Source organism: Bos indicus, chromosome 2 (assembly GCF_029378745.1).
Source record: "Bos indicus isolate NIAB-ARS_2022 breed Sahiwal x Tharparkar chromosome 2, NIAB-ARS_B.indTharparkar_mat_pri_1.0, whole genome shotgun sequence".
In the NCBI taxonomy this organism is placed as follows: Eukaryota; Metazoa; Chordata; class Mammalia; order Artiodactyla; family Bovidae; genus Bos; species Bos indicus.
The window spans coordinates 126,771,288-126,886,352 of NC_091761.1; the positions used below are offsets into that span (position 1 = coordinate 126,771,288).

A 115,065-nucleotide genomic window follows, 5' to 3' on the forward strand; every position below is an offset into this window, starting at 1 on the left:
CCGCAGCTTGGTAAGCCCTACGTCCTCCTGCGTTCCCATCTCACCTTGATTTTCTTTGTCTTTTTCTTTCAGGACACCAGTAAGGCGATGATGAGGGAGAGACCCTCTAGATGCAGAGAGACCGGGGAGGGTGGGGATGGGCCCAGCTGCCTTAGTGACAGGCCCAGGGTGGGAGGGGTCAGGGCCCCTGGCGGGGCAACGGGGAGGTGTGTCTTCTCTCTGCTCAGAGAGCAGGAACTAGGAGTAGGACCCCACCGCTGTGTCCAGCGTTGCGAACCAGAATTGGAAACGTGCTTGAAACAACCACACTGGATTCTTTTCTACGTTGGTGCAAAATGGAATATTTTGTACATTTTTTAAATGTGATTTTTGTATACTTGTATATGTATGCCAATTTGGTGCTTTTTGTAAAGGAACTTTTGTATGATAATGTCTGGTCATTGTGTGACTGGCGATTGTTATAAAGAAGGGAAGGAAGCCAGGTTGATACAGCTGCCCACTTCCTCTCCTTGGTGGGTTAGCACTCACAGGTCCAGGAAAGGATAATGTACTGTATTTCAGTGTCTATACCCCACATAAGGGACGGTGACCGAGTTTGTGTTATATGTTGTTTTAATAAATGCACAGCGCTTTCTTCCAAGCTGGGGTTTCATTCAGCCTTTTTTTTTTTTCCAGTGAGGAGAGTTCAGGGCAGACGGACAGAAGGCCTGCTAGGAAGTGTAGGGCAGGAAATAGACAGTAATGGCAGAAACCCAGGTTTCTATCCCACCAAACAAGTTGTCCTTCAAACTGGCATTTCCCAAGGAGAGCTCCTTGGGAAACTGGCCCTGACAGGACCCTTCAGAAAAGATTTCATTCAATGCCTTGTTCTCTGGTTCTCTAGAAAACACAGCCTGAGGCAAAGAGTGAATAGTTCAGCTACATTCCCAGGACAGTCAGAGTGAAGGGAAGTGGAAGCCAGGCAGGAAACAAGTGAAGTGAAAGTCGCTCAGTCACTTCCGACTCTTTGCGACCCCATGGGCTATACAGTCCATGGAATTCTCCAGGCCAGAATACTGGCGTGGGTAGCCTTTCCCTTCTCCAGGGGATCTTCCCAACCCAGGGATTGAACCCAGGTCTCCCGCATTGCAGGTGGATTCTTCACCAGCTGAGCCACTAGGGAGGAAAGCAAATATATAAAGTATCACATTACCAAGCTGGCCACAGCTTCACCAAGAGACTGGCTGCTTGCTCAAGCATGGGAGATGCTTCTAGCAGGGCAGAAGGAATAATGTGCCTTGAACAATTCATCAGTAGGAAGAAGGGGGAGACTTGCCTACTGGCTTCTTTCACCTCCCATCTCTTAGGATCGGAGTCTGCCTCCCACAGTGTCAATGCCCGAGCGTCCCTTATGTCACGTGACCCTTTGGGCAGCTCTGGGGGATGCTCAGGGGCTGTCAGCTGACTCTGCAGGTGGTGAGAGGAGCCTCCAGGTCTTGTGGGGTTGGGCCTAGTTTTTGTGCTGGTCTCAGCTTATTAATGACTAATGTGGTTAGACCGGCCCTTGTAATTCTTGTTAATTTCAAGATGCCATTAAGTACTAAGCAACAGGAAAGTTTAAAAAATAAAGGTTTATTACTTACAAGATCTGGATGTTACACAGCATACCACGCAGTGAGTTCACAGGTGGAGAGAGGGAGGGATAAAGCATGGGCCTGTCTTCTGCTTCTATTGGGATTGAGGGTGGGGGCCTAGAGTTTTGAAGGCTCACTCTTTATTGATGAATTTAAAGCATAAGCATGGGATTTTAAAGCGTGGGAAGAGAGAAAAAAAAAGCAAGTGACCCAAATTGTCAGTTAGCCAAATCAACTAAGATTGCGAAAACAGAGGAATCTCAGTGGGGACAGGCGCCCAAGGTGTTTGCTAGACATAGGCCCCTTAAAGTGGTTGCCTCTTTTAAAATGGATGGCAATTAGAGCTTAAGTCAGGCACTCGCTTTACAAAAAAGAAAATAAAATCTGACAGGGCTTATGGTTAGAAGGCTAGAGCCGCTGCTGCCCCCACCACGGTGGTCACCACGGAGGCTCTGCTGGAGCCCACACTTACTCCAGGGAAGGCCACGCCAGCCACCTATGCTAGGGCATGCAATGATGACCGTGGCTGAAGCAACATCAGGCTCTCCAGGAACAAGGGGCTGGGAGAGAGGTGAGGCTGAGTCAGTCTGATGGAGGTGCGTCAACTGGGTCTGAGACCCTTAAGATTTAGGAATTTTAGGAACGCTGCAGAGTCCATCCCACCCTTTTTGACATTCAGAACTCAGTAGCAACTTAAGGGCTCTGTGTAGTCCTGCCAAAAAGTTGATAGTGTTTGGAATACCACCTGATCTTTAAAGCTCTTATGTTTTAGGATGTTCCATCCTAAAGGAAATCAGTCCTGAATGTTCATTGGAAGGACTGATGTTGATGCTGAAACTCCAACACTTTGGCCACCTGATGCGAAGAACTGACTCATTTGAAAAGACCCTGATGCTGGGAAAGATTGAGGGCAGGAGGAGAAGGGGATGACGGAGGATGAGATGGTTGGATGGCAGCACCGACTCGATAGACATTAGTTTGAGTAAAGTCTGGGAGTTGGTGATGGACAGGGAGGCCTGGCGTGCTGCAGTCCATGGGGTGTCAAAGGGTTAGACAGAACTGAGCGACTGAACTGAACTGAACTGATCTGAATGTTTTTTGGTGGACTGAACATTGAACCCAGCATTTCCCAACTTACTCATTCATGTGACATCCTCCAGAACTAGCCCTTCTGTGTAATTCAACCTTATGAAAATGCTTTAAACCCTCACACCTCTGCCCATTTTCACTTCTGGGAGTTTTTCAAAGGCTAACTTGATCCCTGTGAATTTCAGGGAATCAAATTTTGCTTTCATTTCCAGTCCTTTTTCAAGTTCTGAAGCAAGAGTTAAAAAAAAAAAAGTGTAACATATTACATACAAAAGGGATTCCCTGGTTGTCCAGTGGCTAAGACTCTGCGTTTCCAACGCAGGGGACCATGGTTCAATCCCTGGTTGGGGAACTATATCCCACACTCTACTGAAGATCCCATGTTCCACAGCTAAGACCTGGCACTACCAAATAAATAAATAAAATACTTAACAACAACAACAACAAAACCACACACAAGTGCACAGAACTAATTTCAGAGTTATGTAAACTATTATATACTGAAATCCGGTGCTGCTACTTAGCAGATCAGGAAAAAGAATATTATATGTTTAACTGAATCACTTTGCTATATGTCTGAAACACCGTAAATCAATTGCACTTCAATTAAAGAAAAAAAAAATAGAATAAAATAAAAAAAATTACCAACCTCTAGGGACTCTTCATGTGTCTGCCTCTTCCTGCTTGGATATAGCTACTACCCTTTTTTTGACAATCCCACACTTTTTTTTCATAGTCCTAAAATATCCTCCTATAGAAGCCTGAAGGAATTTGAGGCCAGACGGAGAGAAGTTTTCGTTTCCTTGAAATTACAAAAATCAGTGTTACAACCAGTCCACATTCTACCTCCAGAGTTCCCCACAGTTCTCACACAGATCATGTGTGAGGTAAGTATATCTATCCACTACCTTGTCACTTATCAGAGGGAGCAGGGAGGGCAGTCAAGGCTCTGTAATCAGAAATGTGAATTCCAGGGAGATATCTGATATTGCAAACAAAGGAATCTGTAGTTGCCACACAAAAGGCACTTGCAAACCAGAACACCCAAAGGTGGTATGAAGTCTTCCTGATCAACAAGTTTCTTGTAAGATCATGCTGCAAAGAAATTGGCTTCAGAGGGGTTACTCCATAAATCTTGAACACAGTTTTGGTGGCTGCATTAGAATCACCAGAGGTTTGTTTATCTCTAAACCCTTAATTCTGGGAAATTTCAAACGTACAGAAAAGCGCAGGGAAGTATAACATACCTTCCTTGCTCACTGCTCAGTTTCAGTAGTTATTGACATACTTGTTCCTTCTCTATCATTATTCCTTCTCCTCACTGTGATTATTTTAAGGCAAATTCCAGGTATCATGTAACCCGTTAGATAAAGGTTCTTTTCAAAATCATAATCATTATACCATTAAAAATATACCATACAAATAGCTAAAGAAAGAAGTGATTGGAGATTTCAAGGAATATTTCGCTCAAGATGGGCACAATAAAGGACAGAAATGATAGAGACCTGGTAGACACTGAAGAGATCAAGAAGAGATGGAAAGAATACACAAAAGAGCTGGGCAAAAAAGATCTTAATGAACTGGATTTCTACGATGGTGTGGTCAGTCATCCAGAGCCAGACATTCTGGATAGCAAAGTCAAGTGGGCCTTAGGAAACACTGCTGTTAATAAAGCTAGTGGATGCAACAGAATTCCAGGAGAACTATTCAAAACTCTAAAGGAAAAGGTCATCAAGGTGTTGCATCCAATATGTCAGCAAATCTGGAAGACCCAGCAGTGGCCTCAGGACTAGAAAAGGTCAAACTTCACCCCAATTCCCAAGAAGCTTAGTACAAAAGAATGTGCTAGCCATCAGACAATCATACTCATCTCCCATGCTAGTAAGGTCACGCTTAAAATCTTGCACGCTAGGCTTCAGCATTATGCGAACCAACAAATTCCAGATGTCCAAGCCGGCTTTAGAAAAGGAAGAGGAACTAGAGGTCAAATTGCCAACATTCACTGGATCACAGAGAAAGCTAGGGAATACCAGGAAAACATCTACCTCTGTTTCATCAGTTATGCTAAAGCCTTTGACTGTGTGTATCATAATAAACTGTGGAAAGCTGTTCGAGTGATGGGAATACTAGACCATCTCATCTGTTTCCTAAGAAACCTGTATGCAGGTCAAGAAGCAACAGTTAGAATCCTGTATGGAACAACTGATTGGTTCAAGATTGAGAAAGGGGTATGACAGGGCTGTCTGCTGTCACCCTGTTTGTTTAATCTGTACGCTGAGCACATCATGAGAAATGCTGGGATAGATGAGTTACAAGCTGGACTCAAGATGGGGGAGAAACATCAACAACCTCAGATACGTGCATAATACCACTCTAATGACAGATATCGAAGAGGAACTAAAGAGCCCCTTGCTGAGGGTGAAGGAGAGTGAAAGAGCTGGCTTAAAATTAAATATTAAAAAAAACTAAGATCGTGGCATCTGGCCCATCACTTCATGGCAAATAGAAGAGGAAAAGGTGGAAGTAGTGACAGATTTCCTCTTCTTGGGCTCTAAGATCACTGCAGCCATGAAGTCAGAAGACGATTGCTTGTTGGCAGGAAAGCTATGACAAACTTAGACTGTGCTGAAAAGCAGAGACATTACTCTGCCGACAAAGGTCTGTATAGTCAAGGCTATAGTCTTCCCAGTGGTCACATATAGTTGTAAGAGCTGGACCCGTAAAGAAGGCAGAGTGCCAAAGAATTGATGCCTTTGAACTGTGGTGTTGGAGAAGGCTCCTGAAAATCCCCTGGACAGCAAGGAGATCAAATCAGTCACCCTTAAGGGAAATCAACCCTGAATATTCATTGGAAGGACTGAAGCTGAAGCTCCAGTATTTTGTTCATCTGATGTGAACATTGGAAAAGTCCCTGATTCTGGGAAAGATTGAGGGCAGAAGGAGAAGAGGGCATCAGAGGATGATAAGGCTGGATGGCATCACTGATGCAATGGACATGAACTTAGGCAAACTTCGGGAGATGGTGAGGGACAGGGAGGCCTGGTGTGCTGCAGTCCATGGGGTTGCAAAGAGTTGGACACGACTGGGCAACTGAACAACAAGAACATGTCATTAAAAAGAACAATAATTTCATGATAGAATTAAACACAGGAGTTTAAAAATATAGATTCCCCCTTCCCAGACCTACAGAATCAGATTCCTTGTGGAATGTTGATGGGCTTCCCTGGTGGCTTAGATGGTAAAGCATCTGCCCCCAGTGCAGGAGACCCAGGTTCGATCCCTGGGTTGGTAAGATCCCCTGGAGGAGGAAATGGCCACCCACTCCAGTATGCTTGCCTGGAGAATTCTGAGGACAGAGGAGCCTGGTAGAATACAGTCCATGGGTCGCAAAGAGTCAGACACGACTGAGTGACTAACACACACACACATAGGTGTTGCAGAAAAGGTGTGAGTTAAGTTTTATTTGGTGACCTTATAAAGGAACTGCTCCGAAGAGGTGAGGGAGGAGCCAGAATATATATGAGCTATTTTTTTGCTGGGAAAAACAAGACCCAAGAATCTGATCAGATCAGTCGCTCAGTCGTGTCCGACTCCTTGCGACCCCGTGAAACACAGCACGCCAGGCCTCCCTGCCCATCACCAGCTCCGGTCATTAGTAAATTTTCATTACATGTGTATTTTAACAACCTGTGCTGTGCTAAGTCGCTTCAGTCGTGTTTGACTCTTTGCAATCCCATGGACTATGGCCCACCAGACTTCCCTCTCCATGAGACTCTCCAGGCAAGAATACTGGAGTGGGTTGCCATGACCACCTCCAGGGGCTCTTCCCCACCCAGGGATCAAACCTAAATCTCTTCTCTCTCCTGCATTGGCAGACAGGTGGTTTACCTCTAGCGCCACCTGGGAAGCCTTCTTTATAGGGATATCAACATTTTTAGAATAAAATTGCTGAGGTGTCCGAACTGTTAGGTTATTTGCATAGGACTTCTGGGGATCTCTGAAGGAGACAGGTACAGAACTCAAATGAAGCAGCTTTTCAGTATATCACAGTCTTAACTAATTAGTTAAACTCTTGCAAATCAATTAAAATGAGTACAAGGAAGTATTAATGGAGAAAGCAATGGCACCCTACTCCAGTACTCTAGCCTGGAAAATCCTATGGACGGAGGAGCCTGGTAGGCTGCAGTCCATGGGGTCCCTGAGGGTTGGACACGACTGAGTGACTTCACTTTCACTTTTCACTTTCATGCATTGGAGAAGGAAATGGCAACCCACTCCAGTGTTCTTGCCTGGAGAATCCCAGGGACGGGGGAGCCTCGTGGGCTGCCATCTATGGGGTCGCACAGAGTCGGACACGACTGAAGTGACTTAGCAGTAGCACGAAGTATTAGTTTACGGGAAATCTGGCATAAAAGTTTTTTTTATATATAAAATGAATAAATGTGTCTGGATCCAATTTGTAAATCTTCATATACTGAGGATTTACAATGAACTTTGCATTTGGCTCAGACGGTAAAGCGTCTGTCTACAATGAGGGAGACCCGGTTCCATCCTTGGGTTGGGAAGATCCCCTGGAGAAGGAAATGGCAATCCACTCCAGGATTTCCAGGACTATTGCCTGGAAAATCCCATGGACAGAGGAGCCTGGTAGGCTACAGTCCATGGGGCCACAAAGAGTCGGACTCGACTGAGCAACTTCACTTCACTTTGCCCTCAAATAAATTATAAGATTAATCTGAGCTGAGCCTGGGGCAGTTTGAAACTTCGACTGGATCGATAAGCTGAGACCTGCACAAAGCACACATCCAACCCCAGTGGATCCCGGCAGGAAGAGCTAGCTGGCTTTTCTCGGCGGAAGACCAGCGTGGCTCCTGGGAACTGCCGCGGGGCAGTGGAGAATAGCTGGTGTGCTGGCGGCGGTGTCAGCTCAGTCCAGATGGCGACTGGGGCTGAAGTGCGACCCTGCTCCATGTAGAGGTGGAGATACAGCCGGTCACCCCAGATTTTAATCGGAGCCCAGAAAGGGAGGAACTGGTGCTGCTAGAGCGACGAGGATGGGTCAGTCAGGAAGGCTACTGTCTCTGACTGAGTGCAGGCACACCCCGCCCCCGGGAGCCCCCTAGCCTGCGCAGAAAAACTTGGGGGGCCTCGGACATCTGCAGCCGGGTGGGTGGAAACCGATCACGGGTTTCCCGAGGAGGAAGACAACAACCCCAGCCTCAGAGGCCCTTTATTCTGAGTCTAGGAGCCACATTCCTGCTCTCAGGCGACTCAAAGCCGATTTCAACAAGCTGGTGTCCGGAGAACTTCCCGGCCGGAGGCAGCCAGCCTCGCGCGGGGGGCAAGTGGGCGCCGTGGAGGCAGAAAAAGCAAGCAGCAGCAGGGCTGGGCGGAGGCGGTTAGCCTTTCCGACGCAGGCCAGGTGGGCTCCTCGGGTTCCGGGGACCGGGTGCTGGGGTCAGCGCCCGGGCCCTTTGCAGCCAGCTACACCCTCCCCCTTCCCTGCGGGCTTTTGCGCACGACGCGCCGCTTCACACGGGGAAGCAGAGACTTGATAAAGCCAGCGGGCGCGGGGCGAAGCTGCCGGCGTCGTGGGGGCAGCAGCGGTAGCGACAGCTGGAAGACCCCTCGGCGGCCCAGGCGCGGTCTAGGCGGGAGCGGACTCTCGGCAGTGCGTGCGGCCGGAGCTGCGCGCACCGCTCTGGTGGCAGGTGAGCGCTCGTCGCTGGAGAGCCCAGCGCCTGACTCCAGGGAGCACGTGGCAGGGCGCGCGGGGCCTCATGAAAGCGGGCGAGAGGATGCATCTGTTGGACGCCAAGCTTGCAGTCGGGTAAGGAGAACCTGGGGAGGGGCGGGAATTTCAGTGACCTCAGCCCCACCTCCCCGTCTGCCATCCTGGCAGTGGTTGGTTTTGGCGACGGCTCGATCTGGGACCCCCGCCCCCACTCCGACAGGAGGGTTTGTGGGGAGGTGGAGGAAAGGGGAAATTGAGGCTGAGCACAGGGACCAGTCCTTCCTCGCCGCAGAGCACAGATCCTGACCCCCTGAGGATTCGTGGGGGAGTGCGTGCCTGGAGCTCCGCCCCGGGGCTGGCACTTAGCCCGAGGACCGCCCCGCCCTGGGAAGCCCGGTGTCTCCAAGTCCTTGCGAAGGGGCGAGCTGCTGTCTTCCCTGAGCATGAGCTCTGATCCTTCTCCGCGCTCCACTGGACCCGCCCAGCCTAGCCCACGCCCCACCCCCACCCTTCCCCCACTCCGCCCCCCGCCCGGCTAGTTCCCAAGGTCTTTACCTCCTCCAAGCCCTGGGAGGGATGGAGGAGGAGAAAACACACGGAGCCAAGACTCGAGGACTGGTCATTCTCCAGCACTCTCCTGCAAGGAGGGGCTTCTGGTCACTCCTTAGAGTCTGTCCAGCTTGGAGTATATCCTAACTCTTTTTCCAAACGGGCACAGGGGGACGCGCAGACCCCGTAGAGAGGTAAGACTAGAGCCAGCCCTCTTTGCTCCCATCTCAGCTGAGTCTCCCCTCACCCTCCCTCTCTGGACAGGACTTACACAACTCTGTGGCAGGATGGGACCAGCAGCATCCCTCCGTCTTCACCTGGCCTGGCCTTGCAGCCCACTGAGCTGGCTCCCCAGAGCAGCCACTACTGCCATTCCCAGAAGGGTCCTGGCGGTCACGGTGACCCCAAGAAGAGGGCCTGGCGCCAGCTCTGTGTGGCTTCTGCCTTCTGCCTGTTGTTCATGATTGGGGAAGTCATCGGTAAGAACTCTGGGCTAATTCAATGAAATTGGCACATGGATGATCCAAAAGGCTTTTCTCCTGAATGTTCCTGTAGGATTAATACTAACAAGCGCATTTACTGTATGCTTGCCATGCTAATAGTAGGCTTCCCTGGTGGCTCAGAGGGTAAAGAGGCTGCCTGCAGTGCGGGAGACCAGGGTTCCATCTCTGGGTGGGGAAGATCCCCTGGAGAAGGAAACGGTAACCCACTCCAGTATTCTTGCTGAGAATCCCATGGACAGAGGAGCCTAGCAGACTACAGTCCATGGGATTGCAAAGAGTCAGACATGACTGAGCGACTGTCACTCACTCACACTGTGCTAAACCTCTCACACGCACACTGTCTCATGCAGTCCTCACAACAACCTCATGCTGTCATGGGTCCTGATAGTCTCATTTTTATGATGAAACTGAGGCATCATAAGGTTAAGTAACTTGCCAGAGATCGCACAAAACTAGTAGGTCAGGAAAGACCTGAATGCTAGAAGAAAACAGCATTTATTGAGTACCTACTGTGCTTTCCAAGCCCTTTTTTTTTGTTGTTTTTGTTTTTGTTTTTGGTTGTTTTGGCTGCGCTGCATGGCTTGTGGAATCTTAGATCCCTGACCAGAGATTGAACCCGAACTGAGGGTGCCATGAAAGTGGGGAGTCTGAACCACTGGGCCACAGTGGTATTCCCCTCCAGGCCCAATTTGAACTTAATTTTCACATTCATCCTCTAAGTAGATTTTGCTAATCCCATTTCACAGATGCTAGAAGTCGAGGCTCAGAGAAAGGAAGTCACTTGTTCATGGTTACACAGCTAATGGTGGAGAGGTCTGGAATCCCTGGTCTTTCTCCAGAGCTTGCGGTTTCCCTGCTGCACACACACTCTGGGAAACTGGCTCCTTGGGGAGCCGATAAGGATCCTCCCTCCTCTTGGCCCTGCAGGTGGGTACCTGGCACATAGCTTGGCGATCATGACAGACGCAGCCCACCTGCTCACTGACTTTGCCAGCATGCTTATCAGCCTCTTCTCCCTGTGGGTGTCTTCCCGGCCAGCCACCAAGACCATGAACTTCGGTTGGCATCGAGCTGGTGAGGGCCCCTGGTTGGGATGGGGGTGGAGTTGGGGGAGGGGGTGGGTTAAGATGTAAGTTCTTAGGTGAGTGCATTGGGTCCCTGAGTAAAGCCAGGAGGGTGACTTGGGTGGGAGAAAAGGATGTCAACCATGACTTTTGTCCTTTGGAAGCTCCCAGTCTGATGGGGGAGCCCTAGTCCCCTGTCCTCTGGGAGTTCCCACCCTGCAGGAAAGGAGAGTCTACCTTCCTAAGAGGGCAAGCTGTATTTATTTAAGAATAAACGATGTTGGTGTTCACTTTGCACATAACGCCATGGATTGGCTCTATGGGGGAGGGAGAAGTCAGCAAAGCCTTCTGAAGTTCATCTCTGGGCTGCATTGTCATTCTCTTCTTGGTGGGAGATGGCCCAGCCTCTGTTCCTCAGAGCCTCAGTTTGCCAGCTGAGCAATGGGTATATATTTAATGAGTCAGCTTCAGTTGAAAAGGTTGTCCCAGATGATGTCTTGAGCTTCTTCTGGCTCCGACCTTTTCAGATGTACGAGTGGTGGGGTGAGGTGCCAGCCATAGCACCTCCAGCAGAGCCATACCTCCAATCGGACCCAGGCTCAGATTTTGTGGGGAGGGAGAGGGGGCTCCTTAGCCTCAGGGCCCCATGCTAAGATTGGTATTGGGGGCCGGGCTCTTCCTCAGAGATTCTGGGTGCCCTGCTCTCTGTGCTGTCTATCTGGGTCGTGACGGGGGTGCTGGTGTACTTGGCGGCAGAAAGGCTGATCTCTGGAGACTATGAGATCAAGGAGGAGACCATGTTGATCACGTCGGGCTGTGCTGTGGTCGTGAATATCATGTGAGTGTGGCCTGGGGTCCCTGCGAACCCTCCCCCTCCTCACAGCATACCTGCCGGCCTGCTCTTGCTGGGGGCGGGGGGCATGCCCCACACCAGGATGGCTGCAGGATCAGAATCTCCCTCGTGGTCTGAGCTCTGGCACCTGGAACACCTGGGCCCTGCCTGGGGCCTGGGGCCAGGCCATCAGGAACTGTACACCTGGGGCAGCATCAGGTCCCCACCCCAGACGTGTCAGTGAGTAACCAGAGACAGGCTTCCTTCCTGTTGTGGGGTGGGGTGAGTCCAGTGCTTACAGGAGCAGGGGTCCCTAGGGACAGAATCTCAAAGCCCTTTTCAATCTGATGTGCCTGAAGTTGGTCTCATCGAGATGTAAGTTGTGTAGAGCGGGGGTGTCTATTTTGGGTTCTCTCCCCCTTGCCCAGTGGCCTTGGGCAAGCCAGTTCCCTCTCTGGGCCTCAGCTTCACCCTCTGTGACATGCTGGGGGGATCTCGATCTCCTCTGTGGTACCCTTTTGCTCTGAGGTTTGGCACTGGGGCAGCTTTGTGCCCAGGTTCAGCCTGGCATTGGATGGAGTTGAGCCCCTCCTCCTGTTGGCAAAACTCTAAACCAAGGCCACGTTCGTTGGGCTCCTTCCGTGGCCAAAGGGATCATGCAGTCTTGGGTGGGGGTTGGGATTTTGACCCCCACAGGGAGGTCAGTCCTGATGGGGGCCTCTGCCTAGCCGAATTTGAAGCTTCCATCTGCTCCCTCAGCGAGCCCCTGGACTTTGTCTCCACTCCCATAGAATGGGGTTGATTCTTCACCAGTCTGGCCATGGACACAGCCGTAACCCCGAGCACAGCCACAACGCCAGCCAGGAGCAGGGAAGCCCCAGTGTCCGAGCTGCCTTTATCCACGTCATTGGAGACTTTCTGCAGAGCTTGGGCGTTTTGGTGGCAGCCTTTATTTTATACTTCAAGGTTAGAGCTGGGGACAGGGGGAAGTAGGGGAGGGAGTGTAGGTCACCTGGGGGCTTCTCTCTGCACAGGACCCTTTCCAGTTTCTAGCTCCCTCCCAGCTCTGGGCAGAAGGGTGGGAGAGGGAAGAAACATTTACCCAACACCCACCAAGCATTAGCACTTCTGATCTTGATGAGAATCCTGAAGGGAGGTGGTGGTGTTTTTTGCAGCCCAGAAAGGTTCAGTGACTTGCACAGCATCACTTAGCTGGTAAGTTGTAGAGTCAGATTCAAATCCAAGACTGTAGGCTGCTGAAGCCTGGGCATTGCCCATTACATAGAGGCAGTGGGGTGTAATGGAAAGAGCCCAGCGTTGGGCTTGAAGCCTAGATCACCGCTTGCTAGCTGCATGATGTAAAGGAGTCCCTTGCTCTAATTGAGCCTCTGTTACCCCACCTATAAAGCTGGGATGTTGGGCCAGATGGTGCCTAAGATTCCATTTAGCTTTGTCTGTGGCTTAGCCCCTTGGGCAGGGAGGGGTGGGAAGGCATGGTATCTTATCCTGAACTGTGGTACATCCTGCCTGTCCTTCCGGACAGGATAAAAGGTAGAGAACTGGGAGGCAGGGTCAGGGTGAAGCTTGTTCCCACCCCGCAGAAAAAGCCCTTCTCCCCGACTCACTGCTGGGTGGGAGGGGAGAAGGAAGGCTGAGGTGTTGGCGTGACCCCCCAGCTCTGCCTCTCCTTTTTCCTTGTAGCCAGAGTACAAGTTTATAGACCCCATCTGCACCTTCCTGTTCTCCATCCTCGTCCTGGGGACAACCTTGACCATCCTGAGAGATGTGATCCTGGTGCTGATGGAAGGTAGCCCGAGCTTGGAGCGCCCTTTTTGCTCTTTACTTTCCAGCGCAAAGATAAGTTCGAGTCTGTGGCTCAGGGGCAAAGCATCTGCCTGCAAATCGAGCAGACACCAGTTTGATCCCTGGGTTGGGAAGATTCCCCTGGAGGAGGAACTGGCAACCCATTCCAGTATTCTTGCCTAGGAAATCCCACGGACAGAGGCTGGGGGGCTACAGTCAATGGGATCACAAAGAGTCAGACACGACTGAGCATGCAGTGTGTGTGTGTGTGTGTGTTGGGTGTGGGAGTGCATCACAGCACATGGTGGGGGGGCAAGGTCTGGAGAACCTCCTGGGGCCCAGGCTCATCTTGACATTGAGCAGGGTCCTCAGGTGTGGTTATTCTAGAAATGTCCTTTGGATCGTCCTTTCCGTCCCCCTACCACCAAGGGTGCCTCCTCCCTGCTGGGATGTGTCCTCCCTGCCAAGTCTGGGGGCTTCCAGGTGTGTCTAGCACCTGGCCCTCCTGCCCTTCCTCATATGCTTCCTGAGTCTCCACTTGCCTTCCCTTTTGGGGTGAGGATTATGCTTCTCATTGCACAGTGTTGGGGGGTTGCAGATTGAGGATGAGAAAAAGACAGTCGGAGTTGGACAAGAAACACTATTGAATCCACTCCAGCTCAGGCCTTCTTTCCTGAGGCGCTCCCGCCTCAGGAAGACGTGGCAGGGCTTTGAGGGGTGCTTAGTGGTAGCAAATGGTCTGCCCTGAGTTACCACACCTACTTACCTGGCTTTCTGGTGCTTGGGGTCTGGGGCCGTACGTCTCTGTAGTTGGAATCAGTCTGGATCCTGGTTTGGGGTCAGCCTGAGTGTTCAGCTGCAGGTCAGAGCATTTTCTCCAAGAATGTGACAGACCCAGATAAAAGTGATGACAAGGATGCCACATGGGGGTGCAGGGAGCCCCGGGTTGCCTTCTTTATCTTAAAAAAATTTTTATATCAAACATATACTAGGGGAAGAGGCACTAATAGGGTGATAAACCACAGTTGTTCTGCTCACATATAGAGTTTCCATCGGAGACAGGGAGATAGCAAGAAACTAACAAATAAGATCATTTCTGACAATGTCAAGTGTGAAGAGGAAAATACAGCAGGGCGACATGACGGGGCTCGGGGGGCAGGGGCATGTTTCGGGGGGCAGGGGCAATCTCAGCTCTGCTGGCCAAGGAGGTCTGCGTGAGGTGCCGTGTGAGGAGCAGGAAGCAGCATGGATGGTAGGGAGCCCTGTCCTTCAGCCCCTGTCCCTGTCGTCCTCAGGGACCCCCAAGGGTGTGGACTTCACAGCCGTGCGGAATCTGCTGCTGTCCGTGGAGGGCGTGGAAGCCTTGCACAGCCTGCACATCTGGGCGCTGACCGTGGCCCAGCCTATACTGTCTGTCCACATCGCCATCGGTGAGTGGTGGAGCACTCGTGCGAGAGAGGCAGCCAGGGACCCCGGGGCCATCCCTGCCCGACTGGCCCAGATGATGCCGGGCGCTCACGGTGCTGGCGCTTTGGATCTGACCCCATGCCGAGTACTGGGCATCTGTTATTTATTTGATCATCAAGGTCCCATTTATAGATGAAGAAACTATAGGGGTGGGAGGTGGTAAAGGCACTCACCTAGGCTTTTCCAGCCAGTAAGTGGCAGAGGAGAGACGCTGAACCTTTAAGCCAGAGCTTTTCCGGCCCTTTTAGGGTTGTGTGCCAGGTGTGGGAAGCAGACGGTTGCCTGGTACAGGAGTGAGTCTGGGGGGTTCTTGATGTTCATGGCCCCCTATCTTGTTCTGCTGGGGCTAGGACTCGAGACTTGCCTCCTACTTGCTCCTAAGGGCCCAAGAGTGAGTAATTGGTTCTCTGGTGCCTCCCCTCTCTCTCCACGTGTCTTCTCGGCCCCCAGCTGAGAATGCAGACGCCCAGGCTGTGCTGAAGGCAGTCAGCGACCGCCTGCAGGAGATGTTCCATTTCCACACCATGACCATCCAGATCGAGGACTACTCTGAGGACATGAAGGACTGTCAGTCATGCCGGGGCCCCTCGGACTGACCACCTGACCAGGCATCAACGGGGTGGGGACAGGCCTGCCGATGGCTGGATTGAGTGTCCCCCACCCCCACCCCCAGGCTCAGCCAGGTCTCTGCCTGCCCTGGCTGGGTTATGAACCAGGTCCTTCTCCTGACCGCTGCTCCATGTTCAGTGACGAGGGGCCTTGTCCAGGAACAGGCTCCTCCCTTGCCTCCCTCGTCTGACTACTGCCAGCCCCAGGAGGGGAACCCGGCAGGTATGGGGCTGGTGTGACCGCGCTCCTCCAGCTCCCAGCGGGGCAGAGTTCGGGCCTAGTCCTCAGCTAATGCCACCCAACCACCAGCCTCTGGAAAGGCAGTGAGGCACAGAGAAAGGTGACAGAGGGGAGACCGGCCTCATTGTCTCCTCACCTGCCTGCCTAATTCCCCATTTTTGGTCTGTCTGGCCTCTGCCTCATGCATCTGCGAAGCAGCTCTGCGAACTGAGCCCCCTTCCTCTGCCTCTGACAATATGCTTTAAGGAGGCCATGGGCCCCAGAAATCAGGATCCAGGGGGCACCTGAGGTTGATCTGTGCCTGAATCATTTCACTATGATTTCATTTCATGTTTCCTTTTCCCGGAGGGAGGGGGCTTCTGACTAGGTAAGGACCTGCTGGGTTCCTCTTTCCTTATCCCTCCCTCACCCAGGAAGCTGTGCCAATGCAAAGGTGCCCTGGCAGGAGAGGTAGAGGTTGGCGGGGATTTCAGCTTGGGTTCTGTCCCCAGGAGCCCCAGAGCTCCCCGGCCACCTCTCTTGCTCTGATTGTGTCCTGGGGTCAAGGAGCCTGACGTCAGATATGGTTGGGCCGGCTCTGTTGCCAGCATGTCCTGGCCTGCTCAGAACTTGGGGATGGATGACAAAGCGGGCACAACCCAAACAGGAGCCCCCGGCTTCCTGCATCAGGAGGTGGCTCATGCTTCCGCGATGAAGTGGAGGGACCTGTCCCCAGTCCGTGTCGCAGAGGAGGCAGTGCGCCCAGTCGGCAGGTGGCCCTGATCTAATGGTCTGTCTCTGCCCTCAGGTGGGTCAGGGCCTGTCTCATCTGTGGGCTGAGAACGCGGACACCCACCTCACAGAGTTGTTGTGAGGCTTGGAGCCAAAGTGGGCCAAGCACATGGTGGTTGTGGAAGAGTGGTTCCTTTTCTCATCATTCTGGAAGGATGGCCAGAGGAGCCAGGTGGGCTCCCAGCCTCCTGGGGCAGCACTGGGTTTGTCTTGACCCTGTCCTGACCGACGGTGGGAGCAGGAGGGGCTGGTCCCTCTCGCCTTCTCCTCTGAGCCTCTCTCTTCCCGTCAGTGAAATGACCTCTTTGTGCCTTTTCAGCACTCACATCCAGGGTTGCCTGTGATCTCAGTCTATCTGCAGGTTCTTCAGCCCATTAAAATCGGTGGGAGGCTGTTTTGGCTTGGATATGTGTGTGTGAGAGAGATAGACTTCTGATTGACGGAGCTCTAATCCACCCCAGTCTTCCTCCCCACAGCCATCACAGGCCACAAGAACCCAGATTCTAGGCTGTGCTGTATGCCAAGTCTGCACACCCCTCTCAAGAGACAGCCATTGGTGTCCTCCCTTTTTGCAGATGAGAAAACTGAGGCTCAGAGAGGTTGAGTCACTTGCCCAATGTCACACAGCCGGTGTGAGGCAGGTCTGGGATTTCTGCCTTGTTCCCCTAGGCCTCCCCCTACAGCAGGGACTGGGGACCTGCTCTGGGTTGCATGTTGGTACAGTATGAGCCTTTTGGCTTGGCAGCCCACAGGCGAGGCCTTGCCAAGGTAGTTCAGCGTTCTGGGTGCAGCAGCTAGGAGTGGGGAGGGAAAAGGTGCCTCTTTCCCCATCTGGGCCTGGCACTTGGAGTCCTCCCCACCGTGGGAAGACTGCCTGAGCTGCAGCTGTGTGCTTCCTCACCCACTGTCCTTGACTCAGGGCCAGACTATCTCCCCTCCCCTTTAACTCCCAGTGCCCCCTCCACCTCAAGAATCTAGCAGCCCCATGCCTCCCCAGAGAGAGAGCCTTCTCAGCACCCCACACTGTAAGCAGCTCCAGGGATGACTTGAGTCATCCAGGGGCCAGAGGTCAAACTGGAGGATGGAGGTGGGAGGCCTTGGAGTGGCCTTGGGGACAGCATGTTCTGGCCAGTAAGTTAGTCACTAGTCACGGGAGTTTCCAGAGCTGTGAGGCCATCAAAGCAGAAAAACACCCGATACCCTGGACCTGGTTTGGACCCACCATCCCCGTCCCTCTCTCTCGGAATGGCCCCAGATCCCAGGAGAGACCTGAGTCCCCCTCCCCCGTGCAGCTGCTTTGGAGGTATTTATAGCCTGAGCGTGAGGCGGCAAGGACACGCGCTTTTATTTCGGAAGTGATAATTCCAATTCCAGGTGGGTGAGCCCAGGAGGACCCAGCGTCCCCTCCCCTACTCTACTCTCACTACCAGGGCCCTGGGGACCGCCCCTGCTACCACTCAGCCCACCTAGAAACGGCCCCCTTCTTAGTCCCAAGTGTGTGGGCCAAACCAGTTTTCAGACGTCAAACTGGGCACCACCAACCAACCTCCAAGACCCCGCGCCCGGCAGGCGTTTAGAACTCCATTCTCAGTCCTGGATCCGCCTGCAATGCGGGAGACCTGGGTTCGATCCCTGGGTTGGGAAGATCCCCTGGAGAAGGGAAAGGCTACCCACTCCAGTATTCTGACCTGGAGAATTCCATGGATTGTATAGCCCATGAGATCGCAAAGAGTCGGACAAGACTGAGCGACTTTCACTCTCGGTCCCGGAATACGAAGCGCGGCTCGGTGCTGACCTCTAATGGACGAGGCTGGTAGTGCGGGACGACGGCAGTGCCTGAGCCGCCCGGGCCTGAGGGGCCACCGGCGTTTCCATCTCCTCCCCTCCCAACTCTGCTCCGCCCGGTCGAGAAGGAAGCCCTGAAACTGGCTCCTCGGCGCGTCTTTGCTCCATCCCTGGGGCTCCAGGATTGTGCCCGGCAAGCCAGGAACCTGCGGCAAAGATGCCTCCCTGGGTGTAGGCGTGGAGTTCATTCGGCACACCTTGTCCACGCCCCGCCCACTGTGGGCACAGGGCCCAGGCACGTAGCTGATGTCTATCTGATCGTCAAATATTTGTGGCGTACCTGCCAGGCCAGAGAGAAGAGGCCACGGCCCTGCCCTCCTGGGGCTCCCGGGTCAGTCCTGGGGGCCTGACTGTACCTGTGCAAGGCAGCATGAATAAGGGGACTACGGGACACACCGGCTGTGAAAGCGCAGAGGATCGGGGCGGGGGTGGGGGTCGGGCAGGTTCGTGGAGGAGGCGAGAACCTGAAAGAGAAGCAGATGTTAGCTCGGCAGAGAAGCCGAGAAAGGCATTCCAGGTAAAGGGTCTGCGAAGGCAGAGGGCAGGCGGCAGAGGTAGTGCAGAGCACGAGAGAACTGCCCCTGGGCTGGAGGGTGGGGCGAGGCGGTTGCTGGCCAATCGGGATCGGCCGTGTTGGGCTCTCCGGCAGCCTGGATTGGGTCTCTAGATATCCCAGGGGAGGGGGCTGCGGCTCCATCCCCGCCCCCAATCGCGGGCAGGTTGCAGCGCCCCCTGGGAGCCGGGCTAGGGTCTCAGCTGGTTGGTTCCTCCTAGGGCTTCTCCAGGCTGCGATACTTCTTACGCAACACGGACACCGGGTCTTTGAAGAGCACTGGGTCTAGACGGAGGCGCGAGGACACGAGGGGCATGTGGCCGAACCCTGCGGCCATCTGGTTGATGCAGTCCTGGGCGGCCGGCCGAGGCTCCGATCTGAGCCGCGGACTCCCAGGCACCTAAGAGGGGGGGCGGAGAATGCGCTGGGGAGGGGTGGCTTCTCTTACTTGGAACCCCGCCCTGCCGCCCCTCCCCCCCGCCCGTCCCGTGCAGCACAAAGGATTTGGGTTAGACAGAGCGTGGCTTCCCTAGCCAGGGCCCTCCCAGTGCCGACCACGCCCATGGGTCCTCACCAGTGGAGGTTTGGCCTCCTGATGCCACGGCCCATAGGGCACCTTGATAGGCGGCAACTTGGTGACGGCTGCTACTAGAAAGTTCATCAGGACATCCACGCAGGGGGGTGACTCATCTGCCAGGGTCCTCAGAGCCTTGGGCAGGGAGTGGGTGAAGAGGGTGTGGTAATACCTGGGTGAGAGGAGACGAACAGGAGAGGGTGCAGCCCCATTCCCCCCCAAGGCCGAATTCTTCTCCCTCCTGGCCTCACTCTCCCATTGATTCCAATTCCTAAGCTTCCTGTGAAAGTCCTGCACCCTTTTCTGAGCCCTGGCCGCCTCCAGGAGCTCCCATCCCGTGTATGCTCTGCTCTCCACTACTCTGTGCCCTGTGGCTTCTCTGCAGCCAATAGTGAAATGAAATGCAAAAGAGAAAAGAAATGCAAAACGGCAAAATGGTTGTCTGAGGAGGCCTTACAAATAGCTGAGAAAAAACGAGAAGCTAAAAGCAAAGGAGAAAGGGGAAACTATACCCATCTTGAATGCAGAGTTCCAAAGAATAGCAAGGAGAGATAAGAAAGACTTCCTCAGTGATCAGTGCAAAGAAATAGAGAAAACAATAGAATGGGAAAGGGTAGAGATCTCTTCAAGAAAATTAGAGATACCAAGGGAACATTTCATGCAAAGATGGCCACAATAAAGGACAGAAATGGTATGGACCTAACAGAAACAGAAGGTATTAAGAAAAGGTGGCAAGAATATACAGCAGAACTATACAAAAAAGATTTTAACGACCCAGATGACCATGATGGTGTGATCACTCACCTAGAGCCAGACATCCTGGGGTCCAAAGTGAAGCTGGGCTTAGGAATCATCACTATGAACAAAGCTAGTGGAGGTGATGGAATTCCAATTGAGCTATTTCAAATCCTAAAAGATGATGCTGTGAAAGTGCTGCACTCAATATGCCAGCAAATTTGGAAAACTCAGCAGTGGCCACAGGACTGGAAAAGGGCAGTTTTCATTCCAATCCCAAAGAAAGGCAATGCCAAAGAATGTTCAAACTACCGCACAATTGCACTCATCTCATACACTAGCAAAGTAATGCCCCAAATTCTCCAAGCCAGGTTTCAAATTTCCAGATGTTCAAACTAGATTTAGAAAAGGCAGAGGAACCAGAGATCAAATTGCCAACATCCATTGGATCATAGAAAAAGCAAGAGAGTTACAGAAAAACATCTACTTCTGCTTTATTGACTATGTTAAAGACTTTGACTGTGTGGATCACAACAAACTGTGGAAAATTCTGAAAAAGATGGGAATACCAGACCACCTGACCTGCCTCTTGAGAAACCTCAGGAGGTTTCCAGGTCAAGAAGCAATAGTTAGAACTGGACATGGAACAACAGATTGGTTCCAAATTGGGAAAGGAGTATGTCGAGGCTGTATATTGTTACCCTGCTTATTTAACTTATATGCAGAGTACTTCATGCAAAATGCCAGGCTGGAAGAAGCACAAGCTGGAATCAAGATTGCCGGGAGAAATATCAATAACCTCAGATATGCAGATGACACTACCCTTATGGCAGAAAGCAAAGAAGAACTAAAGGGCCTCTTGATGAAAGTGAAAGAGGAGAGTGAAAAAGCTGGCTTAAAACTCAACATTCAGAAAACAGAGATCATGGCATCCAGTCCCATCACTTCATGGCAAATAGATGGGGAAACAATGGAAACAGTGAGAGACTATTTTCCTGGGCTCCAAAATCACTGCAGATGGTGACTGCAGCCATGAAACTGAAAGGTGCTTTCTCCTTGGAAGAAAACTTATGACCAACCTAGACAGCATATTAAAAAGCAGAGACATTACTTTGCCAACAAAGGTCCATCCAGTTGAAGCTATGGTTTTTCCAGTAGTCATGTATGGATGTGAGAGTTGGACTATAAAGAAAGCTGAGCACCAAAGAATTGATGCTTTTGAACTGTGGTGTTGGAGAAGACTCTTGAGAGTCCCTTGGACTGCAAGGAGATCCAACCAGTCCATCCTAAAGGAAATCAGGCCTGAATATTCTTTGGAAGGACTGATGTTGAAGCTGAAACTCCAATACTTTGGCCACCTGATGTGAAGAACTGACTCACTGGAAAAGACCCTGATGCTGGGAAAGATTGAAGGCAGTAGGAGAAGGGGACGACAGATGATGAGATGGTTGGATGGCATCACCGACTCAATGGACATGAGTTTGAGCAAACTTTGGGAGATGGTGATGGACAGAGAAGCCTGCTGTGCTGCAGTCCATGGGGTCACAAAGAGTCGGACATGACTGAGCAACTGAACTGACTGAACTCTCCTCTCCCTTAGGCTCCTTGGGGGCCCTCACCTGGGCTCTGAGTCTGAATTCAGGCAGGAGGAAAGGATCAGCTGGATCCCAGGCCTTCAAAGGTGGAAGCCCAAAGAGTAGCTTCAGGGAGGCTGTGGATTTACCACACCTCCCCAAAATCCAAACCCTGTCCATGGCCTCTGCATGGCTCTACTTAAAATACCACTAGCTGCCTTTGGTTGACTATCTGTGTGCGAAGGACGTCATGTACTTTTCTTATGTGATGGTCACACCAGCCCTGTGAGGTGAATACACTTACAAATGAGGAAACTGAACCTCAAGAGAGGTGGGGAGACTTGCCCATCACAGCACTGGGAAGTGGCCTTGAACCTGGATCTCGGGGTGATATGCTGGCTGTATGTGTCCACTCCCATACCACCCTGCTCCTGGTTCAAAGAGGGGGGTCTCTGTGAGCCTCTGAGTCCAGTGCCCGCGTTACCATCGGTACCTGTGGTAGAAGGCAGCTGAGGTGAGAACCATGGAGAATTCATTGGCCCTCTCTCCAGTGTAGCCCCAGCCCCCCTGGGTCTCATCCCAGAAGTGGCTCCATGTGAGAAAGCCGACCATCCGCTCCGGGAAGCTCTGCCATACCATGAAAGCGAAGTCCACCTGGGGAGATATTTAAGTGAGGTGTGAGGAAGGACTTTCTGCTGAGCCAGGAACATCGGAGACACGGAGTCAAGGCCAGCCCGGCTGAGGGGACTCGGGGGAGAGGAGATGGCAGCCTGAAAATGTCCGGGGATTGCTTAGGAACTCCCCAACTGGGAAATAGAAACAGTGCTTTTGCAGCTGGAAACTGAAAATGTTTTCAGAGAGTCTGTGAAGTGAAAGTCGCTCAGTTGTGTCCGATCCTTTGCAACCCCATGGACTGTAGCCCGCCAGGCTCCTCTGTCCATGGAATTCTCCAGGCAAGAATACTGGAGTGGGTAGCCATTCCCTTCTCCAGGAGATCTTCCTGAGCCAGGGCTTGAACCGGGGTCTCCTGCATTGCAGGCAGATTCTTTACCATCTGAGCCACCAGGGAAGACCAAAGAATCTGTGGAAAGCTTCTGTTAGATTTCTAAGGAGGAGGCTGATGGCTCACCTGGGTGATTTCTAAAGCAGGAGGCTAGACCTCTTGATCTTTGATCATCCCAGCTCCTGGACTCTGAGGGGCTGCCAGGACCCACACAGGGGTCCTCTTGGGGGTACTCACCTCACTTGTGGAAAGACTGCTGTGGGCGTCCAGGCTCAGGATGGCATCGGTGCTGATGGCGCTGTACGGGAGGAAGCGGTCACTGGCCTGCAGGGGGACGGGGTGGAGGGCAACTCAGCTGTGGGACCCCTCCCCAGGCTCGCATGGTGAGAATCTGAAAATCTGCTAAGCAGGATCCCCCCCGCCCCACCACCCCCCACAGGCATGGTGTAAAAGGAAGAGCCATGAAAACAAGTCTGCAAGGAACTTGGACCCGAGGACCTCGCTTTCCCTCTGTGGATTTCAGTGCGCCCTTTGGTTAAATGGGGCCATTGGTGTCTAGGTTCCTTCCAGGTTTGACATTTCAGGATTCCTCTAGTGTCACATCAGATGCTCACCTCAACCCTGGAAGGGGTTGTTAAACATCCTTTGTTTCAAAGAGACAGGTTCGGAGAGATGGGCTTGCCCAGGATGGCACAGCGAGCGGTTGTGTCACACCATCCCAGATTCTCAGAAGCCACCTGCCCCATCCCCACCCCCGCCCCAAATGCTGCCACCTGCCCAAGTTTCCCCTCTCTCCCTTACCTGAGACAGCAAGGTAGTCCCTCTGCCTTCCCTCATCACACAAAACCTGGTTCTCTGGCGGTACAATTCACAAGGACGGAAGAGAATCATTTCTATTAGGCCTGCAGCTGAAACCCACGGTCTGATTTCTCCAGGCCCAACTTGAAGTCCAGCTGTGGCTCAGGCCTAAGTCAACCCTGCTGTGTGTGTGTTCCCCAGATCCCAGCCTTCTGCCCTTCCTGTGCCCCTCCCCATCCTCACCTTCCTGTGCCCATCAAGGACTGTCAAGGGCACTGCTGTCTCAGGCCACCTGGGTGGGGGTGGCTTCTTACTGCTCCAGAGAACCAAGATCTAGAAGGAAAGACGGGGGAGGATGTCCTGAAGTCTGGGGCAGAAGGTGGTGGTGGAGGTGTCCCAGGAGTACTCTTTCTCAGGGTGGAAAAAGTTTAGGGGAGCCACTGTTGTATGTGACTTTGGAAGGAATTTAGTTGGATCCAAGGTGCATTTATGGCTGCCCTGTTTTTGCCTCTGGGCTTCTGGAAGGCATGAAGTCCAGTAACACACACGCTACCTGTAGCGTTAGAGCTCAGGTCACACCTACCCTGGACCCTGACCCCATCCCCATCTTTTCTCGAAGGTTTTTATTCTCTTCCTCTTGCTCTTTTATCATTCCCAGCCCAGCTCAAGTGTCCCATCTTTGAAGCTGCTCCATCTGTGCTCTGGCTGAACAAACTGCTTATTTCCTTTCCAAGTACTCTCGAGAGCCTATCTGGTTTCTCTGGAAGTGACATTTGACAGTCTGTGTGCTGGGAGATGCTAACTAAATATGAATCTGGGGCAGACTCCTTTCCTGCTTTTTCTCTGCATCCTCAGCATCAAGCCCAGGGTGCTCAGAAAATGCCGGATGAGCAAATGAATGCATGTACGTTTACTTCAACCTCCCAAGAGGTGCCTGTTTTTCAGGGGGCTTCATCAGTTTCCATGAGGGAAGAGGGGATGGAGGTGGGGGAAAGGACCTAGGGAGGAACTTGGAACTGAAAGAGGAAGGCAGCAATGGTACTTGAAAATCCTTCCCATGGCTCTCCCACAATGTGTGGTTATCCTTGGTGTCCAGATGTCTTCAAGGGCCCCGCCCTGTTCCTTGCCCCAACTCTGTATCCAAGCACCCCAGCTGGCAAGGGGACTGACCTGGGCACAGTGCTGGGCGCCTGCCACCGCCTGGATGAGCTTCAGGGGAGGCTGGCCTAGAGCCCCCACCCAAATCAGGGCACTGAACCTGCCCAGAGGACGAGAGCCTGGAGGAATGAGACACAGGCTGTTAGTGTGGGAGGGAACAGAACCCCCTGGAGAATGACCTGAGCTGGGAACCTGGGGAGCCGGGAGGGGTGGGGGATTTGGAGAGGGGTTTGGTAGTACCTTAGGGCTGAGGCTGGGGCAGACTTGGGGCGAGTTGATGAGGGGACTTCAAGGTGTCCCATCCCTAGGGCACTCACCCTGTTGTAGGTGGTAGAAGGGGAAGTCTGAGGGGCTTGTGGAGAAAGTGGACAGGGCCAGGAGTGCCCCTGGGGGGCTGTTCCACAGCAGCGAGGGGTGAGCAGATGCTCCAGAGACTCGGTCCTGAATAATCTGGGAAAGGAGAGAAGGCTGGGCAGAGGGCGTGGCTAGTGTGGTGGTGGGCGGGGCCTGAGGAAGCGAGGACCCGGTGCAGCCCCACACCTCCCCCTCCAGGAATCGGGGAAGGCAGCATCGGCATCACCAGACGTCTGGGGACAGCAGGGTTCAGAGTCCAGAGTAGGGGTCACTGCCTGATGCTGTCTGCACTCGTGGCAGACACCACGAACAGGCCATGACGTTCTTTCCAGAACCAGAATCCCTCCCAACACAAGCCCCAGGCAACCAGCGCCCATCAGCTGGAGCTGTCGGATGCTTAGCAATCTGTTTGCTACAGATGTCGCTCTAGAGAGGGGGAAACTGGGCCAAGACCGGAGAAGGAGCTCATTCAAGAGCTCGGAGCCAAGTCTCAGATTCTTCCCAGAAGCATCTTCAAAGGGGACGCCTAAGCACCAGGGCAGAGGAGGTGTTAGAAGAGAGGGGCATGGCGAGGGGACAGGGATGGGGTGGAGCCAGGCATCCGAGCCCCCCTCGGGTGAGTCCCCCTCACCTCCAGAGTGGTGTGGATGACTTTCTCCACGGAGGAGAAGTACGCATCCCACAGAAACTGGGCCTGCTGACGCAGGGCAAGGACCCGTGTGAGGGGCATCTCCTGGAGGGCAGCCAGGACCTGGGGCCAGAGGGAGAAAAAAAAGAGGCATGCGGCCCTGGCAGGCTCTGACTCACCTGGTGTGGGGACAACCTAGGGTGGGGGTCTGGAACCAGAAGTCGGCTCCCTGCGGTTCTCTACATGGGTTGGCAGCTGTCATCCTTGGCAAAATCCCAGGTAATTTAGCAATCAAGTGTTCAAGGGTCACACAGAGCTGGGTTTAAATCCCACTTAGTAACTGTGTGACTGTGGACAAAGCACTTAACCTCTTTGAGTCTGTTTCCTCATCTGTAAAGTGGACAGATAGTACTGGCCTCATAGGGTGGTTGCAAGGATTAAATTAGCTGATATATATTAAGTGTTTAGCACATTGTAGAGGCTCAGTGAAAGGAAGCTATTCCTGTTAGCTTCTTGCCCTGTTCTCCACTTCTCAGGAGATTCGAGGCTTATGTTTCTATTTTTCAGAGATGGGCAAAGTTAGTTTCATCAGACGGGAAAATCACTGAGCATTTTGCTTTCCCACTCCAAGCTCCATGTAGGCGCTCAGATTTTGGATTTTTGTGTGACTTTTCCTTAAGCTAAGTACTTAAGCAGTCATGGACCGGTGGGATTGGGCCCATGGAAATCATCTAGTCTAACTTATCCCATTGTACAGATGGGGGAACTGAGGCTGAAAGAGGCTGAGGACTTGCTCTCAGAACCCCAGAGGCTTAGGGCTGGGGGGTAAAGTCATCAATATACATAAACGGAGGATAGGAGTGAGGGCTAGGATCCCGGGGTCCCCCCATGTCCCGAGTCCAGTCCCCACCCCACGGGCAGGGCCCTGAGCTACCTGAAGTGGGAGCCTCTCGTCAGCTACAACGGCCGCCTTGGTCCAATCGATGACTTCTGAGAAGGGCAGCTCCCAGCGAGGGCTGAGAAGCACAGGAATGCAGCCAGCCTGGGGGGTAGGGGGGTCACTGGGGAGCCCAGTCCCACCCTGCACACACTCACCCCTCCTCTCTGCTGCACTGGGGGCAAGGGGTAAAGAAGATAGAAAAGTGGGATTTTTTCTGGGGATGGGGTGTTATTCTGCACGGGGTGTAGTGAATATGGCTGGAGACACACCTGAGTCTCAGAGTAAAGGAGTGGGCAGCTCACCACCCCTTCCCATTGGTTTGGGCTTAGACTACCCTTCCAGTTCAGGAGTGTGGGGGGAGATGGCTGGGGGGTGCCCCCATCGGGGTTGTACCTGCAGGGCTTGAAGGAAGTGCAAGGCATCAGGATTGCGGCCAGGGATGAGGCAGAAGGTGGCGTTGGGTAGCGTCGCCCTGGGGTGGGTCCTGAAGAGGCACAGGAAGGGGTCCTGCACATAGAAAGCCTAAGACAGCTGCCCCCACCCAGCTCCCTGGATGCCCCCCCAGCCCTCCACACTAACACTCCCAAATTCACAGTGTGCAAGCCCACCATCATGTTCCCATATTTTAACATTCTTGCACACGCACAGCCACACACTGTCCCTGTCCCACTGCTAAGGCAGCAGGCAGGAACCCCGAGCTCAAGCTCCGCCGCTGCCCTCAGGATTAGGCACCTCCCTTCTCTTCTCTGGACCATGGTTTGCACATTTGCAAAATGGGAGGCAGCTGAGCTGCTGTTTCCGCTGACTTGGGCACGTACATATGTGTTTGCCCTCCCACCACTCGCCACACGCAGACTTCTGGGCACCCCTCACCTGAGTGGCCTCCATGCCCTGCCCTCCCCCAATCCTCAGAGCCCAGGCCCGTGAAAGACTCTTCTGTCCGAAGGTGGGCTGGGCCCCCAGCCTGGAACCACACAGGAAGCAGCTGCCCAGAGAGGGCCCTCGCCCAGAGGACAGGCCTCCTCTGTTCCTCCCCCTCCCCTCCCCCCAGGCCCAGGGCCACCCTCAGGCCGCGTGTCTGTGGGGGGCGGGGTAGAAGTCACAGCCTCCTCAGAGCCACTGCCTACCCTGGGACTGCTTGGCCAGGGAAGGAGTGCCATGACCTGGCTACGGGGTGTGTGTGTGTGTGTGTGTGCGCTCGCACGGGTGTGGGTGTGCATGTGTGTGTGTGCGCACACGCACGCATGGGTGTGCACAAGACTCCGAGCTGCAAGGGTGTGTGTGTGTGTGTGTGTGTGTGTGTGTGTGTGCGCACACGCATGCATGGGTGTGCACAAGACTCCGAGCTGCGGGTGTGTCTGTGTGTGGGGGGGAGTGTTTGTGGTGTGTGTGTGTGCACACACATGCATGGGTGTGTACAGGACTCCGGGCTACGGGGTGTGTGTATATGTGTGTGTGTGTGTGCGCGTGCACACATGGGTGTGCACAGGACTCCAGGCTATGGGGTGTGTTTGTGGTGGGTGTGTGCGGGTGTGTGTGTATGCATGTATGTGCGTGTGCGCATGCACGCATGGATGTGCACAGGACTCCGGGCTATGGGGTGTGTGTGTGGTGTGTGTGTGTGGTGTGTGTGTGTGGTGTGTGGTGTGTGTGTGTGGTGTGTGTGTGTGTGGTGTGGTGTGTGTGTGTGTGGTGTGTATGTGGTGTGGTGTGTGTGTGTGTGTGTGTGGTGTGTGTGTGTGTGGTGTGTGTGTGGTGTGGTGTGTGTGTGTGTGGTGTGGTGTGTGTGTGGTGTGGTGTGTGTGTGTGTGTGGTGTGGTGTGTGTGTGTGGTGTGTGTGTGTGTGTGGTGTGTGTGGTGTGTATATGTGTGTGTGTGTGTGTGGTGTGGTGTGTGTGTGTGTGTGTGGTGTGTGTGTGGTGTGGTGTGTGTGTGTGTGTGTGTGGTGTGTGTGTGTGTGGTGTGTGTGTGTGTGGCGTGTGTGTGTGTGTGGTGTGTGTGTGTGGTGTGTGTGTGTGGTGTGGTGTGTGTGTGTGGTGTGTGTGTGTGTGTGGTGTGTGTGTGTGTGGTGTGGTGTGTGTGTGTGGTGTGGTGTGTGTGTATGTTCAAACATGGGTGTGCACAGGACTCTGGGGCCCATAGGCCTGCTCTGAGTGGGACTGAGGAGTAAGGCCGAGGGGATCCCAGGACCCTTCTCACCTACAGCCTGTCTGGTCCTGAGTCTGAACTTTCAGGAAGCAATCCTAGGAGTAGTTAGCCTCTGGACCAACCTTCCTTGAACAGATGGGGAGACTGAGTCTCAGAGAGCCCGAGGACTGGCTCAGGGTCTCAGAAAAGGGTGGGGGCTCTGCTGGAACTGGAACCAAGGTGTGCTGGCCCCTGACCCTGGGTTATCTGGGCCCCCTGGAGCTGCTGCCCAGGGGTCTCCCAGCGGACCCGGCTTTCTTTGTCTGATACTCAGGTGTCCATCAGGCTTCTCCTGGAAGAAGCTGCAAGTTAAAAACAGGACACCCTCCATCTCACTAAAAGCCACAGTAAACCCCTGAAGGACTGAAAACTCCTAAGTTGAAGGCTACAGAGAAACCAGAGCCAGAGAACTTACTGAATAAACTGTACCAGTCAGTCCTCGTTAACCTCCTCTGTGTGTTTGCACATCCTTCTTCAGCCTGAAGCACCCTTTCCTGCCTTGCAGCCTGAAGAGCTCCCCCTGCTCTGTCTTAATGTCTAAAGTTCAAATATCACCTCCTCTGGGAAGCCCTCCATGGTCTCTCCAGAGATGGCGCCTTCCTCTGCTCCCACAGCCTCTCCGTGCCCTGAAGTAGTAATGAACTGAGTTAACCTTACCAGAGATCAAATTGCCAACATCTGCTGGATCATCGAAAAAGCAAGAGAGTTCCAGAAAAACATCAACTTCTGCTTTATTGACTATACCAAAGCCTTTGACTGTGTGGATCACAATAAACTGTGGAAAATTTTGAAAGAGATGGGCATACCAGACCATCTGACCTGCCTCTTGAGAAACCTGTATGCAGGTCAGGAAGCAACAGTTAGAACTGGACATGGAACAACAGCCTGGCTCCAAATAGGAAAAGGAGTACGTCAAGGTTGTATGTCACCTTGCTTATTTAACTTATATGCAGAGTACATCATGAGAAACGCTGGGCTGGAAGAAGCACAAGCTGGAATCAAGATTGCTGGGAGAAATATCAATAACCTCAGATATGTAGATGACACCACCCTTATGGCAGAAAGTGAAGAGGAATTAAAAAGCCTCTTGATGAAAGTGAAAGAGGAGAGTGAAAGAGTTGGCTTAAAGCTCAACATTCAGAAAACAAAGATCATGGCATCTGGTTCCATCACTTCATGGCAAATAGATGGGGAAACAGTGGAAACAGTGTCAGACTTTATTTTTTTAGGCTCCAAAATCACTGCAGATGATGACTGCAGCCATGAAATTAAAATACACTTACTCCTTGGAAGGAAAGTTATGACCAACCTAGATAGCATATTCAAAAGCAGAGACATTACTTTGCCAACAAAGGTCCGTCTAGTCAAGGCTATGGTTTTTCCAGTGGTCATGTATGGATGTGAGATTTGGACTGTGAAGAAAGCTAGGCACCAAAGAATTGATGCTTTTGAACTGTGGTGTTGGAGAAGACTCTTGAGAGTCCCTTGGACTGCAAGGAGATCCAACCAGTCCATTCTGAAGGAGATCAGCCCTGGGATTTCTTTGGAAGGAATGATGCTAAAGCTGAAACTCCAGTACTTTGGCCACCTCATGCGAAGAGTTGACTCCTTGGAAAAGACTCTGATGCTGGGAGGGATTGGGGGCAGGAAGAGAAGGGGACGACAGAGGATGAGATGGCTGGATGGCATCACTGACTCAATGGATGTGAGTCTGAGTGAACTCCGGGAGTTGGTGATGGATAGGGAGGCCTGGCATGCTGCGATTCATGGGGTCACAAAGAGTCGGACATGACTGAGCGACTGAACTGAACTGAACTGAACCTTCACTGAGCATGTCCTTTGTTCTAAGTGCATTAAATACTTAGACTCACTTCATTCTCACAGCAACCCTAGGAGATGAGAGGTATGTGTATGCTCCATTTTACAGATGAGGAAACTGAGACCTAAAGAGGTTGCACAGCTCTGAAGTAGAGGAGCCAGGCAGGCAGCTTGCCCAGCCTCTCTCTACTTAACAATGTCTGTCATAACCAGGGACTTGTCTGTCTCTCTAATAAGACTGAGCTACTTGAAGGTTGGGGCTGTGCCTCCTTCAGCCAGTATCCCCAGGGCCAAGCAGAGCACCCAGCAGAGAATGGGCGCTCAGTGGTGCTAGACAAATGAAAGCTCAGTGTGCAACAGAGGAGAGACTCAACACCAATGGGCCAAATGTCTGAAAGGTCAGTTTTGGCACAAATTCTAGTAATGGAGCTGGCTGAGAGTAGTCAGTGAGTGGCCTCGGGAGGTGTCGAGTTCCCTATCAGAGGCTGGTTGAGCACTGCACGGCATGTGTGTGTGTGTGTGTGTGTGCACGTGTGTGTGTGTGTGTGTGTGTTGTAGAAGGGATGTCATGGTGACTGCTGGTCATCTGTGACTATGTAAAGTGTTTGCCATGGACCTGGGGCCTCAGTGCCCAAGACTGCTGATGAGGTGACTCCACCCATGGCCCCAGGCAGGGCCGCATTGCAATTTGCAAAGCCCTAGGCTCTGGCCTTTGCAGCCCCTCAACCATAAAAATATTATAAAAATTATATTCGACAACTGTGTTGGTATAAAAATGAACATACAAATATATTAAAGCATTTTCTTCTATTTAAAAGTTCATTTCTTTTTTCCTTCTGATTTTCAAAGAAATGAAAACAGTTTCATGGGCTCCTACAATATCATGGGCCCTAGGCACTGCACCTCCTGGGCACAGTGGCGACAGGGCAGGGGATCTTAAAACGTGCATTAAATTTATGTTTTAAAAAAAAAGCAGGGAAGAACCTATGCACGTTTATATCCACACAGAGTACTTCAGAAAAGACACAAGAGAGACTAGCAACGGTGTTTGGCTCCAGGAAGGAAAACTGGGTGGCCGGAGACAGGAATGGCAGGGAGTTATTACTGCATACCCTTCTGTGCCTTTGGAATTTTGTACCATGTGAATGAATCCCCTATTCATAAAAGTAAATAAATAACAATTTAAACTGTTAGAGGCTTATTCCAGAGCAACAGGAGACTGTTCAACGAAGGTGGAAAAATATGGGCTTTGGAGCCAGAAATGTGCGGTTTAATCTCAAGCTCTGCAGCTCATAAGTGCCAGATCAGAGCAGTGAGGGAGGCCCTGGTGAACCAAGGAGCTTGTCACCAAAGGCCCTTGGTGGGCTCCTTCCACCTCTCTGAGCCTCAGTTTCCTGTTCCCTGAAATGGGGATAGTAACACCTCCCTTGAAAGGTGCTTGAGAGGATTAGCCATGGCTGGCACAGCACCCGCCCCGGAGAGCGGGCTCTCCCCAATGCTCCTTTTCACCCTTCCCCCTACGCCCGGCGGAGTAAATGTGGGCCAGTGGTGGGGCCGTGAATTGCCTCTTTCTCTGGCCAGCACTTGTTTATTCAGGCTACCTTCCGGGGCCGGCCCATGGCTGTGGGCCTCCCTCTCTCTGTCCCTATACTTGACAGCTGTTCAGACAGCTGCCTGTCACTACAGGGAAACTGAGGCTCGGGCTACTCCAGAGATTACAAGTCCTGACGCCTGCAAGTAGGTGGAGACCAAACACAGAACTGCTTGAAGTTCGGGGGACAGTTAGACGCTGCCATGCATGACACCTTGGAAATAAACTTATCAAAAAGGCAACTCAGACGGTGGCCCACAGCAATTAGAAAACCCTGGCCAATTCTGGCCAGTTTGGATTCAATCAGTAAACATTTAGTGAGCTCCTACCTACCGTGTGCACTCCCCAAGTTTCAGTTTCTCAAAGTTCAGGCTAAAATACCTTTCAGATTCACCAGTAACCAATAGCATTTAGCAGTCACTAAAGTCAGCTGAAAGAAGAACTTCCTGTAACTAAGAATGGCTAAGTGTCTAATCAGACATAAGGCCGGGCAAGTGAGTGGAGAACCTTGTCACCAAAGGTCAGCTCCATCTGAATTTGGAGCTTGAGGTGCCTGGGGGGATCCCCAGCATTTCAGGTGCGGTCCAGAAGATGCCTGCTAGGGATGGGTCCTGGCAGAAGGGCCATGGGGACTGAGGGACAGGTCTGCTGTTCCTAACCTGGCTGCGGGGTTCCCTGGAGGCCATGTGCCTTTGGGAGGTAGAGAGATTCCATTCCCACAAGAGCCCTGTGGCTGAGAGAAGCCCCAGAAGCCCCAGGCAGAGGCAAAAATGGAGCTTGGCCACGTGAAGAATTCCTGGGAGGGAAGTGGAGCTCAGAATAAGCCATGTTGTTCTAGCAAAGAACAGGGAGATATCTGACACAGGGGACAAGAGAAGGATTCTAGAGTGACAGGTTCCAACTCTAGTCTGCCCAGCCAGCCTAGGATATTGCTGGCTTCCTGGGGGTGCAGAGGGATTAGGGTGCTTAGGGGTTAACTGCTTTACCACCTGAGATGTATCACCCCAACCAGCCCAGGCAGAGACATTTTTGAATGAGTTCTCCATGTCCCCATGGGTCCCCATGTCCCTTGTATGTATTCAGACACTCTCACTGGTGGGAATGCTTTTGCAGGTCTGACTTTATCCATATTTGCTATAGCCAAAGGCTAGAGGTTAATCCCCAAAATGAGACATAGGAGCAGCTTCCATCTGTGATCATGGCCCAGAGGCATGTCTCAGAATTGATCATAAACTCCTGCTTAAAACCCAGAACTCTAATGCTGAAAGCTTTGGAGCCACGCAATCCTAGATTAAAATACTAGCTGTACTCTTTCTGGCTGGGTGGCCTCAGGGAAGTTATTTAACCTCTCTGGGCTTTAGTGTCTGGTACACCAATACTTAAAAGATATAGATTAGTATTATTTTATGATAATCATTTATAAAAAGTGCTTAGCACATAGTGGGACTTCCCCGGTGGCTCGTAAAGAATCTGCCTGCAAGGCAAGAGACCCGGGTTCAATCCCTGGGTCAGGAAGATCCCCTGGAGAAGGGAATGACTACCCACTCCAGTATTTTTGCCTGCAGAATTCCATGGACAGAGGAGCCTGGTGGGCTACAGTCCATGGGGTTGCCAAGAGTTGGACACAACTGAGTGACTAGCACAAGCACACAGTAAGCACTATAGACTTGTATGTTAACTAAAATGTTAGGGAAGGAAGGATTGGCATAAAAGAAGAGTAAATAGGAGTGAATCACATTTTATGCTTTTAAAGATCCCCAAGAAAATATTCCAAAATCTGCCTTGAACACTTCTTGCAGCAGATCATCATCTTGCTAGTCGTGTTCTCTGTTGTCTAACCCGATTCCCTCCTGCTACAGCTGAGGTCTAAATTTGCCTATCTCAATCCTACCCGGGCTCCTGGGCTCACTCCCACCACAGACCCCTCCCATCCAGCCCCCAAGGGGAGAGGTCCACTTACTGCTTGGGTCCATGGTCCTGCTCACAACGCCCATCCCAGGGGCAGGCAGAGAAGTTGGTGCCCACCGTACGCCACCCGCCCCTCTCTTCTGCCATGGCTATCAGGGCCACCCCAGGGAGGGGGCTGTGCTGCTGCAGCTGGCCAAGAGCCCCCCCTCGCAAAGGGTGGGCTTCGGGGAGAAGCGGGAGGGCCACGTCAAAGCCGGGCCGGAAAGTGTCCATCGTGGGGCTGGCCTCGGCCACCATCGCCTGTCCCAGCTGGAAGATCCGGAGGCAAGGGGCGGGGTGGAGACTGAGGACCAGATGGTTCTTGCCCCCATCCCACTGCGGGAGCTCCGGGTGGCACTCTCCAGCAGGGGTGTCGGGGCTGAGGACGAGGATGAGGAGGCAAGCCTCCGCAGCGCTGGCTGTGTGGTAGCGGGAGCCCTCGATGGAAGTCAGGACCTTGCGCGGAGTCTCAGAGATGGGTCCGACCGCCGGGTACACGAACACCTTGAGGCCACCACCTCTGCACCTCGAGGCATCAAAGCAAGCTCCCCGGTAGCAGCTGCCGCCACGGGGGGCTTGAGGAGGTTGAGGGCCATCTTCTAGGAGCTCCCCAGGCTGGGAGAAACTCTGCAGGAGCTCTGCGTCCAGCCAGCGGGGCCAGCCTTGGGGGGCCCCTGCCTGGCGTCTGGCAGGCTCTGCCAGGCGGAGAACTGGGAAGACTCTTAGCAGGATGAGGAGCCAGGAGGCCGACAGGGCCAGCCAGAGGGACTTTCTTCTCCATGACTGCATGTGGCCACCCACAGCCAGAGCTGCAGGAAGCAGAGGAAGCCAGAGGTTCAGAGGGGGCGTCTCTGGGATGGGGATCCACCTTCTAGGTCAGCGCCCTCATTGTACAGATGGGAAGACTGAGGCCTGTGGAGGGCAAGATCCAACAGCAAGTCACAAGTCACAGGCCAGGGACGACCCCGCTCTCTGGCCCTGCCTTCTTGTGGTCCGGACTCTGCTTCCTCGGCCTTTGGACAACCAAGCCAGTTTTTGCCCTTCCCAGCAGGGCCCCCTACCCCTGGGCGCTGCTCAGGCTGATGCAACCCCTGTGCAGACTGCAAGCCAGTGTCCTTCTGCCCTCCTGGCTGCACACCCTGACCTTAGCCTTGAGGGAGAGGAGGGCGGTCTGCCAGGCCATGGGGGACCTGTCAGGACTCCCACACGAGGCGGTCTGGCCAGGGTGCAGGGCTGGACAGAAGCAGGGCTGGTTTCCCCAATCCTCCCCCTTTCTGAGCAGCCCCTGAGCAGCCCGGCCACCCTGTGTCCACTGGCAAGCACTCCTGGGCTGAGGGCCCTGCGGCTGGAGCTAAAATTAGACCCTACATCCCATGTGGGCTCTCAGGGTCAGCTGAGGGCAAGGCCTGAGTGCAGCCGGTGGCCCCTGCCTGGGGGGCTGGGAGGGCTCTAAGTTCTGGTCCTCTCCCACCCTGCCGCTGTCCCAGTCCAGGCAGCTCAGTCCCTCCTCCCTCCACCTCTAGCAGCTGGTCCTGCACCCTCTGGCTTGGAGCTATCAGGGTGCAGAGGCCGGGGACCCCCTGCCAAGCCCCTGCCCCATGGCTCCCAAGCTCTGCTGTGTCTCGCCTCCCTTCTCAGGGCAGCGTTTGGTCAATCTAGATCTCTTTCCCAGCGGCAGCCTGACTCCTCCCCTGCCAGCTCTGATTGGCTCCTGTCTGGGAGGCAAGCTTTCCACTTAACCCCTTCCAAACCAGTTTTCTGGATTGCTAATAATGATAACCAGCAGGGCCCACAGCTCATGATTGGCCTTGAGCTATTCCAACCTCTATCTCACATCAGCCTTCCAAGGCCAAGGTTTCAGTTCAGTTCCGTTCAGTCGTTCAGTCGTGTCCAACTCTTTCCGACCCCATGAATTGCAGCACGCCAGGCCTCCCTGTCCATCACCAACTCCTGGAGTTCACTCAGACTCACGTCCATTGAGTCAGTGATGCCATCCAGCCATCTCATCCTCTGTCGTCCCCTTCTCCTCTTGCCCCCAATCCCTCCCAGCATCAGAGTCTTTTCCAAGGAGTCAACTCTTTGCATGAGGTGGCCAAAGTACTGGAGTTTCAGCTTTAGCATCATTCCTTCCAAAGAAATCCCAGGGCTGATCTCCTTTAGAACGGACTGGTTGGATCTCCTTGCAGTCCAAGGGACTCTCAAGAGTCTTCTCCAACACCAACAGTTCAAAAGCATCAATTCTTCGGTGCTCAGCCTTCTTCACAGTCCAACTCTCACATCCATACATGACCACTGGAAAAACCATAGCCTTGACTAGACGGACCTTTGTTGGCAAAGTAATGTCTCTGCTTTTGAATACGCTATCTAGGTTGGACATAACTTTCCTTCCAAGGAGTAAGCGTCTTTTAATTTCGTGGCTGCAGTCACCATCTGCAGTGATTTTGGAGCCCCCAAAAAATAAAGTCTGACACTGTTTCCACTGTTTCCCCATCTATTTCCCATGAAGGGATGAGAATCACTGCCATTTCCTATGGATGAGCAAAATGAAACTCAGAGAGGGGATGGTATCTTCTAAGGAGACCCTGCTAAGGAGTGGCAGGGTGGGATTTGAACCTTGAGCTCCTGACTAGAGTCCTTAGAGCTTCCCACTGGTCACTGTAGCTGGGGGACTTGCTCCTGGCTGGGATACAGGCTCTCCACATTTTAACCCCTTCCATCAACAGATGAGATAATGAGGCATCAAGTGGCTGCGGTGTGGGTGTGTGATAATGGATAAGGTGCTTCCAACTATTCCCAGGATTGGTCTCTCTTCCTTCAGCCCTCCACCCTTACCCTCTGCCAATCCAACTCTAGCTCCAGCTTTTTCAGCACCTTTCCTGACACCTTACACTCAGGCCCATGGGTTAGCCCTTGCCTGGAGCTCTGTCGGAAGGGTCTGTAGTACTGGATCCTTGTTCCAGTCCATATGTGGAGTTCTTCCTGAGGGTGAAGGGCTTCCCTGTGGCTCAGATGGTAAAGAATCTGCCTGCAATGCAGGAGAGCTGGGTTAGATCCCTGAGAAAGGAAATGGCAGCCCACTCCAGGATTCTTGCCTGGAGAATTCCATGGACAGAGGAGCCACAAACAGTCTGACATGACTGAGTAACCAGCCCTTTCTTTTTCCTGAAGGCTCCATTTCCTGACTCTCCATTAATCCACACCCCACTGAGGGTCCCCCCCAGCCACCCCCTACCTCTCAGTTCTTGGGTCTGTGCTCTGTGGTGGGGAGTCAGGAATGGGTGATGTCACCCATGAGGAGTTACTGAAGTGATAGAAAGACAGACTGGCTTCCAGGAGCTCCAGTCTGACCTGGAGTGGCCTCTGTTTCTATCTCTTACTGGCTGGACAATGTTGGGCCTCTGTCCCTGCTTCTCTAGGGAGGGAGTAATAATATCCATTTTAAGACTATAGCCTAGTTAAAAGCCAGGCCTACCCTATCGGGGGGGGGGGGGTCCCTGAACAAGTAGCAGTCTCCTGGCTTCTTTCTTTTTTTTAATTTAAAAATATTTACTTATTTATTTGACTGCATCAGATCTTGGTTGCAACACATGGGTTCTCTGTTGTGGTGCGGGGTGGCATGAGGGCCAAGTAGTTGCTATGTGGGTTTAGTTGCCACAAGGCAAGTGGGATCCTAGTTCCCCAACAAGGGACTGGCCCCGCTTCCCCCACATTGGAAGGTGGATTCTAAACCCCTGGACTACCAGGGAAGTCCTAGCCTCCTGCCTTCTTGCCTTCCCCTGATCTCAGAAGGCTGCTGACATGATGAGGGAGCCACCACAGGAATGTTAGGGCCTCAGGGGGCAGCCAGCCTGGGGTGGGGCACCATTCACACACTCAAGAATGTCCTCAAAATGGCCCACACAGGGGGGCTCTGGCCTCTTCACACTACAGGGTCAGTCACTAAGGGAGGCGCTGACTTTCCACAGGCATCAGGCTCTCTCCTGCAGCAAGAGAAAGGGGGCTGCTGCTGCCTCTCACCTTCCTGCACTAACTCCTCCTCCTCCAGGGACTGGTGCAAAGCTCCCTTCCTACAGGAAGCTTCCCTGACTCTTCTCCGGCTGGGTTAGGCTCTCCTTTAGGTTCTCATGCCGCTCCTTCTCCTCTGTCCCTGTACAAACTCATTCATTCATCCACCAAATACTTTTTTTTTTTTAACAAAATATATATATTTATTTATTTTGGCTACTTCTGGTCGTAGTCGCAGCACACGGGATTTGTGGTGTTTGGTCTCCAGAGAGCACGGGCTCAGTAGTTGCCCCTCGGCATGTGGGATCTTAGTTCTCTGACCAGGGGTTGAATTTGTGTCTGCTGCATTGGAAGGTGGGTTCTTAACCACCGAACTACCAGGGAAGTCCCTCATCCAGCAAACACTTAATAAGTACTAAGTACAGGCTAGGTTTTGTGCCAGGCTCTGGAGATACAATTCTGAAGAACAATAATAGCTAACATTCGTAACATACTTGGTGCCATCTGTGGCTCTAAGTGCCAGCGTATTTGTTTATTTAATCCTCTCCTGAGGGGGCTTTGAGGGAGATACTATTATTATCCCCATTTTCCAGGTGAGGAAATGGACCCAGAGAGCTGAGGTAACTTCCTTTTTTGGGCCTTGCCCCTTGGTATATGGGATCTGAGTTCCCGGATCAGTGACTGAACCCGCGCCTCCTGTGTTGGAAGCAAGGACCTTAACCACTGGACAGCCAGGGAAGCCCCAGCTTAGGTGACTGGACTCAATTTCCACACCTCAGCCTGGACTTAGACCCAGGCTGTCCATTCCTTTCACCTCTGAACCATTCTAGCTCCTGAGTGAGACAAACATTATGCACTCCCTCCCCCGAAATTCACTGTCCTAGGGAAAGAGAGGTCAGCTACCAGGCAATTACAGGATGAGGGAAGGGGACTATGGAAGGGCCCAGAGGGGCTGCCTAACCCACGGGGCCAGAAAAGCTGTCTGAGGCAGTGACGTCACTGTGGTTGCGTGTGTGGGGACAGACAGGAAATGGTAGAAGTGGAGGCAGGGACAGTTTTTTTCTGGGTCACCCCACAAGTCACTCACTCATTCTACAGCTACTTAATGAGCCCCTACTCTGGGCCAGGCAGGCCCTCAGGGAGTGAACCAAGCAAACAGAATCTTGCTCTGGTGGAGTTTGCTTTCCTGAGAGGGAAAATCAGCAATAAACAAAACAGACAAGTAACATACCCCATGAGATAGTTGGCAATAGTGGTCTGGAGAAAGGGAGGGCCTGCACTGTTAAATGTTACAGGCAGGCCTCCATGGGGCCTTCCCTGGTGGTTCAGTGGCTAAGACTCTGCGCTCCCCATGCAGGGGGCCTGGGTTCAATTCCTGGTCAGGGAACTAGATTTCACATGCCGCAACTAAAGTGTTCCCATGTCGCAAGTAAGAGATTCCATGTGCCGCAAGTGAGGCGTGATGGAGTCAAATAAATATATAAATATTTTAAAAAAAAAGAAAAAGCAGGAAAAGCTGAGCTTTGAGGTGAGGGAGTAAGTGGAAGGTGTTTCTAGGGGAAGGTCATCCCCGCCCGGGCGCAGGTTCTGGGTGGGGACTCTGCCTGCCGTATGCCTGGTCTGACCTTGTTTTCCCAGCACCACTGAGACTCTGGTAAGAGGCTGATTTGGCAGCAGAGACAGAAGCAGGGAGACCCGTGGGGCCAGGTGAGTCAGGTGGGTGAGCTGTGATGGTGGTTTGGACCAGGGTGACATGGATGAAAGGAATAAGAAGCAGTTAGATCCTGGATCTATTTTGAGCCAGGGCAAAACAACAAATGTGCTGATGGATCGGATGTGAGGTTTGGCCTGAGCCTGAGCCGCAGGCAGGATGGAGCTGCTGTCAACTGAGATGAACTGAGTGGGGAGCCGATTAGGGAGAGAAGGTCAGGATTTCAGTTCTGAGGCTAGGAGTCATATCACATTCATCTTTCTCATCCCCAGCATTAGTATAATAAATGGCCAACACATGCTTGTTGAATGAGTGAATGAATGGATGATGGACAACGTTGGGAGGGTAGGAGGCCAAAGCCAGCTGGTCAGGGGTTTGTGGGGATATGGATCCTGTTCCAGCTCCCCTGGCCCCAGCCCTGGGCACACTGGCTGGTGCCCACACCCACACTTGCATCCGCACACAAGGCCTCTCCTACTTCCATCTCTGCAGCGGGGCTCTCAGGCCAGCTGGGGCCTGGACTTGTCCAGAAGCAAATCACACAGTTGCTCTGGGGCTTGGATGGAGGAAGAGAAAGCAGGGCATCCTGCCAGGCAGGACTGCCCTGGGCTCATCCTAAAAATATACCTCTGGGCTCTGCCAAGTGCTCTGGGGCCTCCATCAGGCTCTTCAGGGTTCATAGAAGCTTCCAGGGGTTCCAGTCCCGTACCTGGGCTCTGATCAGTGGGAGAGAAGTCACACTTCAGGGAGAAGGGAGTGGGAGAGGGCAGGAAGGAGTGGAGAGCAGTGAATAGGAGGAGGAAGACAAGCAAGGAGAGGAGGACAGAGGCCTGGGGTCTGGCTCCTGCCTGGAAGCTTCTGGGAGGAGGCAGAAGTCTTGTTTTCTGTAGGGTAAGTTTGTAGCAGGCCTTTTATTCGGATTTGGGGACAAGGAGGTGCTCTCGCTGGCATCCGGGAGCTCTGAGCGCTACTGTGTTGGTTTCATTTCTATAGTGGCATCACGCTGCCTGGGGGCTGCCTAAGCATGGGGTTTCTTCTTACCTGAGGTGCCAGGGGTCACATTGGCCAAGGTGCCCAGGTAGAAAATGGGCACTAACATCTTTGTATTTGATTTGAAGTGTTCCCTCTTTGCACCCTGAGTCTGCCTCCCTCCGGGCCTTCCTTCTCTGGGTTGGGCTGAAATTTTCAGAAAGATTATATCTAGTCTCCCAGGGGAGAGGGGCTTGGCACCCTGTAGAGTGCTGTGGTCAAGAGTACTGAGCAAGCTTGTGTTTCTATGCAAGCGGCTTCATCTCTCTGTGCTTCTGCTTCTTCATCGTAAAATGCTGCTAATACCTCCTTCCTCAAAGGCTTGCTGGGAAGAGAATTAGATGAGATCATGAATGTTTGGCATTCAGAACACCATGCCTGACCCTCAGGCACCCAACAAATGAAGTCCTCTGTTCGCACTCAGGTCCCAGGGCAGGGAGATGATTTGCACAAAAGATATCCAAGCTGTCCATCTGGGTAGATTGTGGCCAGGATTTGGGTTTTCCTTCCCTCCCCTGTGTTTTTCCTCCTGCAAGCCCATCTCCGTTCCAGAAGAAAGACACTTGGAGCTATCACCGTGGAAACCCATCTGCTGCTTCTTATCTGCTGGTGTTTTTTCCTCCTGCTTGGAACCATCTGGGTGTCTCACTGCAGTATTAACAGGAGCGGGGGCTGAAGGCTTTGGAAGGCTCTGGGGTCTCAGCTTTCACTTGCTAGAGCACAGATAACCCCAAACTGTGGTGAAGACTTACAGGGCCCTGCAGTATCGATCCAGTTCCTGCTAAAATGTGTCTGTCCCACTAAGCCCACAGCAGATAATTCATACCTGGGCGAGGGCCAGGGGAGCAGCCCAAGGGACTCTGGGAGGGGAGTTGGGAAAAGCAGGTCTGCCCTCTGCTTCTCCCCCAGGCATGCCTTGTGACCTTGGACAAGTCACACCCTTTCTTCCTGGGCCTTCAATTTCTCACCATCAGCCTAATATAGTAGCAGGACTAGGCTTTCCAGAGCAACAAGATCTGGAATTCTCAGTCAGAAGTAATCTTAATATAGGTTGCAGGTCAGTCCTTCCCTTTCCCATCCTGTCAACACTTGACTTTATTAAGGAAGAGTGTATGAACTTGGAAGTGAGGCAATGGGGATAGTGCTTGACCTTCATCTGTCCACTGGGGCATCATCTAGCAGCCCTGAGGGTCATGTGACTCCCTATGTATTAGGGTCCAGATGTTTTATAAGCCTGATACTAAGATGCTAACTTACAGAAAACAGATAAGATAGAAAGGACTTCTGTCCAATGGCGATACAAATGATTTCTGACCAGCAGCGATCACCCCAAAGGTTACAGTCATGTGCTGTAGGGTGGCAGTCCCCAACCTTTTTGGCACCAGGGACCAGTTTCACGGAAGACAATTTTTCCATGGACCAGGATGGTGGGCATGGTTTGGGGTGATTCAAGTGCCTTGCATTTATTGTGCACTTTATTTTTAAACTTTTGTTTTGGGGTATGGGCTTTCCCGGTGGCTCAGTGGTGAAGAGTCCGCCTGCCAACACAGGAGATGGGTTTGAGCCGTGGGTCGGGAAGATCCTCTGGAGCAGGAAACGGCAACCCACTCCAGTATTTTTGCCTGGGAAATCCCATGGACAGAGGAGCCTCATGGGCTACAGTCCTTGGGTTAATGACAATAACAATTGTAGATAGCTGATTAACGATGCTGGGATAGTTTCAGATGAACAGCAAAGGGACTCAGCCATACATACACATGTATCCACTCTCCAAACTCCCCTCCCATCCAGACTTACTGTGCACTTTGTCTTCAATCTCATGCTGCCACTGATCTGACAAGGAGGTACCATCCTCGGCCTGGAGGCTGGGGACCTCTGCTGTAGGGCATTTGCCAGCTGGGACTCTGACTAGCAATCTTCTTTCAGCCTTCTCTGTGCTTTGCTGATCAATGAGCCCTCTGAACCAGGGGCTTCCCAGATGGTGCTAGTGGTAAAGAAGCCGCTTGCCAATGCAGGAGACAAGAGACGTGGGTTCAATCTCTGGTCAGGAAGATCCCCTGGAGGAGGGCATGGCAACCCACTCCAGTAGTCTGACTGAAGGATTCCACGGACAGAGGAGTCTGGAGGGCTACAGTCCATAGGGGTTGCAAAGAGTCTAACACTACCGAAGTGGATTAGCACGCACCACTCTGAGCCAGCTTTGTCATCCAGAGAGATTCCTCATGAATGAGTGAAATACAACTTTGACAGGTGCTCATGATGCATTTTCTAAAAACATATTTACATACGGCTGTGCTGGGTCTTTGTTGCGTGGGCTTTTCTCTAGCTGTGGTGAGTGGGGGCTGCTTCCCAGCTGTGGCGCTCGGGCTTCTCACTGCAGTGGCTTCTCTTGCTGTGGAGAAGCAGGGCTCTAGGGCGCGAGGGCTTCAGTAGTCGTGGCTCCTGGGCTCTTCAGCACAGGCTCAACACTTGTGGCACACAGCCTTAGCTGCTCCACGGCATGTGGGATCTTCCCCATCAGGATATAAACCAGAGTCTCCTGCATTGGCAGGTGGATTCTTTACCACTGAACCACCAGGGAAGCCTCTCACTATACATTCGAATAATTTTTTTAAAAACATTTTGAAGATTATGAGTTGACAGTTCACTGAGCCTCATTTTCCTCTTCTATAAAATGAGGAATCTGAAGGAAGGGCTTACAGATTTGCTGACCACGTGCCAGCTGCTGTTGAGCTCTCTGGATCCATGGTTTCATTTAAGCCTTGCAGCAAAACTTCCAGGGCAGCTCTCAGCCCCATTCTACAGGTGAGGTTAGTGAGGTTCAGAGAGGTGAAGTGATTGCTCCAAGGCATCACAGCTAGTGAGTAATAGAGCCTGGTTTTGAATCACTACATCACAGGGTGGGGGCTAATTTCTGCTTCACAGGTTCATTATGGGGCTCCTTAAATTAGACAACACGTGGGAAAATGCTTGGCAAACTTTACAGGGATGCACATACGTGAATAATGATAGTCAGCCCAAGACTGCCTTCTAACTGGCCCACCCAGTTGTGGCCCAGGGTCTGGCTCCTCTTCCCAGGGAGGCAGTCCTCTGCTTCCTGCATGGCGGTTTTCTGCTATCTGGAGAAAGCCAGAGGAGACTGAGGTGTGCGGGCATCTCTGGTCCAGCCCCTCACAAGCCAGAACACCTGCTGAAAACCATAGGCTGAGCTCTCAGCTCCTGCTGCTCCTTTGGAGCCTGCATTCCTGGGACAGGAGTTGAGAGTGGGGACTGGGGGATGGCCAATCTGGACAGACCAAGTAAAGCCAATTTAAACCCTAGTTCTGAAGTCATTCTGTGCCATCCTCCTGAATATTTCACCTGAATTAGACCTTCTCTGTAGGCTCCAGAAGCCACGCCCAGCCTCCTCTAGTTCCTGGAGTCTCCCAGAGCTGTCCACGCCTGGACATCTCCACCTCAGCCCTGGGTGCCAAGGGGTTAAGCACTGGGGCCAGCTTAGCAAGTGTTTACCTAGCAGGCAGGCTGCCTGGAACCACAGGTAACTAACAGCCTGCTTTCCAGAGCTGAGGCAGGAAAATTTATTTGTCCTCACCTCCCTCCCCAGGGATGCTGCTTGGCAGAGTAAACACAGCTTTCTGTTGGCTCTTTGAGGAGATGTTCAGCAGAGGGGTGGGAGCTGGGGGCAGGGATCAAGCCTAGAGGTGCTCTGAGATGGAGTTGAAAGGGGTTCAGTCCCCTTTTTCTGGACTCAGGGCCCTACCTCGGGAGTCTGGCTTAGACTGACATTCCTAAAGATGCAATCATTATTACTGTTATTGATGGAGACCCTGACATATTGTACATCACTTCATTTAATTCTTACAAGCACCAGAAGGGTGAGGGACTCTTACTTCTGCTTCCGGATTAGGGACAGGAAATGCAGAGGTGAAATCACTTGTCCAGGACCATTCAGCCAGTGGGCGGTAGAACTGGGGCCAAACCACAATCTCTTTGACTTCAGATTTGCTGGGCTTTCTACTCTCCCTCATGGGACAAAAGGCTACTGATTTGTTGAGTACTTACTATGTGTCAGGCACTATGTTGAACATCTTATTTCAATCTCTAATTATTTCCTAGAATCCCTTTGCTACACCATCAACATCAAAAAAGTGAGATAGTACAGTTCATAACTGGGGAAGGAAACACAGGTGTGAACCCCAGAAATAAGAACAAGATGGGTTTTAGATCTCCTCTTGTAATCCAAAGGTGTCCTCATTGGATGTCCATCAGGTCCTGTGGCCCCGCCTCATCCAGACCCTGATGCTAGCCAGCTCCCACGTCCCCTGCATCCTCTGCAGTCCAGGCCACCATTATCTCACACCTGGATCATTGCACTGGGCTCTGGGCTCTGCTTTTCTCTTGCTCACTGTGTCCTCACAGCAGCCAGGGGGATTTGATAAAATGTAAACCCCATGCCACCTCGGCTGCAATTCCATATTAACCCTGTGTTTTTAGTTGCTGTGTTTTGATGTTTGACATCAGGGCCTTGCTGACCCGGGAGGGACTCCCCCTTCTAGGGTAGCTAGTTCCTACAGATAGTAAACAGCTCATCCCTGAGCCTGTTTTTCAAATGCAAACCAACCAATTCAGACAAAGCCAATGCAAAAAAAAAAACAACCCAACCAATCGAGGCAAAACCAACCACTGCCAACAAAGGTCTGTCTAGTCAAGGCTATGGTTTTTCCAGTAGTCATGTATGGAAGTGAAAGTTGGACTGTAAAGAAAGCTGAGCACCAAAGAATTGATGCTTTTGAACTGTAGTGTTGGAGAAGACTCTTGAGAGTTCTTTGGACTGCAAGGAGATCCAACCAGTCCATCCTAAAGGAAATCAGTCCTGAATATTCATTGAAAGGACTGATGCTAAAGCTGAAGCTTCAATACTTTGGCCACCTGATGCGAAGAACCGACTCATTTGAAAAGACCCTGATGCTGGGAAAGATTGAAGGTGGGAGGAGAAGGGGACGACAGAGGATGAGATGGTTGGATGGCATCATGGACTTGATGGACATGAGTTTGAGCAAGGTCCGGGAGTAGGTGATGGACAGGGAAGCCTGGCGTGCTGCAGTCCATGGGGTCGCAAAGAGTCAGACACGACTGAGCGACTGAACTGAACTGAACTGAATCCATCACATCCTCTGTTGGGCTTTCACACTCAGTACCACGATTCCACTGCCCTATGCACTCCAGGGTCAGGGACCAGAAACAACTGGAGACAGTCCCCATGCCTCAGAGTCCACTGAAATTATCCATACCAGCCAATTCTCAGCCTGCCTGCTCTCTCACCACCTCCTCCCATGGAAACCACAATAAAGGCCCTTGCCTGTGCTCTCCCCTCCCTCCCTCTTCCTCCTGACTGACCCTGGTGCTTTCCCACGTGGCCCCTCTGTGGCATGGTGTGCCCGCTCCTCTTGCTGTCTGTGTGTATAACAAACTCTTTTTTCTTGTTTTTTGGCTGCATTGCCTGGCATGTGGGATCTTAGTTCCCAGATCAGAGATGGAACCCGTGGCCTCTGTGGTAGAAGCTTGGAGTCTTAACCACTGGACTGCCAAGGAAGTCCCAAACTGTTTTCTCAATGATAGTTGTTTCCTGGTCTGTCAGCCTCACAGCACCTAAATAATAATAAAACCTATGTTTTGAAACAAACTTGCCCCAGTGGCTTCCATCACACAAGAATATTCTTTTCACAGCTTAGAAGACCCTCCGTGATCTGGGCTCTGTCTGCTCTCAAGACCTTGTCTCCAGCCCCCCTCTCTGGCCACTGTGCTCCAGACCCAGCACAGCCATTTCTGCCATAGGACCTTTCACCCGTCTGTTCCCTCTGCCTGGAATGTTCTTCTCCCAGAGCTCATCATGGGTGGCTCCTTATCGACACGCAGGGCTCAGTTTACATGTCACCTCTGCAGGCAGGCCTTCTCTGAGCACTCGCTGTCAAGGAATGGCAATAGCCTGTCGTCCCAAGCGTTTTCCATGTGCTGGGCACCATTTTCTGTACTTTCCATGTACTTACTCTTTGAATCCTCACAACAACTCTGTAAGGTAGGTATAATTATTTCCGTGTGCAAGAGAGGAAACTGTAGCTCAGAGAGATTAAGTGACTTGACCAAAGTCTCACAGCTAACAGGTAGGACAGCTGGGATTCAAATCCCACAGCCAGTTTTCAGAACCCATACTCTGAACCATGCACCTTATCTCCTGGTGCAGAGTATGTTTACTATAACTATTATTATTACTATCGTTTTGAACAAAGGCTGAATTTCACCCACCCATGTTCTTTAATTGAATATGAATACTTCAGGGGAGCCACTGGCTGTCCACTTTGCTGTAGCCCCTCCTGCTTCCTATTGTCTTGCACCAATTTACCTGACTTGCTTGGACCCTGAAGGCATTCATGTTTGCAATCTCTACTGGGTGCCTCTTACTCATTCACTCTTTATATACCTATATACATATATATATATATATATGCGCCATGCCTCAGGGCATGTGAGATCTTAGTCCCCTGACCGGTGATAGAACCTGTTCCCCCTGCATTGGAAGAGCGGAGTCTTAACCACTGGACTGCCAGGGAAGTTTTTCACTCAATCTTTTAACCAACACCCACTGTGCCAGGTACAGTGCCAGACCCACAGAGATGAATAACATGGCATCCATGCCCTCCAGAGCCCAAGGCTGTGTTCAGAGGAGACGGGCACACAGGGCACCTCACTGCCTTGTGATGTGTACTGTCATGGGGATGCCAGTGAGTGTCAGGGAAACCCAGGGGTGCCGGGGTCCAGCCTCGGCTGATCCAGGGAGTTCGAAGCGGGGATGGCGTTGGCGAGGATCAGGATACAGTAGCTTCAATTAGATATTAATTAAAGATGTACAGAGTAATAGAATGGGGATAGCTCAGTAGGAAAATTCAGTGGAGAAAAGAGGCTGAGTAGCTTGGTTTACGCGGGAGACCAATAAAACTTCAAGACAAGAAGCTCGTACCACTTACGTAGGCCGCAGGCGTCCTTCCTTTCTCCCGAAGGAGAGGAGACACTGAGGCCTCCCCGGTCGGATCTTAGAAACCCAGGCAAAATTAGTAAGCTTGGTGGGTTCCGCGCTCCAGATGGAGACTCAACCAGAGTTTGAGAGGGAGAAAGACATGGGGAGACCAGTATTTCGAGGAACTGATCCCAATTCTTTATTTTCCAGAGTCTGTTTTTATACACTGAGATGTTATACAAAAGTCACGTGGGGACAGCAGTCCTGACTTTTATTAAAGTCAGGTGCTTCACACAAATGTATACAGAGGTCTTAGGGGTGTTACATCATCTTCTGGCCAGGGGGGCCTGCTGACAATTTACGACCCTCTCCTTGTGACAGCGGTCAGTCAACACTTATTTCTCCAGGGGTGATTATTCTTAAAACAGACGCCACCCAAATAAAGTTACATTCCTATAGGGTGAGGGTATAGTGAGTTTTAGTTAAGGAAAGAATTTACTTAGCCTAAGGTCTAACATGATTAATATCAAAGGTTAATAGTTATTTCTTCTATACATTCATTAATGTGTGTAAGGGCAGGGGATGTGGAGACTTAGCAACAAACATTGGCTCAACAAATGAAAAACCCTTCACCAATACAATTTCTAATCAGCCCATTATACTTATACTAATAGTTTTCTAACTTTTCTAAGGAACCTGTTTTTGGAAGGTTTAAAGCATCTCGTGCCTCTCACGGTTGGGAGGCAGTGAGCAATCACATGTGGCCGGACAAGCCCGTCAGGCAGGCTAGAGAACCTTCAGAGGAGTTTGTAGGTTAAAACACTCTTGTCACGTCCAGGAGTTTTTATTAACTGGAGCTCTAAGTTAACTCCTTCTCCGAAAGAGGTGGTGGGGGACAGTCCCCTGTAAAGTCAGAGGTGTAGGTGAGAGCACAAAGTAGTAAAGTAGGCAGGCTCTGGTTATGGGGGTAGATGCTCGAGGATTTCCAGGGGGACTCCTGAGGCTGGATCCCGCCTTTGCGTATGTCGGAGCCTCCTTACTCATGACTTTTGCCACGGGCGGAGTACCTCACTCTGGCCCCCAACACAGGGGGGATTCAGCCAGGAAGGATTTCCCAGAGAAATTGACATCTCTGCTCAGTTTGAAAGACTGGACAAAGAGCAGATGGGAAAGACATAGCACCAGCAAATGAAAAGAGCACAAACAAACACATGTGGGTGGCTGAGTGCATGCCTGTCCACGGACCAGCTTGTCACTGTGGATGAGAAGGAGGAGTGAATCTGATGGGCAGGGAATGCTGAAACAACTTCAGAGACCCCGATTCCTACCCTTTCCCTCTGCTGCTGCTGCTAAGTCACTTCAGTCGTGTCCGACTCTGTGCAACCCCATAGACGGCAGCCCACCAGGCTCCTCCATCCTTGGGATTCTCCAGGCAAGAACACTGGAGTGGGTTGCCATTTCCTTCTCCAATGCATGAAAATGAAAAGGGAAAGTGAAGTCGCTCAGTCGTGTCTGACCCTCAGCGACTCCATGAACTCCAGCCTACCAGGCTCCTCCATCCATAGGATTTTCCAGGCAAGAGTACTGGAGTGGGGTGCCATTGCCTTCTCCGCCCTTTCCCTCTAGCCCAGAGTTAATAAGTAGACCTGCATTTAGGTCCCTGGCTTTGCCAGTTATTAACTGCAAAACTTGGGCAAGTCTCCTGTGAATCTCAGTTTCCTGACCTGCAAACCAGGAATGGTACTACTGACGCCTCAGAATCTCCGTGCCAACTGAATGAGATAGGGTGCGCCAAGCACTTGGCACAAACACAATTCTTATCAGTTCTGAACACTGGAAGCTGGAGATGATCTGGTGTAGGGTGGCAGGGATGGAGTGAAATGGATGTTAGATGGATCACAATGGATTCAACACATGTTTTGGCAGAGGAGATAGCACTTGCAAAGGCATGGAGGGTGAAAGCACATGGCACAATTAGAGAATGTTATGTACCCAATTACTTTGCTGTGCTGGAGCAGGGGTGGCTTGAGTTCCCCCAAAAGCAGACCCTGAGATTTGGGTGCTCTGGAAGGTGATTTCAAGAAGCAGAAGGGATAGCATGGGGAAAGTGAGGCAAGGAGGGGAGAAAATAAGATGGGGAGCATACATATGCAGCTTACTGCTGTGAGCAGCCGGGTTCAGCTCCCTGAAAATTCTAACAGACAGTGTGAACTGCATCTCAGAATCATCCTATCTAAGGATGGGGAGTCATCAGCTTCTGTGATGGCTGAAGGTTGCCCTTGAGGTGGGGGCCATGTGCCTCTCCCTTCCTCGTTCATAGATGCCTAAGAAAGCCCCCAATCAAGGAAGCAGAGAGAAAAGGGACTTAGAGTGGAGGAGCTCCCAGTTGCTGGAGACCACCACACTGGCATGGGGGCTCAGAAGGGACGAGGGGATAGGACAGAGGGATCAATGTTGTCTGCGACTACCTCTTTGAGCCTCTGTTTTCTTGTCTGAAAAATAAACTATGACATACTTCCCAGGAAGACTAAACGACCTAAAGGATTTGAAAGTTCCTAATGACATGTCTGACACGTAGTAGGTAAAAGAAATGGAAGGTATGGTTAGGCTCAGCTCTGAGGCCAGGTCCTCAGAGAATCCTTCCCTGATCATCCTATTGAGAATAGCCACTCCTTTTATTCCCCATCAAAGCATCTTATTTCCTTTAGAACATTTAAGAGTGTGCAATAGGGCTTCCCTGGTCGTCCAGTGGTTAAGAATCCACCTTGCAATGAAGGGAGCACCAGTTCAATCCCTGGTCCAGGAAGATCCCATATGCTGCAGGGCCCCTAAGCCTATGCTCCACAACTACCGAGCCCTCAGACAGAAAACACTGAAGACTGAGAGCCTGGAGTTAGTGTTTCTCAACAAGAGAAGCCACCACAATGAAAAACCTGCACACCGTAACCGGGGAGTAGCCCCTGCTCACCGCAACTAGAGAAAGCCCACACACAGCAATCAAGATGCAGCACTGCCAAAAATAAATACATTAAATTTAAAGAGTATGCAATTACCTTGGCTATCTGTTATCTGTCTCCCCTCAATAGAATGAAAGTACCATGTGGGTAGGGAATTAATCTATTTCAGTTCAGTTCAGTCGCTCAGTCGTGTCCGACTCTTTGCTACCCCATGAACCACAGCACGCCAGGCCTCCCTGTCCATCACCAACTCCCGGAGTTTACCCAAACTCATGTCCATCGAGTCAGTGATGCCATCCAACCATCTATCCTCTGTCGTCCCCTTCTCCTCCTGCTCCCAATCCTTCCCAGCATCAGGGTCTTTTCCAATGAGTCAACTCTTCGCATCAGGTGGCCAAAGTATTGGAGTTTCAGCTTCAACATCAGTCCTTCCAATGAATACCCAGGACTGATCTCCTTTAGGATGGACTGGTTGGATCTCCTTGCAGTCCAAGGGACTCTCAAGGGTCTTCTCCAACACCACAGTTCAAAAGCATCAATTCTACGGTGCTCAGCTTTCTTTAGAGTCCAACTCTCACATCCCTAAATGACTACTGGAAAAACCACAGCCTTGACTAGACAGACCTTTGTTGACAAAGTAATGTCTCTGCTTTTTAATATGCTGTCTAGGTTGGTCATAACTTTCCTTCCAAGGAGTAAGTGCCTTTTAATTTCATGGCTGCTGTCACCATCTGCAGTGATTTTAGAGCCCCCCAAAATAAAGTCTGACACTGTTTCCCTATCTATTTGCCATGAAGAGATGGGACCGGATGCCATGAGCTTAGTTTTGTGAATGTTGAGCTTTAAGCCAACTTTTTCACTCTCCTCTTTACTTTCATCAAGAGGCTTTTGAGTTCCTCTTCACTTTCTGCCGTAAGAGTGGTGTCATCTGCATATCTGAGGTTATTGATATTTCTCCTGGCAATCTTGATTCCAGCTTGTGCTTCTTCCAGCCCAGGGTTTCTCATGATGTACTCTTCACATAAGTTACATAAGCAGGGTGACAATACTGCTGCCCTATTTTCAGCACTTAATTTTGTTACTACAGTAACAGTAATGGATCCTATTGTTATTATGGCAACAATAATAGAGAAGGACAGTTACTGTTCTTGATCTTTATTAAGCATATACACTCTACTTGTTTGTTGTTGTTCAGTTGCTAAGTCATGTTGATCTTTAGTAAACGTATACACTCTCCCTGTTAACAAGATGTTAAAAGAGGATTCATCCAGACTCCAAATGGGTCCAGAGATGATAGAGACAAAAAGTGATGGCTCTTGAGGGGATGAGTGATTGTAAACTGGGAAGGGACAGAGACAACATTTTGGGGGTATTGAGAATGTTCTACATATCAAACTGGGTGATGGTTACATTCAATTTTTGTTTAAAGGTTGAGCTGTACAGTTAGTGCACTTCACACACTTTATTGTATACATGTTATAGTTTGATTTTGAAAAGCATTGTCCATCAACTTCAGCAGGTAGGGAGGAGAAGAGAAAATCCAAAACTGGTCACTCAGATGCCAACTTAAAGTAACTTAGGGACTTCCCTGGTGGTCCAGTGGTAAAGAGTACGAGCTCCCAATGCAGGGGGCCTGGGTTCAATCCCTGGGATCTAGTCAGGGAACTAGATCCCACATGCCTCAACTAAGAGTTTGCACGCTGCAACTAAATATGCCACAACCAAAGAATCAGCACGCTGCAATGAAGATCAAAGATCCCGAGTGCTGCAACTAAGACCTGGAACAGCCAAATAAACAAACAAGTTTTTAAAAATGAATAAAGTAATTCAGCAACAAGGTAAAGGCTGGAGTGGGATGGTAGTCAACCAGAGGAGATCCTTGGACAACTGGAAGATGGGATCTATAGTGAAAGCCTGGGAAATTAACCACTTGTTAAAAACTTAAAGCATTTGGGTTGTTTATCTCCAAAAAGACTAGACTGGAAGGAAATGCATTTGAACTCAAGTATTTTATTTTGCAACAGGAGTTTGGGCCCAAGGTAGATCTTCCTAACATTGACAAAGGAGGCTGTGACATTCCTCTTCCTGGGAAGTTTAAAACTTAGTTGGCCAGCAGATGTCCCCAGCATGGCCTAGTCTGGGAGTGGGAGACAGAGAAACCAACTGCAGTGGCCCCTGTCCTAACTAGGGACTCTGATTAGTCATATGTTCTGTGCCAGCTGCAGAGCACTAATTAATTAGCTAAAGAGAACCATCTCTGACGTGCACTAAGCTTTTCATGTTCTGCCATCACCGCCACCAACCACAGCTTTAATTAAATCTGGGCTTGATTACCACAGTGTGGTGCTACACTCACTCTCCCCTGGTGACTTTATTTTGGTTCCTGGAAGGATGGTGGTGGTGACAGTATGTCAGGAGGAGAGGATGGTCTAAAGAAGCCTGAAGCATGGAATCTGGACACTGGCAATTTGAGGGTGTGTGGTTGGGAGGGAGGAGGGATCAGCTGTAGGACTCATCGCCTGACCTCAAAGAACTCACAGTTTACTGGAGAGTTAAGACCTCCCACTGAAGAGATGGCACAGGGCAGTGTGAGGTAAGCCCCCAAATGAGAGGTGCCCACAAATATCCCAGCAACTGAGAGGGGGCAGAGGTCGTTTGGACTGGAGGGGAATCAAGGAGGCTTTGGAGAGGGAGGATCAAGAGGAATTATTAAGGAAGAACTGGATTAGACAGCCACAAAGCAGGGCAGAGTGGTGGAGAGAAGAGCGTGAATAAAAGTGTGGAGGAAACAATGAGAACCTACAACATCTTGAGACTGGATGAACGTAGCTGGGGGCAAGGCAGAAGAAGGGCGATTCCTGTCAGGAAAAACAAAACAAAACAAAACAAAAAACCATGAGCAATACTTCGGAGTAAGTGGTGGTTTGGGGCAGGCTGCGGAGGACCTAGAATGTCGAGCTAAGAAGCTGGGACCTCATTCAGCAAAGAGTAGGAAGCCTTTGAAAGTTTCTAAGTTGCCTGGATGATCCAATGTTCTTATGAAGTTTACCAGACTCCCGAGGACGTGGCCCCGCTTCCCCCATCAGGCGTGCCTCGCGATTCCATTCCTCACATTGTGTGCTCCAGCCAGAGTGTTAAATATTCTTCATACTCTCTGTATTCCTGGCCAAGTCCTCTTCCTTCAGTTCTCAATTTTAACATTTCTCTAAGATCTTTATGAAGCCTTGAAGACACCGTTCTATTTACCCCAAGCCTGGGCAGCTTCGCCCTTTCCAGAAGGCTCCCATAACCCCTTGCGCTTTCCCCATTAGAGCAACTATCGCTGTGTAATTCTTCGTTTGTTGGGATCCTCCGCTAGACTGTGAATTCTTCTGAGGTTAGCAACACTAACTTCTTCACCAGGGTGTCTCTGAGAACCAGCACAGGGCCGGCAAAGTGAGAGTAGATGGAGGAGGGGCTAGAGCAGAGGGACAGGGAGGAATCTCTGTTTCATCTCAGTTCTTGGCCAGGAGTTTCTGAAGGACAATTGAATATCACACGTGTCAACAGGTACAGGTTCGTAAAGGGCACAAAACAAGCTCAGATCGCCTCCTTAGCTCCCCTGTGAATAAAGCTAATCCCTGTCTATCTCCAGGCACACCCAGGAATTATTTGAGGAACGGTGAGGCGGAGGGTTACTAACCGGGACTATAAACAGTAACCCTCCGCTCGGGCTTTGTCGTCCTGGTGGCGGCTCCTCGACCACCAGGGGGAGGAATCGTACTTCATCCCGAACGAAGAGGGGCCGTGTAGAACTCTGGGAATTGTAGTCTTCGGATCGTATGGGCAATCTTCGCGGTGCACCTCGGGAATTATAGTTCTGGACAGAGGTGGGACATGCTTTTAAGCGCTAATGTCGAGTTCTGGAAACTACAATTACCAAGGGGCCACCAGCTCCAGGGCAGTTTCTTGCTTCCGTCGAGTTGACCGTCTGGGCTGTTTCTGAGGGTCAACGTGACTCGGTAAGTTTGGAGAAAACCTCTATTCTGAACTGAGGTGTCTGCGGATTTTGTCACATTCCAGCCCTGTTTGGGGGCGCCTCGTCTCAATCCCAGGAGCTCCCCATTAGTCTTTCACCTTTTCTGTTTCCTGAGACACCTCCAGTATCCACCCGCACCCTTTATTCTCCCAGTCATCTTCATTATCACTCGGCGCCCCTGGAGCCCCACCGTGAGCTCTCAGCATACCCCCTCTGAAACTCGGGCTTCTTTGTGCTCCGCACCTTTTATGTGCTTCACTCTTACTCTCACTTTCTTGGTTTTCATGCTAATGGAACAAGGGTCACCATTCCTTCTTCCCAATCCACGGAGTTGCTCAGAACTGGAATTCAGCAGAGCTGGGTTTTATTATCGCAGCTCTGCAAATCCTTTGCTGTGTGACCTTGGGCAGATCATACCCCGTCTCTGGGACTCACTCTCTTCATCTACAAAGTGGAGATAACAGTTGCTCTCAGTCTTAGCTTGAGGCTATGTTCTGGAGCCAATAAGCTAATATGTGTGAAAGTACTTTGTAAACTGTAAAGCCTCCACAAGCGAGAGAGATTATTTTTACTGTAATTATTAATGCTCTGAAATACTCTCATCTTGGCTCCTTTTATAGCTCTGCCCCTTTGTTGCTCAAACCTGCCCCTTGAGTGCTTGGTGTCTCCATTCTCTAAGAACAGGATGATATTTCCTCACTTCCCCAGAGACCACAGACTAATGAGAGCTTTGTCTGAAAGGAAGCCCCAGAGAAGTGCTTATCTTGGACTATGTCCTGAAATAGCCAGGGATGAAAAGTCCACACAGCTGGCAGAAGGGTGGTCCCTGCTCACTGGAATCAGGGCCCCAGCAGGAGATGGACAGCTGCAATGTAAGCCCTCTCTGTTCCCTTTGGGCTCTTCTGGGCCTATATAAGGGCTTCCCTGTCAGACGATAAAGAATCTGCCTGCAATGCAGGAGACCCGGGACTGATTTTGGAATAGGTGTCTCAGACCTGATAAGACTGGAAGGAAAGAAACCATTTTGTCCAAGGATTTAATTCAGAAAACCACAAATCACTCCCCCACCCCCGCAAAAGAAAAAAGCTTGGCTGGGTATAATGAAAGAGAGACATAACATTGTTAATTAATTCCTAACATTTTTATGAGCACTTAAAATGTCCCAGACCCTAGGCAATATCACATTTGTTACTAAATTTCATTTATGAAGTGTCCTCATTTTACTCACAAGGAACTTAGGCTAAGAGATCATGTAGCTAGTTATGGTTTTTGTGCCCTCTATATGTTAGGTGTTTTACATACTTTCATTTAATCCTCATCAGCAATTTCATGAGTGACTGTTATTTCTATCATGTGGAAAAATTATAAGAGGCTTAGAATTGAAGGAACTTGCTCAAGGTTAAACAGCCAGTTAAATGGTAGAGGTGGAATTCAGTCACCAAAGCCTTTCTTTTCCCACTATACCATGTAGTCTAATCTTTAGATCAAAAAGACATCAATTAAAGAATTGAGAGGGTGTAAATCAAAGCCAAATAAAAGAAGCATTTATGGGGTCCCTCAGTGTGGGGAAAGCATGAGGATAGATGGTTTATCCTCCAAAGAAATGTAAAACACATTCTACCTCTGTAGCATATCTGAAGAGATAAGGCATAAGTGTGTAAAAAATTAAATAGCATTCATTGGATCAATTGATTGCAAATTACTACATTAAGCCAGGAACTGGCAGGAACATGCTTCTAGGTGGCCATGGGGATTAAACCAAGTGATATCATAATCATTATCTTTTCGTTAATATGAAAATGGTGGACTGGAATACCATATCCACTCAGTAAATGTTTATTGTATGCACACGTCTGAAAAAAAGAAAAATCCTGGGTACCATCTGGACCAGAGGTTCTTGCACCTTGGGGATCAGAAAGCTTGGGAAGCTTTATAAACTAATTGATCTCTGGCAATGGGGGCCCTAAAAGCTTTGTTTCTGAAAAGTTTTCCAGGTGATTGTGAAATAATAGATTCAGGAACCTCTGATCCAGATTCTACTTGGACCACTTCTGGGAGGCAAGTCACTGATTGAAAACTGCTCGTTGTTGTTGCTCAGTCGCTCAGTCGTGTCTGACTCTGCAACCCCATGGACTGAAACATGCCAGTCTTCCCTGTCCTTCACTACTTCCTGGAGTTTGCACAAACTCATGTCCATTGAGTCGGTGATGCCATCCAACCATCTCATCCTCTGTCACCCCCTTCTCCTGCCCTCAAATCTTTCCCAGCATCAGAGTCTTTTCCAGTGAATCAGCTTTTTACATCAGGTGGCCAAAGTATTAGAGCTTCAGCATCAATCCTTCCAATGGATATTCAGGGTGGATTTCCTTTAGATTGAATAGTTTAATCTTCTTGCAGTCCAAGGGACTCTCAAGAATCTTCTCCAGCTCCACAATTTGAAAGCATCAATTCTTTGATGCTTAGCCTTTTTTATGGTCCAACTCGCACATCCGTACATGACTACCAGGAAAACCATAGCTTTGACTATATGGACCTCTGTTGGCAAAGTGATGCCTCTGCTTTTTAGTACACTATCTAGGTTTGTCATAGCTTTCTTCTGAGGAGCAAGTGTCTTTTAATTCCATGACTGCAGTCACCATCTGAAGTGATTTTGGAGCCCAAGAAAATAAAATTGGTCACTGTTTCCACTGCTAGAGTAGGTACTAATTCAAGAGCTGTCCTGAGGCAGCCTGTGATTGGTTATCAAGTGAGTGATGCAGACATACTCGAGTGGAGAAGAGGGAAGATTGGAAGGACTTGGGAAGCTTCACAGAGTACCAGAGATTTCACTAGGCTTTGATGGATGGGGCAGGTTTGGGTGGGTAGAGAGGCTTTTAGGTAGACATCACCTCAAATTGTTTAGATAAGGTGAGCCAAAGTAGGTAGAGATACCTGGACTGAGTTCCTTGGAGAATTCCTTGGCATTTATTAGATATGACACTGGATGCTCTGTGGATGTTTCTTAGGCAAAAATTTGCAAGTTAGACTGGATTTTCCCATCTCTCCGTTCTACTTGGGCATCAGTCAATATGAGCCCAGAGAATGCAGAGATTTTCACGTTAGCCTCACTCTGTCCAGTTAGCTTCTTTAGTTTTTATTTATTTCCTAATTCAATTTAGTTGATGGCCTTCCCAGAAACTTTCCAGGATTACCAGAGAGTTCTGCTCCCCTTCTGTTACAGGCATTTTTGAGTGCCCTTGTCCTGATGCCTATCTCATGCAGTGTTCTGTTTTTGGATTAAGACTAGCATCTCTTGCTATAAGCTAATATCATTCTGGTCACCCAGTCCTGAAATCTGACTCATCTTTGGCTCTCCCTTCTTGCATAACTCCCCAAATCCACTTAGTTGCCCAAATCCTATTGCTTCTCCTTTTCACTCAATCAGCAAATATTAATGAAACTTCAGCTGCTTCACTGTCTTGTGGGTGACCTATCCTGTGCCTCCTCCTCTCCTGCTGTGGGTCCTCTGTGCCTTTGCCCTCAAGCGGAAAAGGTCAGGGTCTGAGACTAAGCAGCACATGTTCAACTTTCCTTTGGCTAAATAGCCCACTGACTACGTCAGGAGCTTAGCCTCTTTTTAAAAAGAATTCGGTTTTTAAATTTGCTTCAGAGAAACAAGATGAAGCAATTCTATAGTAGAAAGAATATCACTTATTGTCTTCCAAAGTTAAGTAGTATGGCATTAAGATTATTGCTCGTCTGGAGTTTTCCATTAGGCCAGACAATTGGAAGTTGGCAGTGAGGAGATCAATGTGTAATAATAATTCTGGTAACCTTGAGCATTTCACTTAACCTCTTAGAACCTTGATCTCTTCATCAGTAAAGCACATTTCTGAAGTGAGCTGAGTTGCGGTGGTGGTGCAGGGGATGACTGTGGGGAGAAGTGATCCCTAAGGTCTCTTCTTGCCCAGGCATGTTTAGACTCAAACTACCTAATCCTTCCCAGAGCATCTTAAAGAAAGCAGAGTAATGCAATGACTGAAAATGTGGCCCAGGACTCAGTGGATCAGTTTAGATGCTTTTGGTTCAAGCAGTAGAAATCTAAACCCAGATGGTTTAAACAATAAAAAGGGATTTATTGGCTCTTGTAACTAGAGGTCTAGGAGTGGGCCAAGTTTCAGGTATAGTCGAATCTGGAGATTCTTAATGTCTTCACAAATAACTCCATTTCTCTATGATTCTCTCATCTCTGCATCCTCCACGGGTACTTTCATTCATAAGGTAACAAAGTGGCTGCGACAGTTCAAGGCTTCACATCCACACATCATGCTAGTTCAAAACAAGAAAGAACTTGTCCACACTCGACCATCAAACCAAAGTCCTGGGCTTTGCCCTGGTTGGCCCAGTGTATGTCATGAGCCCACTCTTCTCCAGATACTGATGGGGATATGTAGGGCTGATAGGTCCAACTCTAGAGGTTAGAGAGGTGTCAACCCCACCCAGATCACAAGGGATCTTCGTAGGAGGGAAGGACAGGATGAATGTTAGGAAATTGGACCACATTCTCTACTGTCACAGCCACATTGCCCATGATCAAATTCTGGCTCTGTTCACTGTTCTTGCGTAAATTGCCTCACTTTATTAAGCATCAGCTTCCTCATCTGTAAGATGAGCTAGCAATTCATATCCCAGGGGATTATTGTAAGGATTTCATTAAATAATATATGTATGTGAAGCCCTTGGTGTAGTTCCTGGCACAGAGTAAGCTGTGGTGCTGGCGGTGATGTAACTGAAGAGGGAGGGAGAGCAGTGGCGTTAGTCCCGATTTAAAAAGTAACCTCGACTTCCCTGGTGGTCCAGTGGTTAAGACTCCCCAGTGCAGGGGCCTGGTCAGGGGAACTACATCTCACACGCTGCAGCTGAGACCTGGCACAGTCAAAAAAAAAAAAAGGACATCCTTGTTTTAAAAAAAACAAACAAGAAGCAACCAAGTTATAGGGATGCTTTCTAGTCAGAGTGTGCAAGCCTGCCACGTGGAAGGCTCCTGTTTGATCTCCTGCCCACATTATACTCTAACCTATTTCTGGCCCTTTCTACTCTTACATTATGTCCTTTATAAAAATGCTCCCCTCTCCCCTGCCTCTAAAATCTTCCTCATATTTAAGACCCAGATAAGTGCCTTTTATAGTTTATAGTTTAGGTCAGTGATTTTGAATGTATGTCATCGAGTCTCCCCACTAGCAGAATCAGTGCGGGTTAAGAGCTCAGGTCTAGATTAGACCTGAGTTTGCCACCTAGAAGCTGTGTGACTTGGGAAAGTTATTCAACCTCTTCATGCCCTAGTCTCCTCGGTTGTAAAACAGGGTCTAAATAGTACCTTCCTCAGATGGTTGTTGAGAGGATGAAAGGACGTAGAGTATGTAAAAATCTTAGGTCAGCGCTGACACATAGTAAATAATAGATGTTAGTGATTGTGTTTGTTATTCTTAGCTTCCTGCTGCTGCTGCTGCTGCTAAGCTGACGACAAGGTCTGTGGCATGTTCTCTGCAGCAATTGCTGCTGTGTTGGGCACATAGTCAGTGCTAAATGAGCATTTGTTAGTGGATTTTGAGGAGTATAGAGGCTCTGTTTCCTTTCCATGATCTTCTCACCTCTCCACCAATAGCAACAGAAAAAGCAGCCCCCTAGACCTGGGTTTCATCCCTGGGTTGGGAAGACCCCCAGGAGGATCCCACTCCAGTATTCTTGACTGGGGAATCCCCATGGACAGAGGAGCCTGGCTACAGTCCATGGGATTGCAAAGAGGCGGACACGACTGAGTGACTAAGCACAGCACAGCAAACCTTAGTAAAGGCAATGTAGCAAGGTGGATGATGTGGAAGATTGGCTGCGTCACCGGCAGGGAGGAGGGGTAATAGGAGGGGTAAGAGAGGGGTGGCTGATGATACGAATAAGCAACAGGAAGCTGAGAGGAAACCAGCAAGAGGCGGTTCTGTGTTCCACCCTGCAGCCGTCAAGTTCAGCCACTGCCCAAGTCGTCGTTCAGTTCAGCTGGTTATGAGATGGGGGTCAACCAGTCTGTGAGCTTCCCACCCGTCACGGGACCCCACCTCGTAGGCTGTGGGGATGTGATGGAGGGTCAGAGCCTCCAGGTAAGTGTCTCCAGCATGTCTCCACTGCTTCTGTCTGCACGTCTGATGATGTCATTCCAGCTAGGGGAAACCTGAGTTAGAGCTGGTTTGGATTTGATTGCCGAGCACCCAGGTCTCTTTCCCCTGAACTTTTCTCCTCTTTTCAATTAGAGACATCTCAACAGACAAGAGATGATGGGTTCTTTTTCCCAACTTGGAGGAACTGGGGCCTCTAAGTTCAAAGGTAGCTATCTGATGTCTTGAGAGCAGGTGCCTGATCCTGGGAAGGTTTTGGATCTCGCCCTAATCTGAGTGTATGAGAGGAAGAGCGGTGGGCTATGTGCCATTGACCTTTGACGCCCCGGCCCCGAGTAGGAAAACAGTCTCCTTTTTCTCGTCTTCTGCTCTCGTCTGTTCCCCCTCCTACTTTAGTCTGGGACTTTCCCTCCTTCAGTTCCTAGGTCATTCTCTGCTGGCCCTTGAACTCTCCCCTCTCCCTTGTGAGAGGCACATACCCCCATGTAGAGTGAATGTGCTGCTGCTGCTTCCTAGGGGCCAGGCTCCAGGGTTGTCCTGGGTGCCACCAATGTCACCCTGTTCAACAAGAGAGCTACGGCTTCGCTTCTGGGGCTCCTCCAGACCTGGGCTTCCAGCCAAATTGAAATCTTTTGATAGCCCAAGCACTGGAAATATTTTAGTACTCCTCCAATGTAATTCAAAATACAGTTGGCTGTTTGAAATAACATAAGCCTTACATGAATGCCGAACATAAAATTGCTTCTTTTTGGTTTTTCTGAAGGCAAAATTCAGGTATGTGAATTGAAGGTAAAGTTTCCCTGTTTCAGTACTTGGCTGGTACCCCCAAACAACTGCTGAACGTGTCTGTTGGGAAATGTAGCCATGCTTGGGCTTCTTGCTCTGAGCAGCTGCTGTCTTTTTTCTCTTACAGGGCAGCTTCTTTCGACTGTTCTACCCGTGCCAAGAGGCAGAGGAGACCTCGGAGCAGCCCCTGTGGATTCCCCGCTATGAGTACTGCGCTGGCCTGGCCGAATACCTAAAGTTTAATAAGCGCTGGGGGGGATTACTGTTCAACCTGGGTGTGGGTAAGAGCTGGCGTCACCCCTGGGTACTCTCCCAGCTGTAGTTATGTCCCTTGGGGATCTCCAGGCAGACACAGTACCTTGTAGTTTGTGTTGTCCAGCCCTTTTGTAGTGGGGCATCTGTTAGTCAGTGTGGTATGGAGAGTGGAGAGAATTACAAACATAAGAACTTTATTTATTTGTTTGTTTGTTTGTTTTTGAAGAGCTTTAGTTATAGAGTTAGACTGCCCTGGATTCGAATCCAGTCCTTATCATTTACTAGCTGTGGGGCTTGGGCCAGTTACTTAATGTGTCTGAACATCTACCTTTGCAGGATTGTAATGTCAGACGTATATAAAAGATGCACTCTAGTGCTGTGCTTGGGATGTAGAATGTGTTCCATAGGTGGCAACTATTACTTATGTATCCAGCATGCATTATTTCTACTCTGTGTCAGCTATAGCGTAGATTAAAGAAGCACTCGTGACTGCCAAGGAGCATACCATCTCCTGCAGTTGCCCCTCTAGCTCCTCCCTCTTCTGGGTCAGATCACACTGAGTCATCCACTTCCCCCAAAGACCTCACCATTAGGAACTCTACCGACTGCCTTAGCATCTCAGGGATTTACCCCGTAGGTTGTTCAGTACTTCCCCTTTGGATTTCTTTTCCCACTTTCTGTTGTGTTCATGCTCCCAAGGGGAGAAACAGGGAAAGAATAAATGATTGATTGTCCTGGGCTGCTCGGGTGAAAGGTGGATCTCTTGAGAGGAGGGCCACTGGGTCCCCACCATGCTTGTGCTCAGGCTGCCCTTGGGGGGCAGCCGGAGATTCTTATCCCATGTCTCTGCTAGGATCTTGTCGCCTGCCTGTTAGCTGGAATGGCCCCTTTAAAACAAAGGACTCTGGATACCCCTTGATCATCTTCTCTCATGGCATGGGAGCCTTCAGGTAAGAGTTGCTCTCCCCCAGATCTTGTCACATTCCTTGCCTGGTTGCAGCTGCTGACTCTCAGCATGTTCTCAAAAGACAAAGAAACCCATATTTCCATCTGTCAGCTCTCTTATCTATCATCCGCTTCATCCCAAAGCACTGGGTCCACCTTCTTTAGAAGGCCTTCCTCAAGCCCCTTTCACCTGGTGGAGCCTTTCAGCAGCCTTCATAGCTTTCCCTTCTCATGTTCTAGCATTTATATAAATACTTGTTTTAGCCTTCTTCCTCTATAACAGCCCAGAAGTACTAGAAGGAGCTTGAGCTTTATGTTCAGAGAGTCAATTATTCAACATGCATCGGGGATAGCAGTGATGAAGACATTCTGGCTCCCTGCTCCGTGGAGCTTGCAGCCTCAGCTGTTAATCTCAGCCTCACCACTGTGCTGTGTGAGCTAGGACCATGGTAGGCGTCTCTGAGCCTGTATTTCCTCATCTGTCAAATGGACTCAGATGAGACACCGAGTAGGTGTGCACTTAAGCCCATACTCCTCTCCATCTCTCTACATGGAGAATTGTGGGGCGATGAACTGTAAGAGCCCCTTCGTCATCAACTTCAGGGAATGCTGGCCTGTTTTACGAGTCAGTGAAACTGTGAAAGTGAAAGTCACTCAGTCGTGACCGACTCTTTGTGACCCTATAGACTATACAGTCCATGGAATTCTCCAGGCCAGAATACTGGAGTGGATAGCCTTTCCCTTCTCCAGGGGATCTTCCCAACCCAGGGTTCGAACCCAGGTCTCCCATTATGGATGGATTCTCTACCAGCTGAGCTACGAGGGAAGCCCAAGAATACTGGTGTTGGTAGTCTATTCCTTCTCCAGCGGATCTTTCCGACTCAGGAATTGAACCAGGGTCTCCTGCATTGCAGGCGGAATTGCAGGTGGATTCTTTCCCAACTGAGATCTCAGGGAAGCCCTTACAAGTCAATATCCATTCAGAATTCTCCCCATGAATTCTTATTTCTGCACCTTGGTGTGTTATGTAGTTATGTAGTTACGTATTAACTACTGTGCACGTGGTTCCTGTTTAAGCTTGTGAATATTCTCACTGTATGTTCATTCATCAACATATAAGTCTAGTTTATGTCCAAGAGTGTTACACAAAGTCATCTATTTTTGCCTTTACACATCCCACTTCCACTGGAACGATTGTTTACACTGTAGCCAGGGAGGTCTATTTTATTTTATTATTATTATTGTTTGCTTTGGCATATTCCTGCTCTGAGGAACATCAGTAAGTTCTTTTTATTTATTTAAAAAATTATTTTTAATTGAAGGATAGTTGCTTTAAAATATTTTGTTGGCTTTCGCCATACATCAACATGAATCAGCCGTAGGTATACAAATGTCCCCTCCCTCTTAAGCCTCCCTCCCAACTCCCTCCCGACCCCACCCCTCTAGGTTGTCAGAGCATGAGCTTTGGGTTCCTGTGTCATTCAGCAAATTCCCACTGGCTATCTCTTTTGCTTGTGGTCTTGTATATGTTTCAGTGCTACTTTCTCAAACCATCCCACGTCCCTCCCCCACTGTGTCCCAAAGTCTGTTCTCCATGTCTGCGTCTCCATCGTTGCCCTGTAGACAGGTTCATCAGTACCCTCCTGCTAGATTCCATATATATGCTGCTCTAAGTCGCTTCAGTCGTGTCCGACTCTGTGCGACCCCATAGACGGCAGCCCACCAGGCTCCCCCGTCCCTGGGATTCTCCAGGCAACAACCCTGGAGTGGGTTGCCATTTCCTTCTCCAATGCAGGAAAGGGAAAAGTGAAAGTGAAGTCGCTCAGTCGTGTCCGACTCTTAGCGACCCCATGGACTGCAGCCTACCAGGCTCCTCCGTCCATGGGATTTTCCAGGCAACAGTACTGGAGTGGGGTGCCATTGCCTTCTCCAATATATATGTTAGTATATGATATTTGTCTTTCTCTTTCTGACTTACTTCACTTTGTATAATAGGCTCTAGGTTCATCTACCTCATTGGAACCAACTCAGATGCATTCCTTTTTATATTTGGGAGCCCTTTGAACTTCATTCAGCTCTTGTCATGATCTTATCTGAAGGCAGGTACAGGGCAAAGTTTCCAGCCTAGTTCCTTGCAACTTGCCTACCTCCAGGTTTCCAGACAAACAACCCTAAAGGTACTATGTTAGTTTCTGCCTCAGAGTTTTTGAGTTTTTTTCTTTGTTTGAAGATACTGGAGTTTTTTTTATTTTTTTGTCCTTGAGACATGCTCTATTTTAGAAATTAAATTATAATATTTTTATTTAATAAAATGAAGTATTTAATAAAATAGATGCTATAAATAAAATAAATTATAAAATTTTAATTATAAAAATTCTATTTTTTATATTAGAGTACAGTTGATTAACAGTATAGCATTAGTTTGAGGTTTATAACAAAGCAATTCAGTTGTACATATACATGTATCTTTTCTTTTTCAAATTCTTTTCTCATTTAGGTTGTTACATTACATTGAGCAGATTTCCCTGTGCTATGCAGTAGGTCCTTGTTGCTTACCCATTTTAGATATAGCAGTGTGTACATGTCCATCCCAAACTCCCTAACTGTCCCTTTCCCCCTGGTAACCATAACTTTGTTTTTGACATCTGTGAGTCTGTTTTGTAAATAAGTTCATTTGTATCTTTTTTTTTTTTTTTTGGCTTTAAGATTCCACATATAATTAACAGTATTTATTTGTCTTACTGAGAGGGTAACAGGCAGGAAGGCCATGGGTCTCCAAATGGAGGAAATAGGCAGCAAGTGTCAGACATTTATCTCTCTCTTAAGCGACAGGAGGAAACTACAAGTGTTAGATTTTTTCCCCTTCTCTATACAAATTTAAAAAGAGGTATTGTTGTAGCCACACTTTCCGGGAAACAAACTCACTCAGAAGGACAATGCAGATAGTGGAGTGCAGTGTATTACACCAGCGGGCCCAAGGCAGAGTCTCCTCTTAGCCAAGGACCCCGACCAGTTTTTGTGAAAACCTTATAAACCCTAAGTGTACTTGCTCAAACCCACCTCCCCAAATTCCTTGAAATTAGTCTGGACAAGGTAAAGAGAGGTAGGATCAAAGTTAACCCATGATTCATGTGTCACAAGACTTGATAAACAGTGGATATTTATCAATAAGCCTGTGGTCATATCCCTGTAAACATAATAGAATTTACCACTTTGTTCGGTTACAGAGATAATTAGCATATTCTTTTAGGCAACAAGAGTCCAAGTACGAGTCCTGAGGCTCTTTTATCCGGGGGTCTGGTTTTCCATTGGTATGCCATTTCTATAGACACCAGGCACAAAGTTCAGAGTCCATTGGGAGGGTGACTGTGTGTGTAGCCTAATGTTCACAGCCTGGCCTAAGATGGAATCCAGCTATGTCTGTTTTCTCCTTCAGTATCTGTTAAAATTCTGTGTTGCCATGAGGACACCTGGTTACACCAGAACTTCAGTTCAGTTCAGTCACTCAGTCATGTCCAACTCTTTGTAACCCCATGGACTGCAGCATGCCAGGCCTCCCTGTCCATCGCCGACTCCTGGAGTTTATTCAAACTCATGTCCATTGAGTCGGTGATGCCATCCAACCATCTCATCTTCTGTCGTCCCCGTCTCCTCTGCCTTCAATCTTTCTAGCATCAGGGTCTTTTCTAATGAGTCAACTCTTCACATGAGGTGGCCAAAGTATTGGAGTTTCAGCTTCAGCATCAGTCCTTCCAATGAATATTCAGGACTGATCTCGTTTAGAATGGACTGGTTGGATCTCCTTGCAGTCCAAGGGACTCTCAAGAGTCCTCTCCAACACCACAGTTCAAAAGCATCAGTTCTTCAGCGCTCAGCTTTCTTTATAGTCCATCTCTCACAGAACTTAACTTTTTTCAAACCTTGAGCTAACCCATGCTTTTTTCTTGTGGAAATGTTTGTCTTAAGCTATGTTAATGACTATGTATTTACTCTAGACTCTGTCTTCTAGTTGGTACCACCTAAGACTCAGAACCAGTTTGTTTTACTCATGCAAATATTCTCTTAAGTTATGTTCATGAGGCTGTATTTGCTTGGAAACCTGCCTTTCTTCAAGATTCCTGTCAATCATGTTATGGCCCCGACAACTCACCCTGTGGTGATGTTAATCTCAAAATGCATGTTGTCGGTGAGGGGCCTGGTGCCATTCTCTGAGTTTTGAGACATTTCCTTTCTCTAATTAGCAGACTGCTAGTAGCTATATAACTTCCGGCTAAAGACTAGCAGGGGGCACTCTTTCTGCCCCCTTCTAATGTCTGTGTCCGAAGCTTTCTCTATCTCTTTTATACTTTAATAAAACTTTATTACACAAAAGCTTTGAGTGATCAGGCCTCGTCACTGGCCCCGGATTGAACTCTTCTCCTCCAGAGGCCAAGAATCCTGGTGTCGTTCACGGCTCAGCAGCAACCTCTCCTTACTTCACTCAGTCCGTCCATGATGCTGCAAATGTCTGCCCTAGGGTTTCATCTGTGCTGTGCTCTGTGGCTGTGCCCTTTGCTTGGAATATTTCCTGTTCTGTTCCTCTCTTCTCCCCACCTTTAGTCTTTGGCCTGGCTAATTCCAAGTTACCTTCAGGGTCTTAGTTTTGGTGTCACCTTCTTAGGGACACCCACCCTGACATGCTTTCATAAGACAATCTGTACTTCTCAGTACTTAACATAATTGTAATGAATTAATTATTTATGTGATTATTCTTTAACATAGGTCTTTTTTACTAGATTGTAAGCTCCATGAAGGCAGAGACCATGTCTGTCTTCTATCTTTCCCGATGTCTAGGGCAGTACCTGGAAAACAGTAGTTTCCCAATAAATATTTATGTTTTGCTAGCTTCCATACATTCAGCAGATTTCTGTTGAGCACCTGCTCTGTGCCAGTTTCTTGGCATGAAAAAAAGGTGGGACATATAGAAATAAAACAAATCAAGGAATTTTCATCCACTAGAGGAGACTGCATCTAGATGTACATAATTATAGTCCATGGCAGGAAGTGGAGAGCAGATGTAGAGATGAGAAGGACGGCAAGATGGTTTTCAGTGTTGCTTTCTTATTCAGTAAATTTAGTACCTGCCATGTGTGAGGGCCTATGCTGTGGCTGGGTGTTCAGTAGTGAATAAGACAGAGCCCCTGCTTTCAGATTGTAGTCTAGTGGAGAAAAGGAGCTGAGAAATACTCTTTCCTAAGCTCACAGAGAACAGGTGAGCGCATGACTTTAGCGTGGTCTTTTTGGTCTAAGACTCTGTCTTGAGGCTTCACATCTAAATAGACTTGGGTGAATCAATTATAAATACTCTTCATTAACTGTAGTGAAATTCCAAGAAAAAAAGGCAGGGAGGTAAAGAGACATGGTTTCCTCTCATTGTATCTGTGGTTAATTCAGGATCTGAAATCCTTCTCATGGGTCACAGACTTGTGACTTTCCATCCCAGGGAGACGTGTGTATTTTTAAATATTACCAAACCATTTGTAATGTGCCCCTGTCTAACATTACATGTTTGGTCTTGTGAGGTAGGTGGGTGGAAGAATATTTTACAGATGAGCAAACCAACTCTGAAAGGTGGACTTGCTCAAGATTACAGTCTGAACTGGGGAGGGATCAGAAATCTCTAGCTCTTAAATCCTGTTCATTGCCTCCCCAAGAGAAGTGAGAGAAGGTGAAAAGAAATTTAAGTAACTGACCTTCCTGAATCAGTTAGGGTACAGGCAAGTTGTATTTAATAGAAAAACTCAAACAATAGTGACCTAAATAATATAAAGTTTATTTTTTGCTCAGATAAAGTAAAACTAGACAGAGCTAATATGGTAGTTCTATAAAGTAAAAAACCAGACTTCTTTTATAATCTTGCTCTGTGTGTGTGGCTTCTGCTTCTAAGAATATCTCATGACCCAGGGAGGTTGCTTAGCTCTAGCCAATACATCCACAGTCCATGCTGTAGGGACGGAAAACTCCCCTGAAAGTTCTATATAACACAGCTGCTTACATACCATTGACTAGAGCTGCCCTGTCCATTTTGGTAACTTCTGGCCACATGTGTCTATTGAATATTTGAAGTATGACTGGTCCAAACTGAGATATGCTATAAGCATAAAACACACACTGGGTTTCAAAGACTTCATACGAAAAAAAAAAAAGATAGTGCAATAAAATATTTTGTTAATTTAAAAATCTTGATTATATGTTGAAATGATAATGTTTTAGCTATATTGGGTTATTAACCATCCAGGCTGATGCTTCTTCCTGGAAGACTTTACCAGAGCCTTTAAAAGATATTGTCTAAAGAGACTCTGGGGCACAGAGCACAGGTTTTGGAGTCAAAAAGCCCCAGCGTAAAGTTTGACTCTACCACTTACTTAGTTGTGTAACCTGGGGCAGATACTTGGCCTATTGTGAAAAGAGCTCTTATCATAGAAAGTACTCATAAAGGACTCACTGTTATTTTATGTGTATATATATATATATACATACACCATTTTATAAATTTACCATTCTCATTCATACAATGGAATGTTACATGGCTTTTAAAAAAAAATCACACCACAGGAAAATATGAACTGGCATAAGAAGACATTCATACTGTTTTGCTAAATGAAAAAAAAGGCCACAAAATAGCTTATATTAAATAATAACATTATTTTTTAATGCATTTTTAAAAGAACTGGAAGGACAAACATCAAAATATCCAAAAAATTCTGTTTCTTTTCACTATTTAAAATATATCTACTAGAAAATTTTAAATCGCTTAGAGTAGCATTACATTCCTGTTGCTGGACTAGAACTTAGTCACATAGACAAACCTGGCTACAGAGAGGCTGGGAAGTGTCATTTTGATCTATGAGAGTGTCTTCAGCTGAAAATTAGATTCTGTTATTAAGGAGGAAGGGAAAAATAGGTGTTTGGAGTAGGCAATTAGCAGTGTCTGCCATATTTTTTTTGAATGTTGGAGGACAGACCAAAGGAACCCACATGCTAAATCACAGATGCATATTTGCATGTTAAAAAGTAGCCAGAGTGCTTGTCCTCAGGGAGCTCACCAACTAATTTGGGAGATGTACGGTATACAGAGGGCATGGCAACCCACTCCTGTACTCTTGCCTGGAGAACCCCATGGATAGAGGAGCCTGGCAGGGTGTGGTACATAGTGTTGCAAAGAGTAAGACACAACTGAAGCGACTTGGCACGCAGCACGCACAATATATAGACAATAAAAAAGCAACTGTGTGGAGTAGCCAAATTGTATTGGGGTTGGGATGGGGAAGATGAGTCTGTTTGGGGTTGCAAAACATCGTGGATCAATCTGCACATGCTCCCTGGAGGAGAACACTTGGATTTTTGGTGAGAGTTGGGGTATGCTGGCTGGGGAAAGCTCCTGAAGAAGGGCTGCTGCAAATGAAGCTTCCTCCATTCCATCTTTTGTGATGGCTACTAGCAGAGCATGGTTGGACGGGAGGCTAAGGGCAGGCCATTCTTTGATCACTTCTCTCGGTTCCTTCCTGGATCTCTAGGACAGTGTATTCAGCCTTCTGCATGGAGCTGGCTTCTCGTGGCTTTGTGGTTGCTGTACCAGAGCACAGGTGAGGATGACAGTCTAAACGAACCATCATGGGTCGGGTGTCTGCCATCCTGGGCTTGGGTATAGGCTAGTTTCCTCTGGATATATTATTTCCAGTCCTAGTGTTAGGCAAGGTAGGGATTGTATTCATTTTAAAACGTGAGGACGCCAGGGTTCAAAGATACTGACTAACTTTGCTGAAAGTGACACAGCTAAATTGGGGTTCAAACCCAGGTCAGTCCCCCAAATCCCCATGTTTTTCTACTCTCCTAAGTATGCCCCCTGTCTTTTCCCCATTTAGCTAGAGGATAAGCTAGAATGGCTTGGCTGATTTTAAGGAGGATTTGGTAAAGGGGAAAATAAGTCCCTGGGGGCATGTGTATTGCAGGGATGGGTCAGCTGCGGCCACCTGTTTCTGCAAGCAGACCCCAGAGGAGAACCAGCCTGACAATGAGGCCCTGGAGGAGGAATGGATCCCCCACCGTCAAATTGAGGAAGGGGAGAAGGAATTCTATGTTCGGAACTACCAGGTAGGCTTATGCCAATAGGGAGGGAGAGTTACTAAGCCTGTCTTCTGTATAAGACACTCACTAAGAAGAGTTTGAACTCACTTCTTTTGAAATCTCGCTCAGAGTGGTCCTGAGCTTGTCACAGCTGAGAAATGAGCTCTTAATCAAAACTCTTAACAATTGCAAGTGACAGAAACCCAACTCAAGCTTGTTCCACAAAAAGAATTGGTTGGTTTACATAGCAGACTGTAGGAAGGACAGGACCACTGGAATCACCGTCATTTCTGTCCCCTTGCTGGTTGGTCTCATCTACTAACTGGCTTACCGTACGAGGTTGCGCATGTCCGCCCTCACCATCTAAGAGAAGAGGGCTGTTTGGGGGTTGTCCCCGGTTTCTTCCCCAAGATGTAATATAAAAAATCCTGGATAGAGACTCAGGCTGGGGAGAAGTACCAAAATATGAAGTTCCCATCAGAAATGCATTGCTAGATATTTTTGGTGAGGGATAATCCTCAGAAGTCAAGGTTAATAGAAGTAGGGGTGGATTGAGTACTAGCAGTCAAAAGCAGTAGACATATGCTATAAATGGGCAAGCAGAATCCAGTACAGGGTTGATAATAGGAACACTTTTATGTCCTTTTGTTTTCAAGATGCTTTCATATGCCACACAGTATACCCATATTATACCTCTGTTTGCCATGGGTAGGTGGGTAGAGTGAACAGCTGGGTTGACTCCATTGCGCTGTGAGGTGGGGCTGACGTGAGTGGCTGTGAGGGAGCTGAGGCTTTCTCAGGATGTGGGGCCCACAGTGCTTGCTGAGATGGGGGTGGGCACAGCATCCCTGCACTCTTCCTTGGCTCTGAGGGGGACGGAGATTCCCACTGGGTGGTTGCGTGGTATTCCACTCCCACCAGGACTGTCTCCGTTGCAGGTGCATCAGAGGGTGAGCGAGTGTGTGAGGGTGTTGAAGATCCTACAAGAGGTCACTGCTGGGCAGACCGTTCTCAACATCTTGCCTGGCGGATTGGATCTGATGACCTTGAAGGTATGGCAGCACTTGGTATGACCGGGAACATATTTTATTCACCAAGACTTTCTTGGTTACAAATAACAGAAACCTAACTCACTAGCTTCAACCAAAAGATAATTTATTGGCTCAAATAAGTAGGAAGACCAGAGGCAGATTGGCTTTAGGCCAGTGTAGCTAGAGCCAGGGTCTCCAGCATTGTCATCAAAGCTCTTGGCACTGTCTCCCTTCTCCTGGCTCAGCTCCATTCTGTGTATATGGGCTTTATTCTCACCAGACTTTCTCCATCAGGCATAGAAGGGTGGTTGCTGGCATTCCGAACCTGCATTTCAACTCAGCTGTAGATTTAAAAGGAAAAGAGAATTTTTAGCTTCCAATGTCTGGAAAGGCCATGGCTCTATTTGGGTCATATTCACATTCTGAGCCAATCTCTGTGTCAGAGGGATAGGGTATTCTGGTTGGCCTGCCTAGGATATATACCCACTTCTGCATTAGGGGAACCTGAGCACCAGGACTGACAGTCCCTCAGGGCCACATGGATGAGGGAGAGATGGTTCATTCACAAAGGAAGGGCTGTGGAGCTGCAGACAAGCTCTGTTGTCTACTGCGGGCTTGTTCCTTCTTTTAAGGGAATCCTAAGAACCCCTGGGAGGAGAGAAACTGTCCCCGCTATGAAATTTGGTGCCTATAAAAGTATATTTTCCTCCCCCATCCTATCCTTTTCCCCATAATCTGAAAAGTAGCTCAGCCTTTATTTAGAGAACCAAGAAAGCACATAAAAGCATGAAAGAAAACGAAACAGAATTTTTTGATGTTTGTCCTTCTAGGTCTTTTAAAAATGCATTTTAAAAAACAATAATGTTATTATTTAATATAAGCTATTTTGTGGCCTTTTTTTCATTTAGCAAAACAGTATGAATGTCTTTTTATGCCAGTTAATATTTTCCTGTGGTGTGATTTTTTTTTTTTAATAGCCATGTAACATTCCATTGTATGAATGAGAATGGTAAATTTATAAAATGGTATGTATATATATATAAAATAACAGTGAGTCCTTTATGAGTACTTTCTATGATAAGAACTCTTTTCATACATACATACACATTGTTATCTCTTTACATAGGAAGAAACCAAGGATCCAATAGTCCAAGTAACTGCCCCAGGTTGCATAGCTAAGTAAGTGGTAGAGTCAAACTTTATGCTGGGGCTTTTTGACTCCAAAACCTGTCCTCTGTGCCCCAGAGTCTCTTTAGACAATATCTTTTAAAGGTTCTGGTAAAGTCTTCCAGGAAGAAGCATCAGCATCAGGCAGGACCTGAAATCCAGAGAACTTTCCCAGCATGTGTTGTCAATTCCCACTGGAGAAGCGGGCCCCAGGCACTGCAGTTCAGGCCTGTGGGCCTGAAACAGGCATCGGGGGATGGCAGGCTACGTATAGCTGGATTAGTTCCAGAGGCAGCCTTTTGAGGAAATAGAGAATTAAAAAAAAAAAAAGCTAAGAAGGGGATTCCCTAATGGCTTAGTGACTGCGGCTCCGTGCTCCCAATGCAAGGGGCCCAGATTCGATCCCTGGTCCAGAAACTAGATCCCAGGTGTCGCAACTGAGAGTCACATGCCCCAACTAGAACGTCCTGCATGTTGCAACTAAGACCCGGTGCAGCCAGTAAATAAAATAAATGTTTTTTTTAAAAAGCTAAGTAAATTTTCACCTGTCAGATTGGGCAAGATCCAAAAATTGATGACTTACCCTGTTGGCAAAGCTGTGGGGAAATAAGCGCCGCTCTGTTACTGGTGTGAGTGCAGCTTGTCCCTTGCAGGGCAGTTTGGCAATAGCTGTCAACAGCACAGATGCACGCTGTGTTGGACCCAGCCATTTCCAGTGCTGGGAATTGATTTTACATATCCCTGCATACTTGCGACATGACGTATGTACAAGGTTACTCATCCCAGTGTTGTTTGTTGTAACAGCAGATTGATAGTATCCTAAATGTTCACCCATAAGTGAGCACAACTGGCTTAATAGATTATGGAACAATGGATGTATTATTTTGGATAATGCTAATTGCTGTAACGTCCGTGCCCAGTCGCTCAGTTGTGTCCAAGTCTTTGCGACCCCATGGACTGTATCCTGCCAGGCTCCTCTGTCCATGAGATTTTTTTCAGGCAAGAATACTGGAGTGGGTTGACATTTCCACCTCCAGGGAATCTTCCTGTCCCAGAGATCAAACCCGAGTTTCCTACAACTCCTGCACTGGCAGGCGGATTCTTTACCACTGAGCCACTTGGAAGCAATTGCTATGACATGTAAGCCCCAAATCTCAGTGGCTTAGCGAGGAGAGATTTATTTCTTTCCCACATGAAGTCTAAAATGGGTGCTTCTGTGCAAGGACTGACTCAGGGAACCAGGCTACCTTCCTCTAATTGCTCTACTCTCTTCCACTTATGAAACCTACCTTCACCATATACATTAAGCCAGGAATGGGAAAGGGTGTGGAGGTTGGTATGGAAGAGTGTTTACAGTATCCAGGACTGGAAATGGAGATAATCACTTTCACATTCTATCACAAAACCACTACCACTCACATCAATCACAAGGCCACATCTAACTGCTGGGAAATAGAGTCTAGCTGTGTGTGCAGGAAGAACAGTTTTGGTGATCACTAGTGGTCTGTAGCATGGTGAAATCAAATGTGGCTGTAAAACAGGATAAGGAAGCTCTTGATGTAGTTATATTTGTGTAAAAAAGTAAGGTACAGTATCACTTATGTAAAAGCAAGAACGTATGTATTCATGTTTACCTGTATACCATAAGTAAGCTCTGCAAAGACACAAGAAACTCACCTGTCTGGGTAGGGAGTGGGCAACTGTGTGGAAGGGGAAGACTTCTGTATGCTCCTGATTTTAGAGTTATGTGAATATATTACCATTAAAAAAGCTGAAGAGGCCTGGACCAATCTGAAGGAATTTAGCAAAGTGGGGAGAAAAAAAAATTTTTTTTTAATGTGGACCACTTTCAAAGTCTCTGTTGAATTTGTTACAACATTGTTTCTGTTTTATGTTTTGGTTTTCTGACCTGGAAGCATGTGGGAATCTTAGCTCCCCGACCAGGATTCTGCACCCCAGGCATTGGAAGGCAAAGTCTTAACCACTGGAAGGCAAAGTCTTAACCACTGGATCTCCAAGAAAGTCCCATGAAGGGGAGAATTTAGATACAAAATCTTGGGCTAGATTTTACTGAGAGCAAAGGAAGGCACAGGTTCAGGGCAGAGGCTGGACAGTGAATCCTAGAGAGATTTCCTGAGCCCTTTAGCAGGCAGCTGCAGTGGCTGTTTATATAACCATGTCCTGAAGGCTTCTGGGGACAACCGGAAATAGATGAGTGCAGAGCTTGTTAGAGTGAGCAAACTCACTCTGCTGGGTAAAAGTCAGGACAGATATCAGAGGAAGTAGAACCTGAGATGCTTTCGGTACAAGCAGTCCTTCCTTCAGAGCGAAGTAGAGGGGCAGCAGGAGCACCCCATTCTGCCCTTGATTTGGTGCAAATATCATCCCTCCTGTTGTAAGGCAAGGATCTAGATGAAGAGAATTCTTATTCTTTTTTTCTTGGCTGTGCTCTGTGGCTTCCAAGATCTTAGGTCCCTGACTGGGGGTTGAACCCAGGCCCCTGCAGTGAAAGTGCTGAGTCCTAACCACTGGACTGTCAGGGAATTCCTGAGAGTTCTCATCCTTAATGTGTTCTTCTACTGACTGGTCACATAACTTCAGTTTATTCATTTATTAATAGATATTTGAGTATCTACCTGGTCCAGATATTACAGGTGGTAAGATTATAAACATAAAGGTAAAAGACGTGGTTTTCAGAATTCCTGCCTACAGGAGGCTGCTCAGTCCATGGATGGCCTGAGTGGCTGCTCTCCAGTGGGTAAGAGGTGCTTAATAACGTGGTTTTGGAGGGCTCGCCCACTGTATTGTGCTTCTGTGTCATCGCCTCCCTGTTTCTTCCTCTTGCCCCGAAGAGTCACTAAAAGAGCACCCCTACCTTTCTGACTTGGCTTCCTTCAGGGCGGCATTGACGTGAGCCGTGTGGCTGTAATGGGACATTCATTTGGAGGGGCCACAGCTATTCTGGCCTTGGCCAAGGAGACACAATTTAGGTGAGTTTCCCAGTGATGCTGCTGTTAGCTCCACATGCCATGCGACCATTCAGCAAGTATTATGTACCCTGCACTGTTTTGGGAGGTGGGGGTTCAGTGGTGAAGAAGAAAGCAAGGTAAACAAAGTAACAAGTAATCAGATCCCCAGCAGGCAAGTGCAAGGAAGAGAAGGAAACAGGCTGATAAGCTAGAGTATCTGGAGGCTTCCTTGCTGCTGCTGCTGCTGCTGCTGCTGCTGTGTTGCTTCAGTCGTGTCCGACTCTGTGTGACCCCATAGACAGCAGCCTGCCAGGCTCCCCCATCCTTGGGATTCTCCAGGCAAGAACACTGGAGTGGGTTGCCATTTCCTCCTCCAATGCATGAAAGTGAAAAGTGAAAGTGAAGTTGCTCAGTTGTGTCCGACTCTTAGGGACCCCGTGGACTGCAGCCTACCAGGCTCCTCCATCCATGGGATTTTCCAGGCAAGAGTACTGGAGTGGGGTGCCATTGCCTTTTCCGGAGGCTTCCTTGAGAAAGTGACGAAAGCTGAGACTTTAAGGAAAAGAAGTCAACCTACGTAAAGGTCTAGAAGATCAGTCTAGGCAGAAGGAACAGCTAAAGGCCCTGAGGTAGAAAGAAGTTTGCTGTGTTAGTGTAGGAGGAGCATAGAGGGGACAGGGGCGGGGCGTATGGGGGGAGTCGCGCAGGATGGGGAACTATGTGATTAGGGAGATAAACCGGCCAGATCACAGGGCCTTTTGGCCAGAGTAAGGAAGTTAGATTTTATTCTAAGTGTGATGGGAAACCACTGAAAATTTTTAAGTATAGAAAAATCTTATTTACATTTAAAAACCACTCTGTGAAGAATGGGGGTTTCTCTAGTGGTTCAGCAGTAAAGAAAGAGCCTATTATGCAGGAGATGCAGGTTCGATTCCTGAGTTGGGAAGATCCTATGGAGGAGGGCATGGCAACCCACTCCAGTATTCTTGCCTGGAGAATACCATGGACAGAGGAGCCTGGCAGGCTGCAGTCCATGGGGTCTCAAAGAGTCTGACACAACTGAATCAACTTAGCACGCACGCATACGTGTGAAGAGTCGGCTGTAGGACAAGACTGGAAACAAGGAGTCTGGTTAGAGGGAGGTGATTTTAGAGTCAAGGTGAGAGATGAGGGATTTGCATTAGGATGGAGGAAGTGGGCTGGAGAGAAGTGATGGAGTCAGGATCGGTTTTAGAATTTTCCAGACTTAGTGATGTACGAGAAAAGGAAAGAGAGGAATCGAGGTTTTTCATTTGTGTGCCCATCATTTGAAGGGAAGATGATCGTCCTTTATTGAGATGGAAGAGATCGGGGGTGGGGGGGTAGGATGCTAACCTTAGGACCTTAGTTTTGCCCTTGGTGACAGAGATTGCTGCTTGACAAACTGGCCATGACTTCGAGTTGCGGCCCTAGGGCGGCTTTCCCTGACCACCCTACCGTGTATGCTCTGGGCTGACTTAGCAGCTTGTATTATCAGGGCACTAAGCTATATTTTGCTGCCTTATGTGTTCTGTCTACACTGCTCCCAGAGCTCCCAGAACTGTGTCATTAATCTCTGGATCCACAACACAAGGCTTAAGCACAGAGTAGGTACCGGATGAGTGGAATGAATGAGTAATGAATGAAGTGTCATTCTGTGTGACACAAGTCTGCTGCCTGAAAGTAGACCCAAGAGAAGAAGGAGATCAGATCCTTGGTTTCAGAGAATTTAAAAATCTAGAAGGATTTTTGGTGGCTTATAAAGAAAGCTGAGTGCTGAAGAATTGATGCTTTTGAACTGTGGTGTTGGAGAAGACTCTTGAGAATCCCTTGGACAGCAAGGAGATCTAACTAAGCCATCCTAAAGGAAATCAGTCCTGAATATTCATTGGAAAGACTGATGCTGAAGCTGAAACTCCAATACTTTGGCCACCTGATTCGAAGAACTGACTCATTTGAAAAGACCCTGATGCTGGGAAAGATTGAAGGCGGAGGAGAAGGGGACGACATAGGATGAGATGGTTGGATGGCATCGCTGGCTCAATGGACATGAGTTTGAGTAAGCCCCAGGAGTTGGTGATGGACAGGGAAGCCTGGCGTGCTGCAGTCCACGGGGTCGCAAAGAATCAGACACGACTGAGCTACTGAACTGAACTGAAAAGTGATCTCTAAAAAAGATCCTCACCGAAGGATGTGGGCCCTGGTTCCCCTTCCTGGCTTTCTGAGCCTTTGCCTCACTAAAGGGAGAACTGCACTCTCCCCTCACTACCCTAACTGTCCTTGCTTGGGTTTCTCCATGGCAGTCCCACGTGTCTGGTCTTGTTCCAGGTGTGCTGTGGCTTTGGACGCTTGGATGTTTCCTCTGGAGCATGACTTCTACCCCACGGCCCGAGGCCCTATCTTCTTTATCAATGCTGAGAAGTTCCAGACAGTGGAGACTGTCAACTTGATGAAGAAGATTTGTGACCAGCACCACCAATCCAGGATCATAACTGTCCTGTGAGTAAGCCCCAAGGTCATGCCTAATCTCCAGGGTCTGCTCCATTTTCTTCTCAGCTGTGTGGCTCCCTCTAAATTATCTGGAAGTTCTACCCATGGATAGAATGTCTAAATACCTCCTGTATCTCAGAATCTTCATGCCTTTCAAATTTCATATCTGTCCTTCTCCACTTAGCTCTACCTGCAGTGATTTCTTCACTAGTCGGTATGACTTTATGGCAGGATTTACCTTTTGCTTTCTGGAAAAGGAAATCGTGGGATTGTGCATTGCAGAGGAAGAGGTGTGGGTCTGGGTGGACTCCAGGAATCTCTAATCTCCTTTGGGAATTTTATTGAGTCTTTTGGAGAGTGGGGAGATAGCAGACCTGTGACATTCACAAGACAGATTTTTAGAGACCTTCGTGAAAACCTAAATTCAGGTATCTTCCATAAACCATCTATTTTCTGCCTTAGAAAAACCACATTCTTTTCACGTCCATCATTAGCACCATCAGATGGTTTGATTTTAGGAGCCGTTTTTCACAGACAGAAGATTTTGAGTGACTTTAAGAAATGAACTTTACCTAAGAAGTGGCCTACAGCTACAGTTGAAGGGCTAAAGTCTCACTGATAAATCTCCGACTTGATCCTGCCCTGTACTTGAGCCAAATAACACATGTGCTTCAAGGAGCCCGAATCAGCAAAACAACAAGTAACTACGTGTCATGGACCTCTGTACTCATTCAGGTGGTTGAAATGTCAGATCCGAGGGCCGGACTGCTAGAGGCCTGCTCAGTAAACCATGGCTTCTTCCCTTGCCCACACTGGCCCATGCTGTCTTCCATGGGGCCAGCCTCTCCCCTTTCATTTTGATTTCATGGCAGCAGAAAACTGCTGGAGAGTTTCCCCAAGTCATTGAGATTCAGGATAATTGTGACCTCTAGAGGGAAGCGGGGGTGAGAGCAGTTGGAAAAAGGTATGCAGGGACTGTAGATTTAACTCTTGGCAACGTATTATTTCTTAAACTGAGTGCTGGATACTCAAAGTATCCATTATATTTTTCTTTATACTTTCCCATGTGCCTTAAATAATACATTTTAAAGTCAGCTTTTCTTCAGCATATCAAACAGAGTTTGGCATTTAGATCTTCCTTCCCTCATTGAATTGACTAGTAAATTAGTTCTGAGTAATTTAGCTCAAAATGAACCTTGTGAGAATTTCACCTTCAAATTAAGTGCATTTGATGTCAAATGACAAATTGTAGTCCAGAAACCCTCTTTTATAAGCACTTGCCCTAACTTTCCTGATTATTTAAAGGCAAGTTATTATTTTTTTTCTGGTTTGCTTTGTGGTGCAGTTCTGAGCTAAAGAAAGAGCTGATATGTTTTGTGAATGTTCAGAAGTCATGGGGTAAGAGCCAAGGGGTGATAGTTCATAATAACATGGGAGTGGCAGGGCCTCCAGGCCTCACCTCCTTGCCCTGACCCCTCTCCAGCTGACTCTGCCTTCTCCCTGCACAGCCAGGCCTTGTGGTCTCAGAGTTGAGGCAGCTTTGCAGCCAGGCTCACCTGCTTTCAAACCTTAGCTCTGTCTCTTACTAACTGTGTGAAGTTGGGTAGACCATTTCTCTCCTTTGGTTGTTTCAAAGAGGAAAATTCTTCCCTTACTAGATTGTTGTGAGAATTAAGTGAGATAATGCATGTAAAGCACCTTGCACATTGTGGGTGCTTAAATATTTGTGTGCCTTGGCTTCTAGACCCCTACTAGATATTCATTTTTCTTTTCCTCTAGTGGTTCTGTTCATCGGAGTCTAACCGACTTTGTTTTCGTGGCTGGTAACTGGATTAGTAAATTCTTCTCCAGTCACACCCGTGGAAGCTTGGACCCCTATGAAGGTCAGGAGACCGTGGTGCGGGCCATGTTGGCCTTCCTGCAGAAGCATCTTGGTAAGCAGAGAACTGGAGCTTATGGGGCAGCTGGGGAGTACACTGCTTCAAGGGTCAGCCTGCTCCGTCCCTAGAGACTTTTAATAGTTTGAAGAACTGATATTCTAGTTAGCTGCTTTTTGGTTACAAGGACTAGAGATTCACTAATTTACCTTGAGGAAAAAGGGGAGTTTGTTTATGAGAGTACCGCTGGCCAGATGGGAAGGGAAAATTTATAGGAACGGAGGTAGCTTGTAGGACTGACTTCTGTCTCTTGGGCTCAGTCTCTCTGTCTCTTCCTCCCATGGTATTTCTGTTTCTCTTTACTCCAGTTGCCTCTGTACTTTCCGCTGTGCTTTTCCTCTTGCTGATAACATCTACTTATTTGTAGTTTCTACTTCCTCATCACTTTGGTCGGCTTGAACCACTTGCATCTTGTTCTCTCCCTCATGGTATCCCTTTCGTCTTCAGCTCCTGCTGGTCACCACCACATTTTCAGAAATTTCTTAGACCAGATTCCCAAGAGAGACAGCTTGGTGGTACCAGCCCATCTTTACCCGCCAAAACATACTGTAGGCCCCTGCCCAGCCTGGGCCCGGAGCTCTTTCGATCAGATGTCTCTTTTTGATCCAGTCAGAATGGAGGAGGCTACCTTACTGTGCCAGGCTGACCCCTCAGCAGGTGCTGTGCAGAGGGCAGCGTCCTTCAGAAGGGAGCCATGCTGGCCTGGGATACTAAGGCTTGACCTAACTCTAACCTAAGACCAAGACCTGAGTCTTTGTAAATCCACCCCACTTGCCCTGGGTATCACCCTGAGAAGCCTCAGACCCCTTGCACATGACAGCTCTTTAGATATTTGAAGTCACCTCTGGTGTCCTCTCTGTTCATTAAGCGAAATGTTCCTGGTGCCTCCATCCGTTCCCTGTGAAATTTCCCCCTTTGAGTGGGCTGTTCATTGGTGTGCCTTTGAATGTGTGCTGCCCTGACTTGAATACAACATGCCAGGTATGGTCTGGCCAGTGCCTGGTACCGTGGGACTGTTGCCTCTGTGTTCTGGACGCTAGACTTCCAGCTGGATCGCCTGAGTGTATTAACCTTTCCACCAAATGCTAAAAAAATTGGATTTGGATTGAGTTTCCTTTAAAAATGCCTCTATCTTATTTTGTTATTTCTTTCTTTGGCTGAACCTTAGTTGCAGCATGCGAACTCTTAGTTGCAGCATGTGGTATCTAGTTCCCCGACCAAGGATCGAACCCAGGCCCCCTGCTTTGGGAGTGTGGAGTCTGAGCCACTGGACCACCAGGGAAGTCTCTGAATCTGTCCTGTTTTGAATGTACTGACTTTTTAAATCTAAATTTGTGTTTCAGTGTTTCTGCCTGTTTGTTTCATCTTGCTCATCGTGAGCCATTATACTAGCATGAGTTTAGAGCCTTTAGGGTTAGTAGAGATGGCAATGGCACCCACTCCAGTACTCTTGCCTGGAAAATCCCATGGACGGAGGAGCCTGGTGGGCTGCAGGCCATGGGGTCGCTAAGAGTTGGACACGACTGAGCGACTTCACTTTCACTTTTTACTTTCATGCATTGGAGAAGGAAATGGCAACCCACTCCAGTGTTCTTGCCTGGAGAATCCCAGGGACAGGGGAGCCTGGTGAGCTGCTTTCTATGGGGTCGCACAGAGTCGGACACTACTGAAGCAACTTAGCAGCAGCAGCAGAGACCTTAGAGCATCATTCTTATCACCTGGCAAGAGAATAATGGATCTGTCTCAAGACTTTAATGGGCCCTGACTACATGGTCTGCTACTCACTTTCCCTGTTTCCTCTTAGGCACCGTATCATTCAGTTCAGTTCAGTTCAGTCACTCAGTCGTGTCTGACTCTTTGGGACCCCATGGACTACAGCACACTAGGCCTCTGTGTCCATCACCAACTCCTGGAGTTTACCCAAACTCATGTCCATTGGGTCAGTGATGCCATCTAACCATCTCATCGTCTGTAGTCCCCTTTTCCTCCTGCCTTCAATTTTTCTCAGCATCAGGGTCTTTTCAAATGAGTCAGCTCTTCTCATCAGGTGGCCAAAGTATTGAAGTTTCAGCTTCAACATCAGTCCTTCCAGTGAACACCCAGGACTGATCTCCTTTAGGATGGACTGGTTGGATCTCCTTGCAGTCCAAGGGACTCTCAAGAGTCTTCTCCAACACCACAATTCAAAAGCATCAATTCTTTGGCACTCAGCTTTCTTTATAGTCCAATTCTCACATCCATACATGACTACTGGAAATGATCTTTCTCCATCAGAGGGCAGACAGACTGAAAACTGTATCATTAGGGAAGAGCTAAAGATGACAGAGGCGGGATTTCCCTGGTGGTCCAGAGCTTAAGATGCTGTGCTTCCAGTGCAGGGGGCATGGTTTCAATCTCTGGTCTGGAAACAGATCCCATGTGACTCATGATGAGACCAATAAAAATTAAAAAAAAAAAAAATTAAAGATGACAGGGGCCCTCTCCATGGCATGATTGGATTCCATTGAGTAGCCATGTCCTCTGAACTAAGATACTCATTACTGGAGACCATCTGATGATTAGGAGAGTCTTAGACTGAGGAAGATTGTTGAGGACAGGCTTGATGCCAGTCCTTCTGCTAAACTACTTTAGTTACTTCAGCATGTATAATCCTGAAGATGGCCCTTTCCAATGAGTGCTTGTGTTATTAACTTCGTTTTACAGATGAGGATAATAAAGCTTAGAGAATTTAAGTAATTTGTCAAGGTTATCTGGTTAGTAAGTAGAAAGCAAGAATTGGGACTTTCCAGGTGGCTCAGCGGTAAAGAATCTGCTTGCCAATTCAGGGGGTGTGGGTTTGATCCCTGGGCCAGGAAGATTCCCCTGGAGAAAGAAATGGCAACCCACTTAAGGATTCTTGCCTGGAAAATCCCATGGACAGAGGAGGCTGGGCCATGGGGTCGCAAAAGAGTCGGACACGACTTAGCGACTAAGCAACAACAAAGCCAGAATGCCCGCTAGACTGTCTGATTGGAAAGCCCCGGTGCTTCATGGCTGCACTGTTTTGCCAGTGGCTCCCAGGATACTCTCAGTCTTCAGGAGACCCAGAAGACAGATCCTAACCCTGACGGGAGGGAAAGGACAGCCAGAAGAGGAGCCTGTCTAGACAAAATGATACTTGTCTTTAATGTCAGAGATGAGGAAGGCTCAGCAGGCGAGAGTCTTCTAGACAGAAGGCACAAAGGCTGGTGTGGGCCTGGTCAGTTTTGCGAAGCTGTGTTTCATGTATCTGGCATTCAGGATAGTGGAATTGTTGGAAAATAAAGGTAGAGAAGTGGGCAGAAGCCAGATCCAGAAACCCATGTATGCCTGAAATAAGTTTGAATTTTATTCCATGGACTGTGAATGCCTTTCTTGGATAAGCAGGGGATTGTCATCATTAGACTTGTGTTTGTAGTCTGACTACATCATGGAGGATAGGCGAGATGGGACAGGTTGAGAGGGAAAAAGCCCAGGTAGGAGGCTCTTGCAGTATCCACTTGATAAGAGGTAAGACGGTGGAAAAAGGCGAAGGCTCTCAGCTTGGGGTACTTAGCTTTGCAAAGAGAGAAACGCCTTTCTCTGAAAGGCCACTGCTGTTATGATGGCCATCCAGTACGTGTCGTGTGGGAAACTAAAATAGGTTGTAAGTGGCTCAGCTGAACCTCTCACCATTCCTAAAAAATCTCTCTGATCCTGGGAGCTCAGCTCAGTGCTCTGTGATAAACCAGAGGGGTGGTGGGTGGGAGGAAGTCTCAAGAGGGAGGGAATATGTGTATACTTAGAGCCGATTCACGTTGTTGTACAGCAGAAACCAATGCAAAATTGTGAAGCGATTAAGCTTAAATTAAAAAAATAAAATAGAAAACTTAAAATTACCTTTGATCCTAAAAATTACCTCTGAGAGCAGCGTTCTGCTGACACAGGGGTTGTGTTACCTTCTGTTAACAAGATTTGATGTGTCATGCAGCTCCTGTTTCCACCTGCTTATCCTCCCTGCCTCGCTCCTAGAAGACAATTTCACACCTTCGTCTTTCCCTTGAAACCTCTGTTACCTTCCTCCCCTATCTGGTCTCTCAGCTGATTAACTCTGTCTTCCACTTCACTCAGAAAATGGAAGCCATCAGTCCATCTTCGAATCCCAATACCGCATCTCCCTACCTTCTTGCAGAGACTCAGCCTTCCATCTGGTTCCTAGAGATTCCTACTCAGTCGTCTTACTAGGCCAACCCCTCCACTTGTGCACTGGATTTCACCCTCTGGTCTGCTCAAGAGAGCTGTTGTCAACAATTTTCTTTCTCTTTACATTAGATCATCAATTTTTCCCTGTCTGCGGGCTCATTTCATGCTGAAATTTCTCTTTTAAAAATTCTGTCTTGACCCCACACTTTGGCCCCCAGTTACCACCCTGTTTCCCTGACCCTCATGATAGCAGAACTCCTCACGAGAGTGTCTTCACTTTCTCTGATCCTTCTCTTCACTTTCTCTCTCAGGCTTTTGCATCCCACTCCTCTGTGAAACCTTCACAGTACTAAATCCAGCGGCCACCTCTCGTGCCTCATGTCACTGGAACTCTCAGCAGCTTCTAGGAGAGTTGATGAGGCCCTCTTCTGTGAAGCCCTGTCTTTACTTCCAGGACGCCTCACTGCAAATTTTCTCCCACCTCAGTGTCTGCTCCTCCTCCGTCTGCCTTGCTGCCTCCAGGCTCAGTGCTGGGACCTCTTCTCTACCTGTATCCCCCAATGCTGTCTGGTCTTCTGGCTTTAAATGCCATCTCCATGCTGAAAACTCTCCAGTTTGTCTCCAGTTCAGTCTTGCCCATGAGCATCAGATTTATTAATTCAACATCTCTACTTGGCCCTCTAAGGGGAATCACACATAATAACAGCTTTCAACTGCAGTCTTTCCTTTCTCAGTTAATAGTAACTCCTTCCTTCGAGTTACTCAAGCCAAAGTCCCATTCTTGCCTCTTCTCTTACACCTCCCATCTAGTCCCTCAGAAAATCCTATTGGCCCTACCTTCAGAATACAAATAGAAAGTCATCATTTGTCACCACCCCCACAGCTACCATCCTGTCCAACTTGTCTGTCACTTAAGAGTTTCCTAACCGGTCTCCCTATTGCCTCCCCTGCCTCCCCACACAGTCCTTTCTTTTTTAAGGGCTTCCCTGTTAGCTCAGCTGGTAAAAAATCCACCTGCAATGCAGGAGACCCCAGTTTGATTCCTGGGTCGGGAAGATCCGGTGGAGAAGGGATAGGCTACCCACTTCCTATTGCCACCCCTGTGTCCCCACACAGTCCTTTCTTTCTTTTTTAAACTTATTTATTTATTTGGCTGCATCGGGTCTTAGCTGTGGTATGTGGGGTCTTCACTGCAGTGCATGGGCCTCCAAGCTATGGTGCTCTGGCTTAGTTGCCCCATGGTTTGTGGGATCCTGGTTCCTAACCAGGAATCGAACCCATGTCCTCTGCATTGGAATGTGGGAATTTTTTTTCCCCCTCTAATAATATTTTGTATTTTGTGCTTTGAGATTTTGCACCTGAAAAAAATCATGTATTTTATTCTGGGCTGACCTTGGTCTTCATTGCTGTGTGCAGGCTTTCTCTAGTTCAGTGAGCAGGGGCTCCTCTGGTTGCAGTTCTCGGGCTTCTCATGGCGGTGGCTTCTCTCACTGCAGAGCATGGGCCCTAGGTGCATGCAGTTCTTGGGCTTCTCGTGGTGGTGGCTTCTCTCGCTGCAGAGCATGGGCCCTAGGTGCATGCAGTACTCGGGCTTCTCGTGGTGGTGGCTTCTCTCGCTGCAGAGCATGGTCTCTAGGTGCATGGGCTTTGGGAGTTGTGGCCTGCAAGCCCAGTGGTTGCAGGCTCTAGAGCACGGCCTCAGTAGCTGCGGTGCATGCACGGGCTTAGTGGTTCTGAGGCATGTAGAATCTTCCTGGACCAGGGATCGAACCCATGCCCCTGCCTTGCCAGGTGGATTCTTGTTCACTGTACCACCAGGGAAGTCCTACACATTTTAAAAAATGTTTACAATTTATTTTTGACTCTGCTGGGTCTTTGCTATGCAGGCTACTCTCTAGTTGCACTGTATGGGCTTCTCTTTGCGGTGGCTTCTCTTGTTGCAGAGCCCGGAGTCTAGGGCTCTCAGGTTTCAGCAGTTGCGGTACGTGGGCTCTTGGAGCACAGGCTCAGTAGTTGTGGTGCCCAGGCTTAGTTGCTCCACGGCATGTGGGATTTTCCTAGATCAGGGATCAAACCCATGCCTCCTACCTTGGCAGGCGGATTCTTTACCGCTGAGCCACCAAGGAAGCCTGGAAGGAAGATTCTTAAGCACTAGACCACCAGGGAAGTCTCCACACTCCTTTCTTTATCAAGCTTTCAGAGTGATCCTTTTAGAAAGAAAGCGAAAGTCGCTTGGTCGTGTCCAACACTTTGCAATCCCTGGACTATACAGGCCATGGAATTCTCCAGGCCAGAACACTGGAGTGGGTAGCCATTTCCTTCTCCAGGAGATCTTCCCCACCCAGGGAACCAACCCAGGTCTCCCGTGTTATAGGCGGATTCTTTACCAGCTGAGCCACCAGGAAAGCCCCCTTTTAGAAAGGAAGCCATATCTTGTCACTCCACTGCTCAGGATCCTACAGTGGCTCCTATTTCTCTGAGAGGCAAAGTCAATGCCCAGTGTCCCTCCTGCGGCTCTTCCCCGGGCCTGCTTCCCTCTCGCTCCACAAGCCTCCACGTCCCAGGCACAGTCCCGCTTCAGGCCTTTACCCTGCTGTTCCTGCTGCTTCGAATGTTCTTCCTGTGTAATCTCGTGGCTCACTCTCACCTCCTTCACTTTTTCGCTCATATCTCACCTTCCCAGGGAGGCTTACGTTGACAACCCTCTTTAAAAACATTGTACCATCCCTTCCTCCCCTCAGCCCTGGTCCCCGGCCACCAGCACTGCCTCTGTCTGGCTCGCTTTTTTGCCACAGCACCGCTCACCTTTTCATATCCTATGTAGGTTCTTTTGTTTATTGTTGTCTCTGCCTCCTAGAATGTGAACTCTGTGAGGATGAGGGTTTCTATTTGTCTGTGGCTGTATTTCTGGCATCAGGAACAAACTGTGGCACACAGCAGTGTGCTCTGCATTTTGTTAAGTGATGATATGGCGCACTGTTCATCGAGGACCTATTCCCTGCCAGGGCCTTGGCAGGGCCTTGGGGATCTGAAGATGAAGGAGAGTGGTTGCTGCCCATGTCCCAGGTTTTTGTTTGTTTTGAACAGAAACACCATTTGCCTGCTCAGCTGTGTCCTGCTCCCTCAGCCTGGGCCTTGGGCCCTGCCTGACTGTTCTCACTGTGTCATTAGCTCCGTCTGCCTATGGTCCCAGGGCCCTCTCTGGAGTCATACCTACTTTATGCTGCTTCACGATGTTCCTGTCCTGTTCTTTCTGCCCTTCGCTGAGGTGGCCATGGCTTCATATTCACTGGCTGGCTTGTGGAGGGTCTCTTGCTCAACAATATCCATGAGGCTGCAAGTGGTTTTTCCCCTTTCTCACCTGTTCTCACCCGGGTTTGAATTCTGTCTCTGCCACTTAACCAGTTTTATTGACATAGGATGAATCTGGTGGCTTTGCTGAGCCTGTTTCCTCAGCTGTAAAATTGGGTCAAGACACAGGGCTCCCCAGGTGGCGCTAGTGGTAAAGGACCTGCCTACAATGCAGGAGACTTAAGAGACGCAAGTTCCTTTCCTGGGTTGGGAAGATGCCCTGGAGGAGGGCATGGCAGCTCACTCTAGTATTCTTGCCTGGAGAATCCCATGGGCAGAGGAGCCTATAGGCTACAGTCCATGGGGTCACAAAGAGTTGGACATGACTGAAGCAACTTAGCATGTATGCAGTACTTGACACATAGTGATATTATGAAAATTAAATGAAACAATGCATGTTTAGCAAAGTTCCTGGAATGAATTGCCCTTCAGTCAATGCTCCCTTCTGTTATTATTGTCGTTACTGAGTTGTTATGGGTTAAGCAAGTTGTTTAAGAAGCACGTGTAAAAAAGCGCTGAAAGAACAGTAGTTATCATTATGGCTTCCACCATCGCAACCACTATAACCAGTCACTGTAGTATCCCAGATGCTCCTGTCTCTGGGATGACCCACTAAATCCATGGTAGCTACTCTTTGATCTACCTTTACAAGTTTACCTAACCTTTCTGTGTTTTTTTTCCCCATTCAGACCTGAAAGAGGACTATGACCAGTGGAACAACTTCATTGAAGGCATTGGCCCGTCACTGACCCCAGGGGCCCCACACCATCTGTCCAGCCTGTAGGCACAACTGGTCATCTGTGGAAGGTCCCTGAGCTGAGTTCCCGTGTGGGGCCTGCCCAGGGATACCCTTGGCCTCCTATCAGGAAGTGATTGCCATGACCCTTCTGTGTTGATTGAGAGGATATAATCACACTGCTGATTGGTAACGGGGTACTTGAATCTCAGACTTGTCGATCTTAAACTCATGTTGGAACTTGGGTCACTTACTGATGGGCAAACGGGCATTCTGAGGACTGAGCCTTAATGGTATGGGGAACAAGCAGTGGGATGGGGCTGGGGAAGACCTAAGCCCTAAGCTGGGCACTATGAGCCCTATAAACCCAGCCAGCCAACACCCTCACCTTGGGCAAGTATGGCTTCTGCAGTGGAAGAAATGAAGCCAAAGGATGGAGGGAAAATTCCCACCATCCAGGCCTCTAGCCCAACTTAGCACTCTCTTCCTCCTTCTCTGCCTTTCCCTCCTCCCCAGGGCTGCTTGGTGAGTTCTGAGCACTTTGGGTGGCTTTCTAGGATCTGGACCACCATCAGATTTTTCTGTTTATTTTCAAGCCTTCTCATCGCATGAAGCATAGTCCTGGGGCATTTAGTCAGGAGAAGGTATACTTGTTAGCCTATAGAAGGGGCAGATAGCATTGTCATGAGAGCACGGGGAGAGAGGCTGAGGGACAAGGGGTACCCCATAAGCTCTGGATGTCTTAGAGTTTTGCTGAAAATCTCGCTTGACAGGAAACAACACAAGTAGGTAGATGGAGAAAGTAGAATAACAGTGCTAAGTAGCCATTTGAGCAGGCCCTCACCATGAAAGGGAGAGAGTTTGGTCAGTTCTAATGCAGGAAGCCATCTCTAGAGAGAAGTCTAGAAACATTTCGGTTTCGCCTCTTACCTCAGGTACTGTGAGCCTCCAACTTGCTCAGAATCAGGGTGCTCTAGTGGTCTGTCTTCTGGCTCTGAGGTCCTAGCCTCAGAGTGAAGTCAAGCTGTAGACTGAATTTCCGTTTTGTCCCATTTGTAATGTGAATGATATTAATACTCATGTTTGCCTAATGATCTGTTGGAGTATTTTCTATATTTAATCTTCATTACAGCAAGATGGGGAGCCATCTGGAAGTAACTTTTCCTTCTGTCTTTCTTTGATTGCTTACCGCGTATGCCAGTGTGGAAAACGATCTTTAAAAGGAAAGGAAGTCTTCCTAGGGATCTAGTTCAAAGCTGTCTGGGAGTATCAACCTCAGACACCCCTCTCTGCTACTCTAGACCTCTCACTTCAGTCCAAGTGGGAGACCCCAGAGGAGGCAAGAGAAAGAGGGAAGTGCGACTCTCTACGACAGGTCCAAGGTCAGCGTCACCAGAGCGAGCTGGGACAGTGTCTCCCGTCTGTCAGTAGCTGTTCTTTCTCAGAGGTGAAGCACCACGTCCAGGGAGGCTGTGGACCTACCTGGGAAGCCTCTGGATTCCAGTGAGATGTCGCATAAGGAGGACGTCATGAAAGCCCCAGGCTCTAGATTTCTATAACCTGGTTTCCTATCGCCAGGCTCCACCACTGCTCTCTGCATACATTTGAGCAAATTACAGTGTCTTTTTAGTCTCAGTTCCTGCATTTCTAAAATGAGGATCTGCATTATGCATACTTAGGATTAAGTGAAAGGGTGTGTAACCCATGTGTTATTTAAAGTATGTTTCCTACTTTCCAAACTTGGGAGATTTTTGTCGTTACCCTGTAGCTGTTTTCTACCTGAACTGCTTTTGGCCAGAGAAAATGACCCACATGGTTTTTTTATCCTGAGACTTGCGTGTTGACCCAGTGTGAGGTCCATTTTGTAAATGTTCCATGTCTGCTTAGTAACACTGTACATTCTGAGGTTTTTGGCTTGCTGTTTTACTCAAGCATACATTGTGGATTTCCTTCTGTGAGAGCGAATACAAGTGTCTTCCAAGCCCTAGACAGGGGCCAGAGCCCATCCGCACTCACAGAACCAGCAGAAGTCATCCCTGTGCCAGGGGATGGCGGCGCAGATGCTGAGAAGTCAGTGTGAGACCCAGCGTCCACCTGAGACCCATAATAACGATGGGTATATCTTGTGAAGACCTGAAACTTCCTAAAGAAGGAAGTTGTTTAGAACCTGGCCCCATCTCCTCCATTCAGTTTGTGTTCTGACAATGACTCATTGATCCAGTGTCACTGGACTAGAGGAATCTTCCCCACTGAAAATGATCCTTTAAGTCACAAAATGTCGTATTGACTATTTTGAACAGTAATTTGCCAAAAAGATAACACACATACTTCTTACTGTGATCTGACCTCTTAGGATGTTTCCATCAGGATAGACTAGATGGTATCGTAGGAACAAACAGACCCCAAAGGGATAAAAGTTTACTTCTTGCCCACGCTACTCGTCCTGTGTATTGGCTCAAGGCTCTCCTTGGTGTCCTTTTTATCATTTTTATCCTCACCTGGGGACCCAGGCCGGCCGAGCTGCCTGTCTCTGGAGGTGTCCCCATTGGCTGTGGTGGAGCGGAAGAGAGTGGAGAAGCACTACGTCCTTAAAGCTGCCCACGAGTGACCATCAGCATTTCCATTCACAGTTCATCAGTCAAAGCTAGTCATCCGGCTGTGGCTAACATTCCACTCAGTCCCCAGAGAACAAACCACCTGTGTCCAGACCTATTATCAGCGCAATGGCGCCCTCTGGTCTGTGAGGGTGTGGAGAGCTGTTTGCACCTTTCCAGCTGCCAACCTCTTAGTTCTTTTCATTGCTTGTCAACCATCTAAAGTAAGTGTGAGTCAGTGCATAAAGAAGTCTGCGTGCTGAAGAATTGATGCTTTTGAACTGTGGTGGTGGGGAAGACTTGAGAGTCCCTTGGACTGCAGGAAGATCAAACCAGTCAGTCAAAGGAAATCAACCCTGACTATTCATTGGAACGACTGTTTGCTGAAGCTCTAATACTTTGGCCACCTGATGTGAAGAGCCGACTCATTGGAAAAGATCCTGATGTTGGGAAAGATTGAAGGCAGGAGGAGAAGGGGTGACAGAGGATGAGGTGGTTGAGTGGCATGATTCCATGGACATGAGTTTGAGCAAGCTCCCTGAAAGAGTGGAGGACAGAGGAGCCTGGCGTGCTACTGTCCCTGGGGTCCCAAAGTCAGACATGATTTAGCGACTGGACAGCAATAACAACAAAGTAAAACCAAGTAGTCACTGAGAGAGTGCTTTAGGGACACCCCTGCAACTAGAATGCACGGCCGTTAGTGCTTCAACTTTGTAATCATTCCTTTAACTGCTCGGAGTGGGTACCACAGGTCTTTGGTCTTTTGTCCTGGTTTTTTGTTAGCTTCCAGCGAATTGAAGGGCACCAGTTAAATGGCCTTTTAGATAAGGTAAAGAAATCCTGCCAAGTAACTGGTCTGTGCTCATAAATCCCATTCCAGTGAATCCTTTCCAAAAGCAAAGATGTCCTGGGTTTCTTCTGCATACTCTTGTTCCCCATCCCGTCGTTGGACCGCACCTGTGGAGGCATCCTGGTGGTAAGGTATATCGTGACATTGCCGTGTGCAGAGGGGTGCATCGGGAAAGACAGTAAGTAAATACTGGATGGAACGAGATGCCCCATCCCTCCCAATTCCTGGACGTGTCAGACTAAGATTGGCCAGGTTCTTGTTACGCTCTCAACGGTCCCCAAGCCCTTTTCCAGTGTGTGTCCTGCTTGCCCTCCTTCAAGAAGACCACTGGGCTCTTGTAATGTCAATTGATGGACTCCAACTCTATGTCTTGGCCTTGTGGGAACGTTTGTCCCCTTTTCCTTCTGGGTCACCACTTATCCCTGGGCCTGCAAAGTGATGGAGGGACAGGAGAGGCCCTACTCTGTACTTGGGACCTAGCCTCGTAGGCAGCTCGCTTTCTGTCCCATCACAGCAGGATGCAAAAGCCAAGTGTTGCTGGCCGTAGCTGCATGGAAACTGATGGCACCGATGCTGACGATCACCATCATGATAGCCAGCACTCACTGGGCCCTTACTGTGTGTCCCAGACTGTGACCAGGGCTTTCCATGCAGCATCTCATCTGCTGTTCACAGTAAGCCCATGAGGTCAGATGGTGTTAGCGTCAGTTTATGTATGAGGAAACAGGGTCTTAGAGAAATTATTTGATCCAGCTCTCACAGAAAGAATTTGACAAAACTGGAATTCAGGCATCAGAATCCAAACTTTTAATCACCAGGCCCTATGGCCTAATAGGTAACCTTGGTTTTGCCTCATAAATAACCCTTCTCTTTAAAAGGACTTCCCAGGTAGGGCAGTGGTAAAGAATCTGCCTGCCAATGCAGGAGACACAGATTTGATTCCCTGGGTCAGGAAGATCCTCTGGAGTAGGAAATGGCAATCCATTCCAATATTCATGCCCGGAAAATTCCATGGACAGAGGAGCTTGGCAGGCTACAGTCTGTGGGGTCGAATAGAGTCAGACAAAACTAAGCACAGACACACACACCCACCTTCTCCTTAAACTCTCAGGTTATGAGGAATGTAATTTAATGAGATTGAATCAAGAAGGTGAAACTCCCCAGCAATTTCTATGTGACTTGCATTGAGATTTAATGACATCCTTAGTGTTACTGAGAAGCAGATTTGGGAGAGAACTGAGCTTTGCCAAGAACTGTGGGCCAGGTGCTCTGTTGATCTGACAGATGAGGAAAGCAGTTCAGGGTCGAAGAACATGGTTTGAAATCAGATGGCACCAACACTATTAGTCCTGTGACTTTATGCTAATTTGTTAACTTTTACGAGCTTCAACTTCCTCATTTGTAAAATGAGAATTCCAATAGTATTTATATCTTAGGGTTGTCGTAATAGTTAAATAATGTATGTTAAGTGCTTAGCACAATGTCTGTACTAAGGGCTTAATAACATTAGCCATGAGGACGTCCCTGATGGTCCAGTGGCTAAGACTCCACGCTCCCAATGCAGGGGCCCCAGGTTTGATCCCTGGTCAGGGAACTAGATCCCACATGCCACACTAAGAGTGCATGGCACAGCTAAGACCCTGCACAGCCAAAGAAATGATTTTTTTAAGTTAGCTATCATAACTATTATTTATTTGGTCCTTCTTACATAACCTGTAAGCTTAGGGAGAATCTGTCCTTGTGCTGAATGGCCCAAGATGGTCTTGGTCTAATTCTCATTCCAGCTTCCTCAGTTTCAGTGAACTCCCTGCTAACAGCCCCACAGTCATGGGAGGGTGGAGCTAGAAGAAGAGAGTTTTTCCATTCTCTCCGCTCTGATCTCCCTGCTCCTCACCTCAAAAATAAAAATTCATACCACAGTTCTAGTTTTGCAGTTTTCTTTACCACTAGGGAGAGTTTACACTCTTAGGTTCTGGTTTGAGTTTTAGTTTCATACCTGATCATCCAAGCACAGACACCTAAGCAGCAGGTGAAAACCGAAGGTCTGGGAGACTCAGAAAGAAGGTCTGTGTAAAGGGTGGGAAAGGGAAAAGGACCTGGGGATAGGGAGCTGGTTGTAGGGGCTAGTTGGTGAATTTTTGTCTGCTGCCTTTGAGACTGAGGTCAGGGAGTTAAAGTGTCCTGTGACCTCCTCAGGAGAAACTCCCAGGCCTGAGGATGTCCTGCGAATGACCTGTCCACAGCTCTCACCCTTACAGCCAGGTCTGGTTCCTGCCAGGGCCTCTTGTTCCTCCCTTTGCCATGATCCTCACACCCAGCACATCTTCCCCACTTCACTTGAGTCTAGTCCTTCCATCAACTCACCCTGGAATCACTTTTACAGTCTCCCAGACTCAAACCTCTCTCTCCCTTTGCATTCTGCGGCCAGATCTGCCTGAAACCCCACTTGTGTAACAACACCAGCCTGCAAGGGTGGTCTGACAGAAAGATGACGAAACTGATTGCTCAGCACCCCAGGTTCTTGTCCCCCTCTCTCCCTCACTCTGACCGCTGTGCATGCTTTCCTTTCATGACATCAGTTTCCCTGTCAGTTGGAATATGGGCTGGTGGTCGAGTCTCCATCACTTGAGTTGCCAAGAATCTTTGGGACTCCTTTTTTCTGTAGAATTGCGTCTCCTCCCCTCACTATTCTTGCCCCACCTCTTCGGTTCTCTGCCTCTTGCTGTGCCTTCTTTTTCCTCAGTTCCCTTAATATGCCTACCCATCCCCCAAACAAACACGTGTGCCCTTTCTCACAATGTCTTCTTGCTTGCAGGGCCTTCCCAGTCTCCCATCTGTATATCCAAACGCCCGCTCTTCCTTGAGGCTCATTTCGAGTCCACTTTGCCTGCAAGAGCCTTCTTGATTAGATTCGGTTAACATCTGATCTCTTGGCCTCCTGCTCCCCAGAAGACACAGATTCTGGGCCACAGATAGTATTACACTTTACTACATTATTCCCGGAGCAGGACCCATCTGTTGGATGGAAAAGCATCTGCCTGTTGATTGACATGGGGAGCAGGAATCACTGTCTCCCCTCAGAATCCCCCCATCAGCAGGCTTCTTGTTCCCCATCCAGACGGGAACAGCTGGTGTGCACCCACCCTCAGATGTCTCCAGCTGCCCCTGCTTCCTTTTTTGAGGAGGAGAGGGGTTTCCCAGGTCCCAGCTGTGGGGCCCAGGGCAGAGTCAGTGACAGAGTAGCCAAAGACAGGTGGAGTGAACTGAGATACACGGACATGTAGCATTTGAGAGTTAGAAAAGAGGGCAAAACTGAGCACTCATCTCACTGATGTGGAAAATGAGGGAAAGTAGTTTGACAGCTTATTTTTCCATCTTGCTTTCATCTAAAAAAAGAAGCTGCTCAGAAATGCAGCCCTCCTCAGCGTGCGGAGCCAGATGGTCCCTAGATGCTCAGCCTGCCAAGTGTGCATGTATAATTATTCATTTTCATGGAATCACACCCAAGTCTGAATTCAGACACTGACACGTTTTTTTGCCATATGATCTAGAGCCAGGGAACCCTTCAGAGCCTTTCTTTTTCTGTAAAATGGGGTCACTAGTGTCTGCCTTGCCCACCTCAGGATTTGGGGGGTGAGAGGGTTTTGGTGTAAGAGCACTCTGTAACTTATAAAGCACTAGACAAGTATATGTTGCCATTAATAATAAAAGGGCCATATTTCGTTTTTGCCGAAGTGTGCTACTTTTTAAGGAGCACTTGTTTTGTGCCGGATATTGTGCTAAGTGTTTTCCATACATTGTATCATTTAATCCTAACAGGATTCCTATAATGAAGTGCATGTCATCCCATGCAACAGATCAGGAAAATGAAGTTCAGAAAAATTTGCTAACCCAGCCACAAACCCAACCCACCCAGCCTGTAAGTTAAGTGCAAGAGCCAGGAACCTAAAGCCTTGGCTTCCAAAGTCTGTGCTCTTAATATCTGTTCATTCCTATCTAACAAAAAGAAAGCAGTTCTTTACCCTATGGAAGCTAAAATACCCCATAATTTGATCTCCAGTAAATGTCTTTAAGCAGTTGGGTCATACCAAGAGTCATTTCTGTTGAAGACCTAGCTGAGTCCTAACAATACATCTTGAATTGCTTTTCTAGCAGTAGCGGTAGCTGGGTTCTATCCATCCATCCATCCATCCATCCACCTCATATAAAGTTCACAGCTCAGGGAACAAATTTATTAGTACTGTGCTCTGTAAACAATGGAGCCAACCAGCTGGCAGAAAAAAAATTTTTTTAAGTCTCTCACCCTCACTTTGTAGCTTCATTTTTCAGCTGTAGGTGCACATCAGAATCACTTGGAACTATATAAAAATACAGATGCCCTGGTCCAGAGACCCAGAGAAGCTGATTCAGAAGGTCTAAGGTGGGAACCGGGGTGTGTGTGTGTGTGTATGTTAGAGAAAGTAACTTCAGGGTTATTTCTGATACACAAGAGTTTTGAAAACCCTGGCTATGGTTTAACACTGTTAGCCTATTTTCTTTTGTGGATCAGAAGTAATAGTTAACTGAAAATAAGCATTGTTAAATTTTAGAATTGGAAGAGCCCTTATATCTCTTGGTCCAGGAGGAAACAGAAACTCAGAGTTCAGCAGGTAGTTGACAGACTAGAATTAAAATTCATATTTTCTGACTTCCAGTCTAGTGCTTTAGATACACCCATGGGTGCCAGAGTTTTGTTGAATTTTTCAGAAAATCATCAGGACCCATCTGCCATGACCTCCATGATTTCCGGTCAGCGTACCTTGGAGTTTCTGTAGGGAAGAATCCTGGGCTAAACTCGGGTAGCCGTTCTCACGCGTGTTCATTCATTCTGTACGTGCTTACTGAAGCCTGCACTGTGACTGCCCCTTTCCTCCTGGAGTGGAATGCAGTGGGCAGAAAGGCAAGTCACTGGTAGGCCCTGTGTGCTGAGTGCCTGATGGGGCTGGGGACGGAGAGGGTGTCGGACTCGGCAGCAGCACACGGGGTTCAATTCAACTTCCGCAGAGAAGCTAAAAAGACTTCACAGAGGGTCATATACCTGAGCTTGGTGTTTGAATAAGTTGTCTATTGCTGTATAATAAATTATCCCCAAATTTAGCAGCTTAAAACAACAAACATTATCTCACAATTTAGGACTCAGGGATTCCGGAATGGCTTAGCTGGGTGGTTCGAGCTTAAGATCTTTCATGAGGTTGTAGTCAAGATGTCAGCTGGGATTTCCGTCATCTGAAGGCTTGACTGGGATCGAAGAATCCAAGCTGGCTCACTCACATGGCTGCTGGCGGGAGACTTCAGTTCTTGACCACGTGGAGCTCTCCATAAGGCTGCTGAAGACACGGTAGCTGGCTTCTCTGAGAGCAAGTGATCCAAGAGAGGGGTAGGGGGAAGTTGTGATGTCTTGGATGACCCACCCTTGGAAGTCATACTCCATCATTATCCACAATATCAGTATCACACAGGTCAGGACTGTTCAGCGTGGCAGGGGAACCACACAAGGGCAGGAATACAAGGTGGGGATAATTGGGGGCCATCTTGGAGGCTGACTGCCTTTCTACTGAAGAACGAATTTTCCCAGATAGACAAGGGAGAAGAAACAGAGGAAATTATTTCGGTCAGAGGAAGTAACACGTAAAGGCACAGAAATGTAAATAGGAGAGCAGAGCATGTTCAGGACATTCTAATTGGCTTGGAGAAAACAGGTGAAAAGTAGGGATATAGGGAAGCTTACTGAAGAAATCAGAGAAAGCCTTCTATGCCAAGTGAAGGAGTTAGGCCTTTACTGGGTAGGCCAGGGGTTTTCACGTATTTCTGCATACCGGAATATTATGAGGAAATTTTAAAACTTCCAGTGCCCAAGCTGTACCCATATCAATTCAGTAAGAATCTCTGGGAGTGGACCTGGACACCAGCAGTTCCTAAAATTCTCACGTGCTTCCAATATGCAGTCAAGGCCAAGAAGCAGTGTGATAGGCAATGTGAAGTAATGGAGAAGCTTGTTACAGGGGAGTCACGTTCTCAGATTTCCAGTGTCTTCTCAGTGATGAGGAAATGTAGCTGTACTTTCCTACTCTGATCACCTCAGAAATGAAATATTAAAACTAGAAAGACCCTATCATCAGTGCTCGCCCCCTCAGTCAGGTATTATATGTTTCATCGTCTCTGACCAAACATTAAGCAGAAATAGCTAAACTTGAGCAGTCCTAAATAAGTTCTCAGCATCCTAAATTGCCCATTTTTATAAACTTCCGAACCTAACATTGATGATAACATTCTTGTATTAACATAATCACTCTGGAGGGTTTTTTTTCCCCTTTGCTTAACCCTTCTATATACATTTCTCTATATCTGCATGGTTTTCATACCCAAGTCTGAGGCAGTGAGTGTAAAGGTTAGGGTCTCGGCCCTCTGAATCAGGTGGACCTCTGGACTGAAGTCCTGCGGACCTCATTTATTAACTTGTTGGGTGACTTAACCTCTCGGGGCTTCAGCTAACTCATCTGAAAGATGGTGATAACGCCTTCCTCAGAAGATGCTTGAGGATGTTAGTTAGATGAGGTCATGTGTCTCAGGGCCTTTGCCTAGCACCTAGCAAATAGTGTTCAATCAATGTTTGTTATTATTCAGTGTCTCAAATGGCATTTTAACATTCTGTTGCATCAACACCTCTCCCACCTCCAGGCCTGCTTAACAAGTGTTCTCTGTTGCCAGGGTATTTGAGCATTTCTAGTTGTTTTTGGCTATAATATTATACTTTTTTTTTTGGTATAAATTGGTGAAGTGTTTTTTAAAGTTATTTCCCTAACTTATTAGTATGTAAATTGAAGATTGGGTGGTGAAGTAACTTGTCAAACAGAAGTCATACTGCTTGTTGGTGGCTGAGCCAGGACTAGGGCCCAGGTCTCGGACACCCCAAGTCTTAACCTTTCTACCCAGCCCCCATCCTCACTGGAGACCTGAAAACTGGCCCTTCTTCACTTCCCTTCTCCAAGCTGAATAAGTCAGATCTCCCATTGTGCATTTTGACATCTCCTCTCCTGCCCTTTCATCATCCTAGAGATCCCTCATCATCCCAGTATAATTGGAGCAGCTTCCCAGCTGGTCCCCTGGGAAGTGGGAGCAGACGATGACGAATGCTTTGGAGACCTGGGCTTGTCCCTTGGTGCCTCTGGATCTCTGTTGGTGGATGTTGTGCTGTCAGCTGGGGATGGGGATCCTGTCTGGCCCAGACACACCCCTCCCTCCTTCCTGGACCGCTCTCTGACTTCATTAAATCCACCTTCCCAGAACAGTAGAGCTTAAAGGGACCAGAGGGACCGTTCTCTAACCTAGCTTCTGTTATTTGAAAAAAATGAGGAAACAGGCTCAGTGATACCAGGTTGAGCTGGGCAGGCCTGGGTGTGAGTCCCAACTGCGTGAGCTTGGGCAAGTAGGTTAAAATGATCCTCAATTTCCTTTTCTGTAAAATAGCCACACCCAGCTTGGGGATGTTACAAAGTTTAAATGAGATAAGGAATGCAGAGTATAGAGCACTGTGCTCAGTAAATGGTAGTTATTAGGTAGAGAGTGGTTTAGAGTTTGGGCTTTGGAATCAGAGAATCTCTGTGATGGACAGGGAAGCCCGGCATGCTGCAGTCCATGGGGTCGCAAAGAGTAGGACTCAGCGACTGAACTGAATTGAACTGATTCACATCCTAGACACACACTTGTAAGCTGTGTGATCTTGGATGACTTGGTTTAATGAGATCTTTTTTTAAATTAATTTGCTTTTGGCTTTTGGTCTTTGTTGCTGTGCGAAGGCTTTCTCTAGTCGCCGCAAGTGGAGGCGACTGTTTTGTGGTGTGTTGGCTTCTCATTGCAGAGGCTTCTCCTGTTGTGGATCTTCCCAGACCAGGGATCAAACCCATGTCCCCTGCCCTGGCAGATGGATTCTTAGCCACTGGACCACCAGGGAAGTCCTAACAAGATCTTAATTAACAAGAGCTAGTACTTACTGAATTTTCTTGTTCCAGGCAATATGCCAAATGCCTTAGATATATTATTTCATGTAACTTTCCCAACAGTTTTTTGATATAGGTAACATCAATATCCAGATTTTATGAATGAAGATACTGAGACATGAATCAATTTATTTTCTGATTATTCTTTAGTTTGAATTCTTTTCTGCCAAACACACCCCTCTTCTCTTCCTCAGTGCCTAAGAATTTTCTCCTGCTTTTGAGCTTTGTAACAGGCTTTAATCTCTGAAATAACCCTTTCCCCCTTCTCTTCACTGCACTCTGTTCCTCCTCTCTTTCTAGCATTGCTCCATGCTCTCCTCCTTCAAGAATCCTACCCTGCAAACCTCACATCAGCTAGCCCAGCACCTTCTCTCTGTCTGCTGTCAGCTCTAGATCTATTTCTCTTGTTTGTTCGTTTTACTTTTCTTGGTGTGAATCTCCATTTGTTAGTTTTACTTTCCTTGGTGTGTATCTCCGATCCAGGAGCTTGGGGTGCACTCTGGTTCCTCCTTAACACAAAACACTTCCCAAGGGACAAGTGTCCCTGACAAATGCAGTTCAACCAGCATCATACCTGCTTGTGTCCCTCCTGGATCAGGTGCTGGGTGCTATCCTGACCCTTGAAGCCAGGCTGACCAATCACACACCACTTACTCCTGCTCCATAAAAATGAGACTCAGGGGACTTCCCTGGTGACCCAGTGGTTAGGAATCCACTTCCAATGCAGGGGACTTGAGTTCGATCCCTGGTCTGGAAGCTAAGATCCCACATTCTGTGGGACATCTAACTCAACTGTGCCACAACTACTGAAGCCCACATGCCCTAGAGAGAAGCCACAAAGAAGCCCGTGTACCACAACTAGAGAAACCCCTTGTGCTACAAGGAAGACCCAGCACAGCCATAAGTAAATAAATAAATGAGAGATTTTTAAAAATGGGACTCAGCTTTCACACCCAAAGTGTACAAGCCTGAAAACATGAGTGCCAGAGCAGTGGACCACTCACACCCTGCTGTGGGATAGCCGTGAGTTGGTGAGTTGGAATACAGAGCCCCAAATGGTCATATCCTCCAACCAAGAAGTCGACCCCTAGGCGTACGCCCAAAGAAACCCTTGCTCACTCACGCACGTGTGCAAGGAAACACACACAAAAATGTTTGCTGCAGTGTAGAAATATTTCCTCACAGCTAAAGCTATTGTTTCCCAGAAAGTTCCAGCTAGAGTTTTTAAGAATAATGAAAATATTGAATGGTTTAAAATCACACTTCATGAAATTTTTTATTGTGGTAAAATATATGTAACATAAAACTTACCATTTTAACCATTTTTATGTGTACAGTTCTATGCTATTAAGTACTTTCTGGTTGTTGTACAACCCTAAAATCACATGTTTTTTAATGAGCATATGTTTAAATATCTAGATGGCAGAAACTTATGTTAGGAAACATTAAGTAACTAATATTTTAATTCATCTTAGCATTTAACTGCCTCTTTTTTCCTGTTGACATAATAGATATGTATCATTTTTTCTCTCTAACCTTTTTTCTTTTATTTTTTCCAACTTTTAAATTATGAAAACATTTAAATGGAGGGAAAAGTTAAAATAATAATACAGGGAACACCTGCAGATTCACCACCTGGGTTTAATAATTTGGAGGCTCTTCATGCAGTTTATGAAATGCCACCTTCATAGGTCTCTAAGGTTAGTTCCCCTGTTTCCTGTCTCCCACTCAGGTCCATTTTGTTTGGGGATTCCCTTTTCATTTTGCTAGAGTATGAATACTTTTTTGAAATGAAGCATGAGAGGGAGCGGAGAAGGCAATGGCACCCCATTCCAGTACTCTTGCTTGGAAAATTCCATGGACGGAGGAACCTGTTAGGCTGCAATCCATGGGGTCGCTAAGAGTCAGACACGACTGAGCGACTTAACTTTCACTTTTCACTTTCATGCACTGGAGAAGGAAATGGCAGCCCACTCCAGTGTTCTTGCCTGGAGAATCCCAGGGATGGGGGAGCCTGGTGGGCTGCCGTCTATGGGGTCACACAGAGTTGGACATGACTGAAGTGACTTAGCATAGCATAGCATGAGAGGGAGACTTCTAGGACCTCAATCTTATGTATGCTAAATGAATTTGAATTCTAGGTTCCAATTCATTTTTTCCCTCAGAACTTTGAAGACCTCACTCTTTTGTCTTCCAGCATTTAATCTTGTGGCTAAGAGATCTGATGTCAATCTACCTCTTGATCCTTTATTTCTAAAACCTTTGGAGGCTGACCTTTATCCTCCAAAGTCAGATACTTCACTAATACGTATCTAGTTATGCATCTCTTTTTGATCGAAAGACATTTATGAATGAAGGACTTGGTTAATCAACCCTAATCAAACCTAAACCTAGGTTTCTTCTGAGGCATCTAAGTTTTCGTTTCACAGACGATCTCTTTCCTGATTGTGGGCTCTGATAAGTGGCCTGGGCTTGTCAATAAGCAGGCTTCTCTTTAGCAGTCTTGGGATCTCCATAAGTGCCAAAATAAAGAGTGGAAAGTGTTAGGGGTCTGTTTGTTGCCACTGACAGAAAACAGACTTGATCCAGTTTAAGCAAAAAGAATTTCTCAACTTAGGAAGTTTGAAGTGGGGTTGCTGACTGCATGGTGGCAAGATGGCTGCCAGCAGCCCAGAATCTGCTCATCTTTATAGTCCATGATCCCAGAGGGAGACCCTGGAGATGTCCTCTCCAGGCACCTTGTTAGACCCCGTGGAAGGAGGTTGCCTCTGCTTGGATTCTGTAACCTGTTCTTGGACCAGTCACTGTGGACAGGAGTTAGGTACTGAAATTGGCCAGGCCTGAGCCATGGCCCCCTCTGATGCCCAGGGCAGGCATGGCACTGTGACTGACTGTTTACAGAACCATGTGGGATGGCAGAAGGGCCGGGAACCCTCTAAGGGCAAAGTTCCAGGCAGACAGACCACCAATATCCTCATAAGAATTCCAGGGTATTTCATTCCCAGATGGCATCATCTCTTTCTTTCTCTTCTAGGACCTCTGGCTTTTTAACTTGGAAATCCTCCCTAAGATCTCTCACTTTATTTAGAAAGAACTTCCAGTCCCTTTGGCAGATTTTCCAGCAGCCATTCAACTGTGGATGCTTTGATGCAGCCCTATATTCGTATGAGGAAATTTACCCTAAAATTAAACCATTAATTTTATATGTATATTTTACTTTCAAGCGGTACATGCTAAGCAGACATCCTCAGTTCCACTCTGAGCCCCACCCAGTGCCAGCTTTTGCCTCTGGAAATCCGGGATGGGAAGGGGCTCAGTGACATGATAGGAATTAGGAATGGAGTCAAGGTTAATGAAGGAATGAAAGTCAGGGGTAGGGTGAGCATCAGAGAGAAAGGAAGGATTGGATTTGTCTTTTATAAGCCACTTGATAACTTTCTAAATGGTAATTTTATATTTTGACTCATTTCTATCAGAATATCTCCCGTATCAAATTGGCTTTGCCAAACTACCCTGCTTTGAAGCACAGTTGGCCTGAGACTCAGATGGCTGACTCCCAGGCCAATACTCTTATCAGATAGGGCACGGTGTCCTGGCCAACTGGGTGTGGGCCAGGGCCGGACAGATTCCAGGCTCTGCCCTCATTTGTCTCCCACAGGTCACTGCCTGAGCAGTTGGCCAGACAGAGGCTCCACCCATCCTTTGTCTCACTTTCCACACTCCCTTCCTCTCCCTCCAGGGTTGCAGATCTGGAAGGTGAGTATGGACTGGGCTGCTTCCACCCCCAGCCCCCAGTCTCAGCCCTGCCACTCAGTCTCTTAGCCTCTTTTGTCTTTGATAAACACCCACATTCTTATAAGATATGAGGATGCCCTCACTTTCTCATTTTCCTGCTGGACCCAGTTTAAGCTTGGGAGCTGCAGAGCCTGTAAGACTTCCTCTAAACTGCCCTGGGTGGCTGGGAAAAGAGGCTACAGCCCCCTGGATCCCCGGACACCTGATGTAAACAGAGCAGTTGCCTCCCCTCGGAGCAGTCCCTCTTCACCATAGAGTCTCAACCTTGAGTTGCTATTTTTATCAGGTTATTTTTTGCTTTGATTTTCCTTTGTTTTTCCCCCCATGTTTTTTTCCCCACATCCCACTCCACCTCCCACCCTATTCCTGATTAAATGATGCTGTCTTAGTTAGCTCAGGCTGCTGTAATAAAGTACTATAGACTGAAAGGCTTAAACAACAAACATGTATTTCTCACAGTTCTGGAGGCTGAAAGTCCAAGAAAAAGGTGGCAGCTGGTTTGATTCTGGATGAGGGACCCTTCCTGTCTTGCAGACAGTTGCTTTCTCACTGTGTTCTCTCTGTCCTTCTTCCATAAAGCCATTAATCCCATCATGAGGACCCCACACTCATGGCCCCACATAAACCTGATTAACTTCCAAAGGCAGTATTTCCAACTACTAGCACGTTGGGAGTTAAGGCTTCGACATGTGAATTTGGAGGGAGGATACATTGAATCCAATCAATCCTAAAGGAAATCAGTCTTGAATATTCATTGGATGGACAGACACTAGAGCTGAAGCTACAATACTTTGGCCACCTGATGCGAAGAACTGACTCATTAGAAAAGACCCTGATGCTAGAAAAGATTGAAGGCAAAAGGAGAAGAGGGCGACAGAGGATGATATGGCTAGATAGCATCACTAATGCTGGACCCAGTTTAGCTGCAGAGCCTGGAAGACTTCCTCTAAACCGCTCTGGGTGGCTGGGAAAAGAGGCTGCAGCCCCCTGGATCCCTGGACCCCTGGTGTAAACAGAGCAATTGCCTCCTCTGGGAGCAGTCCGTCTTCATGATAGAGTCTCAACCTTGAGTCACTATTTTTATCGTTTTTTTTTTTTTTTTGCTTTGATTTTCCTTTTAAATTTTCCTCCATGGTTTTTCTAACATCTTACCCTATTCAATGGACATGAATTTGAGCAAACTCTGGGAAATAGTGAGGGACAGAGGAACCTGGTGCTGCAGTCCATGGGGTTATGAAGAATCGCTCATGACAATGACTGAACACATTCAACCCACAATAGGGCTTATAGAACTATTTGAAAAATACACAAAAATAAAACAAGAAAAGCATAACCTAGTCTACCATCAAAAGGCAAATACTGTTGGAAACTTATGATATATTTCCATCAAGTATTCCTCAACACTTAGTTTAAAATATACATATAAGTGAAGTGAAGTCGCTCAGTCGTGTCGGACTCTTTGCAACCCCATGGACTGTAGCCTATCAGGCTCCTCTGTCCATGGGATTTTCCAGGCAAGAGTGCTGGAGTGGATCGCCATTTCCTTCTCCAGGGGATCTTCCCGAACCAAGAATCGAACCCGGGTCTCCCGCATTGCAGGCAGACGCTTTACCGTCTGAAAATAAATAAATAAATAAACAAAATATACATATATATCATACATAAAACTTTGTGTCTTATAACTTTGTGTCAAGTGCTAAGTCGCTTCAGTCATGTCCGACTCTTTGGACTGTAGCCCACGACCCTCCTCTGTCCATGGGATTCTCCAGGCAAGAACACTGGAGTGGGTTGCCATGCCCTCCTCCAAGGGATCTTCCCTCACCCAGGGATCCAACCCACGTCGCTTAAGTCTCCTGCATTGGCAGGTGGGTTCTTTACCACTAGCGCCACCTGGGAAGCCCTATAAGCATTTTCCCATACTAAATAATCTTTACAAACATTTTATAATATTTATGTACTCACCATCTTAAATGACTGAATAATAGTTTATAACTGTACCACAATTTGTGTAAGCTATCCTTAATGCTGGGTGCTGAAGTTTTTACTTTTTTACTGTAAAAATTAATGTAATTTCTTATGATGGAATTATTTTATGTCTTGACTATGGTGGTGATCCCACAGATCTACATGTGATAAACTTCCATAAACACAAAATGAGTGCACACAAAATAGTGAAATCTGAATAAAGTGTGTGGATTCTTTGAATAATTCCTTGATTGTGGTTACACAAGATATTATTGCCATAGACAGGATGTTTGTCTCCTCAAAATCCATATATTGAATCTAATCCCCAGTATGATGGTGTTTGGAGGTAGGGCTTTTGGGAGATGATTAAGAGGATATTCAGGAGGGTGGGGCCCTCATGATGGGGATTAGCACCCTTATAAAAAGGATACCGGAGAGTTCTTCCCCCTCTTCCACTCTGTGAGAGCACAGTGAGAAAACAGCTGTCTATGAATCAAGAAAAAGGCCTTGATCTTGGACTTCCCAGTCTCCAGAACTGTGAGAAATGTGGTTTTAAGAAAATATTTATGTGTTCCACTAACCCAGGTCTTAGCTGCAGCATGCGGGATCTTTGATCTTCACTGTGACAGGCAGGGTCTTTAGTTGCAGCATGTGGGATCTAGTTCCCTGATCGGGATCGAACGCTGGTCCCCTGCATTGGGAGTGCGGTGTCTTAGCCACTGGACCACAAGGGAAGTCCCAAGTGTTTGTTTTTTAAATGACCCAAGTCTGTGGTATTTTTGTTCTGGCAGCCTGAACAGACTGGCACAACTGTTGTTGTTCAGTCACCCAGTCGTGTCCAGCTCTTTGTGACCCCGTGGACTGCAGCACACCAGGCCTCCCTGTCCCTCACCACCTCCTGAAGTTTGCTGAAGTTCATGTCCATTGCATCAGTGATGCCATCCAGACATTTCATCCTCTGACACCCTCTTCTCCTGCCCTCAATCTTTCCCAGCATCAGGGACTTTTCCAGTGAGTCAGTTGTTCACATCAGATGACCAAATTACTGGAGTTTCAGCTTCAGCATAGTCCTTCCAATGAGTATTCAGGGTTGATTTCCTTTAAGATTGATTGATTTGATCTCCTTGCTGTCCAAGGGACTCTCAGAAGTCTTTTCCAGCACCACAGTTTGAAGGCACCAATTTTTTGGCTGTCCACCTTCTTTATGGTCCAGCTCTCACAACCATATGTGACCACTGGGAAGACCATAGCCTTGATTATACAGACCTTTGTTGGAAGAGTAATGTCTCTGCTTTTCAACACACTGTCTAGGTTCGTCATAGCTTTCCTGCCAAGAAGCAAATGTCTTCTGATTTCATGGCAGCAGTCACCTTCCACAGTGATCTTAGAGCCCAAGAAGAGGAAATCTGTCACCACTTCCACCTTTTCCCCTTCTATTTGCCATGCAGTAAATATTTGCCCTGGGGCTGGATGCCATGATCTTAGTTTTTTTAATATTTAGTTTTAAGCCAGCTCTTTCACTCTCCTTCACCCTCATCAAGAGGCTCTTTAGTTCTTCTTCACTTTCTGCCATTAGAATGGTATTCATCCATTCTAATATCCAAACATATCTGAGGTTTCTTCCGCCTATCTTGATTCCAGCTTGTAACTCATCTGGCCCAGCGTTTCTCATGATGTGCTCAATGCATAGATACAAACACCCTAGGGTATACAAAAACAAGTAGGGTGACAGCAGACAGCCCTGCCATGCCCCTCTCTCAATCTTGAACCAACCTGTTCCATACAGTGCCCTAACTGCTGTTTCTTGACCCATGCACAGGTTTCTCAGGAGACAGGTAAAATGGTCTGGTGTTCACATCACTAACAGCTTTCCATAGTTTGTCATGATCCACACGTCAAAGGCTTTAGCGTAATGGATGAAACAGAGGTAGATGTTTTTCTGGAATTCCCTAGGTTTCTCTGTGACCCAGAAAATGTTGGCAATTTGATCTCTTGTTTCTCTTCCTGTTCTAAACCCAGCTTTGACATCTGGAAGTTCTTGGTTGCATAACGCTGAAGCCTAGCATGCAAGATTTTAAGCGTGACCTTACTAGCATGGGAGATGAGTATGATTGTCTGATGGCTAGCACATTCTTTAGTATTACCCTTCTTGGGAATTGGGATGAGGAGTGACCTTTTCCAGTCCTGTGGCCACTGCTGGGTCTTCCAGATGTGCTGGCATATTGGATACAACACCTTGATGGCATCATCCTTTAGGGTTTTGAATAGTTCTACTGGAATTCCGTTGCATCCACTAGCTTTATTAACAGCAGTGCTTCCTAAGGCCCACTTGACTTTGCTCTCTAGAATGTCTGGCTCTGGATGACTGACCACACCATCATAGCAATCCGGCTTATTTGGATCTTTTTTTGTACAGTTTTTCCTTGTATTCTTTCCATCTCTTCTTGATCTCTTCAGCATATACTAGGTCTCTACCATTTATGTCTTTTATTGTGCCCATCCTTGGGCAATATGTTCCCTTGATATCTCCAATTTTCCTGAAGAGATCTCTAGTCTTTCCCCTTCTGTTGATTCCTTCTAGTTTTACACACTGTTCATTTGAAGAAGGCCTTCTTGCCTCTCCGTGCTGTTCTCTGGAAACCTGCATTTAGTTGGATATACCTTTCCCTTTCTCCCTTGCTTTTCACTTCTCTTCTTTCTTTAGCTATTTGTAAGGCCTCCTCAGATAACCACTTTGCCTTCTTGCTTTTCTTTTTCTTTGGGATGGTTTTGTTTGTGGCCTCCTGTACAATATTATGGACCTCCATCCATAGTTCTTCAGGCACTCTGTCTATCAGATCTAATTCCTTGAATCTATTTGTTACCTCCACTGCATATTCATAGGGGATTTGGTTTAATCCGTACCAGACTGGCCTAGTGGTTTTCTCCTCTTTCTTTAAGCCTGAATTTTGCTAGTGAAGCTGATGATCTGAACCACAGTCACCTCCAGGTCTTGTTTTTGCTGACTGTATACAGCTTCTCCTCAGGCTTCCCTTGTAGCTCAGTCAGTAAAGAATCTGCCTGCAATGCAGGAGACCTGGGTTCAATCCCTGGACCAGGAAGATCCCCTGGAGAAGGAAATGGCAATCCACTCCAGTATTCTTGCCTGGAGAATCCCATGGACAAAGGAGCCTGGCAGGCTACAGTCCATGGGGTCGCAAGAGTTGGACATGACTGAGTGACTAAACCACCACCACAGTTTCTCCATCTTCAGCTACAAAGAATGTAATCAGTTTGATTTCAGTATTGGCCATTTGCTGATGTCCATGAGTGCAGTTCAGCATCTTAGCCACTGGACCACCAGGGAAGTCCCAAGTGTTCATTTTTTAAACCACCCAAGTCTATGGTATTTTTGTTCTAGCAGCCCAGACAGACTGACACAGTTACACATAGGGCTATATGGAATCTCTTAATGTTATTTCTTAAAACTGCATGTCAAGTTAAAAAATTAACTCGTAATAAAAAGTTTCTCTAAATCCACTATGGTGGACCTCTTTTGTATGTTCATGTATATATCACAACTCCTAGTTATTTCCTTCGGGTAGATTCCTAAGAGAGAAATTACTCTTAAGAAAATTCAGAGCTCTCAATCACAGCACCCTGGGGTTTATTGGCTACCACCCAAGAAGCCTTGTGGGCATAGAAAATTGATCTTTACGTTAGCAGAGGAGGAGTGGCTTAGCCATACTCATGGACTGTTCTACAAATCCTGAATGCCTCTTCACTATTTACAGTGAGAAATGTGAGTGGAAGGGACCAGGCCCTCCCTCTCTCTCCCTGTAGGCCCTCCCGGGGTAAAGCCATGTTCTAGTCAGAAGATTGACTGGTGATTGGATGCAGTTAGAGCAAGGGGAATTAGGTGACATGATGCAAATGTTAAAGATATCAGGCACAAGGACTGCCGCACACATCTCCATAGTAAGGGCTGAACCATTGCCACCAGGGACAGACAAATGGTTTTTGTTTTTTTTTTTGCTGCACCATGTGACAGGCAGGATCTTAGTTTCCCAACTAGAGATTGAACCCATGCCCCCTACAGTGGAAGCACAGATTCTTAGCCCCTGGGCCACCAGGGAAGCCCCACAAATGGGTTTTTGGACCAGGGCACCTTCACTTAGTACTGCTTGAATGGGGCCAGCCTGTATTTGCCTTTGTAACTCTCCATTTCTGTGCTCCTGAGGTTTACTAACCCTGTCCTATATACTACATTGTCTGTTTAAGTGTGTGAATATATTCTAGCAAGTTACAGCCAAATGTTGCTGGCCTGGGAGTCCATCTGTTTCTTTAAGGCACTTGTCCTTAACTCCTGATTCAGTGGTCCTCTGGAAGGTGCCCATCCTCTCTGAAAGTATATGCAAAGTTTTGAGTGTATGGTCAAATGTACATTCTTCTGGGGGGAGAGTTTTCTGTGTTTATTAGATTATCAAGAAATTATATTAATTTAATAGTAAATATCAGGTGGCCCCCAGGGTCCAGGCTTTGTACTGAGGGTTTTACATACATTATTTCATATAATCCCCTCTGAGGTTAAGAAATTTTTCCCCAAGTTATCAGTTTTGTCAAGTTAAAGAACTACTGCTTTAAAGTGACTTCACTGAATTGCCTGGTGGTCCAGAAGTTAGGACTCAGAGCTTTCACTGCTGCGGCCTGGCTTGGATTCCTGGCTGGGGAGCTAAGATCCTGCAAGCCATGTGGCATGGTGGAAAAAAAAAAGTGACTTTGTAAATCTCTTCTCTGTTACAGTCAATGTCTGTGCTGCAGGGAAGTCTTGTGTGCACCCCCCACCCCCCACCGCCATTTTATCTTCCTAAATGAAGAAGAAAGTTATTGGCAACGAATGAGCATACACATGATCCATGCCAAACAAAGCTGTGGAATGGCTTTGTTAATTCTTCCTAGAGACTGAGCTCCGTTGTCTGCCCAGCATCTCTAATTACCTGTTTTATTTTCTCATACACAGATCCCTGTGTGCACTCAAATTAACTTGTGAACTAGCACCTCGTATCTGCATCTCACCCACTTTGACAGCTTGGATGTCAGCTCCTCATATAAATGCCCTTTCTTTTAAAATGCAGGCCTGCTGTCTGTTTATTCTCCCTTTTAGTCTGTCAGAATCTAGAACCTTCAGGTTTTCTAAAGGACCATTGGGTTGCTTTTTATCAAAAGTGGAGGGCATTGGTGCCAGCATTCTAGTAGAAAGTCAGGCAAGAGGTTATTCCACATTCACTTATTCACTGACTAATTCATTCATTTTTCCAGACGCTGTTCCTTGACACACTGGGACTATGGGTAAAAGTCCTTGCCTTCATAGAGCCTAGGTTGTAAGGGGAAGAACACAGACAGTAAACAAACAAACAAGTAAAGTTATAGTAAGCCAGATGCTTTTAAGTGCTGATGGCTCAGATGGTAAAGAATCTGCCTGCGATGCAGAAGACCTGGGTTCCATCCCTGGGTTGGGAAGATGCCCTAGAAAAGGAAAAGGCACCCCACTCCAGTTTTCTTGCCTGGAGAATCCCATGGACGGAGGAGCCTGGTGGGCTGCAGTCCATGGGGTCGTTAAGAGTCCCGCACGACTGATCGACTTCACTTTCACCTTTCACTTTCATGCATTGGAGAAGGAAATGGCAACCCACTCCAGTGTTCTTGCCTGGAGAATCCCATGGACACAGGCCCCTGGCAGGCTACAGTTCACGAGGTTGCAAAGAGTTGGTCACGACTGAATGACTAACACAAGCCAGATGCTTTCAAGTGCTGAGATGAGAAATAAAAATAGGGGCAGGACATAGAGAGCGCCAGGGAGAAGGCAGCACATGTCTACTTCAGGAGTCAGGGAAGGTCTCACTGAGAAGTCGCAGTTGAATAGAGATCTCTGTGGTGTAGTAGAGAAAACAGGGGTTTGGGGGTCAGACCCCTGTTAAGCTAAGTTCAGATCTTGGCTCTATACTTTCAATTGTGTGACCTTGGGCTAGACCCTTACCCTGAGCTTTAGTCTCTCCATTTACGGCAATGCAAGTAAAATACCTACTTTATGAGGATGTTGGAATGCGATAATATATATAAAGTATCTGGCATCAAAACCATACATGGGAAACACTGTCGTAGCTTTGCTGCATGACCTGGAGGGTCCATCCAGTCCAGGATTCTCTTATTTTTGGACTGTGTTACTTGGATCCAGAGGCCCAAGGGGAGGGACCAGAATCTCCTTCCCTTTCTGAGTTCAGCACCAGCACGGGGTCTACACCTTCTCCAGTGAAGATTTAGGTGAAAGTCACTCGGCAGCAATTGGAACACTCCACTCTGAAAAGAGAGGCTCTTCCTTTTCAAGAAAGACTCCTCATATTTCTCTCTTCTCTCTCTGAGAAGGGTGTGGTCGATCCAGTTCACTGATTGCAAAAACCTGGGTTGATTCAACACACTTGATCTATTTTCATCTCTTTATCACTTGCTTAAAATAAGGAGCTCATTGCTATTCTGCCCACGGCTGCATCTAAATCATAACTGGGTTGAATGTTTAATGCATTTTTCTCTCTTCTGTTAAGTACCCAAGACCTGTTTGTCTCTCACTGAAAATTCTTCTATACCTGCAGCTAGCCAAAGCCACCTTCCAAGCTGTCACCACTTCCTCCTTCTATGGTCACCATCTTTTTCACTCCTTGGTGGTAGTAGGAGGGCTTTGTGAGCCTTTTGAGTCTCTTGTTTCCCTGCGAAGGCTTACATCATAAGTACCCTCTGGACTTAAGTCTCCCCCCTTTTGACTCTTGTTATAAGAGATAGGAAATCAACAAAATGAGAAATTCAAGAAACTCCAAAAAGCAGTTTCATAAACATGAGTTAAAAGAGACTCTTGACTTCTAAAAAGAATGATATCATGCTCTAAATTCAGCCTGAAACTCTTGCTTTTTCATCTCTAACCTCCTCACGTCCAAGCTTTAATTCCTCCCACCTACCTCCTCTCCTCCTTCCCAGAAGGGTCAGTGTGATTGTCATCATTTTACAGACAATCACATCAGTCCCCCGGGGAGGGAGTCAGTGACTTGGTCCAGATTAGGATGCAAGGGCTCCCTGAGGACAGACGGGAGCCTGAAGTGTCCCTTGACTTCCTCATCATTTTAATCATGATGAAGCTTTTCTTTTCCATCAGCCTCCATGCACTTGTGATAAGAAATCCTTGCCCCCACCATGCAGACATCAGGTATAAAGAAAGGAAAAGGAAAAGAAAAATGGCTCATCCTGCTACTGGGAAAACCAGGAGTAAGATCCCCAGATAGTACAGGAAAGAGAATCAGAGCCAGCCTTTGCCTCTCAGCTAGAGAAATGGCTCGTATGAAGGAAGGGGTTTCCAGCAGTGGAGGTGGAAGGCAGTGAGTCAACTACAAGAATGGCAAGAAGACAGACTCTGAAGCTAGTCAGCCTCTATCCAATCCTGATTCTAATATTTCCCAGCCTTCTTACCCTGGATAAGTTAGTTTGCTCTCTGAGCCTCAGTTTCTACATCTGTAAAATGGGAATGATGATATTTTTACCTTGTAGAGTTGTAAGGATTACATGAGCTGACACATAAGAAAGTGACTAGCACAGTGTACAGTAAACAACAGCTATGATTATTAAATGTTTACAGTGTGATAGGTACTGTACCAGTTCCTGGAAATAGTTGAGAAAGGCAGATTCTTCACCTCCGAGGAGTTTATTTTGTGGGTAGAACAGGCAAGTGAATATTTATCAAACAGTGCAAAGGAATGGCAGTGTCTATAGCTTTGGGATAAATCTCCTTGTCTCTAGGTGAAGTTGATTGTATGAGAACAGAGGCTGAACTCATGACCTTAATAGGCACATAAATAATAATAACAATAATAGCAGATGGGCTTCCCAGGTGGCTCAGTGGGTTAAGAATCTGCCTGCAATGCAGGAGATGTGGGTTCAATGCCCCGGTTGGGAAAATTCCCCGGAAAAGGAGATGGCAACCCACTCTAGTATTCTTGCCTGGAGAATTCCATGGACAGAGGAGCCTGGCAGGCTACATCCACAGGGTCACAAAGAGTAGGACGCGACTGAAGCATTTAATAGCAGATAGCAACTAGCCATTTCCAGGAAGAGGGTATACAATGTCACAGTGGCCAGATATTTCATTTTATCCTCAGCAAGGCCTTAAACAGTTGAGTAACTGAAGAAGTTAGTGTGGCTTTTCCTATAATCGCCCTGTGAAGCAGACACATGCCACTTCTTAGGAAACTGGGGCTCAGAGAAAGTAAATGACATATCCAAGATCAAATAGCTAGTAAGTGGAAACCCCAAGACTGGACGCAGCTCTGCTGGCTCTGAGCCCAGCGCTTTCATCGTTTCAGATGCCTCTTTCCTTTGGGCTGTGGATTTGGGCTTTGGCTAAGAAGGAAGGCTTCCCTCAGAGGACCAAAGGATCCTTGGCCTCAAGTGCTCTTTCTTTTCCTGATGTCCCTTTTCATGTGGGAGGTCACAGGAACATGAGGAAGCCAACCCATGACCTTGAGCAAATTGCTGTATCTCTCAGCATCTTGGGGTCCTTGTGTACCAGAGGGCATCCTATTCCTCCCCCTGCCTGATTCTTGGGTATGATGAGAATCAAAGTAATGAGTGATGTCAGAAATGCTTTGAGGGCATTAAAAACATGGTGACAAATGCAAAGTATGATTCTAAACTTCTTCATACAAAAATGAGGACTGGTGGCCTTCAGACTGTTTCTTTCATTCATTCCCTCAGTGATGGAAAAGTGTCTGTTGAATACTTCCTTTTTGCCAGATACTGTGGTGAGTACGGGGACCCAAGGAAATCCCCAGGCTTTGAGGAATTTGAAGCGAGGAAAGACAGATCTAAAAAAATAATTAGCACATAGATGTGAGGGCTTTTAAAGAGATGACCACAATTGGGGAGACCGTTTACTCAGCTGTCCGGAAGTGCTATGAAG

The 115,065-nt window shown here is 48.2% G+C and overlaps 4 protein-coding genes and 1 non-coding gene across 9 annotated transcripts in view; 3 read left to right on the top strand and 2 right to left on the bottom strand.

Moving 5' to 3' along the window:
• Positions 1–640, top strand: part of TRIM63 (tripartite motif containing 63) — a 15,060-nt gene extending 14,420 nt beyond the window's left edge. Inside the window, exon 9 of the mRNA XM_019980817.2 lies at positions 73–640. Coding sequence (XP_019836376.2) covers positions 73–83 — 11 coding nt within the window. The 3' untranslated portion in view covers positions 84–640. The remainder of the gene's footprint in view (positions 1–72) is intronic.
• A 6,969-nt stretch (positions 641–7,609) lies between these two features.
• SLC30A2 (solute carrier family 30 member 2) lies at positions 7,610–17,088 on the top strand. Its single transcript, XM_019980830.2, has 8 exons — positions 7,610–8,532; positions 9,250–9,464; positions 10,416–10,562; positions 11,237–11,390; positions 12,176–12,350; positions 13,086–13,191; positions 14,483–14,617; positions 15,105–17,088. The coding sequence occupies exons 1-8, from the start codon at positions 8,483–8,485 to the stop codon at positions 15,248–15,250; spliced, it is 1,128 nt and encodes a 375-aa protein (XP_019836389.2). The 5' UTR covers positions 7,610–8,482; the 3' UTR covers positions 15,251–17,088.
• A 507-nt stretch (positions 17,089–17,595) lies between these two features.
• On the bottom strand, positions 17,596–35,620 carry EXTL1 (exostosin like glycosyltransferase 1). 4 transcript variants are annotated; one of them, XR_002182943.2, is made up of 13 exons: positions 33,993–35,620; positions 26,830–26,920; positions 26,431–26,538; positions 25,500–25,619; positions 24,832–24,964; positions 24,527–24,633; positions 23,600–23,689; positions 23,360–23,413; positions 22,796–22,882; positions 22,049–22,209; positions 19,247–19,418; positions 17,963–19,072; positions 17,596–17,877 (listed from the first exon to the last, which is right to left on the bottom strand). XR_002182943.2 is itself a non-coding variant. In XM_019980841.2 (12 exons), the coding sequence occupies exons 1-12, from the start codon at positions 34,766–34,768 to the stop codon at positions 18,890–18,892; spliced, it is 2,082 nt and encodes a 693-aa protein (XP_019836400.2). In that variant the 5' UTR covers positions 34,769–35,620; the 3' UTR covers positions 17,596–18,889. The 4 variants fall into 4 exon arrangements, 3 of the variants coding, with proteins under 3 accessions (XP_019836400.2, XP_019836410.2, XP_019836417.2); XM_019980841.2 differs by having other exon boundaries at positions 17,596–19,072; XM_019980851.2 differs by lacking the exon at positions 23,360–23,413 and having other exon boundaries at positions 17,596–19,072.
• An 18,919-nt stretch (positions 35,621–54,539) lies between these two features.
• PAFAH2 (platelet activating factor acetylhydrolase 2) lies at positions 54,540–90,006 on the top strand. 2 transcript variants are annotated; one of them, XM_019980870.2, is made up of 11 exons: positions 54,540–54,694; positions 60,701–60,842; positions 61,771–61,924; positions 62,752–62,848; positions 70,400–70,468; positions 70,835–70,976; positions 71,888–72,001; positions 76,046–76,137; positions 78,463–78,633; positions 80,404–80,558; positions 88,802–90,006. In XM_019980870.2, the coding sequence occupies exons 2-11, from the start codon at positions 60,753–60,755 to the stop codon at positions 88,894–88,896; spliced, it is 1,179 nt and encodes a 392-aa protein (XP_019836429.2). In that variant the 5' UTR covers positions 54,540–54,694; positions 60,701–60,752; the 3' UTR covers positions 88,897–90,006. The 2 variants fall into 2 exon arrangements, with proteins under 2 accessions (XP_019836429.2, XP_019836438.2); XM_019980879.2 differs by lacking the exon at positions 62,752–62,848 and having other exon boundaries at positions 61,771–61,850.
• Positions 75,619–75,690, bottom strand: TRNAE-UUC (transfer RNA glutamic acid (anticodon UUC)). Its single transcript has one exon. It is a non-coding gene; the product is annotated as a tRNA-Glu (tRNA).
• Positions 90,007–115,065: the final 25,059 nt, after the last annotated feature.

Coding starts and splice junctions, on each gene's coding strand:
- SLC30A2 (XM_019980830.2), top strand. CDS start 8,483: ATGAAAGCGGGCGAGAGGATGCATCTGTTGGACGCCAAGCTTGCAGTC. Junction 8,533..9,249: donor GACGCCAAGCTTGCAGTCGG/GTAAGGAGAACC, acceptor CTCTCTGGACAG/GACTTACACAACTCTGTGGC. Junction 11,391..12,175: donor GCTGTGGTCGTGAATATCAT/GTGAGTGTGGCC, acceptor CCACTCCCATAG/AATGGGGTTGATTCTTCACC.
- EXTL1 (XM_019980841.2), bottom strand. CDS start 34,768: ATGCAGTCATGGAGAAGAAAGTCCCTCTGGCTGGCCCTGTCGGCCTCC. Junction 24,965..25,499: donor TCATCCACACCACTCTGGAG/GTGAGGGGGACT, acceptor CTCCTTTCCCAG/ATTATTCAGGACCGAGTCTC. Junction 23,414..23,599: donor TCCTTGATGGGCACAGGAAG/GTGAGGATGGGG, acceptor TTGTACCGCCAG/AGAACCAGGTTTTGTGTGAT.
- PAFAH2 (XM_019980870.2), top strand. CDS start 60,753: ATGGGGGTCAACCAGTCTGTGAGCTTCCCACCCGTCACGGGACCCCAC. Junction 76,138..78,462: donor GCCAAGGAGACACAATTTAG/GTGAGTTTCCCA, acceptor GTCTTGTTCCAG/GTGTGCTGTGGCTTTGGACG. Junction 80,559..88,801: donor CTTCCTGCAGAAGCATCTTG/GTAAGCAGAGAA, acceptor TTCCCCATTCAG/ACCTGAAAGAGGACTATGAC.